Genomic DNA, 141,599 nt, shown 5'->3' on the forward strand with positions numbered 1-141,599 from the left:
TTATTGCAATGGTGGTGGCGTAAAAAAATGATCTTGGTAAGCTCTGTTTTTTTCATTAAAGTCTTTATGTTCTTAAAATGGGATTTCTTGTTTTGCTACAATGGTGAAGGTGCTATATATATATACATATATTCTTTATGGGATTTGCAAATTTGATACAAGGGTCTTGGATATTGTTGGGGTTTACACGGAGAGTGGCTTTTGGGGGATTGCTTTTCACTCTTCTTGGATTCCAAGTTTAATTATATGATTTATGAACATTTTCCCATTTTCTCATTCATGTGGTGGGGTTTTGGGATTTTTTTTAAATATATTAAAAATCTGATCTTTTGAATCTTAACAACTTGTTATTTTTATAACTTAGATCTCTGTGCGATATACTCTGATGGATTCCTCAGATTGATATTGTTATTTGGTAGTTGATGTTTTGATTCTTCATGTTTGTTTATTTTGATCTCTTTTTTTTTTTTCATTTATTCCCATACTTTAAAAAATAATAAAAATAGATGCTTGTTGTCTACCGTTTTGGTGGTTTCTTCATCTGATACCAAGATGCTGCTTTTAAAACTATATATTGATTAGTATATGCCATGTTTGGAGCTTGAAACTCTGGTTTTTGGGAATTATTTAGTACAAAAGGGTCTGTCATCTATGTTCCCCTGAGTTGACTGAGTTAGCCCGGACTCAGTGGACTTTGCCATCAACAAAGGAAACAAATGTTTCCATGGCTCTCTTTCAACTTTTTTCATAATTTATTACTCAAAAATCCCGTCTTGCCATTGAAAAAGCTGGTTGAATTTAGAAGCTGGGTCCCCATTCCCCACACTTGGTGTTATATTCTTTACCACTTTTGGCAATGTTTTTATTGGGTTATGTGAGTTGCTGTGATAGTTTGGTGATTGGTTTTGAGTAAGATTTCACAGGGAAGGAAAGGGATCCTGTTTGCTTTGACAATATGAAGTTTATGAAGCTTGGATCAAAACCGGATACCTTTCGAAGTGATGGGAATAACGTGAGGTGAGATCTCTTGGTACCCTTTATTTGAAATCTAACGTATTGTCACCCTATATGTTGTTTGATGTATTCAATCTTCCATAAGATCATTGCTTTCTTGTTCATTTCGACTTGCATAGTCCTATTAGGAATCCTTTTGGAATGATGTCAAATATCGGTCTTTGGCTTATGTTTTGATGTGATTTGCAGCTTTTTGTAGTCTATTCATTTGTTATTTTTCCTCACAACAATGACTAATTTGCTGCTGCTTAGGATTTTCCGAGAAAAAATCGACAGCCCTTTTTTGAGTATCTTCTGATCCAAGTGACGGATCATCTAAATCTGACTAAACCTTATGTGGTTTTCACTTTTTATCTTTCTTCTATGGTTCCTCATGTATGCATTATGCTTTCTGCAACTTTGATTGTGCATAGCCTATGCATCGTTTATTAGTTAAATAAATCCGGTAATCGTCAAGTTATAGCCTATGCATAGAGTTTTGTATCATACTGGTCGTGTATTGCGTAGAGCAATTCAAAGAGTTTTCGCTTTCCTATTTTAATAGGTTTAAAACCAAAGGTAGATGGTGTTCGAATTGAATATAAACTCTTACTACAAGCTCTATGGTTAACTTTTTTAATCTAGGCTTTGTCCAACCCGTGTGAGTGTTGAAAAATTCTGATGGTTTTACGCTTACGTGCTCCTCTTCAGGTATGTAGCAAGTGAGCTAGCAACTGACATTGCAGTCACTGTTGGGGATGTTAAGTTTTATCTGCACAAGGTATGCATTCATTTCATATTTGGTTTAGATCAGTTCAATTGAGCAAGCTTGACTCCGTTCTGCTTGTTTATAGTCTTAAAAGTTCATTTGGGATTTTGGGATTAATGGAAGAACATATATGCAGTTTCCCCTTCTATCAAAAAGTGCCTGCTTACAGAAGCTGGTTGCAAGTGGTAACGAACAAAATTGCGATGAAGTTCAGATTTCTGACATTCCTGGTGGCTCGGTTGTGTTTGAGATATGTGCCAAATTTTGTTATGGCATGACCGTCAACCTTAATGCTTACAATGTCTTTGCCACTCGATGTGCAGCTGAGTATTTAGGAATGTATGAGACCATTGAAAAAGGGAACTTAATTTATAAGATCGATATCTTTCTCAACTCCAGCATTGTCCACAGCTGGAAGGATTCGATCATTGTTCTTCAGACTACAAAATCTTTGTCACCGTTATCCGATGAATTGAAGGTGGCCGGTCTATGCGTCGATGCTATAGCTACCAATGCTTGTATTGATGTTTCCAAGGTTGATTGGTCCTACACTTATAACCGGAAGAAGCTCCCAGAGGAAAACGGGAATGATCCGAACTTTAATGGTGTCAAAAGTCGACCAGTGCCAAAGGACTGGTGGGTTGAGGATCTGTGTGAACTTGAAATCGATCTATATAAGCGTGTTATAATGAGTATTAAAACCAAAGGAATACAATCCCATGAAGTGATCGGAGATGCTTTGAAAGCTTATTCTTATCGAAGGTTGCCGGGTTTCAGTAAGGGTGTAATCCATTCTCGTGATGTTGGAAAGTATCGATCAACGGTTGACACTATCGTCTGGTTGTTGCCTGCAGAGAAAGGAAGTGTATCTTGCAGTTTCTTGTTTAAGTTGTTGAAAGCGGCTATCATAGTTGACTCAGGAGAAATGGCTCGGGAACAGCTGGTGAGACAAATAGGACAACAACTTGAGGAGGCTTCCCTGAATGATCTTTTGATAAGAGCAGCAGAAAGGGAAGACGTAATGTATGATGTCAATATGGTAAAGAAAATAGTGAACAAGTTTCTGATGCAAGATCGGAATGCTGAATATGAATCGGAAGAAAACGAGGTTCAGGAAATACAAAGATCCGGAATCTTAACAGATGCTTCCAAGCTGATTGTGGCAAAGTTGATAGATGCATACCTTGCTGAAATCGCAACGGATCCGAACTTACCCTTGTCAAAGTTTGTAGACCTTGCTGAAACAGTGTCTTGCATCTCTCGGCCTACTCATAACGGGCTTTACCGAGCCATTGACATGTATCTTAAGGTGAGAATCTTGCCAAAACCTGTATTTTTCCATGCATAGCAAATCCGCATTTACATGAATTGTGCTGTTTCGATGCAGGAGCACCCATGGATAAGCAAGAGCGAGCGGAAAAGGATATGCAAGTTAATGGACTGCAAGAAACTATCAGCCGATGCATGTATGCATGCTGTTCAAAATGAGAGGCTCCCATTGCGTGTGGTCATTCAGGTTCTCTTTGTCGAGCAACTCCGGGGGGCTGCTGCCACTTCATCCGGAACTAGCACTCCTGACTTACCCAAATCCCTGAAAAACCCAAATGGCGGATCTCACGGGAGCTCAAGATCAGCACCAACTAATCCGGAGCAAGATTGGGATTCAGTGTCTGCAACCGAGGAGCTGAAGGCTCTGAAACCCGAACTGGCTGCCTTAAGGTTGAGAAACCGCGGAGATAATAGAAACAACGTTGACAACGCGGCCGCCATTAGTAAAATGAAAGGTTTAATGAAGTCAAAGAGGATATTTACAAAGATATGGTCAAGCAAAGCAGCCATAGGTGAGAACAGTGGTTCAGATTCATCAGAGAGTCTTGGTTCTGCAAATCCTGAAGAAGCTAAATCAACACCATCTAGAAATAGGAGGCATTCAGTTTCTTAGTAGAAAATGTGGGAAAATACATTAACTTTTTGGTGGGGTTTTTTAATGTTTTTACCTCTCCTAATGACAACGGTAAATTCAAGACTAGTTTTATGTTAACTCAGTAAAATGAAGCATACTATATACATATAATATTTTATATATATATAGGTTTGTTTGTCTGGCCATCGATGAATGCAAGATGCCACTGCCATGTCCATCATGCAACACTTTTAGTATCTGTTTCATTTTTTTCAGTCACTCTTGAGTCCAAGATGGGCTGAAAATGATCAAGTGCATGTAAGTAGAATATAGTTACTATAGATATCCTCATACCTCCAAACGAATTTACTTAGACTCTATATTAGGGGTGTTTCGAGGTCTTAAGTTGCATAAGGTGGGTTTGAATGGGCGGTGTACTTATCTGCAATAAGTGTAAAAACAACAGTGGCAGTGTGATTAGATACGGTAGCGTGAGACGCATTGTACCACACCTCACTGCTCATCCAAACCCACCTTAAATTGGATTGAACTCGTCAATCAAATCGAAAATTAATTTATATATCGGTCCAAACAAAACAACAAAGGAGTTAAAATAGTTTCAGAACGAATTGCTGTTGGAACTGCATTTTTTAAATGTTTTTAACCTAAATTAATGGTCCAAATTGAAAAAAAAACACAATTGGCCCAACCCAAATACTTAATCCAGCTGGCCCAACTACTTAAATACCTTAAAAAGTATTTAATAAATGAGAAAAATAAGGGAATTTTTTTTGAATCGATTAAATTATCAGCTTGTCTTATTTAATTGAATAAATTATTAAAATAAATTTAAAATTAAAAAAATAAAATTTATTTAACAAATAGTTCAACCTATTTTATTGGTCGGACATTCTCAATCCAATAGGCTATTCTTATTCTAAAAACAGTGGAAAAGAAAATAAAAACTAACCTAAATATATAGGCCCGATTATGGATCGGGCTTGAAAACTCGCTTAAAAAGTGAGAGGATTTGGGTAAAAATATAGGCCCAAAAAATGGGCTTGGGCAGAAAAAGAGGTTTGTTTTCTAAACGGGCCAGACCTCAAGTAAGCTTTTTTGCCCGAATTTGCAAAAAAAATCTGCTGCTTTTTTCTGTTATTTTCACTATTTTTGTTACTGTTTTGGTGTCGTTTCACTATTATGTTGCTACTATTTTATTATTATTATTTGGATATTGTATAACTCTTATTTTATTATTAATTTTACTACTATTTTAGAAGTATTTGCTCTCTAAGATGTACCTATTTTAGTGTTATTTAAGTATAAATAAAATTTTAATTTATTTTCAATTTTAGTGTATTTGATGTATTATATTTTATAAATTTATTTTTATATAAAAATAATAATATAAAAATTTTTAATACGGAGAGCTGAACTTAGCTTGGATTTTAACATTTTTATTTGGGCCGAACTTAGACAAAATTTTAAGCCCATTTTTAAACCGAGCCTACAATTCTATTGAGGCCCTACCCGACCCATTATCACCATTACCTAAATATATTTGTATCATTATTGTTTTATACATATATATTTGTATTTCTAATTTTTTTTAAATATTCTTTCTCAAGAATTAGTTATCTTCCTCCGATTATAACAGCAGAACAAATAATCAAAAGTTGGATCTCATACAAGCATACATATATATATTGTTCAAAACCCTGTTTTCCACATATATTATCCAGTTAAAAAAGAACCTTATATGATTAACTGTGAAGCGGCAACAAGTTTAGCCAAACCCTATCCAATTAAACCCCAAAAAAACAAAAAAGAAGAAGAAGCCATAGCTGTTACCATACAAGTTTCTGACCGGCTTTGTACTGTTTCATGTACCGTTTATCTCGAAGGTGTTTTTAGATTTTGTTAAAGCTGACCTATCTGATCTGTATATATAAAAACTCCATTAGCATAAAGACACAAACAAAACCAGTAAAATTTTGTTCACTGCTGCGTTTATTACAATGGAATGAAGAAACATTCTTGCATTGACCAACCATGTTTTGTGTTTTTGCAATGGAGGATAAAAATCTTATATTAAATTGGGTTAATTTCATCAAACGTCCCTAAACTATTATTTAGATTCTAAATTGATCCTAAACTTCAAAATTTTCTAATTGGATATTCAATGTATCAATATTGTTTCAATCTTAGGTTGATTGAGCAGTAAAAGTATCATGGAAGCCTCTATATTAGGAGTCGAATGTCATTTTACCACCCCAAAACTTAAAAAATGGGTAAATTAGTTCTTATACATTAGATCAAAAAGTAAATTGGTCATTCTGTTAAAAATTATATTCATTTATATTGTTAAAAATTGGTCCACATACATCGGCATAAGGTACACATGGCATGTCACATGTCATTGTCTAGTTATTCTGTCAACCACACCAGTTTTTAACAATACAAATGAATAAAGTTTTTAATATAAATGATCAATTTGTTATTTAATCTAATGTATAGGGAATAGTTTGCCCATTTTCTGAGTAGATGGGGCAAAATGCAATTTGATTCCTAGTATAAAGGCCTCAATGGTACATTTACCTTAATTGAGCTTTAGCTCAGTTGACATCATTGCTATTACAATAACAAGGAAGACATGAATTCAAGTGGGCTTAAGCGTGTTTTTCCTGCAATTTAAAAGTTTATACTTTATAAGTAGAACTAAGCATTGTATAAAAAAGAATATTGTATCAATCTAGTACTTTTGTCAGCCTACCTGTCAATTTAGGCACTAATGTTAGTTGATTAGGAGGGTTTACAAATAAAAGTAGCCATCCAATAAAAAAATATATTGTAACAATCTAGTACTTTTGTTAGCCTAGTTGTCGATTTAGACACTAATGTTTATTCGAATTTGACATATAACATTATTTAAAATACATGAATCAAATTGAATCTGGCACATTAAAAAGAAAAAGAATGGTGTCAATAAAATTTAGAAATGTTATTTTTTTTAACAGATAAGATCCAATTTCTCCATGCAACAAGTACACATATTTTACAAATTGGCTCGCGTGTTTTAATTATGTTATTGAAATTGTCCATATAATAAATACACATATTTTATAATTTGATTAACGTATTTTAAACATTCTTTACATTAATTTTGAACTGAGAAAATGTCATAATTGAGGCAATATTGATATTTTTTAACTCAATTAAAACATTTTAAAATTTGGAAAAATGATTAAGAATATGAGCTTATGACTTGAGGATGTCTAATATAATTAACCCTATAAAATTTATAAAATCACAAATAAGTTAATGTTGTTTAAATTCAAATGGACCGTGAACTGGTGAGGATATCAGTTGAAAGAGAGGAATTAGACCAATTGAATCATTTGTTTTTTTTAATAATTTATTTAATTAAACTAGACAAGTTAAAAATCGATGATTTGACTGGTTCAATTATCGATCTAGTTTTGAAAACTTTAAAATAAATTGGATTCGAATACCTGAATTTAAAATACCATTAAGAAAAAGGCAAAAATCAAAGGAAAATCTGAATAAATTCTGATTCATGGGAGAGGATAGAGCTAAAAAAAAGAAAAATCTGACCCTATGATTCTTTTTTCTTTTTTGCCCAAACCCACTTCCCAAACCTCATTTGTCCTTCGATTCCATGGAAGGGACACTTTGAGAATAAAAAGGGGAAATTGTTTTTGTATGCTGTGAAGGAAAGCACCAAAGCTCGAAAACGTCACACATTTCACCCAATCTTAGGCTCTTTTCTTTGTGGTTTCAAATAACGCCAAGCCTTGCCTGACCCTGACCACATTCATTTCTTTTTTTTTTGTTGGGGGGAGGGGGGGGGAGAGGGTCATGCAGGGACGAAAGCAATGAAAAGTTAAAGCCAATGGTGATGGATTAGAATCCCATTCCCCACCCAACAAAAACAATTAATAAATAAATAACTTTGATCAATTTTGATTGTAATATATTTGGATTGAGTCCTAGCTTAATTGGTATGGATATTGTTGTCAATGTAAGAGGATATGAGTTCGAGTGTGTTGAAATGCATTATCTTTCTATTTATAGGTAGGGGTGTGCAAATTTTGGATAAAACCGAATTAATTCGGTCAGGGTCGGTTAATAATTTTTTGAAAGTTCGGTTCGGTTAATTTTTTTTTAAATTTCGATTTGGTTAACAGTTTAAAAGGGTCGGTTAATTTAGTTAATGGTAGTTCGGGTCGATTAATCGGTCGGTTAACCGATTGAACACCCCTATTTATAGGTTGGGGTGAGGCTATGGATAGCTTTAGGTTTTGTGTAAAAAAGAGCACATATATGATTTGTTGGTATGAGATTACCTATAGTGGTTAAAATATGTTCCAAATTTTTGTATTTTTCATATATTTAAAATTTAAATCTAATTATTTACGTTGGTAAAGTTCTTCTATTAAATTTGTTGATATGACATTCTAAAATTAAAAGAAAAATTACTTAGTAGTCATACAAAAAAAATGAAGAAATATTAACATTACAATTAGGGGTTTAAATGACACAGTTGTACTTATAAGCTATTAAAGTTCGACTATAAAAAAACTTGAATTTGATTTGGTAATTATTGGGTTCAATTGAGTTTAATTATGAAAGTTCGAGCGACTTGCAAGTCTAATTGAATTTTCTTTTATTTTTAGTATATATTTATATCATGAAAATTCAGTTTTACCTTTATTACTAGAAAGAGCTTAATTGTGAATAAGCTTGAGCTTAAATATGAATAAACTTAATCGAGTTCAAGTAACTCAATTTTGTCTCAAGCCGAGCGCAGAAATTGATGCTCAAGCTCAAGCTCAAGCTCAAGCTTATCACTGTTTGAGCTTGACTTGATTCGATTACACCCTTAGCTGTAATAAGACTGAATTTAGCAAAAGAAATTTAATTGGGTTAACAATAAGACTTACATTTTTTAACTTGAAAGTAGAAGGATTGAATTCTTTAAAATAAAAAATAAGAAAACTAATATATAAAAATACAAGAGCTTAAAACATATTTTAACCATTATATGTATATATTTATGTTTGAATGTAATGTTTGTGGACCAAACTGAAGAATCGGATAAAGATGGTGGATGAGTGGGGAGGTGCGTGTGGGGGGTGACTAAAACTTCAATGTGTGTGTCGGCTTATAAATCTATAAACATCGTCATCCTCGTCCCCCTCTCAACATCACCACCCCACCTTATTTATTTTCTTCCTAGTTTCCGCACTTCGTAAGTACAGTCACTTTGATTCTATGTTCTCCTTATTAACCCCTTTCTCGTTATTAATCTTATCCCAATCCAACTTATGATTCTTTTTAAGGTTAATTATATCAAACGTCCTTAAAGTGTGGTTTCGATTTTAAATTGATCACTGAACTTTAAAATTCAAAGTATTGATATTGTATCAATTAGACCCTCCCTCTCATTGGACGTTAAAATATTAGCTCTATTGATACAGTGTATCAACAGATATCAAGATGGAGAGGGAAATGGTGTTCTGGTCAAGAAAATAGAGTCGGAACCCCCTAATAGAATGTGTTTGAAATTACCTAAATCATGAGTACTTTAAGTAGGATCCCGAATCGAGTTATTATATATTTTATTTTATTATAATAGTTATAACTCTTACTTTATAATCATCTTTATATTTCAAACTTATCACCAAATTTAAATCAAGTATTTAAAGGTGAAAGCCAGCTGGATTGATGGATTAACCCCTTTTTTCCCAAAATAGGCTAACCCCATTTTATTTAAAAACAATTAGGGTTCAACCAAATGAAACTTCCAAATCAAACATTAGATGAAACTAATTCTTTTATCTTTCTAAAGCTAAAATCCAACAGAAAGATGTATGAATAATGCCGAATAAAAAACAAAGGGTAAATTACTCCCAAAAGTACTAAATTGTTAGTAAATTTACGTTTTGGTCACTTAATTTTAAAAAGTTACAAAATATCATTGAACTGTTCAAAAGTTTTCATTTAAGTCACCAAACTATAAAAATTATTGTTATATGACATTTGTTTGCACCAATCAAAAGCTCTCCTTCTTTCCCTTCTTTTATACAACTCAATATTTTTTACATGAAACAATTTGAACATTAAGATTTAGGGTTTAGGGGCAAAGGGCGGGAGGATGGCAAGGGCGTTGGCCTCTCTAAATGAGAAATTGTTTCTTTAGACCCCCAAAGAAGTATAAAATCTTAATATATGACAAAATTATAGTTTCTCCCCAAAATGCTAAAATTTTAATTTAGATATTTTGAAAACCATTAAAATATAAGCTAATACAATGGTGAAATTGTATTTTAGTTCTCATGTAAATATATAAATTAATCTTGGGCTGTTAAAAAAATTTCTAACCTTGCTCTTGTTGAACGTCATGAATTTACAAACTAAAATCCAAATAGTTTTATCCTCCGATCTCCAACATTGATCGTCAGATTGACTTGAAATTAATGTATGTTATTTTACTTATTAATGAGTATTAATCCACTATATTAATCATCGAATTATCGTTCTGAGCTCGTTAACCAAATTAAATAATAATTAAATCAACTTGGATGTAATTTATTCTAAAAATCATTTATCAGAAACTTCCAGATCAAACATTAGATGAAACTAAATCATTTATCATTCTAAAGCTAAAAATCCAATAAAAATTTATGAATAATGCCAAGTAAATATACAAGGAAAGAATCTAACGGTCATAGATATCCACGAAACAGAATCCAACGGCTCTGCCAACTTGCCTAGGACCTCTCCAATCTTCTCCTTCCGCGGAGACCCGGAGCCGCCTCTCTCTCTCACCCAATTTCTTTGGAACCCCCAAAAACCCCACACCTCAAATTTCCCCCAGTTTAACCATAGTTAACTATCCAAATAATAAAAAAGTAAACCATGGTTAACCACCAACACTCTATATATTACTCTGGTTAGCTTCTCTTTTTATTATTGGCTTCAATTATTCTTTTCCTACCAGTCTTTTCAAACACCATAATAAACCTTCCTCATTTCTTGTTCTTATGCTAAGAGTACAAGGTTTATCAAAATGAGCTGCAATGGCTGTAGAATTCTTCGAAAAGGTTGCAGTGAAAATTGTATGCTTAGACAAAGCTTACAATGTATAGAGAACCCACAAGCTCAAGCACACGCCACCGTTTTTGTTGCTAAGTTCTTTGGCCGTGCCGGACTTATGTCATTTCTCTCCTCCGTCGCCAGTCCTCAAAGACCTGGTAATTTTTTAATGGCTTTTGTTGGATTTTTGTTTTGGTTTTTGATTTTTTTTTACTGATGTGTGTGCATACATATATATATTTGCAGCTTTGTTTCAGTCGCTTTTGTTTGAAGCAGTGGGACGGGCAATTAATCCGGTGAGTGGAGCCGTGGGGTTGTTATGGACAGGGAACTGGAACGTCTGTCAGTCGGCGGTACAAACGGTGCTCCAAGGCGGCACGTTGCAGCCGTTGCCTGAATTTAGTGGTGGGGTTTCAGGATCGGATTTTGAGGATGTTGGAGAAACGGTCGGTGTTGGTGGCGGCGGCGGCGCTGGGGGGCCGTGTATCCAGTCGGGAGGTTTCGTTGACGTTGTTGAATGTAAAGCATCTGATCTCAATCTCTGCTTGATGATCGGCGACGATGATAGAGCGGTTAAAAGGAGAAGGGAATCTACATCGTCGGAAGAGTCCGAAACGACGACGTTGGGAAGCCGGTTTTCTGGAGATGGTAATAGTTCAAATGACAGCTGCGGCGCCGACGGTGAAAGAAAGCTTTTAAGACTGTTCATTTGAGAGTTTTTTTTTTCTTCTTCACATTTTGTCTATGTAATTTTGATTATAATTGAACGCCTGTATGAGCTATGATCTTTTGTTTCTATTTTCGGCTATGAAGGATGAAGTTCGATCAAATTTTATAAAATTTCGAATTTCCCATAATTTTCGTATTATAATTTTTGTTTTGCTCCTTCATTGATTTCCCAAAAAATGAAAGATGTGAGTGAGAAACGTTTATGCCTTTTATGGTTCATGAGTTGCAAGTGAGTGGGCACTACTTCCTATCGTGAAATATGAACAGGAGAAATTGTAAAACTTGGGGCAATCTTAAGGGGTGGCTTGGAACGTGAGATTGCCCTTTGGCTACCCTAAAGAGTCATTTTTATTCTACTATTTTGAATGGCTTTAAAAGAATAACTTTTTTCTATCTAGTATGAGACTCTTCGATATCCTATACTTTTTGACACGAAAATTCTTTGAAATTTTATATTTATTAAATTCATATCGAATCAATCCAAGTAGAAAAACATTAAACTCCTTGTTACATTGATTCAACAATACTATCAAACTTGTTTTGATTGTATTAAGAATGTCTCGTACAAAACAATGTCAAACATTATAGGTTCTGATAATATATATTCTTTTTCTTCCCAAACCAATAAATAGGAGGATAATGCACTTCAGCCACTCGAACTCACGTTCTCCTACATTGGTAATAATATCCATACTAATCGAACTAAGACTCAACTCACACACATAATAACACTTAAAATAAAATAAAATATAGACTCATAACTCAATCATAATTAAAACATGAAGATATTAAAATATGAAGGTGAACCACTTAAAATTAACACCATTAAACATAATCATTTTGGTCTCTTTGTGAAACCACCCTTTGTTGGTTTGGGATTTGGGGTCCATTATACCCAATATATATAATATTGGTGCTGTTATTTTTCCCCGCATCATCACAGTCCACAAATCAAAATAATGGAACCACCTTCCCCATTTCTCTATATCCATATTCCATGGCCGTCCTTTTCTTTCTTTTTTTGTTTGTCTGGATTATAATGCCAATAGGGTCCCCTTCCTAATTTATTTTTCAATAACTGGAGACAAGGATAACACGAGTTTCCCAAACTTCATAGCCTCTCAACAAATCTTAAAAATTTCATGCAAAATAATATATATATAGATATATATAAAAGGACCATTGATTTGCTTGGATGGAGACACCCCTATGCTGGTGTTGGAGTCTCTTAAATCTCCACTTGCTTCCATGTAAGAAATTGACTTGTGTTGAGCATCAAATATCTTGAAATTCGGATCCTGTCTGTATTTATATTCTTTGGACTTTTAAGTAGGGGTTTAATGAGAATTTCTAAAAATTTTGAGGGGTAAGTTAAAATTTTTAAAGATTTTGAAGGGGTTAATGAAAAAATGTTAATTTTTTTCTCGTGTTTGAAGAAACAAGAAATTGTTGCACAATCCACAGTTACTGTTGCTGCAAATATTTGATAGATTTGCAAGGAATAAGAGGAAAGCTGGACAATCAAGTTGCAATATCAATAGCTAATAATCCAATATTCCATGGTAGAACTAATCACTTCAAAATAAAATTTTACTTTCTTCGTGATGTTCAAAGGGAAGAAGTGTAACTAGTTACAAAAAATGAATATGCTGGTATTTTCGGACAAGCATTGCCTAAAGCCAAATTCGAGTTCTTAAGACAAAAGCTTGGAGTTAATTTGCAGCTCCAACATCAAGAAAGAGTGTTAACTTTTATGATTTTTGAAGTTGCATTAGTTATAATTTATCTTTGTCTTTAAGCAAATATCAGCCCTTATTTTTAGGCAAATAAAATAGTCAAAAGTCAATTTAGATTATGATTTGTAGACTTTTCTAAATTTTAATTTAAAAAATTTACTGTATAAATAGATAGTTTGGCAATTCAATAAATAGTATGATTTCTACAAATCCTTTAAAAACTTTCGAATTCAAAATCTTTAAAAAATCCGAAAGCTCTAACTAAATTTTTAAAACTTTTGGAAGCTTTAATTAGAAATTTTAAAAGTTTTGAAGGACCTAATTAAAATATTTAAAAAATTTGGAAGGCATAATGATGTTGAATATGAATAAGTATTGTGAATTGAATTTTAAATATTTAAATACCACATATTAAATTCAACAAAATTTCATTAGCAATATTATTATTCACTACACCTTAATTTTCAAATCAAACTAGTAAAAAGAAATTAATTTCAATTAATTCCAAATGTATAAAAAGTACAGGGATTAGATACATAATTAAACCTAATTATAAAGTTTAAAATATGTTGATGATCTTCATAAAAACTTAAAAGCAAGTTTAAGAATCTTCTTCTCTTATATGTTTATCCACATAAACAAGTTTTTGCTGCTTTTCTTGCATAATTGAACAAAGAATCAGTATGTTTGATTTGTTGGACAAATTAAAAGAGAAAACCGGGCTTTTAAATTGTAGCACATGATGCAATAAAGAAACATGTTCAAAAGGCAAAAGATAGTAACGGAGGTGGAGGAGGTCAAAAAGAAAACAGAGCAGCCGGTAAAGGCGGCGGCAATGGCAGGGAAACGCAGCCCGTGTTAGTGGTGGGGGCTTGGGGTTTTAAGTTCCCTATGCGCCGTAACTTAAACGTGAGTTGTCGCTGACTGGCTACTTTGGTTGTGTAGTCAAGATACATTTTAAGTTGTCGCTGTCTTGTCTCCTATTTTTCTTGCTGTTCGGTGTTCTTCTAGAAAACAAAATATTATTTCTTAAGTGAGTTGCAGACTAGAAGGTTTAGGGTAAATTAAGAGCTTTTAAAAAATATATAAGTTGGTCAATAGCTCTGCTTCAACTGGCTTACATGTTAGAGCGACGATTGTACTGATTATCAATCACTTTAGATAAGACGTAATAGTTGGTGTAGTAAATGACGATTGTCGTGTGAGTCCCGCATGACTTGACATGAAGAAGTTATTTTTCGAGAATTTCTCCGAAAAGTTATTACAAGAGTTGCTTGTGCTCCGCATATGCGAGGAGTTATTTTAATAGGCTCGCTCCGAGGGGTGATTCCGAAGAACGAAAATCTAACAGGCTTGTCTGAGAAGTAGGGGTATAACAATATGCTAAGTTACTACTATAATATAATTCATCATTCCAAGTAATAATTTCATTAGACATTGTTGACCAATACTTCGAAAATTTGGAAAAGATTGTGAGTGCGAAAAACTTGAATCATTATATTTAACAGATAAATTAATATGACACAAGAATCATGTCCTGTAGGATAGGTTGATGTTTTTGGTGGACAACAACATAATTCTTGTCAAGTATCTATATCATATGTATTGAGAGTTTGACTAATATCACTCATTAATCGAGTCTTAATTCAGTTGTGAATTTACTGTATTTTTTTTATAAAGGGTAAATATTATTTTGAGAGTAATTTCTTTTATCTTTTTATGTTTTTAAAACAAAATTTATAAAATACACTCAAAACATTATGAAATTTTTTCTCTAAATTTTACTATCTCTACTAAAGATATTTAGTATTTATATCAACTTTTTTATAAATTTATTAGATAACAATGGTTTTAGCCCATATCTTAGGTCAAGTGAAATTACCAAAAAATTACTTTTTTACATGGCAATAAATTTTACTTTAAAGACATTTTTATATTTTTAGATAAAATTTTTAAAAATACATATATATATATATATATAACAATATTAAAATAAAAAACACCATGACATTCACTCCTTTTAACTTCATCATTTCAACAAAATTCATATTTAATTTTTATATTAACTTTTGAAAATTTTATTACATAATTGGTTATGAATTTGTTCGAATCATAGTTTGGTAATAGTATCATTTTTTACACATATTTTATTATATAGGTTAGCAATAAACTAATTTAATTAGTAATATTTAATCATTCCGGTGACTTTTTTTTAATGAAGAGAAAGAAATTTTTCACTTATTTCGAAAAAGTTTTATTTTTTACAAGAGTTATTACTCATGTTTCTAATTTTAAGTTTAAATTTGTACTAACTATTAATTTATTTTATATCTATTACATATGTAATAAATAATTTTTTCGTATATTATTACACTAGTAACTATACGAGGTATGATGTTAATCTAACTCCTCCAATAATTTACACTTCATATTTTAAAATGATGTTTTTTTTTTGTATAATGATTTATTTAGCTTTCGAAGTTTAAAAAAATTCATTGTTCTCAATTTAATTTTTTGTCTCTTTTTAACCGTTGAACTTACAATATTTGTCAAATCATTCCAAAATTAATGGATAAGATATCCACGTGGTCCACGTGTATTAATAATTATATATTTTTATAATATTAATAAATATATTTTTTTAATTTTTTTTAAAAACGATTAATTATTAACATGACATGCACATGTATGCCACATCAGTAAAGTTGTTAGACGTTAATTTTTCATTCATTTTAAGATAATTTGACAAACAACACAAATTTAAATACTAAAAAATAAAAAATTAAAATTATTATTTTATAAAATTTAAAAATTAAATAAATCGTTATCGCTTTTTTATATTAGTATATATTCATTTTACTATTTATATTTTCAAATCCAGTAATTTCGTAAAAGATGAAAATGCACACTGTTCTATAGTATCATAACATTACAAGTTGCAACTGGAACAGAGCTTGCTCCACTGAAAACACCAGGGTTATGTTGGGAAACATTGAATGTGGTAATAAAAGAAATCATGAACTAGAATTTTGGTAATGTCAGCCCCTATCAGCATGCCTCTCGTGATTCTCCATGATTCATGAACGCAGTACGTTCATGTCAGATGCACGGCATGAGATACACGTTAATTGTATTATTTTGTCAATTAGACTAATTTTTAACAGAAACGACTAATTTAGCCTTTAATATAATATTTTGAGACTAATTTGTTATTTTTGTATAAATTAAAATAAAATATAATCTAATTCCAAGACAGAAAAAGACAAAATAAACCATGGGTCATAGCTTCATGATGAAGAAAGTTCATTCAATTCCATTTGGTGCACTGAATCTTGATTACAATCACACAACATCAACGTGAATGCAGTTAATATGAATATAAGGATAAAAATGGAAATGGGGACTGTATCTATAAGTTGAACAAGCATCAACAAACATTATACATAGATGATTAAATCAAACCAGGCCAAGAAAATACAATGATATTTTTGGTTATTAAAATATTTACATATACAATGCTTTTTTCCTTTGCAAGTATGCAGAAATCAGTTGAAAAGGAAAAGCCACATTCTAAAATGAGAAACCCGAACCTAACTATATTCGATCCGCTCGTGTTTTGTCCAGTGACCGCATCCAGACATCAGAAAAAACATTGAGTTTGAATGTAATGTTAGGATTTACGGTGAGTAGTCAAATAAAGATCAGTTCTATGCATGTGTTGTCAAGCAGCCGGTAGTGGGTACACGGTTTAGTAGTATTATATGTGACCTCAAGCTACATTCGTTAACCTAATTGAAAAAAATGGACCTTTAATGATAAGCAACAATGAGCAGATCAAGTGCAGAATAGTTTGGAATGTAAAACGGAATGTCGTAATTACCTGGATGGCAGCTAGCGTGGACAAATGTTCTTTACATTGTTCGAGCAAAATCCTTTCGTTTGCGGCCACACTCACGAGTTCGTTCACCAAAGAATTCATTTCCTTCACCTGCAAAGGACAAATGGTACTGTTAATTTGGAAGGTTTGATTTGCCACTTTTATGAAATGCAAATTCGGGTGGAATATAAATAAGCATGAGGATTTTCTTCTGTCCGGTGGTATTCGTTACAGCTCTTTTTTTTTTGGTAACGCTAACCTTTGATGATAATGAGCATATTGAGGATGCCATTGCGTGCATCACATCAACCGCTGAACCGACGGCATCCTTCAGATTCTGGATGTCTACCTATTAAGAGAGAAAAACGGATTGTCATAAGAGGAAGAATTAACAGATTGTATATTCAAATGCAGAGAAAAACGGGAAAAAGGAAGAAACTTACTATCGCTTTTCCAACAATTGGAAGACGAAGAGTACTGGCCTTTAAAGCTTCAGTTGCTCCTAGCAAAGAACTCGAGTGATCTCTATCGAGGACTGCCCACGCTTCTAAATGAGCTATCTACAGTCGTCAATCGTAACAAGTTTTAGTCATGACGAAGAGTCAAATTTATCCGTCTTGATTAGGACCAACCAATATTCGCTAACTACTAATGTGGTGATAAAAGTGAACGGTGATTGCTTCTAAAGCATGTTTCTAAAGGGATTGGTAAAGCCCGAGTCAATGTATGTATGGTCAAGCAGCCCCCTTAAACCCTTGCAGAAAGCTTAAAATTTCCTCGTTATAATACCCAAGTCCCGGTTTTGATAATTTCGTTCTCATCAAATAGTATTTCTAAAAGTAGTGCTTTTTTACTTTCATCAATTGAGACCGATGCAGCATGTGGTTTCTTCTGGACTAAGCAAAGCATGGATACAGACATAAATAACATGTTCTATATGATAAATACGAAGAAAGTAAAAATAGAAGCAGTTGTATCTATGAAAAGATCTACACAATTCGATGCTTAAATGAAGTCGAAGTTTCGGATCTTACTTGTCCCTTCAGGATGGAAGTCAGTTTCAACTTTTGCCTCAGTAATAGAAACTTCATTCTCTTAAGAGTGATGGAATGCAGCAGTTCCGATATTGTTACCCACACATTCCACAGATTTTTCTGCTACAAAAGAAGGAACATTCACCATGAACATACCGGACTTATTAGAGAGCATCACGAAAGTGATAACCCCAAATTCACAAATTTATTTTCCGAACCGGCTATTGCATAGAAAACCTAGCCATTCATGCTCATTGTATAGCAAAACCCTGCAGCTCAACTTTAGTACTAGCTCATATTATTAGCAAGTAACGAAACTAACCAATCATTAATCGCATTTACCATTCAAAAACATGACCATTATATGCAAGAACTATGCTGTCACTTGCAGTACAAGTAATCTTTATAGTAAAATAGTTGGGTTCGGCTTGTTTGACAAACTATTACAATGAAGTAAATCGAAAAATTCATCATCGAACATCTTTGGCAACAACAAGATGGACAAGGAGGATTAACCATACCTCTGCACTGAGTTCCTGCACCATGAAAGTAGCTTCGGCCCTTGCATTCGCGAATCTCCATTGCAAAAAACGGTTATAAAGAAGTCTCAACGTGTGTGCATCGACAATCCGATCCTCCCCCATTCTCCCTCTCCGAATATCAGCAGAAAAGCTGAGAATTGAAGGAGAATTAACCGAATTACCAAGCATCTGACCACCACCAACTGCATTTCTCACCCGAGCAGGACTTAGCCCCCTTAAAGGAGACGAAGCCGAAGACGTCCAAAGCTTACTAGGAGAAGCAGGTCTAGTACTACCTAAACTTTTTGGAGCACTGATTCTAGACCCGGGGCTCGTAAACAACGGTGAACCTGGATCCTGCAACCGCCTTAACCGGCTATTCGTTTCTTGCCAAAACCGAGCAGATACAAGGATATTATGGGAATCATTCCTCCCTTTGGAAACCCCATTTCCTCCATTGGTGCTACCAGATGACACACTATCAGTATCAGATGCAGTGAGATCATAAGAAACCTCATTTACATAATTGGCATCAAGCATTAATGATTGTTGCAATGACTTAACCATCACTGCACCAGATCCGAGCATTTTCCTTTCACCATAACAATCCAAGCTCCTCGACAGCGGATTCGAACCCGAACCCGAACCCGAATTCGAATTCCCTTCCCGGGTTCTCCCCGGCCAACGGTGCCTATCCACCGGTTTTGAGTTCTCAGCGTGATCTCTCACTGGAGTAGTTTTACGCCTCTCGGGAGTTACTGCTTTCCTAGTACAACCCACTTGGGGCTTAGCCTTACTAACCGGAATCGAAAACGACTCACCTTGAAACGAAACGGATAAGCTCCTCGATGAAGTGATTAACATCTTGGTAGCAGCTGATAATTCAGTGGACACCTGGTCACCAGGCCGCCTCCGGTCCACGGATTGAGACCGTTTAGGAAGCACCGTCGCCGTTTTATTCCCCGTCGTCGCCACCGCTGTCGTATTAGTAGAACGGGAAAGAAGAGGAGAAGGGAATCTCGTCGGCAACTTGGCTGCTGCTGCCGCCGCCATTGTTGTTGAAGGAGACAAGTACCGTGAAGGAACTTGTCTACCTCTGGGTTTTCTTTTAACGGTGGAGCCATTATCGTTAAGAGGAGACCATTTTTTCGGGGTGTCTTCGTGATGGGTACTTTCTGGGGGAGTTTGTGAATGAGAAAATGCAGCCACCATCATCATTAGAGACTGCCAAAAAGGAAATTAATCTTCTCTTCTACATTTCCTTGGAAAGAAAATTCTCAGTATTAACAACCATGGGTCTTCCTTTTCATGGCTGATAAACCTGAAAAATGATCAAAATATACAAGATTTTAAGCAATTCTCACGATAATGGAGAAGAACCCATAAAGGGATTCCAAATGATTCTGCATTTAAACTCCAATAGCAGTGAAAAACCCACAAAGATTTTCTGGGTTTTCTAAGATACTGAAGAAAATAGTATGTATGAGGTGAGATTTGGAAGAAGAAAAACTAAAAAAAGAGTTCTTATGAATCTTTGGAAAGATGTTTAGGTTAATTAGTTATTCATAAATTATATTTGAGTTCTAATGAATTGAAAGCATTATAAATGAAACTTTATGGTGTAAAATCATATAGAAATCCATTCAGAAACTGATTATAAAATAATAAACTTGCTTCTTCTTTTTCCCTTAATTTTTCAGATTTCTCGATAAATCAATCTCATAACTATTTCAGGTTAACTGTCCCCATTCCCATTCTTTAAAAACTTGAATACATTTTATTCTTTTGAAATTAATTAGTATTGGGTATGGTAGGTACATCAATTGAATACTTATGTTTACAATGTTTGATGCAATTACTTGGTTTTTGGTTTATATTTTAATCGTTTAATTTTAAAAAATTAAAAAATAATTATTAAATTATTTGAATTTTTTTTTTAAATCACCAAATTATTAAAATTGTTATTGTATGATCTTTTTTATTTGCACCGCATGCATCAATCGAAAGTTTTCATTCCCTTTTTCTTCTATAGTTTAGTATTTTTTTTTATAAAACAAGTTTGAACGTCACGAATCTGCAAAGCAAAATCAAAACAGTTTTCCTCTCCGATCTTCTGCATTGACCACCAAATCGACTTGGAGTTAATGTATGTTCTTCTATTCGTTGATGGGTACTTATCCATCGTACCGATCGTCGAATCATTACTTGGAGCTCACTAGCCTGGCTTATGAAAAAAAAAACTCAACACTCCGGTGACTTAAATGAAGACTCTTGAATAGTTTAGTAACTATTTTATAACATTTTGAACTTAAGTGAACCTTAACATATATTTACTAATAATTTAATATTTTTGGGTGTAGTTTACCCTTACAAAATAACAATGTATCAAATATAAAATAGACAGATCTCAAAATTATACATGAACTTTGATTTTGTGTAATTATACAGACGAAATTTTGATCGTGGTTCAAATGCATAAATGAAACTTTGATTTTAATTCAATTATAAATATTTAAAGAAACGAAGAAATTGATTTATTTTTATATTGGATAAATTCAATTGTCTGTGTATGCAATAAAATATAAAATGATGATATATCGATAATTATATTAAAAGTTTGTAAAAATTATATCAGATTAAAATTTCATTTATAAAATTATATATTAAATTAAAATTTATATAAAATTATAAAATAATGAGAATATATAATCTTATTATTGTAAGTATGAAATAGAAGAGATAAATGATGAATGCCAATGTTATATTTTACAACTTTTTGTATAAAATCTCTAAAAGTAAAATTATATGAATATGAAGATGACCTTTCAAAATTAAATTTTTGTTTTCTTTTTTGTAGTACAAAAATTGAGTACTTTTCAATCACATTAAGCAACTGTCTACTTCTTCAATTTGAAGCATACATCAATGAGGACCATGAATTATTTAGGGGAAAAATTATAAATATTAAAATTACACATTAATTTCAGTTTAATGTGTAATTTGATATATAAAATTTAATCTGATATAATTATACACGTAAATTTTTTTATCATGATTTATATATACACAATCAAAATTTTGTTTTGATTTCAAAAACGTTGATGATGTTATTAGCCTTTTGTGAAAATTGAATCAAATTACACAAAATCAAAGTTCATGTATGGCATTCAAATTACACGTTGAACTGAAATTTTTTATATAGTTTTTTTATATTTACCCATTAGTTATAAAATGTAAGTTTTGTTATTTAAATTTTTTTTTTACATTCTCATAGTTAAATTTGGATGAGACTGGACCTAAATTTAAAATATCATGTTTACAAGTTTGATCTAATTTGAACCGAATAAACATAGGTGAAGCTAGAAAAAAAAAATTTAGGGGAGGCTAGATTTAGGTTATGCATTTTTTATGAGAGTTGAAATGTAATTTCATCATTGTATTAAATTATATTTTTCTTAATTTTTTAAACAATTGAATTAATTTTTTATTATTTTGGGGGTCAAAATACAATTTAACTATTTATTAACTTATAATTTATAAACTTTATAGGGCCAAAAATGTTATATTCTTATTTTAGGAGGCCCTCGCTTTGGCACCTGCCACCTCCTCAACATCACCCCAGTCAATGAACATCCTGACCATTAAACATGTTTAGTTTTAAATCGAACAATAAATCATAAAAAAAATAACAACTATTTACAGTCCAATAAAATATAATTATTAGAATTTACATTTCTTTTAAAAATAATTTTACAAACCAACTAATTTAACCTATGAAAATAAAAAGCACTAATCTTTGTATTAATGTTACATTAACTTGATTAAAAGGTTGAACAATTTAAGCAAAGGAGGGACATGAATGAGCTACCCCCCATGAAAAGAGCTTCCAAGCAGCTGAGGTTGATGCAAGTAACTGAGCCCTTGTATTATTTTTTTTACTATTGTTCACGTGTTTACATTTGATTGACTTAAACAGTCACGTGAGATTTATTTTTAATGCAAATGGGGGCTAACATGATGGATGGAATAAAAGTAATGAACGTAAAGTGATAAAAAAAATGTAGTAAAAGGGCCAAAGTAAAAAATTCACTATAATACAAGGGCTAAAATAAGCATTAACCCATTTAAGAAAAAATTTTATTAAAAAGAAGGAATGGGATTGTGATTATTGCAAGCAAAGCTATAACCCATTTGTTAATTTTAGTTTAATATAAGATGGAATGTCTCTATTTCTCTCTCTCAATCTCTATTCTTCCTTCCTTCCAACTCTTTTTTTAATTATTTTTTCCCTTTTTTTTAAGTTTCTAATATGTCAACTTATCCTTCTGTTGTCATTTTATATATATTAATTTTCATTATTCAACTTTAAAAAGTTACAAAATAGTCACTAAATTATTTAAAATTTTTTATTTAAGTCATCGACCTATTAAATTTTTTTAAAAGTTCGGCTGATGAGCTCCAAGCGACAATTTGACGATTGGTATGGTGGATTAGTGCCCATCGACAATGAAGAACATATATTAGATCTAAGTTGAGCGGACGGTCAGTGTTGGAGATCGGAGAAAAAAGTTGTTTTAATTTGGGTTCGCAAATTCATGACGTTAAAGATTGTTTCATAATAATAAAAAATATATACTATAGAAGAAAAGATGAAGGAAAGCTTTCGGTTAGTGCATGTGGTGTGAATAGAGAAGGCTAAACAATAACGATTTCAATAGTTTGATAACTTAAACGAAAACTTTCGAATAGTTCAGTGACCAAAATATACATTTTAATAGTTTACTAACTTTAATTTACCCGGAAGATATTAATAGAAAAAATATAAGTTATATATAAAATAAATATATACTCCATATATGTATGAAAGTTGAAACCCAAGGAAGTGAAAAACAATGATATTAGTCAACTATAAGAAAATATAGGAAAGGTGGTGGGTCGTTTATTTGATTGTTCCACACTTGTAATCATATGAAAATGACCCAAGCAAAATGCTTAAATTATTATTTTTATAATTATTTATTAAAAAAATGGGTGTTGTGATCCATATGTCTAAAAACAAATAGAATTTTCTGCTTTGCTGCTGGGTTTACATCAATGCCCTTTTTATATAAACATTCTTTTACATTTTTAATTCCCTTATATTCTGGAAAATATATGAAGTTTATGAACTAATATTTTGTTATCATCTACTTTAATTTGGATAGTAACGATGGTGGTATCAAATATTATTAGTTTTATTCGAGAAATTTTTGAAGTGTTATTCACTTAGACGAATGCTATTATTCCCGATCAAGGTTTTCTTGGTAGTATAGTTGCGCATACTCTTATATGCTCACAATTTCTTGGTAGGCTCAAGCACTCGGCTCTTGTCAAAGTAAAGACAAAGCTGTGACGGATTATAATTAAATTGGAACTATTGATGAATTTTTAAATTTAACCATTGAAAAAAATGAAAGGGAGGTTGCAACTGAAGAAGGGAAAGAAAAGGAAAAAAAGGGTGAAGGCGTGAATGAGAACACACACATTCATGATTAAACCAAATGCATGATTAAACTAATTAACCAACAATTAGACTTTCTAATTAGAGGCTGTTAAGACTTTGTAATTGGTCAGCTGACTTTAGCTTGCAATTTCGTCAGCAAATTGTTGATGTTGTTAAGCTATGACTTACGAAATGATGGTGGCTAGATGAAGGATGAAAACTTTTCAAACATTGCAGCCATGTGGCATAGAATAATTGGTTTGGAAATGAAAAAGACGTCATCATCCACTAAGTCATGTTCTAATTTGTTTGTTTATTTTGGCGTTGTATCAGTCTAACCAACTTTCTAAGTGATTACATACCTGTGAAATGAAAATGATTGTTGTTGCTTTCCAACTATGCTTCTCTTTTCCACTTTCGCCTCACGGTATCAGAATACAAATTATTCGAGTTTGATTCGAAAAAAACTCAAATCCCATTCAATAACTATCAAACCAAGCTTAAACTATCATACTTGATCTCGAGTACACAAATTGATACACAAGTTTAACTAAACTCAAATAGTTCAATTATGTCTCAAACAAAATTTAAGCTTAAAAATTAATGTTTGATCAAGCATGAGCTTACAAATATTGAACCGAATTTTGGCTCGATTACATCCTATTATTATGACTCTTTTAGAGGATCCCAATTAAATCTGGAGCCAAACTCGATCAAACTCAACTCAATTTTCTACATTCATCTAAAGTCTTAAAAAAAACATTCGTCTCCACCCGATTTAAACAAACATGGGTTCATTCGTTTCTTCTTTGATCTTTCTTTCCTACCATTCAAGCAAAACCCAAGACTATTTTACTGATTCCGCATGCGCAAAAGCATGTATCTTAGTTTATTTATGCCATTGTTCTATGGCACCTGTCTTGGGATCTAAGATACAAAATAAATAACAAACATGTTTTTAGAAAGGATTTAATTTTTAAAAAAAATCATTCATCTTCACATCTCAACTAAATAATTGTGATTGGTTACCAACAAATTTCACCACGTGCTTTTAATTCGATTTCTAACCTTTAAAAAGAGACAATAACACAAACAAGATTAAAGACAAAGGTTTGGTCTGAATCAGTGTAGGAATTTAAAGAACATCTAAGGGAAGAAAGCCAATTTGACAATTATTTGAACCATTGTTAAGCATAAATTCTATCATGAAGAAAGGTACAGAGAGGGTACAAAAGATAACTTGAAGATGAAGGAACTTAATGAAGGAAGTTGGTGAAATAGACAATTTGCAGATACCCTTTTTTTGCTAGTTGTTGAACTCACTTTTAAATCTTGTCAACTTCTATATATATATGAAAACATGACCTCATCTCTCACTGAATATCACACAAAGAACTTTGTTAAGCAACATCTTAACAGGAGAAGTTGATATCTTAGCTCTCTTACAAGGAGTATTCTATGTTTAAGACATATTGCCTACTGTTTAGGAAAAAAAAGGGACCATTATGCATAAATAAACTTAAAAGCTAAGTTATGGTGCAATAGGGTAGCATTACAAACCTATTATAAACGTGCTATAGAGGCCCACAAGTTAAGTAAACTTCTAGATTAAATTGGGATTTTACAATCCCTCTGTTCTCTAATGAGAGACCTTGGATGACCCAAGAGAAAATGATTCTAACATGCATGAACCATACTAAAACCGAATCGCCCAAAGCAATAGCATATTTTACATAAAGACTACAATTTTGACGGTAACTAATAACTGCTAAATGCTAATCGTTTTTCGAATATCAAGTGTGACAGTAAGACTTCAGAACCATACATTCTGTGGGTTTTAAGGAATAAATAATTTAAGCCAGCATCTTAATTCCATTTAGAGAACACAGGAAATGCCAATAACCAACAAGATCATCACCTTGCAAGGACAATCAATAAGCACACTTAACAATATGCAGTCACTCCATGGACCATACTAATCAAAAGCCTTTAACACCATAACAAGACCAAACAATAAGACTTCAAAACTATATGTACTGTGGTTTTTAATGAATAAACTACGTAAGCCAACATCTAAATCCATTTAGAGAACACATAAAATGCCAATAATCAACAGGATCATCACATTGCATAGACAATAAGCACACTTAACAATATGCAGCCATTCCATGGACCATACTAATCAAAGTCCTTTAACACCATAGCCTATGACCAAATATGACAATAAGACTTCAGAACCATACATTCTGTGGTTTTTAATGAATAAACAATTTAAGCCAACATCTTAATTCCATTTAGAGAACACATGAAATGCCAATAATCAACAAGATCATCACATTGCAATGACAATCAATAAGCGCACTTAACAATAAAGAAAATACCAAATTAAACCAGTATGATTACTTCATTGAGGAACCACAAAGTATTCTTAGTTCAACAATCACTTTGGTAATTCACCAAAACAAAACAGCATCTTGTTCTTTCAAATTCAAAAAAATAAAAATAATAACATACTACAGAAGGCTCATAGAGGGACAAAGTCCTTCCTACTTTACACCATACAAAATTCTTCAACGGTACTGCAAAGGAAAAAAAGACAAGAAAACACCCAAGTTTAAGAAACTGTTGATATGAACAATTATGAAGATTGAAGATTAAGATAACGTTAACCATCAAAAGAGTAATACCTTGATGAATCCGATTTCCTTGGCATTGCTACGGAAGCACTGCCTGCAACACATGAGACCGTACTTCCTGATGATGGCATGGGGGTTCCCACAAACACGGCTATCAAAACAAAACAAAACAAAACAAACAACCCTAAGTCATTGTAACATAATAAAACACAACAAGACAATAACAGATTTGACAAAAGCCTAAGATGCTACTACTCTCACATTTATTACTAATAATCTCGAACAAAGCAAATTCCCAGCCACTAACACTTATATACAAAAATAAAATTGCTACATCGTTCGATTAGGTATCGAAGAAATCAACAACCTAAATTTTGATTTCATTCCGTTGTACTACTATATGCCTAAAATAAAACATCAGTCGGAAAACTAGTAATACATGCTAAGGAGTTAACAAAAATAGCTCTTGGGAATTTTGCAATGCAAAAAAAAAACAGAGAGAGATGAAACAGTTACCAGGCGCGAGAGCCAGGGCCGTAGGTTTGGGGGTGAGAGTTCCAGACGTTAGAGTGACCCATGATTGCTCTGAAAATGCGAGAGAAATGAGACTGGAATTGAAAACCCTAGATTTCACGGAGGTGTTTGGATCATTTAGAAAATGATTATATATATGCGGAGCCTAAAACCCTAGTTTCCGAATTAAGTGGGGCCCCGATTTGCTGACCCGTATACAGCTGTGGGTTTGATTGTTCCATAAAAGCCTATTTAGGCCCAATAACATCTCCTGGCCAAACTAGTTTATAAATGGCCCAATAATATGATTAAATTAAAGATGATATATAAATGATTTAAATTGAAGTTGCATTTTTAAATCGGAAAAACACATTATTTAATTAAAAAACATAGGGTAAACTATATTATTAGTTACTAAATTATGATTAAGTTTTATTTTTAGTCACTTAACTAAAAAAAGTTACAAATTGGTGATTGAATTATTCTAAAGTTTTCATTTAAGTTTTTAAACCGTTAAAATCGATGTTATATGGCTTTCTCTGTTCGAAATAACTACACCAGTTGGAAGCTCTCTTCCCCTTCTCATCTACAGTTTAGTTTTTGTCATGAAATAACTTTGGACATCATGAATATGCAAACCGAAATTCAAACAACTTTTTTCTCTAATATCTGACATTGACCGTTAGATCGACTTGGATTTAAGGTATGCTCTTCTACTCATTGATGGGTACTAATCTACCGAACTGATCGTCAAATCGTCACTTGGAGCTCACTGACGGAACTTTTTTTAAGAAAAAGCTTAATAGCTCAATGACTTAGATAAAAACTTTTGTATAGTTTAGTGACTTAAATGAAAACTTTTGAATGGTTTAGTGATCAATTTGTAACTTTTTTTAGTTAAATGATCAAAATGAAAATTTAACCATAATTTAGTGACTAAGGGTAGAATGTACCCAAAAATAAAAGCATGGAACTAAATTGAAGGATATTTTAACCCTAAAAGACTCGTCTTTTGCTGGCAGGCTTCATGGCGAACCGAGCGGGCTCTTCATCGTCACGCCGGGTAACCATTGATTTCATCACTAATTGATCTCTAAATACAGCTTCACTTGAAAAATAACCATCGACACATTTGTTCTTTAACACTTCTGCAACTATTCTGCTACTGAATTTTCTTGAGCATTCCATTTCCCAGTAGTTTCTTCCATTTTCACTAGTTTTTTTTTTAATTCATTTGCGTTTTCAGGAAACCCTTCACGAAGAAGATGATTACGACTCATACGGCGCCGAATCAGGATGGGTGGAAGCTAAAATGCACTGTGATCACTTGCCTTCCCTATCTTCTGATCTCACTCACATTCCAATCCCTAGCACTCCCTGCAGCAGGTCATTATCCCCTATGTTTTTTGAATTCTATAATTCTTGTTAAACTTCTTTAATTCATGTCCTTGTTTGGTTGATTATTTTGATACTTCTAATAAAAAATTGGGTTTAGACATTTAGTTTTCGTAACATATTTGCAGTTAATTTTTTGGCTTAATTGCCTATACCTGAAGTGATCTTCTGATTCATATTGAGGGACTATTAATAATTGGCGAATCTAGGAATACATGGTTAAGGGGATCCAAGATTAAATTATAAATTTTTGTGTTAAATTGAATCATTAAGCTTTTAGAATAGCTAAAATGCAATTTTTATATTTTAATCAAGGGAGGCTAAGGTCCTGCCTATGGCATGTAAATGAGATACCAGTGCTTATAAGGGATTCGAGTTCAACTTGAAAATTTTGAATTCAATTTGGTATTTATAGAGTGAGCTCAAGCTTGCTATCAATCAAGCCAGCAAAATTTGAGCATTTTAATACTCAATTCAAATGGATCATGAGCCTAATCGAGTTTTCTTTTTTAGTACATTTTTATATTATCATGTAGAAAGAGCTTAACTCCGAACAAGCTTAATCAAGCTAGAGTTCGAGCTTGAATACGAAAATTGATCAACAAGCTTAGTTTAAGCTCAAGCTTGAGTTTAGAAATTCATGTTCAAGTTGAGCTTGAGACAAGTATTGAGTCCTGAACTTTGAGTCGAGTTTGAGCTTGAACTTGTCACTAATCGAGTTCTGCTTGACTCGATTACACCTGTAGGCCCCTGCTTGCCCTCCTTTGCATCCACCTCTGCTATTAGTATTTTAAGTAATTGAGCTACTAAAACATCTCTGAAGTTTGCATTTTTAGGATTCTTTAATGTAGATTTTTAGGGCAAGATCATACGAATTCATTATCCTAATCTTACAAAACATTTTATGCATACAAGGTGCCAGCACCCAAGTGAGAATTGGTTATGCTTGTCCTGCAAAGTTGTGCTTTGTAGCCGTTTTGTGAATAAGCATATGCTTGAGCATTATCAGCAAACAACCCATTCCATAGCGCTCAGTTTTAGGTATGTAGTTATAATTGCCTTCTTTTTTAACTTCCCATTTTGCTATATATTTGTTGCTCGAGAAAGAGAAAGTATCTACGGAAGTTTTTCTCGGTAACTTCTTTTTTCTTGGTTGTGTGAATCCAGTGACCTGTCAGTTTGGTGTTTTGCTTGTGATTCTTATCTCGATGCTCAATTGATTCAGCAACTGCGACCTTTTCATGAGACAGCTTACATATTGAAATTTGGTCAAGCCCCTCCTTTTCGGTCTGTTGAATCTTCTCGGGTGGAAGATAAACCGGCCATGGATGTGCCATCAAGCAGTTGAATCTGGTATGGTTTTTAGACCGAAGGGCTGTAATGGCAAAAGAAGGCTAGTTTGGAATTGAATCAAACAATAATTTAGTTGAATTTAATTATATGAGTTCTGTTCTATGCATACTGATGGCTAGAAATAGATGGCTTTTTCAGGTTCATATTGCCTCTTCCAAATACAAAACCACATATATTTACTCAGTCTAGGTTAAGGCAGAGAAAATTTTGCATACCTTATTCAGCTGTTGAGATCTTGCTGCCCTTATGAATTGTTTCAATCTCGACACATTTAATAATTTACACAAACATTTGATCTTCTGCCCATATAAATTTACTCAGTCTAGGTTTTTATCTGAATTGTTCTTTGATATTGAATAAGTCTTCATTAGACGACCAGGCATTCTGTTACACAGAATTTGCTGCCATGTCATAGACCTTGTATTACTAAGGTAACCTGTGTGTTTCGGTTGTCGAGCATTTGTTCAAGTTTCACTAATGCACCTGCATTCGTGTAGACGGATTATTTTCCGATAGGGTAGTGAGTTCCCTCGGAATGGATCCCTGTTAGATTTTTGTTTAGATGATTGTCTGATAGATTCGAGCACGACAACTTATCGATGTTTAAGTTAGGGGAATCTCAGTGACTTATGTGAAAGATACAAATCCATGATTGAACACAAACATTAAGTTTGCACGAATAAAATCAGCTAGTGAGTTTTTTACAGGCTTGTGAAAGAGAATTTAAGATAAATTATAGAGTACCAAGATACAACATAGATAGATGATATGCATTACAAGCTGTCTTGACATCTCCGTTCTTTCTGTGGAGTTTCGATGTTTATTTTTTAAGATGAGGAAAGCACGCGTACACGTCGGACTTTGGATGCTTCGCCTCAGCGTGCTCCCGGCATTTCACTTCCGTTGTGGTACACATGAATGTTTGCATACACACCTTGCACTGTTTTCAGGCACCATCATAAACCAGTTATGTTATCAGAGGAAACCCAAGCAAAGGACGACAATGATATGAACAAGAAACCAAAACCCGAGTCATGTATCTGATAATGTAGTTCAATGTGTCTAAATTCATTTTGACAGTATCAACTAGTGATGTAACATGATGAATGTTCGAAGTTAAGAAATGTTATTTCTGGAATTCTCAAGTGCATTTATTACCAAATTCCGCTCAAACAGAACACTAGAAAGGCAGTTTTTGCAATCAATGATTACTTATAAGAATTTTAGGAAGGCTCAGACAATCATACAAATTCTTCTCATCAATATTTGTAACTTGAGAAAGTTCATGCAAGAGAAGCTTAAATTCAAGTATTGTGTCTGCTCGTGGTTTTCTTCAATGGAAGATGTAGAGAAAAGGCCAATTCCTCCCTAAAATGTCTTCCAAGTGTCATCTGTTGGGAGTCGATAAATCCCTCAACAGGTAGGTATTGCCCTCGGTTGGAATTTGTCTCCCAACTCTAACGAGAGATCAAGTGCTTGAGGCAATGGTTCATAGAGCGGGAGTAACTTTTCTTCTAAGTGGCATACACCACGCACGGTCCATCTCAACGAGGTGCTCCAGCTGTGTGAACCTATCACCTCAAGCATTCAAGCTCTCGACTTTCCGAAGACAAACTCTTATCACTTTGAAGACTTCGGTCTCCCTCGACAAAACAAAATAATGACCAAAAGTCTACTGACAATGAACAATTGACAAGCGAAAAACACTCTCAAATCGTAATTCGCGCGTAGGAACTACGCAATAAGTTCCCATGAAACCATACAAAGCTTTAATCCAAGAATCTCTCTCAAGAATTTCAACAAACACTCTCTTCAAAATACATCACAACAAAAATAGTCAAACTACAAACACAGAAAACTAGCGAAGGAAATCCCAACTTTTTCAAAGGAAGATAAACAAATAAATCATAAACCACTGGACAAAAACAACAGATCAAGCAAAGTATAGTTTTAAAATCAAAGAAAGAAATGAAAACCAGAGCATCCAAAGATACTACCTGGATGGACATGGCCTTCTTGTTAGACTCAAGCTGGCTTCCTATCAAAAAACCAAAGCTTAAAGATCAATGATGGATCTAACTAAAAAGATGGTCTAAAAAAAACAGACCCAAAGATTAGCAAAGAGATGGAGAAAGAAAGAAAAAGTGGAAAGGAAGGATTTGGGGAGCACCTTTGCCAGCAGCTTTTTGCTTTTCCAAGTTCTTCTCACGGGCCATCTTGGATTTTTGGCCATTTCCTCCTCCCATGGTGGATTGATGAGGGAAAAAAAGAAGGGTTTTTTGATCGAATTGGAAGTGAAAACTTGGAAGAGGGAACTATCAGAGATGATTAAGGCAAAATAAGGGAAATGGGGGGCAGAATAGAGACAAGACTATGAACCACAAAGAAAGTAGATTCGAATAAAGTAATGCAAGTGGGGCCAAAAGGATAGAGGCTGGAAATCGCCGATAAAGGAAAACGCCAACTAGTTGAATTTAGGTACATCAGTCAGATCTGTTACTGTTCACTGTTCTATATATCACCCGATTGTGAGGTGGAATTACAGGGTATTATGGGGGAGTTTGGGTTCCGAGCGAGTTTATTTAAGGTATTTAGATTAATTATTTAAGTTTGAATTTAGTCAAAAAATAATTTTTTTATCTAAATTTAATCTAATTTAAAAAAAAATTAGATCTAATTTGATCCGTATATATTTAATTTTTTTAGATTACTTTTGTTATACAATTATAATAAAATATATAATAATTCAGCCTGAAGTCCGACCCGATAAATCTCTCTATATATATATTTAAAGATTCTCTTTGAGAGGAGGGTACTTCATACACTCTTTTTCTTTTATCTTCTTCTTCTCTATTGCTTCACCAGAATGTCTTTCCCTTCTTTTTCCACGTACTAAGAATGATAAAATAAAAGTTTTTTAACACATTAAAAATTATTTATATTAAAAAAACACTATCTTAAATATAATAAATATTTTTTATATTAAAAAATATAAATAAAAATATTAAATATTTTATTGTATTAAATATAAATTTTAAAATTTTATATTTTGGTTTAGGTTATTTAGTTGAATAAGTTTTTTTAAAAGTTTTGAATAATGAGTTTAATTGTTATTGGGTTAATGATTTAATATAAGTATAAATATATATAATTATTATTTAACATATATATAATTAATATAATATTATTTTATAACATAATATTCGGGCTGAATCGAGCTCGGGCCAAGAAAATCTTACTAAAAGCTCAAATCATATAGAAAATAGACCTTAATTTTACCTAAGCTCATTTTTTGGGTGGATCTTGAGGCTTGGGCTAGCGGTCCAGCCCATGAGTAGGTCTAGGTGGAATAATAAATAAATATTTAATGTTTGAATTTATTTTTTAGTAAATAAGTACCGTTAAACAATATTTTTTAAATTGAATTGGTGGTCGAACCGGTTAGGCCATCAATTCACTGGTCCAATCGGTTTAATTAAAAAATTATTAATTAAAATTTTTTTTCTATTCAACTGATTTAATCGTTGATTCAACTGATTTTTTACTTAATTTATACTGATTCTTATATACAAAAAATATATAAAAAAAATAGTTAGAATATTATAAAATTTATAATTTTAATCAAGATATGTAAATTTAAAAGAGGGGTATTTTGATAGTTTTTAGGGGTGGGCCGATGCAGGCTTGATCAAAACTGAGATCAATTTCATCCTGACCCAAAACTCGATTTTCTTTTCAATTTCATCCCCTCTCTAACCAAATCGGGTTGAAATCCAATAGATTTGGGTTAATTTGCTAGTCCTCAATTATTGCTTGGACCCTGTCAACTCTAAGATCAACTGGATCTTCATCAATTGCCCTCAAACATTTTACATGAATGTTTCCAAAAAATAATAGCAATTGGAATTGAAAAAATATTTTTGTGTGGTTTTAGTTCGATTGGTATCGGTATTATTGTCAGTGCAGGAGGATGTGGGTTCAAGTGCGTTGAAATGTATTATCCTCCTATTTAAGGGTTGAGAAGGGGCTATGGGTAGTTTTAGACTTATTATATCAAAAAGAGCAAATATGATTAATGTTAAAAAATAGACCCTAAAAACTTGACCATTTTTTTCTCTTCTTTTTTACTTGAGAATATTACGGGTAAATTTCAATTCCAATCCTTCTATTTTTTAATTACAAAAAATGGTTAAATTTTAATCTGATCCCTATATTTCACTCAATTTTGAGATTTAATTTATATATTTTAAAATTGACATGACTTGATATCTCAACTTTTATAATGTCATTGGTTAGTCTAAATATTTTTTTCTCGTTAAAACAATGGTGTGAATTTTTAAGAATTGTTAGCACCATGAAAAATCTTTGTTAAATTCGGGTTTATTACAATGTTATTTTTTTGTTATGTGGATACCAATTTATTTTATTTTTTTGAAAATGCCACACCAACACAATAATTAAGACAATGTTAACAAATAGACCTAAATTTTTAAATTTGAAAAGTAAAGAGACTAAATTTTTTAAAATACAAATTTAGAGATTAAATTCTAAATATACGAATAATACAAAAATTTCAAACAAATTATAATTTTTAAATTTTTACACTATAAATTAATTAATAATTAATTAATAAACTCAACAAAAATTGTGGGTGAAACCATACTAGTAAGTAGTAACTATACATAAAATGTATTGGACTTGCTGCCACGTGTCACACCCAACTATATTCATTTTCTATTCTTTTTGCATTTTTACCAAAAACTGTTAAATTTCAGCTTTGGTCCCTTTAATAGGCCTAAATTTGAGATTTAATCTATATACGTTAATTTCTAAAATAATATGTCCCTTATAGTTTTATAATGTTATTATTTAGTACAAATAGTTAATATTGTTTACTTTTTTATTAAAACATTATGTGGTTATATATAAATTGAATACCCTAAGTCTTAGAGACTAACTTGTGGCTTCCCAAAATATTTGCGTTATTTTTTCTTTTTTACATTATAAGACAATGGTCAAATTTTAATTTTAACCCTAAACTGTATTGAAACTTGAGATTTAATCTATATACTTTATTTATCTTTTACATAATTCGGTCCCTCTAATTTTATAAAGTCATTAGTTTGTCTAAATAGTTAATATTGGTCAACTATTTCAACCAAAATGTTGGCGTCAATCTAGAAAAAAATATTTCATCATGACGATTTTGAATGGGTATTTTTAAGAAAAATTGTAATAAATATTTTCAATGTTTTTTTTAATATATGGCTACGAAGTGAATATATATATTTTTAATTTCAAAATGTCATACTTGAGAATTAATAAAAGAAATTTAACGATGGTATCAATTGGACCTGGAATTTTAAATCCAAAAAGTAGATTAGTATATTCTCAAAAATAAAAGTAAGGGGACTAAATTCCAAATGTACGAAGTGTATAGGGACTTGGAGAATATTTTAACATTTGAATTTTTTACTTTATAATTTGACATAAACAAATAATCAACCCAACACGAAGTGTGGGCTAGGAACCACGCTAGTTTATATTGAATTTTAAGTTCAAGATAAGTACAACAAAATTACCTCTAACATGGTCAAAGACGAAACCAAAATAATGTTGATAATTAAGAAATAAAGAAATATATAATTGTTGAAGGGGTATCGACTTCTTCCAGAGATGTCTTCAATATGCCGTCCTCTAAGCAACCGACTGAAGCCCCCAACAACTAAAGGTATTGTCCTTGGGAGAGAGTATTGTCCCCAGCCTCCGCGAAGAGCCAATGTGCCGTGAGTGGCTACCCTGAAAGTCTACTTCATACATGGGTGCCTCGATTATACGTAGACATATGACCACTCATTGAGAGGCAATGAAAGCATCTCGCCCTTGGTGGAGTTTAAACCCCTCACCAATAACATATAAGTCACTTATTGGGGTATATCTGACCCATATAGATCACAATGACAATCTTTTTTAATTCATTTTCTTCTTCTTCTTCTTTATCAAGCACCGTCAATTTTATTTTCTATCCACATTTTCGCTGTCAATTTTTTTATTCTATTTTTTCATTTAACTAAACGTACCTTAAATGTCAGTTTGAATATGACGCGGAGCACGTGTAAAATACATGAATCAAATTGTAATTAAAGACATGTTTATAATGTATTTGTCACATAAATAACTTGAATTTGACATGTTAAAAGAAACATATAGCATCATTAATAGGGGTGAATTTAGAAATTTTCTAAACATTGGAATTGAATTATAAAATTTTTGAGAGTTCAAAGTGTAATTTTATAATGTATTAACTTATAATTTCATCATTTTAAAAAAATACATTTTTTTAGAGATGTAAAGCATAATTTTATCATTACAAAATTTTAATTTAATCATTTATAATAAAACTATAAAGAAACTTCTTAGGGGTGGGTTTCAAAGCCCACATATCCCCCACATTGTATTATCCTCTTAACGTCCAATGAATGTCCGAAATTAACCTATATTATTTTTTTGGTAAAAAAGTAGCAGAAATCAGCTACATCAACATAGTTCTAATGAGAATTTCCCATGGTTTCGATTTGCTGAAGATCAGCTAACAACAATCCTCTAATATTCATTGGAGGCTATTTAAAAGTGCAAATCATATTTAAATCTTCAGCATCCATCTTCGCCAAGTAATCCACAACCTTATTTTGTTCCATTGGAATATGTCGAAATTAATAGCTAAATTGATGGAAGGAGCTAATTATATGAAACCATATTTTGAAGACTTAATCAAAATTCTTTGAAGATTAGGACCAAATTAAAATCTAAATTATAATTTGAGAACCACTGCTGCAATTAATCTAAAGAGTATCATATAAAGCCAAATTTGGCGTTAAAACTTTAAATTTTCTATTTATTTATCAGTTTCCCTCCGTACAAGTTTTTTCCCGCGTTTCTTCGAAGGTTTCTAATAACTTCTATTGGTTTCCATTTCTTAATCCGAAATATAATTTACAAAGTATGAAGTTAATTATTTTTGTAAAAAATGGAAGCTTAGTTTGCAAATCAGATCAAAACATTCGGGATTTTAGCCATTTTTTCAGGTGAATTACGAGCGCATCGGAGTTATTCTACACTCGAAGGTCGAGTGGGCCGACGACCCGACCCGCATTCAGGATTTGGGTCCTTAATTGATCGGAATTACAATCGCGCCGGAAATCATTTCAGTCACCATAATCGGAGGCTTGATTTGGACGGCCGTGATCCTCTCCGCCGGTATTCTCTACGCTCACGTGGCTTCTCCCTTTCCCTACGCTCATTGCACATAATGTTTTTTTTTTCGTTTGGTTGCTTAGAAAAGAAAAACGGAAAAAGGAAAAAAATAAGTATACGAATTAATAGATGTTCTTGGAAGTGAAAATAGATTGAATTTTCATTTTGTTGAAATAAATTTTGATTAATTAATTTATTTTGCTTTGAAAATCAGTAGCTTAAAGATAAATCTATTAGTTGAATTACTGAAAAGTAGTTATGAAATGTAAAATTTTCTCGATAATTTATCTGAGTTCTGAGCCCTAAGCTAAATTGCTGTAAATTTCATCCAATAACATATAATATGTATACAGATAGATAAGATTGCTTGATATTGCATTACCTTGTGATTTGCTTTTACTTTGGGGAAATTACTTAACAGTTAAGTGCATTGAGCTAGTGTTGCTAGTACCTCTTCTTCAGTAATGAATATTTTGAGTGTCTTTCAGAGAAATGCTATAATGAATTTGGCTTTGTCATGCAGCAACCAGTTTGTGTAAGTAGTTCAAGTAGGCCACGTTTAAGTTCGAACTAGCGACTTCCCGGAGTTTTGCTGCGATTAAGAGGCGCGTCCATTTCTTCAAACAGGTTGGTGCTTAGAGCTCTCTGCAAGTTTCAAATTCATAGCACTTGCATTGGTTGTATTTACTGTGATTATTTACCTTGTCAAGTAGAGCTAGTAATTCTGCAAGTTCATAGCATTTGCATTAATGCTCTTATGGCACTTTTAGTGCTTTTGCTGCACTAGTTGGACTAAAAATATATCCACCATTCTTGCTTTGACACCAATTTCCATTCAACCCGTTTAAATTCTCGAAGGACAGCATATCTATAACTTTCTCAACTCTACTAGAATCCAAATCATGATTTTGCTTTTTTGTTCTACTTTTATTTCGTGGATATGTTGAGTGGTGCAAAATGATCAAAAGGGGGGCAACTATTAAACTATCGACTTGTGTCATAATCTGTATAGGACGATTCAGTGTCATATATGGTTGATTGTGATCCATTATTGTTGCTGCATCCATAAAATGAAATTGTGGGTCTGACTGGGTTTAGCAATAAGGAAAAGAGGTACCATGTGATCTTTTAGGAAGATAGATGGCTTGGTTTATCACCGGTTTATGCATAGATCAATTTCATAGGAGTAACCTAAAATGCACTCTGATGCAGCAATTTGTCGGTTGCATTGTCACTAGTGTATTCAATTTTCAATAATTGTTTTGGCGCTTGATACCCTAGCTATTTTTTTATAGAATTGCCTGCTATAATCATCATGTTTCAACAGACTTTTTTTTGTCCCTCTTTAGACATTAGATATTCTGGTAAAATTTTGCTATTAGTCCATATACTATGCACAAGTTGCAAATTTTTGTACTTATACTCTAATTTGGTCATTTTTAGTCTTTGTACTTTTCAAATTTTGAAAATTTAGTCCTGAACAATGGCTGACAAATTCATTAAGTTAAAATTTGTTATTTCCAACATCTTATGCCACAAACATATTATCACATTTGTAATTCTATGTTAACTTGCTATTTTCACATAAGAAAATCGTTTCATATTAGTTAATAAATTTAATAGCTCTTGTTTGAGTCAAGATCGAAATTTTAAATTTTGAAAAATATAAAGATTAAAAATGATCAATTTGAAGGACGTGGATTAAATCCACAATTTAACGCCATAGTATGGAACTAATAGCAGAAATTTTAGAGTACATAGACTAAAACCTGCAACTTACATATAGAACATGGACCAATAGCAGAATTTGACCATTTATTTATATTCTTGAACAGATTAAATTCACTCTTTTTATGCTCAAAAAAAATCTGTCATTACTTTGGGCCTACTTCTGTTAATGCATTAAATCAGATATTTCTTTTGCTACTCCCCAGCTATTAGTAGTACCATAATTTCCAGGCCCACTGCTGCTTGACTTGCATCACTAACAACCAAAACGGTCCAGTCCCACTGCCGGTGTGCTTCCCATGTAGTATATTATTGTTATTTACATCACTTTCCACTACCACTATTACCCAGCTAACTTCCTAGTAAATTAGCATTTCTAACCATGTGGACCACTAGAACTTGTGGCACTCAGTAATGAAGATATTTATGTTTCTGTCTTTCATTACGCAGTGGACTACTTCAAGGTCCGAACTGCGGTTTAAACATTTTATACTTTTTTTTCCCTTTTTCGTTTTCTAATTTACTTATTTTGTCCTTGTTTTAATTTTTTGAATTTTCTTTTGACTGAATCAGAAATCAGTATTTTGATTGATTTGAACGTCGATTTAATTTTTGTGACACAGCTATCATGTAGGCAGAGGTTTCGTTCACTAGACTTGCTTAGATCCTTGGGTTAGAGCTTGTGGGAACTGACCTTACTATAGAAAAAGCATATACTATCTCTATTATGTACCCAGTTGCAAGGTATTTGAATTAAATCCCACTTAAAAAGTATGAGATTTTTAGTGAAATTTATATGAACCATGTTTGTCTCAACTTCAACAACTAGCTTTTGAGGTATAATTCTCCATTGATCTATTTTTGTTAGTGCTTCAGTTTCCTTAACATTGATAGCGTGTGAACTTTAAAATGTAAAGTATCTATCGGTTTCAATGTCCCTTTCCTTGCTTGACCAACCTGCCCTACTTGTTTTCCAAAATGGACTGAAACCAAATTGTTTTATGTTGTTGTCAGCTACAGTATTGGTACTCACCATGCTCAGAGTCTCAACCTCTATGTTAAAACCTTTTTCCTTGAAATTTCCTAGGCAATTTTGGACACATAACATACATAAAAAACAATACAAATATATAATATTAATATAAAAGTATGTCAATAGTAAGTTTAAGGTTAAAATATATCATAAGTCCTCATGTTTTTCAAAAATCTAAAATTTAATCTTTATATTTTGTTAAATTTAGATTTATTATAATATCTTTTTTTTAGTTACATAGCTATCAAATGAATATTTTTTTATTTTAAAATATTATACTAATAAATTTAATAAAAAAATTTAACTATATTAATAATTAAATCTGAATTTTAAAATAAAAAAAAGTGATACAATTACTGAAATAGGGATTAAATTCTAAATTAGGTAGAAAGAATTTACCTAATCTGATATGACATTTATCATGATTTGAAAGTTTTGTATTAAAATGCCCATTTCCCCACACGAGAAATGTCACATGTACCACAACTTGTTAGGATCATTATTTATAATAAACATAAAAGCAGATGTAAATCATATCCCTCATTTGACTCTCTAGAGGCAAAAAGAGGGAAGCATATTATACTCCACTTAATATATTGAACCTATACTCTTCCTTTTTCAATTGTATAAAATATTCATTTAAGATAATCTTTATCATGAAGAAAGCTAAAAAGAAACTTAAAGGAAAAAATGAAAAAAAGGGGAAAATGAAAGTTTAAGTTTTACAGAAGATCCTTATACTATGAATTTTTTGTATATCTAGTCCTATATAATTTAATATTTCTACTCCTATTTTACCAAACAGGTATTTTTAGTTTGGATGTCAACTTTTTCTTCTAATTTTGCTAAATATTATAATAGGATATAGCACTTGACTGTACATCTACATTTTGTACAATTAGATATTATTTTTGTATATTTAGAAAAAGAATAAAATTATAATAAAGTGTATAAAAAAATGCAAAAGTGATAATGTATTTAAATATTAAGGTAAAATTAATCTCAAGTTAGACCCATGACAACCCACTACCTCTACCCCTATAAGCATTACAAAAAAGTGATTGAGGGTTAAAAATTATCAAAGTATAGAAAAAGGACTAAATCCGAAAAAATGAAAAATTCAGAGTCCTTTATGAAATTTTACCAAAATGAAAACGGAAACTTAAACGCGGAGAGTACAGCAGTATTCGGGTCTTTGGTCATCTTCCTCTTCACGCGGCATCTTCCTCTTTAATCGCCATTTTCGCTTTCTCTCTCATTATATATCTTTAAAAACCATTCTTCAACCTAACAAAAAAAACCACAGCAACAAAAAAGAAAACCATACAAACAAATCCTAAAAGACTCTCTTTACAACGTAAAGAGCAAAAACCCCAACAGCAAAACGTGTAGTAATAAGGCAAAAACACGGTAGGGAAGCAAGGTTGTTAATATATACATATAAAAGTTATAACGGAAGAAAGGTCGAACGATTCAAAAAAACCCAACGATGGCTATGATGTTACGGTCGCTCGCTAGGCCGCTTGAACGTTGCCTTGGGTTAAGGGCCGGTGGGGATGGTCTCATGTGGCACACTGATCTTAAACCTCATGCTTCGGGCGATTACTCAATCGCCGTCGTTCAAGCCAATAAAAACCTTGAAGATCAAAGCCAAGTCTTTACATCTCCTTTAGGTACCTATGTTGGTGTTTATGATGGTCATGGCGGACCCGAAGCTTCCAGATTTGTAAACAAGCATCTTTTCCCATTTCTCCACAGTAATTGTTCTTTGACCCTTTTAATCTTTTTCTTAATTATTTTTCTGGGTTTTTTTTAGATTATCTGAAATGGGGTTTTCTTTGCGTCTAATTTTTCAAGATTCAAATATTCTTTTGTGTTTTAATGGTCAAAGAGAATTTTGGGTTTTTGTCAGTTAATGATATTTTGAACAACTTACAAGTGTCTATCATGCACGTTTATTTAGTTATTATTTGTGTATCTGAATGAATATGAATTACTTTGTCTAAATATAAATCTTTATGCGTTTGAAATTGGAATTTGGTTCTCAAGATTCTAAAACCATTCAGTTTAATTTCAATTTTTGGCACCTTTCACCTCCTTGCTTTATTGGGTTTTGTCAGTGAATGGTTGTGTTCTTGTTTTAATTTTTCTGTCTTAATTGTAGAATTTGCTACAGAGCAAGGGGGATTATCTGCAGACGTGATAAAGAAGGCGTTCAATGCTACTGAAGAAGAGTTTTTACATTTGGTGAAGCAATCATTGCCCGTAAGGCCTCAAATTGCTTCAGTTGGATCATGTTGCCTTGTTGGTGCGATATCCAACGATGTGTTGTATGTGGCGAATCTCGGCGACTCGAGAGCAGTTCTTGGCAAAAGAGTTTCGGAGGATAAGAAAAACAAGGTTGTGGCAGAGAGGCTATCAACAGATCACAATGTTGGAGTTGAGGAAGTGAGGAAAGAGGTTGAGGCTCTTCATCCTGATGATTCGCATGTCGTGGTTTACACTCGCGGAGTTTGGAGGATTAAGGGCATAATCCAGGTACTTAACAAAATCTATTGGCAAACCCAATTATAAGAGTTTTAAGTTGAATCAGACAGGTTGAAGAACAGTTCATGTTTTGGTTCAATGAATTCGATGGATATACATGTTTCTTTCCATCAATTGCTTGTATGTTTGTAGAAAAGGTATATTTACAAAACAAATAAACATTGTGCATCCTCTCAATCATAATGCTAAGCTTATGTGACTATATGGAGTCTTCTCTCTTTTCTTTTTCGGGTTTTTTGGGTTCCTTTTGTTGATTTCTTTCCCCTTTAACTTCAGCAGTTAAACGGTTCTCTGTAATGGATAATGTTGGTCTAAGCATTGAACTTGTTTCTTTATTCAGGTGTCAAGATCTATTGGTGATGTTTACTTGAAGAAACCCGATTTTTATAGAGATCCAATCTTTCAACGATTCGGAAACCCTGTTCCCCTTAAAAGACCAGTTATCACGGCAGAACCCTCCATCCTTATTAGAAAGCTTAAGCCCCAAGACTTATTTCTGATATTTGCATCAGATGGCCTATGGGAACAGTTGAGCGATGAAACCGCGGTAGACATTGTTTTCAGAAACCCCCGAGCTGTGAGTATTTACCTTTGTCTTATTGGTTAATTTAGTCTTCATTAGCAGCTGGACCGAATGACAGAGTATTGATTTTAAGTTTGCTTGTATTACTTGCAGGGTATTGCTAAGAGACTGGTAAGTGCCGCACTTAGAGAAGTTGCAAAGAAAAGAGAGATGAGATACGGCGATATTAAGAAAATCGAGAAGGGAATAAGACGGCATTTCCATGACGATATAACCGTGATCGTCATTTACCTAGATCAACACCGAGGCTCTTCACATAACATAGTTAAACATAATGCCATGGGGTGCACGACGGCGCCAGTCGACATCTATTCATACAATGCAGATGAAGGATATGAAGGAGATTTACTTCAAACAGTTTCTTGAATACACAATAGAATGAGTTAATATTAGGTTTAGCACACTGACTTTTTATTCTTTTTCAAGTCTTATTCATGTATAGAGAAACCAAATGATGGGGTGGGATTGGTTCTTAAACCAATGTTTCATTGGGAGAAAAATCGAGAGTTTGGAAGGTAATTTTAGTCACCTCAGACGGATTCCGACACAGGCGGCTTTAGGTGTTCCGGTTGAAGTTCTACCGGTTACCGAAAAGGCTACATTGTTTTATTGGTTTATTAAATTCATTGCTTATATTATATTTAATTCGAAGTGAGTAACTAAAGACAATTAATTACGTTATTAATTTTTCTTGTCAATTATACATAATTTTGATTGGTGTAATAACAAATTTAACCCTTAATATTTATATATTTTGTGCAAATGTTGACAGAATATGTAAATGTTGTAGGTTAATTTCGTTAAATCGTGATTAAATTGACAGAACATGTAAGTGTTATGGGTTAAATTTGTTAAATCAATGTTAAATTGACAGGAAGTATAAACTTTAAGGGCGAATTTTGTTACTATACCGATAGAAAAAGTATAATTGATGAAAAAATATTGATGTTATGATTAATGGTCATTAGTTGCTCACTTTTAAAATCGACAAGATTAAATTGTTATAGTTTTTTTGAGAGGGACCAATTTGTTCAAAATGAAAATTGAGAAGAATCAAAATGTCATTGTACCTGGTTCTTATACATACCATATCTAAGTTGTGAATTTAGTTTTTGTACATTAATTTACTCAATTTCAGTCTCTTTACTTTTTAAATTTAAAATTTTAGTTATGATTTAGATTGTAAATTAAATTCGTTTCATTCTATTATGTTATTAGTCTTATACTATTATTACAGTTGTGAATTTAATTCATGTTTTTTAATTTTATCATTTTTAGTCGTTATACTTTTCAAATTTTAATGCAAACGAAAATAGTTAAATCCATTAAACGTAGGTTTTCTATGTGTGCAATATATGAAAATAGCAAATTGCAACTATTATTAGATCGAGACTAAAATTGAATAATACAAAAAATACAAAAATTAAAATTAAATAAATTAAAAGATAGATATTAAACTCACAATTTATTCATATAAATAAACTAATAACATAATTCTTAATACTCTTAAATTAAAAACAACACTTAATAAACTACGAGAGTTAGGTGAGATGACAAATATCTCTCCTATATTAACCAGTGGTTGAAAGTTTGATCCTCGCATTGGGTATAGAATAACTTTAAAAACTCGTAGTCGGCATCTACCATTTTAATAGACCTAAAAATGCGGAGAATTAATTACTGAACTCGCTCTAAGCATGACATAACACGACAAAGTTGGCTTGTAATTTGTATATCTAAACCAAAAGGGAAAAAATGTTTTGCGAGACAAATTCCTTAAACTGAAAGACATGGGAATTTTGGCAACTAGATAGCAATAACCAAACTTGTTAGGTGAAACGAACCAAACTAAAGCACAAAACGACAATCAGTTGCGCTAAAGTTAGGATGTCTTGTCACTTTTAAATTTTTATTATACAACTTGCTTCACTAAACAAATACTATTTAATGAACTTTTTAATATTCTTACTCTACTTTTCAATAATTCATAAAGCTAATAAATATATTATATTCTTTCAAATTACTTTTCTTTAAATTATTTTTTCTTTATTTTAATTGAAAATTTTTATTGTATTAATTGCATAAAAATACTCAAAATTTTAATTTATTCTTTAATTTCGAAATATGTTTAAACGTTAAAACGTTAATTTTGATATGATGTAAAGTACATTTAAAATGCCCGAATTAAATTGTAAATTTATGTATACTTACATCATTAATAACTTGGATCTTACGTATTAAAAAAATAGTATTAATAAATTTTAAGAGGGTTAACACTTTTAACTGTTAAAACGATTTTTTAAGTAGAAATCATGTTGGTACTCTAACTAGAATGGTTATACTTTAGTTACTTGGGTTAACTGTTAATATTATAAAAAGTAGAAGATTAAATTACATTAAATAAAATTATGGAGATTAAATTTTAAATTTGAGCACAATAAAGGGACCAAAACTATAATTTAACTCTTTTTAAATTCAATATTTTGTTGAAGGATTAAATTGGGGCTTGAACTTGAAACCTACTTCTATATTGGGGCTTGAACTTTTTTTTTGTCTAAGTTGCTCCCTAAACTTAGCAATTTTTCTCATATTAAAGTTTGAACTAGGCCATTGTTCTAAGGGGCGAAGCCAAAATTTTTTTTTTGGGAGTTAGAATTAAATTGTATATTTTTATGGTAGTAAGAATGTAATTTTACCATTTTAATAGCCTATGTCATTATAATTTTAAAAGATTAAATCAATTTTGTATCATTTAAGAGGTTAAAGTTCAAATTTATCATTACTAATTTAAAATTTTATAAATTATAAAAAGTTTAAATAAAAAATTTTTCATTTTAGGGGAAACTGGGGGCCTTGCCAACCTCTCTGGCTTTGCCATTGATTGTTTCCATATTGGAGCTAAACTTGACAATTGTTCCCACATTGAGGCCTAAGTTTTAGGGTTTTCAAAGAAATATCATGGATTAATTTGGACCAAAAAAGGTTCAAGCCCCAATATAAAAACAATTACCACAAAAAAATTCAGGTCTCAATATGAAAATAATTACCAAATTTCAGGCCCAAAAAGGTGATTTAACCCTTTGCCCAACCCCATTCAAGTTACCAAACGAGAGGAAAATAACAAATTCCTAGAAAATCTACAATTTTGTGCGCTAAAAACGAAAATACAAATAGTCGTTTCAGTATAATTTTCTCGGAAAATAACCAAAACCCAGTCCTTTAAGCTTCAACATCCAAAGAAAAAAGAATGACTGCAAGTCATTTGGTTGCTGAATCCGTGTGGAAAACAATAGAGTCAACTCATTCAGGTCTTTCTTTTTTTTCCCCCTTATTTATTCTTTCTATGTAGAAACTAAATTCCATCTTCTTCTTTTTTCCTTTTTTAAATCCCTAAATTTTGTGATCTTATGACCCAAATTGGCCAGTAAATGAAGAGCAACTATCAATGTAAGCAATACTCATTTTCTTTTAAATCTTTTATTCTTGGGCTTTTTAAAATAAAAATAAAAATAAAAATGGTGGGTATTGATTAATTTTGAATTTTCTTTTATTGTAGCTTGCATTTTCTGTTTGGTAAAAACTTCGAGAGAGCAACAAGGATAGTTGACCAAAGGGGTGTCAAGAAAATCTCCGGTGAACCCAGCGGTCGTTTTATCTTTCAGGTTCATTCTCTTTGTTGCTATCTCAATTTTTGAATATTGGTCGAATTCTCCTATTAGTCCATGCACTCTGCATAAATTGCAGATTTAATCCATGTTCCTCGATTTAATGTTTTTAATGATTTGTTTTTCAAATTGTAATTTTAATATCATGTTATATCTATTTAATTTAATTATTTTATTTCAGTTAATAAATTTCACTGCTATTGGATATAAGAATAAAAATGATAAAATTTTAGAACAAATATTAAATCTATAAGGTTAGGACAGAAAAATCCAAATATTATAAAATTAAAATTGACCAAATTAAAATATGTAGACTAAATCTGTAATTTAGACTTAGTATATATACTAAGGGAAGAATTTGTCATAGAATATTTGGACGAGTTGTCGGCTACCTTATGTGTAAAATATGGTCATTTTGGCAAATATTCCATTTTAAGAACTTTCCTGGAAACTTTTCTGAAACTGTGAGCCTTGAGATAAAACCCGAAGCAGAATTGAGACACATCAGTATATATCCATTTGTATATCTCAATATATATATATAACATACGCCTGTCTAGTTAGAATATTTGGACAAGTTGTCGGCCACCTTATCTGTAAAATGTGATCATTTTGGCGAATATTCCATATTTAAGAACTTTCCTGGAAAATTTCTGAAACTATGACCCATCAAGGCTCTTGGCAGAATCGTGAGATAAAACCTGAAGCAGAATTGAGACACATCAATATATATATCCATTTGTATATCTCAATATATATATACAGACGCATGTGTAGTTAGAATATTTGGACAAGTTGTCCTCTACCTTATCTGTAAAATGTGATCATTTTAGCAAATATTCCATCTTAAGAACTTTCCTGGAAATTTTTCTTAACTATGACCCATCAAGGCTCTTAGCAGAATGGTGAGATAAAACCCGAAGCAGAATTGCGACACTTCAATATGTATCCAATTGTATATCTCAATATATATATACATAGGCATGTCTAGTTAGACTATTTGGACAAGTTGTCATCTACCTTATCTGTAAAATGTGATTATTTTAGCAAATATTCCATCTTAAGAACTTTCCTGGAAAATTTTCTGAAACTATGACCCATCAAGACTCTTAGCAGAGTCGTGAGATAGAACCCGAAGCAGAGTTGAGACACATCAATATATATATATCCATTTGTTATATATATACATACGCATGTCTAGTTAGAATATTTGGTCAAGTTGTCATCTACCTTATCTGTAAAATGTGATCATTTTAGCAAATATTCCATCTTAAGAACTTTGCTGGAAAATTTTCTGAAACTATGACCCATCAAGGCTCTTAGCAGAGTCGTGAGATAAAACCCAAAGCAGAATTGAGCCACATCAATATATATATCCATTTGTATATCTCAATATATATATATACATACGCGTGTCTAGTTAGAATTTTGGACAAGTTGTCATCAACCTTATCTGTAAAATGTGATCATTTTAGCAAATATTCCATCTTAAGAACTTTCCTGGAAATTTTTCTGAAACTTTTTTTTCCCATTGTTTGGTGCTTTAGGTTGTGGGAGAATCTAGAAGAAAAGAAGAATATTTCTGTTTTGCTGAACATTATTGTGCTTGTTATTCATTCTTTTATGATGTAATTAACAGAGCAGAACAGCTTTGTGTAAGATTTCTTTATTCCTTTATTCCCCTTATTTTATTGCATTTAATATATAGGTAAAATTTTTGAAATTGAGCAAATTGGTCCCTCTAAAAAATTATAGCAATTTATCTTTGTCAATTCCAAAAGTGAGCAACTAAAAATAATTAATCAAGACGTTGATATCATTTGTCAATTGTACATAGTTTTGATTGGTATAATAACAAATTTAGCCTTGTTATTTACATGTTTACACAAATATTGAGTTGCATTTATTAAATCAGGACAAAATTGAAAGAATATGTAACTTTGAGAGCTAAATTATTTATTATACCAATCAAATTTATGTACAATTGATGATCAAAATATTAATGTTGTGATTAATTATTCTTAGTTGCTCACTTTTGAATTAAAACGGATTAAATTACTTCAAATTTTTTAGAGGATTCAATATGCTCAATTTACTTAAATTTTTTTAGAGGATTCAATATGTTCAATTTTAAAATTAAAAGGGATTAAATTACTTTAATTTTTTTAGAAGATTCAATATGCTCAATTTCAAAATTGAGAGGACTCACCTATATATATTTGCTGTATTTTCATATTTTGTTTTGTTTTTGTGTAGTGTAAGCATCAATTAGCTGCAAGGCTTGCTGGATCATTGGGAGCTTGTATTGAAGTTAAAGTGTCTGATGAACAGCTAGCTGTATTACTTTCTGAGCTCTAAATTTTTGTAGTAAAATCGTAGCGGGTCGGATCCGAAATTTAATCTAGTTGGTTCATGCAGTTACATTTAAAGAAATGACATTCAATAAATATGATTCAATTTTTGATAAATAAAAATATTGTTTGTATGTTTAACAACAAAAAGAATGAACAAATTATAATCATCAAATCAAGGAACAATATTGTGAGTTTTCATCTTTTTAATCCATGAATTGAACGACGTTTTCGAGTTTCGGAACCCGACAAATCCATGTTCTTTGCTCTTGTTCATGCTATCCAACAATGACTTCCCCGAAAGCACCGAATCAACGAACTGCCATGCTCCGGCATTGCTCAATTTCATCGGCAAAAGACCGTTCTCCCTCACGATGTTGTCCCACACCGGACCTTTGTCTTTCATCATTTCAACCAAGCTTGGCACCTTCTCTTCGGTTTCTTGAAATCCGTAGTGTTCGATACCGAACTGGTCAGCTAACACTTTCCATAAGTCCTTCCACTTAAACACATCTCCATTGCTACAATTAAAGGCTTCGTTTTTCGCTCGCCGGCTCATTGCTGCCCATATTTGATGTTCTGCAATCAAATCCGCATCCGATGCATCCCAATACCCTTCCCACGCTTGTCGGTTCCCCGGAAACCTCAACGGCTCGCCTTCATGCTTACATATCGACGCGTAAATGCATAAACTCCGAACTATATTCATCGAACTAAACGGAGAAAACCCAAAAACCAATCCCGGCCTATGAACAGACCATGTCAAGTTCTCCTTCTGCTTCACTTCTTCCAACAAAACATCCTCGAGCGTATAACACAAGTTTGACGACTTAAGCCTCGGAAGATCCTCGCGAAAAGGAGGATCATGGGGCTGAGCATGATATTTTCCGTACAAATCAATCGGACCGGTGTAATGCCGACGACCGGTTTGCAAGCATATATGTTTCAACTTGGGTGAATTCGGGATTACCGCTTTCAACACGTTCCGTAACATAGTACCATTGATAACGCAGTTTTCATCTTCAGTTGATCTCTTATCCCATGCAACATAAAACACATGAGTCACATCGTTAAGCTTTGATAATTTATCACATGTTTCTTCTTCATCTAAAACATCGCATTGTATGTACTCAATAGGCAAATGACTAGTCGAGGCTGGTCGAGGCTGACGAGCAACACCGTAGACCTTCCACGGTCCGCCGGGAATACCGGAGAACGGAAGAATCTCGGCGAGACTGTTACCGACTATGCCGGTGATGCCAATGACCAAAGCAACACTCTTGTACTTGGATTGTTTATCATGTTCTTCCATTTTCTTCTGTAAAAAAAAAAAATCTGGGTTCATTAGATTAAATGCAGAGAAAGAGAACCCAAAAAAATGAATGAGCATTAACGTACCTTGGCAGCACCAATGGCTCCTGCCCACCACCAACTCATTGTATGTTTTTCTTTTGCTGTTAATGAAAAAAAATGCTGAATTACATCCTTAAACTTTGTCTGCAATGTTTTTATAGTGATCCGCTTTGATAAAAGTGACGTCTGGGAATTTAAAAAAGGAAAAAAAAACCAATCTTATCTATTTACATGTATCAACTACAGCTCAACAAGAACTTGTTATCAATTTGATTTCTTTATAATAATAATAATAATTTTAGTTCAGATAAATTACAAGAATAGTCACTCTTGTTTGTCTTAGATTATATTTTAGTCACTTATGTTATCGTTTTGTTACGAAGTGGTCACTCTACCGCTAAACTCCGTTACCTCCCTAGCGGTAGTTCTACGTGACAGTTAAAATTAAATTTATTTAATTAAAAACATATTTTCATCCCAGTAGCTGGACATCCAAGTTGGCATTTAAAACCTGTTTGGATTGCTACGTAGGACAATCGTTAGGGAGGTAACGGAGTTTAACGGTAGAGCGACCATTTCATAACAAAATGATAACATATGTGACTAAAATATAACATTTTAAACATAAATAATTAAAATGTAATATGATTCAAACAAAAGTAACTATTTTTATAGTTTACCATTTTATTTTTAATTTGTTTGAATAAACATGGATACAACACATATATTTTATATAAAATAATTTAAGTGGCGGAATTTTTTAAAAGAAAATCAGAAAGGACGTGGAAAATGGGTTAATTGGTGAATATGTGTAAATCCTTCAATAATTGAATTGGTCAGCCAACACTTAAAGACTAAGGATTAGACAGCTAGTAAACACATCAGCATATAATCAAGCTTGCGTGGAGAACCTAGCGTGTAAGGAAACAATACATCCTTATCTATTCACTAAATCTTCTAATGCTATGAAAAAAAAGGATAGAATTTTGTGAATTTTATAATTGGAAAGTTTAAGGATAGGAAATTAATATGAAATTTGGCTTTTTTGTTTTTTTTAATTTGTATTCCAAGTTAGTTTTTTACTATTTAAGTCAAACATTTCTATTGGGTATTGTTAAATTAACATGAGTATTATTGTTAATATAGAGGAATGTGTGTTTGAGTGCGTTGAAGTGTTAGGTCTGTTCTTGACATTTTTGGGCCTTAACAAAACAATAAAATGAGTTTCAAGTTCCTTAAAAGTTGAAGAAAAAAAAATTTGGTCCCTAAAAGTTGGTAAAAAAAATTTGGCCTTTAAAAGTTAAAAATAAGAATTTTGGGCCCCTTAACAATTGGAGAATAATATTTTAGACCCCTTTCAGCCTTGGGCTCTGGGAAGCCGCACCTCTAGACGACCTCTAGAGTCAGGCCTGTGAAGCGCATTATCCTCCTATTTATGGGTTGGGGTATAATCAGAACCTATAATGAGATTGTTAGAAAAAAATTTTAAAACAAAAAAGTTTTAAGATGGATTGTGAATTTAAGGTTTTTTTTAATGGTTACAAGTTGCTTGGAAACAAAATATTAGTAAATCAGAATAGAAAAATAAATAAATAAATAAATTGAAAACAATTAGTCTCTCGATATGATAAATTAATTTTGTTTAACATTCGTTGTAACGACGGTTAGAAAGAAAACAAGCAGCGAAAAAAATAAAAGAAGAAAAGAATTGACACAACCGATCTTTGTTAATACAGTTTAGACACAGCGGTCCTATATTTGCGGAGCCTCTCCCAGTGAATGATTTTATTCAACAATCGTTCGGATCACCTATTGGCTTAAGCCCGATTACCTTTACACAAAGAAATAATTCAAGCTTCAATATTGACCCCAATTGTCACAAATCACTCACCCAAATACCTCACAATATGATAGACTTTAAACTCCTATTTAAAAGTTGAAATTATCCCATTAATTATCTTTAGTACCCCAGGGTGAATCAAACTCAGTATAAACGAAACCTAGTTAAGGCCCAAGTCAATAACTTAAGTAGAGAAACAGTTTCGTTATAATTGGACATAAAACAAACAGCATTTTTCCCAACAAAAACATAATGGGGAGAGCGAGACTTATTCCTAAGTTGGCAAATGCAATTGCTCAGCTGTTTGTTTCATGCAAAACTTAGTTGGCAATTAACAAATTCAAATAGGCTCAACATCTTTAACCTATGGATAGAATTTCTAATGCCAATTTGAATTCCTTCCTTCCAAGAAATCCTTCAACATTTTTATCTCTTTGTGCAAGCATTATTGTAACAAGTCCATCTTCTTAACTTTCACTAGAGAATCTGTGGTGATATGGAGTTTACAGTAAACCCTATTCGAATGGGGAGTAACAATCCTCTTTTGTCCGATGATTCTTTTGTTTTGGGTAAGAATTCCAAAATTCATTTTCCAAAGAGTAAACGAAAGTTGTGTTATTGTTTATGGGAATACATGAAAGTGATCTAGAGTCGAGCATTTTATACCATTTGTCTTATAGAATTTTGGGTTAACTTCGTTTGGTCGGCAAATTTGACGATATATGTCATGTTAATCTTTCTAAAAAAGTAAATGGTGAATTACATTAATGGTTATCTAATTATGATTTTTTTTATCACCCAACCATAAAAAGTTACAAAATAGTTAGTCAATTATTAGTATTTTTTTTATCATCCAATTATAAAAAAGTGACAAAATAATCTTCATTTTCATGTTAACCGACTAATAACTAAAAAATTAATTGAATAATTAGATGATCATTTTGTAAAATTTTCATAGTTAGGTGATAAATGAAACTATAATCTGAGTGTCCTCTATTATAGTTTTGAGTATATAAATAATAAAATTGCACATCCTATTTGATATTTTTGAGCAAAAGAAAAGAAAAGAATAATGACCTTGGATACATGGTATTAGAGCGACTTATGATTGCAATTGCACATCCTATATGATATTTTTTTAGCAAAAAAAAGAAGAGAAAAGAATAATAACCTTAAATACATGGTATTAGAGCGACCTATGATTGCAATTCCACATTGACTTCCCATAGGATGGATCAATAGGTACTCCAAGTCAAACTCCTGAAGTGTGCAGTAGGAGAAAATAACAACAAAACCCATGACAAACGCAACACGAGTTTAGATGGAGAAGAATATTAAGCGAACCACTAAAAAAATTAGATAACATTATTAATCCCATATCAAAAAACAAATAAGAAAACAAGTAGACTTGTACGCTCTAGGAAAGCATATGACTAATATCACTAGGGGGGTTTAGCTAGGTACAGCTGATGGTCCCAAGTTGAAAGGGACTCTTGAGTATCGTTGATGTTTTGACCTTAGTCCTATATAATAGGGGCAAAACACTATCTATCGGGCGCGTCCACACCCAATGAGATAGATTTTTGGTCACCTAGACTGAATGGTCTATGGACGCCTCTAATCCAGCTGACTTATCCTATTTTATACACAAAAATGTTGAAATCTCTAAATAATGAAGAGTAAACTAAAATCAAATAGCTTCCATTAACAAGACATGGGGTTAGAGCTTAGGGTTTAGAATTAATAAAGAATCATGATTGCAAGCCAAACCTGGATCATTCATATACATTAGATGACAATGATATCTCTATAAGTTTTAGCATTAAAACTAGGTTTGAGGAAACATCAAAACAGAAAATCCAATTTGCAGACATAAAATACTTCATTAATTACATTAACAAAAAGCTTATCAAACATTCCTTTGGAAAACAATTTTGCAAAGACACTGTTAACTGCACATAATGATTTATATTTGACTTGTATAAAAGCAATTGTACATACCTTTTCAAGATTTTCAATTCCCCTCTTTCTTGTTTCATCTGCTATATAATACAAATCCCCATCAGCTACATGCATAGCTAAATAGAGCTTTAGGCATTCAAAAAGCTAAAGAACACATGTTGGCCTCGAGGAAACACACAGAACCGTGCACAACGTCACATTTCCACTTTCTCAGCATGCTCGAATTGATGAACACAACGAACAGTGCTAACACAATACTAAAAAGGTTTTCTTTATGGAAGACAACTTTCTATGACCATTTTTCCACGACACGCTCTGATAATCTAATTTCCTCATCCTTGGAAATATGTGGATCTAGCTTCTGAAGGTTGTCAATAAATGTCTTTGCCTCATCACGCTGATTGAGTTTACAATATCCATCAACTATGGAATTGTATGTATTCTGGTTTGGTTTACAGCCGTGCTTGATCATGAATTGGACAACATCTACGGCTTCCTCAAACAAGGAATCAGCTGCATAGCTTGCAACAAAGGTATTGTAAGTGATAACATCTGGAACAAGGCCAGAATCACCCATTTCTGAAAATATCCGAGAAGCCTCTTTCATTCGACCGTTTCTACAATAGGCATAAATAACAGTGTTATACGAGATTATATCTGGTTTTATTCCTTTTGCCTGAACTTCCCTTAAAATTTGTTCTGATTCCTCGAACTTTTCAGAGCGGCTATACATATACATCAAACTGTTGTAGGTCGTCAAGCTCGGAGTATACCCACACTCATTCATGAAGTTCAAGATCTCATTTGTCTTGGAAACCATCTGCCTCCTGCCATATATTGAGAGCATGGCATTTAGAGTAGTTATGTCAGGTGGAAATCCTTTCTTCCTCAATTCCAAGAAAGCACGCTCTGTATCCGCAAGAAGGTCGCATTTACTATTAACCAAAACAAGAGTCTTTAACAGCACAGCATGAGGTTCGATGATACCGGAGTATATCTCTTCCGCTAGGGCATGCATCCGATCTACCTGCTTCCCATTGGCATAAACATGAAGCAAAGAACAGTAGGTTAGCTCATTGGGTTTGCAACGACCGTCTCTCATTTCAGCCAGTATTTTCTCAGACTGCTTCCAAAGCCCTCCCCGTGCCAATGCCGCCAAAACAGCATTATATGTAGAAAGGTCGGGGGTAACTCCAGCTTCCAGCATTCTCTTATAAATAGCCATGGCTTGATCAAAAGCACCACAGCGACTGTATGCACTAATTAAAGTGTTGAATGTGTCCCTTTCAGGTACAAACCCTGCCCTCTTCATCTCCTTGAACACTCCAGACACTTCTACATCCATTCCATTTTGCCCAAATACTGCCAGTAGTGTATTCCAAGTAACAATATCCGGTGCACCATTGCATGCCTTGATCTCGTCAAAAATCTTCATCATCTCAGTGAACTTCCCGCGGTTACCGTGCATCTTAATTAGAGCATTGAAAGTGCAAATATTCGGCTTGCAACCAGAAGTTCTCATCTCCTCAAAAACCGCCATTGCAGACTCATCTTTTCCGGCCTTGGCAAATCCCGACAAAAGAGTGGTATAGGTAAAAACATCAGGCTTAATCCCTTTTCTCTCCATCTGTGTTTTCAAGTCCATTGCTTCCTGCAACAGACCATCCCTAGCATAAGCGGAAATCAACGAATTATAAGTCACAGTGCTAGGGGCAAACCCATTAAGCTCCATCTCTTTTAAAACCTCCATAGCTTCCTTCGGACGCCGAGACTTACCATAAACATCCAACAATGCATTGTAAGTAACATTATCTGGAGTAAAACCAGCCAATTTCATTTCATCGAAAACCGAAGCCGCTTCCTCATGCAAAGACCCTCGACGACAGCTACTTATAAGCGTATTATAAGTATAAGCATCAGGGGCAATTCCATCACTTTTCATTCCATCAAAAAGAGCCATGACCTTACTCCAAGGCATGCCCATTTTACCATACACATTCAAAACCACATTATAAGTTATCAAAGTAGGTTTACAACCCTCTTCCTCCATTTTCTTAAAAACCACCATGGCTTCCCTATACCTCCCACTACCAGCATAAGCAGTTATCAATGAAGTATAAGCATAAACATCAAGACTAAACCCTTCTTTGTGCAAACCATTAAACAAATTAGCTGCAACAGAAACCCTCCCCTCTTTCCCTAACATACTAATAATAATAGCAACAACAGAGCTATTCAACACCAATCCACAATCATTTCTAGCTCTAACCCAATTGAAAACACCCAAAGCCAAGTTAGATTTCTTGTAAAAACCCAAAGCTTTAACAATTCCCACCACTTCCGCAGCCAAAAAATCAGCTTTCACATCTGGGTTTTCTTGGTATTGCTCAAACAACTTACTCAAAACAACATCAAGTTGATTAGAATCAAAAGAAGGTTCAATTAAGGAATTAAGAACCTGCTGACCTTGAGCAGAGAGGTTGTTATGAGTCCAACGCTTCCCACGGTTGACGTCACGTGACCGGCCGAGACGGTTCCGGGTCCGGACTTGTGGGTCGATGGGTTGTTGGGACTTAGAATTATGTCGAAGAAGGAGGTCTTGAAAGACTGGAGTCGAGGGAGCAGGTGACTTGGGTTGTGAAGTTGGGTTTTGTTGAGTGAAGTGAGTTTGGTTTGATAATGGGGTTTTAACAGGTGGGGGATTTGGAAGGAGAAGAGGGAGAGCAAGCCTCTCTGCCATTAAAGAGAGGATAAGAAAGTTGCAGCCTTTGTATCTATGGTTGAGTTAGAAACAGAGAAGGAGAAAAAGAAAAGGGTAATTGATAATTTTAGTGCGCTTTCGTTATTACTTGCAGAGTCCACAACTTTTTTTTTTAGAAGTCTAAGGCTTAAAGGGGGACATGACAAAGATATGCGGAGGATATTTTAGGAGGTAAAAGGGAGATTATATTCTTCTGTGGTTAAGAATGAACTATTGAAATACTATGACCAATAAAAGGTTGCCACGTAAACTCTGAAAGCGGACTCTTAAGTCAAAATTGGTGACGTTTGCCCTCTTCAAAATTAGTTCGATTAGACAAATTATACTTATTTAAACATTTTCTCTTTTATTTTTATATAAAAATTAATTTAAAGTGAAGTTTAATATTATTATATTAATAATATTTTTTATTTTAAAAAATATTTAAAATTAATAAAATATTTATAATTTTCAATATTATTAATCATACTTATTTAATTATCTATATCTAATCATATTAATAACTTATTATTTTAATAATTTATTTAATATTTTAATTTTATTTTAAAAATAAATTTGAAAAATAATAATTTTAAATAATATTCTTCATATAGTATTGAAAAATATTCAATGTTAATATTTTAATAATAAATATTTATTACAATTATAAATATATTACAGATAAATATTTTGTAGTATAAATGTTAAAATATGTTATAAATATATATACTCCTCACAAATTTGAAATTTAATCCCTATTCTTTTATTTTCAAGAATTTAATCATTCTACTGTTCATATTTAAAAATCAAGTCCAATTGTTAACATTGTTAAATTTTTTTGTCAATTTTGTTGATGTCAATTTTTAAATAAAAAATACTTGATATTCATGTAACTAAAAGATGACGTTACAATTAACATGAATTTAACAAAATATTTTTAATAATGCTATCAGATGAACCTTAATTTTGATATATAAAAGGTAGGACTAACCCAAAAATAAAAGCACATGGACTAAATTTCAAATTTACGAAAAGTACAATGACTTATGACATATTTTAACCTAGTATAAAAATATGAATATTTTAATTATATAAATTTGATTATTTGTTTAAGTAATGTTTAGCTTCATTTATCCTTTACAACTCTAATGTGTCAATATCTATTCTCACATATCTAATATATATAAATAAAATTAAGTTTTAATTAAGCATTATTTATTATTAAGTTTATATATGACACTGATTATTACAAAATATTTTCTTATTACAAAATAAATTTCAATTGTTAAAAGGAAATTGCACTGTAATATTTTATAACAAATATATTTATGTCATGTTTGTTTTACAAAGAACAATGTAAAATATAAATTTATAGATATAAAATAAACTCAATTAAACAATGAAAATATAAGAAAATCTCATATGTATGTTTGTTTCATTGAAAACAACTTTTATGAAATATTTATAGTAAATCTGTCAAATAACAGAAAATATTAATTTTTCAAAAAAGTAAGTCATTTTCCAGAAATCATTTTTCGGAAGTCATTTTCAGTGAAACAAATGGAACCTAAACTTGAAAATCGTAAGTTAACTTGATATTTTTTTAGGCACCTAATACTATTAAAATATATTGACATAACACTGACGATCAATTGGATGGTGACACGTGATAGCCTCACATTTTTTATTATAAAAATTATATATTTTTTATTTTGCCACGTGTCAAAATATAAGGCTATCACGTGTCACCATTCTATTAGTAGTCAACGTCACATCAGCGTATTTTAATGATGTTAGTCAAGTAGCTAAAAAAACACAAAGTTGACTTATAATTTTTAAGTTTAGGTACCAGTCAGGGCCAAAATTAAACTATGTAATTGATATTTATGTCATTATTGTTATTTATTTGTGTAACTAAGAATTGATGACTTTATTGTTTCAACCACTAATTCGGTTTCCAAAAAACATTGATTCAAAGGAAACTAACCTAAACCGAACTATATAATTGATGTTTACGCCATTATTATATATGTGTTTATAATAACTAGAATCGATAACTTAACCGTTTCAACCACCTCTTCAACTTCTAAAAAAAACATTGGTAAATGGAAGTTAGATTATTTTCAAATCTTCAAGCTTTATAAGTTATTGAATCGAGTGATAAAATACTTATTAATTCATAAAAAGTTGATGAATCGTTTGAAAAGAAAGAAAAAGAAAAAGAAAAACCAATGCTAAAAAATGCTTGTTTCTTATTTAGAAGTCCAATTCAACTCAAGTTGTGTTTAGTATTACTTTTAAGAAGTATTTTTGAGAAAAAAATACTTTTGAGATAAAAACATTATTAAATAAAATGCTAAATTGACCCGCAATCTATACCTGTGGGATGATAGACCAAGAAACAAAGACAGCAAACAATCATAAAAAATCTTCATGGCTCTTTCAAGAATTTAATGCAAAATGGTAGGCAATCTATTTTCTACTTGCCGATCACCATTGTTAAACAAAAATCTTAAAATGAACAACACAGCGTCCCATGGACAATGGAGCCATTCCAAGCCAAAGATTGTTAAAAGCTATTGGTACTTGATTAGGAATAGATTTAATAACATTCATAAACATTAGAAATGCATTAGTAATCTTTGCATTAAACAGTCACTACAATATTAAGAAATCCAGAAACAGAAACCCTTAAGTAAGGTACTTTCTATGTGCAAATTGGAGGAGGAACTAGGCATTGTTTTTCTTCAATATTTTCAACAAAAAAAGATAGGCTCCAATAGACACAGGTTATTTGCCTATTTTGCAAACTGATTTTGCTCTCTCTCGCCTTCTCTAGAATCCATCAAAGAAAGTGAGGATTAATCAACCCGGCGATTTCAAGAAATTCGACACGATCTTTGCCTCCGAATATCTTCTTCAGCTTGTCATCGCAAATTATAACCCTCTTGTTATTGGGGTCCTAGAGAAATTGCAAGAAAGAACCAAGTCAGTTATAGGCTAATAGCTTGGCAATGTAAAACAAAAGATCCAGAGCTTGAACCGTGTATTCGATTTCTAAAGTGAAACTAGCTACGTGATAGCTCTCATTCACAACCAAAGTTACACACATCACTCGCAAGTCACAACGCTTATCTAGTAAGGATCGGCAGCATACATACATACATATATATATATGAAACATTTCTCGAGCAGGAATACTAGTAAATCTTTGAGCCATCAGCTTCCGAGATAGTAGTCAAATGCAGAACAACGAAAACAAGTTTGTGTAAAGGTCATTATGATGAATACCAAAAAGGCAGGCAACAACATTAAACTTGTCAAGGTATTGGCTTTCTAGGCTCGAAAAGCTTCTCTTGTATTCAAGAAGACTTAACTGTCTGCAAGGCCATCATCGGCATAATAAAGATAACCCGGTAATACGACTCTTACACAAAAGAATCTAACCGAGATATGTAGATAACTCGTAACAAAGAAGCCAGTAGAGCATTATAATCAAATAAACTACACATCTAGACTATGTTCATTGACTTCAAATACAGAAACCATCTATAAAACCCAGAGTTCCAAATTCCTAAATATCTTAAGGCAAATGTATGAAAACCACCCAATAGAATTACTCTCAGTACCATATCTGTATGGAAGAAGATAAAGCATCAACCATGAAGCAGCTCCATAAACAGCTAAAGAAAAAAAATTTTAATCCATAAAACAAAACCCAAAGCACATAAATCTGAACATCATATGTTTAGATATACATTCACTCACGATAACCAGAAATAGAGATAGAATTAAAAACCCATTCAAAACCTCCAAAAACCCTTAATACATTTTCACAGCAAACAAACACAGCCATGTAGTTTAAAGAGGTAAAAAGCAGTTAATGGACCTGAAGATTGTGCTCTTTAATATAAGCCCAAATCTGCTTAAGAACTTCAGTTCGAGGGATTTCCGGGACTCCCACGAGAGCTTGCATCTCAGGCGACACAGGGCGGGGCTTCATTATGCCACGTGGCTTCCTGGGACCGGTGTCAGTCTTTGAAGCCGTGGCTTGAGTCAGGGTTCGTACCATGTGCACGTTAGTTGGATGAAGAAGGCGGAAAGAAGAGGGTTTGCCCAAGAACGACACCGTTTGGGGCGAGACAAAAGTAGAAAATGTGGCCGAAGAGACAGCCATTTTTGTTCCTCTTCACTTTTTCTTCTTAGTTTGTGGGGAAGAAACTGAAGAGCGAAGGGGATTTGTGGTGTCCTCTTTGTTTCTGGAAATTTTTTTTTGGTTTTCTTTTTTGAGAATGAGAATAAAACAAAGAAGATGAATTATCTGTTTTTTTATATATTTTATTAGTTTTCTTTTTATATTTAAATGGTTTTGAATTTTTTTAAAAATATATATTACCCCTAAACTACGACCCAATATCTTTGGGCCATGGACATAATTAAACCATTATTACTCTTCTAGAAAATTCCCATTTGTTTTGGACTTTGGTCATAGTTATAAAATAAGGGAAATGGGCTGGGCTCTTTGGGATCCAAGGTTAATTCCATCCACATATCAGATAATTAAAATCGTATTCTCATTCCTCTTACTTTTAAAATATTCAATTTGGTACTTAAAATTTTATTTATTAATTAAATTGGTATTATCTGACTCTAATAGTGTTTTTTTTTTACGATATAACACATAATCCAATCAAATTTTAACGTATCTTACCATTACAACCGACTATTTATTGGTTTTTCTAAATATTTTCAACGTATTAAAAATTAATTAAAAGTAAATAAATATTTTACATTAATATCATGCTAAAAATCACAAGCACCAATGGAACAATGTTATATCATTTTTTTTTAAAAATATATATTATCTTACACTCATTCTTCTCTAATTTTATTTTGAGATTCTTATTTTCATTGCATTTGTTCCATGTGGGAGCTTAACTGCCACAACACATGACCATTTAGCTTCGATCTCCTCGTTTCATTATATATAATGTTTCGCTAATATTTGAGAAACATGTAAGTTAACCATTCTTGATAATTAAATTACTCTGACAAGACAGCTATCACTTGTCACCTACATACCTTACAACTTAAGTGATGTCACATTTCTCACCCGACAGTAATATTAAAAACACCCAACTAACCAATCGAAATGAGACATATATCCATGAGTAAGAGCCTCTCTCGCCTTAACGATAGTGTTGTTTATCCATTTTTCGCTCTACACTCTTTTCCTCATGCCCATCTCAAACTTTTGTTCTCTCCTTTACCTTCTTCATCGCTCATACAGTACGACTTCCCACCCGACCCCCCTAGCAAGGTTAACTAACGTTGTTTCTTAGTATCAACAACATTAGATTGGGATTCAATTTTACTTTTGATTTATTTTTTTTATCGAATTCCATTGTTATATGGTTCATGGTTTTACATCTTAATAAAAATCAAGAGAAAATATTTATCAATTATAAGAAACCATGATAAGTTAAAAGCAATCATTTTTAAACACCAATTTGTGATTAAATTTAATTAATTATTTTTTAATTAGTTTAATTAAAATTAAATTGAGTTAGAAAAAAATATTAGATACGAAGGAGTGTATAATAATATTGAGTTAGAATGATAATAAAATTCTTCTAATATTAACCAAATTATTGATTTGGTATACTTGGTTAAACTAAGCAAATAACTAGTGAGAAGACGTGATCATGAGTCAGGCCGATGATAAATTTTAAGTTCGTTTTCTAGGTCCAGGTTTGGCTTGATCCGAAAAATGGGCTTAAGATTTTGTCCAAGCCTAATCCAAATTAAATTTGTTACTCTCGAGCTTGACCCGACCTGCCTATATTAAATTTTTTAAGATTATTTTTGTATAAAAATAAATTTAAAAAACATAAAATAAATATTTCTCAACAAGTTGAAAATACATTAAAAAAAATCTTTATACTTAAATAACACTAACATGATTGCAACTTAGCGAGCAAATGCCTCTAAAATAGTAGCAAAAATAACAATAAAACAAAAGTTATACAATATCCAAACAACAACAATAAAATAGTAGCAAAACAGCAGCGAAACAACAATAAAACAACTTATTCGGGCTAAGCCAGGCCTAAGCAAAAAAATCCTACCTAAAGCCCAATCCATTTAGAAAACGGACTTTATTTTTTATCCAATTCTATTTCTTGGGCCTATATTTTTTTGCCAAAATTCTCACTTTTAGGACGTATCTTCGGATCTGGACGAATAACTTGACTCATGATCGGTTCTACTGATAAGGGACCAGTACTATTTCTCTTTTAATATCTTAATTTGTAAATGTATACAATCACAACGCAATATAAATAGAAAAGTTTTAAAAAGGCAACCAAAAAGGGTTTTAGTTGCAAATAAGGGATTGTTGGTAAATGCATCGAATTCTTAGGTTGGAAATTTATTATTTGTAAATATTAAATTTAAGTTTTCTTTCATATGATTCTACATTTAAATTTTATTATATATACATTCTATTTAAATTTATTTTGATTTAGATTCGAATATATTTTAATTTTCTATTAATTATGCTTTATATTAAATACTTTATAATTCTAATTAATCAGACAAGTTTTCTTTATGATCTATTTGTATTCTTCTTCTTCTTCTTTTTTTTGAATAATCTTATAATAAGTTATGATCGTATCTGTTCTTTTTTGACACAATGTCTAGAATTACCCATAGCTCCTCCCCAACCCATAAATAGAAGAATAATACGCTTCTGCATATTCAAGTCCACATCTTTTTACAGTGGCAACAATGTCGACACTGATTGAGTCTCAATTGGCAATCTACTTGTATTCTTTAATGCTCTAACCTTTAAAAAGGGGGGTTTAGTTGAAGAGAGGTCATGACACTTAATCTCATCCAAAACAGGTCAAATGAAATGAAACCTTACTCTAAACATGGCCTTTCAAGACAGACCAAATGTTACAAACACAAAGCATGTTCGAGTCTTGACATCCTCAATTCATGTCATTTTTCAGTTTCTTCTTATGACAGTAACCTTAATTGGTACGAAATTTGATTGAGAGATAGCTTTTGATTAAACCACATGCTTTTGCAGTTGAGAAAAAAAAAAGAATAAATAATGCCATAAAAAGTTCAACTTCAATTCATCTTTGTGGAAAGAAATGAATGGGCCAACAGGAGGAGGATAACCAGTTCATATCACTTATATTTACAGATAATGATCGTTGAACCGATGGGGTCCCTCTTCCCCCCTCTATTGCTTATTCTCTAAGCTGCTTATGGACCACTTTTTAATTAGTTTTCGGGTTAATTAATCGAGCTTCCCTGAACTATTATTTAGATTTTAAATCAGTCCTTAAACTTTAAAGTATTAGTATCGATTTAAATTTGATTCGGGTTAATTGTAATCACAGTTGTATTTAGTATATGAATAACTTGAGTTTGACATGTTAAGAAAATATATCGAGTCATTAAAACTTAGGGGTTTTTTTAAATATCAGATTTGGTATGCCCGTTTAGTATGTACACATAAGTTTATAATTTGATTTTTGTGTTTTAAATATGTTCCAAGTTAGATTTGAGTTTATATTTAAGGCCTTAGCTAATGACCAAACTAACATAATGATTTGATTGATATGATATCGATAATTTGAGGACTCAATTTAAACTCGAGGATATAGAGAATTTAATTAAAACGTTTTGAAGTTTATGAACCAATCTAAAATTCGAGACATAATTTAAGGGTGCTTGATATAATTAATTTTGAATTTAATTTTTTTTAAATCAGTAATTTTGTGAATATTGATACTTGAATTTTATATAAAAAAAAGTTTTCTAAATGGGTTTTTGTTAAATTACTTCATTTTAAAGGAGGATTGAGAGTGAGTTTGGATGATTGGTGCATTTACCTGCGGTTAGTGTAAAAACAGCGGTGGCTGTGAGATTAGATACTATAGCGATACTGTAGCGTGAGACAAAAAGTAAGTTAAACGCACCGCACCCAATCGTCCATCCAAACCCACCCTGAATCTAGGGAATTAAGGGAAATGATAATAGTTTTTTCTATTTTAATAAGTGGTTGAGGGTTCAATCTTTACCTTAAATATGAAGTAACTTTAAAACTCGTGACCAGATTGCACCCCTAAATCGACCTCTAAAACTTGAATGATTAGTCACTCTTGAACCCATAAAAAGAGGATTGAAAGTTTCAATCCACATGCAAAACCAGAAATGACTATAAAAGCATCACATAAAAATGGTAACCTCATTTATTAAAATTTAGATGATGATATATCAATAATATAAATACATTTATTAAAAGTTTATATAAAAAATCAAAATTAACTTTAATTAAAATGAAAAAAAAATTAGCATTTATAATAAATTTAATTAAATTTTAGTTCAATTGACATGGACAATATTACCAATAAAGAAGAATGTGGATTCGAGTGCGTTGAAGTACATTACTTATAGGGAATTGTATAAGGTGTAAAAATCTTGTTGAAACTGTTAGGTGGTAAATATAATGATGAAACATTATTTCATGTTTTAATGTGCTTTAGAAAAGTTTGGATGAAAATTGTTTAAAATTTTTAAAAACCGAAAATAATTTAAAATATCATTTCAAAATATTAATGTCTTTTGTTTATTCTTTATATTAAGAGGTTTATTGAGTTAGTGTCACTTATCAATCAATCTCAATTGGATTAAAAAATTATCAAAAATTTATTCTTTTGAGTTAGGATGTGTTTGATAAACTGAAAATTTAAGTACTACTAAATTTTATAAGTGCTGAATTTATATTAAAAAATTATTTGATAAATTAGTATGTATAATTACTGAATATAATCATATTGTTTGATAAAAGTAAATACTTATATTAAAATTTTATTTATTAATATAATATTTATATTATTTTAATTAGTTTTGAATAAAAGATACGTATGGTAATTTGAATATCTCTTTTTTTTCAAAATTTTTTTTAATAAAATAAAATAAACTTAATTTTTTTACTAATAAGCAGCTGCCTACCTACTTATCTTACTCAACACTTTTTTGTTGAAAATTTTATATTATATGTTGAAAATTTTAATTATCAATAAAATAAAAATTTTCAATGGTTTATCAAATATACTGTTTATGTCAGGAGTCTAAACTTTTATATCAATTTTAATAAACTTATTATATGAATATTCTCACATATGTAATGGATGTACAATAATCTAGTATTGTTTATGTATTTTAAATATATTTTAGAATATTAAAATAATTTTCTTAAAAAAAAGAGAGTTGTTTTTTGAGTTCTGCTTATTGTAGTGGGTCATATGAAAGTGGGAGAAGATTTGGTGAAATTTTATAGAAACAATTTTTCATTTTTATAGAGAATTTGAGACCCTCTAATTTCCACATGAAATCCTTCTTTAAAAATTAAAATTTTCATTTTATTTTATCCTTTTAAATTTTAATTTATTTGTGAACTTTTAAAAATCCTTAAGTAAGCCTTCACCAAATTTACCAAAAAAAATCCAAACGCATCCTAATTATTTCAGTAGTAAATAAGGCCCATGCTTAAATGCAATCATGAGCTGCTAAAACTGGACGGGACCGATTCATTAAAGACGAAAATGAGTCTTAGTTCGATTAATATCAGGAGTATTGTCATTGTAAGAGGATATTGATTCAAGTGTACTAAAGCATATTATCCTCCTATTTAAGGGTTACGGAGGAGCTGCGTGTAGTTTTAGGCATTTTATAAAGAAAGAACAAATGTGATAATAACCTATAATAGAATTAATGTTAAAAAAAATTATGCGATGATGTAGCTTAAATTATATTGATTTTGGATTATATTTACATTCGATAATTATATTAAATTTAAAATTTAAAATAAAATAAAATTATACCAAACATTCCCAAACTAAAATTCAAATTCTAGATTAGTCTCTAAAATTCAAGTTGTTTTAACTGAATCCTCAAAATATTAGTATTGTAGCAATCCAGTCATTCAACTACTCTAGAGATGAAGCCAATTTTTTTTTTGGGACCAGATTTAAGCTATAATTTTTTGAGAGAACTAAAATGCGATTTTAATATTGTAATAATATAAAGTTTTACAATTTCTCAACGGGCTAAATTATAAACTTTACAATTTTGAAGGGCCTGAATTGAATTCTAGATTTTAGAAGGGTGAAATGCAAATTTGCCATTGGATTAACTTAAAATTTTACAAGTTTTAAACATCCTCTAGTGTTGCCCGAGATCAAGCTTGAATTTTACGTGGAACATATTTAAAATACATTATTAAATTTTAAATTTTAAATACGTCTCTACTCTTTGCTTATGACATGAATAACTTGAATATAACCTCTTAAAAAAGAAAAGAAAAAAACCCTTCTAATAATTTTAAAAATTGGACCATAATTCAACCACATTATTGAATTAACACTTTGAAATACTAGTAATTAATACTAATAATATTTTAAATTATTGGTAAAAAGACATTTTTTAATCTCTCGATTTTGAAACCGAGCAAATTGGTCTCACTAAAACAGTCAAAACAATTTAATCCCTATCAATTTCGAAAGCGAGCAACTAAAAACAATTAATTACAACGTTAATGTTTTCCATCAGTTGTACATGGTTTTGATTGGTATGATAACAAATTTAGTCCTCAAAGTTTACACATCCTATCAAATTGGTCCTGATCAAAGTGGTGCCCGAGGCCCGGCCTGTTTTTTAAACGGGCCTCGTTTTTTTGCCCAAGCCTATATTTCGGGCCTATGTTTTTACTCGAACCCTCCCTTATTTCGGGCCGGGCTGCTCGGCCCATGGACAGGTCTAGTGTTGAGGCTGAAATTGTCGAATTCGTTTTAGAATCAAGGCCAAAATGACAAAATATTTAAATATTGAAAGCTAAATTTGTTTTCATACCAATCAAAATCATGTAAATTTACTCAATTTTGAAATTGAAAAAATCCGAAAAATTCTGTCTACCTAATAATATTGAAATTGTGAAACGTGGAGAAGCAAAGCGGATTGATGTATAAGCAAAGCTTTCATAATCTGTCTCTCGCGCATTTTGGGCACCAAAATTATGTTAATTTGTTAGTGATTAAGACCCTAATTAATTATTATAATTTGGTTACTTAATCACAACGATTACAGTTGGGAAGTCGAAGGATTGAGATGTATTGTTCGCATAGTTCGATAAGTACATCATCAATTCGTTTGTCTTTCTCATTCAATTAACTTCCTTTTTTTTTGACATTTGATTTTCCTTCTGATTTTGAAAATTTTGACATTTTTAACAATAAAATTATGATATGTCACCTGTTACATGTTTTTTTTTATATAAAAAGCAATATAGGGATTATTTATAAACTTGTTATTATATTATGGGTTAATGTTAAATTTAATTTTTTTTATCTTTTATATAAATAAATAAAATTGTTAGGAAAAAAAGAACCAAATGAATATATATAAGAAATTTTTTTACGGACCTTTCCCATCATATCATTTATGGTCCCCTTTTAATTATTTAATGATATTTTAATAACTTTTTTCATGTCATTGATACATAATTTTGGTAATTTTTTACCCTAAACCATGAATCCCAAACCCAAAAACTTGAACATGAACTCTAAACCTCAAACACTGAATCTTGAACTTTAAACCCGAACCTCGAACCATGATAAGAACCTATAGTTTAGGTTTGGGGTTTAAATTTAGGGTTCAATATTTAATGTTTGATGTTTAGGGTTTGAGTTTAAGGTTTTGGGTTTGAGATTTATGGTTTAGGGTAAAAAATTTATCAAAATTATGTATCAATGACATAAAAAAGTTATTAAAATATCATTAAATAATTGAAAAGGGACCATGGATGATATGGTGGGAAAGGTCTGTAAAATAATTTCTCATATATATAGTTATTAAATTAATAAATTATTTTTTTCCAATTATCATATTTTAAATAATTAATAAATTTCATCCAAACATGATATTTTATTATGTCGTGAAAATACAACTTATTATCATCTGAATTTAGTAACGAAATTAATTAATTAGCTAAAAGCATGGACCAAATTGAACATGCCAAACGTTTCAGATAGAGGCCTGATCGCAAAAACAACAAAATGCGAGAGACCATATACGAAATTAGCTCATTATTAATTTCCCCTAAATGCCCATGGCATTTTCCTTCTAGAGAGATGTCACCATGCCAATACCCATGGACATGATTCTTATATATAGTAATATAGATTATATCGAGTCTTAATTTTGGGCCCTTAAATTTAGTAATTAGTATCCAATTTAGGAATTTGGCAATTTTTTTGAAAATTGGTATTGAATTGCATTTCGTGACATTTTGAAATTGTAAAAAATATTTTTTAAAATAACTTTTAGATGTTATGTATATTTTAATTTTCACATAATAATGTCATGTCATTAAAATTTAACAAAATTTATGTTATGGGGCTCAATTGAAAAAAAAATTACTAAGTTCTCGGATTAATATGGATAAAAAAAGTAAGGTACTAAAATGAATTTAGTTACCAAGTTTAAGGACCAAAAATTACATTAACCCTTTTAAAATAAAAATAAAAATAAAAAACATGCAACGCCTTAACTTAGCGTACAAATTACATTTGCCAGATAGCCATGAAATGATCCAGCTCATCATATCTGTATATTAGATGGGGGCCTACTCGTCTTTGTCCTCATTTATCCCATTTACCTTCCATCTAATTTGTTTATTTTAATAAATTGATAATTTATAACTTTATAAATAAATTATCTTTATAAATTATTAGTAAACTATCACAAACATTTTACTTTAATTTTTTTACTAGTTATCATTATTTAATTTATCAAAATTTTTTGAACAATTTTATTATAGATTCTGGTCATATATGTTCTTTATGACAAAAAAAATTGTTTAGAACTACCTATAGCTCCTTTTCAACACCAATAAATAGGAGAATAATGCGCTTCTGTACACTTGAACCCACGTCTTCCTGCACTGGCAATAATACCCTATACCAATCAAGTTAAAACTCCATCGACATTTATCAAAATTATTTTTTAACATCAAATATATAAATAATAAACCAAGCCTTCAACAACAAATTTTTTTAACCATCAAATATATCTTAAATTTTATTTTATTGTAATTTTATATGAATTGATTATAATTTTAATTGATCGAATATATATCCTTTATTATTTATATTATATTTGTACTTGTAATTTTTAAAAAAATTTAAATTAAACATGCCTTTTTTTTAAAATGTAAATATAAATATTTGTTTATATTATAATGTGTTTATAATAAGAGTCAGATTATATATATATATTTTTGTAATAGAGTCAGATTATATTTTACATCTTCTGTTCGAAAAAATAGGAAAATTAATCAACAGATAAAAATTAAATCTATTCTTATTATTAAAAATTATTTAATTTCTGAAAAAATTCTTATAGGTAACCTTTTAGATCTTTTTTAGCTGTGTTTAATAAAAAAATATAAAAGTAGTTTTTTTAGAGTAAATGTAAAACTTTAAAATAATTGTAATATGTAAAATTAAAAATATTAAACTATTTACAACCGTCGGATTAAAAATGATATATTTTTGAATGATGATGAAGATCGATTCCTGATGTATATAAATACTGCCTTCTATTCCCTTCAGTCTTCACTTCACCCACTTTCTCATTTCACACGGGTTGTGGCGTAGTTTAAGCAGAGAGGGTGCGCAGGATAAAGCTATTCACCATTGTTTCAACATGAAGGTTTGTAATAAAAATTTGTTTCTATCAGCATTGCTTTGCATTGCTGTTGCAGGAGTTTTGGGTCAAGCTCCTAGTAATCCTCCTACGTCTACGCCGGCGCCACCCACACCACCGGCTTCTACTCCTCCTCCGACGACTCAAGCACCGCCTACACCAACCGCCACTCCGCCACTGGTTTCTACTCCTCCTCCCACTTCATCACCGCCCCCAGTGACAGCTTCTCCACCCCCAGTTTCAACTCCTCCACCCAGTTCTCCTCCTCCTGCAACTCCACCACCTGCTTCTCCTCCTCCTGCAACTCCACCTCCAGCTTCTCCACCTCCTGCCACTCCTCCACCAGCTTCTCCACCTCCCGCCACTCCACCACCTGCAACCCCACCGCCAGCAACTCCTCCTCCTGCTACCCCACCACCAGCTCCATTGGCTTCTCCTCCAGCCACAGTCCCAGCTATCTCTCCAGTACAAACACCATTGACATCGCCACCAGCTCCGCCGACCGAGGCCCCAGCACCTACCCTCGGGGCTGCTACGCCAGGTCCAGCTGGAACTGACACGGTACATTTTCTCTTATTCCACCATTTTATATCCTTCTTCTCCACCTACGATCAAGCTTTATTATCGGTTGAAATTTAAGCCTTTACAGCAAGACTTAAAATATAATTTTATTAATGGTTTTATAATATTAAATTATAATTTTATCATTCTTACACATTAATATATAATGTGATAAAATTTTTTACTTTGGGTACCGTGCCAACTTCCTAACGTCGCCCTTAATCTTACATAAACAACGATCTGAGCTTGTCTCGATATTAGCTAACCCTTAAGCCATTAGAGATGGCTATTGGTTCCGTCTCGACATACCTTCAACATAATCTGATTTAAAATTAAATACTTATATCTGTTTTTTAACACAATATTTAAAATTATCTATAATTTCTTCTCAACTTATAATTAAAAGTACAATACTTCAGCGTATTCAAATTTACGTACCTATGTTAATCTAATTTGACAATAATATTTATGTTAATTGAATTAAAGCTTGAGATATTAAATTTAATTAAGACTCAACATTAACGACAGTACGATTCAACGTATTAGATTTAATTAATGTTGATTTTGAACCTATTATTGCAGAGTGGAGCAAATCAAATGTGGACCGTACAAAAGATGATGGGAAGCTTAGCCATGGGATGGGCTCTGCTCAATCTGATGGTTTAAAACAAAAGAGTGCCTCACATTTGATGCAATAGCTCTGTAATGTTTCATTCATTTGCTTATTTCGGCCTTGTTTTTCTCGTATTCTATGGGCTGATGTCTCATATGGGACTTTTCTACTAGAGAGCCTACGTTACTTTACCATTATATTGTATTCTTTGAGACATTATTATTTTTTTACCTTTTGAGGACACTCTTTTTTTGTATTTGAAGGAATTTATTGTTTATTTTGTTTGGAATATGTTTGGTTGGATTTATTCGATTCATATATATTATATAAAAGTAATTATGTTATTAAGAAACGTAGTAAGAACTTACAAATATAAGGATCGAATCCCGAACTTCATGCAAATCAATTTACAACCCACACAAGTTTAACATTAAATTAACGTGATTGGTTAGTAAATTCATGTTTCTCTGTTTAATTTGTTGAATTCTTATCAACTTTTTCAATGAACAACATGGATCACATCGACTGATTGAATCAGTTATCTAATCAATTGAATTAGTTATCTGTTGTAAACTTGTGAAAAGATAATAAAAAATTTAAAAATTGATAATTGAATTCACGATCTGAACAATTAAATTAAAAATGTAACATCTTATAACATTGGGAGGAAGGGAAAACTGATTTCTTAAGCAACTTAGGATTGGAAGTGTAATTATAATGTGAATTACTTACGGTAGAAAAAGTGTGTCCAAAATTGGAGAGCATGCATGTGGAAAGAAATGATTAAGAATGATAATGACTTTAGTTGGTTATAGTCATAAAGACTTATAGATGAAGTTAAACCATTAGGTCCACCATTTATGGGTTCCCTTTATTTGCTTTGGAGTAGCTTTGAGAGTTGAGATCCATGGGATGTAAGAAGTAGACTTTGATTCATTGGGAACTAGCTACATTTTTCTTAGTCCTACCATCAATCCTATTAGTGATTAAATTATTAGTGGTAGCTAATCCAATATAATTATTTAATTAATTAAAATTTTATAAATAATTTATTTCTTATCTCAACTTTTAATTTTTTTATATATTAATTAATTTTTTATCTAGGTAATTGGTTCGAATAACACCATATATTATGAATGAATGTGTGGGGATAGTTTGTTTTGTTGTTTTGTAAGAACTCATGCTCTTGCACTTTTAAAGGACAATCTCTATAAACCGTATTGGCTGTTGTGCTTTGGCCAAATGGGTTGCTAACTATCGTATTATTTTCAGTAAAATCTAATTGAAAGCCTTTCTCTTTTACGATAGAAGTGCATATGTAAGAGTGTGTGTACCCTGAGTCTATCAATGCATGCACACAAGAGTCAAGTAAAGAGAAAGTATCAATAATAACGTCAGGTACATCCTGCTCCTCTTGTGGCTTAATACAATAGCATCGTTCTGGTACCAGAGTACTTGATTTAATCGGAATCTCTTTCTTAGCTCTCTGACTACTCCCAGCATTGCCATTCCTAATAAACTTTCTATTTCTTTGAGAAGTGGGGGCAGATCTCTCTGTTTGTGTAGGGTTACTGGCTATCTTCTTAGCACAATCTTTGAAGAGGTGATCTTTGGAGCCACACCCAAAGCATGCTCCTGTAACTCTCCAACACTCCCCAGAGTGGCTATTGTTGCAGTGCTCACAAATCGACTGAGATGATCTTCTCACTAACCTTCCTGTACTGGCCACAGATGTCACCTGCTGTACGGACCTAGCTACTCAACCCTGACTCAGCCTCTGACCATGCCTTTGAGTGTGAATTGGTGTAGAATATGATTGACCCTGAGAATCCCTAGCCTTTTGGTAGCTGGAAATGATGCATAACTAGTCTGTCCCTGACCTCGCTTAATCTGGCTCCAATTCTTTCTTTTCTGCTCTTCTTGCTTAACTTGCTCTACTTTCAAAGCTCTCTCCACTAAGGTAGAAAACTCTTGAATATTCAAAGCTGCAAGGGGTACCCTAATCCCATTATTGAGGCCACGCTCAAATCTTGCGCACTTATCTGCTTCTATAGATACCAATTCTTTGGCATACCAGCTGAGTCGTATAAACTCTCTCTCATACTCAACAACAGTCATATCATTCTGCTGAAGATACAAAAACTCTGCCCTCCTCTTTTCTAAATAGATAGCACCAATGTACTTTTTCTTGAATTTAGCTAAGAAAAACTCCCAAATCAATAATTCATTATTTGACATTTTGAAACTAATAAAAAAAATTCTCCCTTTATTTCAAAAACAAAATAAATCATGTGACAAAAAAATTTAATGATATTAATACATTTTAAAATTCACGTCAACATTTTAACTAGAATAAAATATTTAGTATAATTAATAATATTATAAAAGTTGAACTAACAAATTATATAAAAAAATAAAGTATAAAAATTTAAATTTAAATTTAATCATTATTATACAATCTCAAATATATAAACGGATGATAATTGAAAATTAATTATTATTTTAATGTAAATAAAATTTTATTTTATTTTTCTCCCTAAGCTATTAATCATAACTTCTAATTTGTCTGGAATGAAATGAAATTTTATCTTAGCCATGGAGGCAGGGAACACGGTCAAGGAACAAGGTACAAATGGTACACAAAACGTTGAGGTTCACTAGGGCTGTTGGCTATGGCGGGACTTAGGGATCATGGACAAATTACAAGAAACGAGGCTAATTGTATTTTGTCTCTTTAATTTAAAAAATGAGTAAATTAGTCTTTATATATTAAATTAAATAGTAAATTAATCAATCTATTAAAATTTTTATCTATTTTTATTGTTAAAAACTAATTCCTATATGTTAGCATGAAGTACACACGGTTATTCCGTCAACCACAACCGATTTTTAATAGTAGAAGTGATGAAATTTTTAACAGTTTGCTCTTTGATCTTACATATAGAGATTACTTTATCCATTTTTTAAGTAAAGAGAATAAAATACAATTTGACTCATAATATAGGGACTTCCATAATACTTTTACCCTCCGCACCGATAAGGTTTATAAAATATTCATGAAACCCGGGGAAAATGAAACATTAAGAGAAGATATACTTCAATACAACTATGCAAATAATCTTGGCCATTCACAGATTGAAAAAACAATGAAATTCCAAACGCTTCATTCAAAGAGACAATTCAAGAAATATGTGACTGATGAAAAAAACTATATTTTGTATTTACATTTTACTTTCACCAGCACTATGAAACTGCAACCATACAGCAATCATTTAACACATTTTACAGCAGGCGAGGCAATAAAACTAGTTAATTCCACCTCATTTACCATGCCTTGTATTCAAAAAAAATTCTCACAGAGGATCACAAATCCATAAATATTTGGAAACCTGTGAATGAAGATGCTCAAATTTGAGATTAATAGGCTTAAAGTAACGTATGAAAAATGATTTGTACCTTGTAACTTCTGAGGGGTTTTACTCAAATGCAGTAGCTACCAATATGAACCATTGCCAACATGTGATGATTCTATCTATGGTTTATCATACATCCGTTCTCCGAATCATGATGTCAGTGCCGCCATTCTGCGCTTCTTCTAAAGGTGGATTGCGTTCTCTCCCCTTTCATCCTGAGGGAATTCACAGGTTTCAGTGATGGATAAATCACTTGGGGGGATAAAACAATCAACAGAAAGGCCTGGTATGTTAAAGGCAACCTCTTCGATCGTCCAAGTTTCTTCCATCTTTGTTTTCGTATGGTTCATTGCAACTTCTCCGAACCTGAAAAGTGTAACGACGGTATGTCCAGAATGTGCTATCACGATACCTTCGACAGGATGGTAATCTTCGAGAAAAGTATTGATTGTAGTTTCCCAATAAACCGTATCACCGCCAGTAGATTGAACGCGAGTTAAATGTGAATCTTCCATTTGAACAAGTAGTCCAGTCTTCTGACTGAAGTAGCCAAATAAAACATGCCTTATGATCTCTGCAGGGCCTTCACTTCTTGCCTTGAGTGTCCGAGGACCGGCACATAGCTTGAGGATGAAGCAATCTTCACCATTAATATTTTTTTCTCCTATGCATCTTGCATTAGCAAACATGATAGCTGTAGTTCTAGGGTCAAGACCCTAAAGCAGGAATATCAGAAAACTGAGAAGCAGCCAACGATCAACAATCGAATAAAGGGAGGAAATTTCTCACCTGAAGTGCACGACGCAAGGGTCTAACCGGCCCCTTTGCGGTGTGTGCACCAAGCCAAGGTGTATACCTCCATACAAGGTTCCCATTACAACCAGCATGAACCTTGCAGCCACTGACCGCAAGTTCGACATACCACATGTCCGGATTCATTTGCCAGAGTACAAACCAACCGGACTCGGCACCTCTAGAGACATTACAGCTCTTAACAATTCTCGTGGCGGTTTCGTATTCACAAGCTATCATTTTGAGCTTTCCCATTGCATACGCATTCTTAATGGAGCTTTGTAACTTTTGAACCCCAGTGGCAGCTATATACTGCTGCAATATGTAGTGAGCAGAGGAAGTTTCCTGCACACCATACCGCAATCAATGGAAAAAGAATAGAAAAAAGAAAAATTAATAATGGGAAAAGTGACAGCATTTTAGCACTTGAAATACAGCAAGGAATAAACCCTAATAATGATCCCTGCAGCCGTTAAAACCCTGTTTTTGCGCCTGAAATTCTAAGTTCTAACAATATCTTTTGTATCCATCTGTTCGGAACCCAAGAAAATTGTATATTTCTACATGATTTTTTGCATTAAACAGGTAATTAAAAAGAGAAAGAATAAAAGGAGGACTAACAATGGAAGTATCTTTGATGCTCAAGTGAGGCAAAGGATCATTGGAGCTAACATGAATTGGAGCTAAAGGGGCGCCCATGATTCCAAGCAACAGCCTTAGATTAGACCTTCTGTGGTTCGTGGAAGTACAAAACTGTCCTTTAACCCATTGTCCTATCACCGACCCAACCCACTTCGGATCCCCGGATTTCCCTCGGTCCGGCTCCGGACCTTCCATGAGAGGAGATAACGCTTCACCGACTGGCCTTACAGTCCCGGATCTCGCCATCAACGGTTCCGGTTTCACCACGTGAGCACCGCCATGGTGGTTGTCTTTGTTTCCACGTAACGTAGTGGACATGAGTGAAAGGGGTCTTGCAGGGCTGTTGGACCGCGAGCGGGAAGGTGAAAGCCCGCGAACTATATCTTCTTTGAGAGCTGAGAGAAAACCTTGCTTTTTCTCCATTACTGGCCTGGTTCTTTTTCCTTTCCTTAAAAAATTCAAAATAAATAAGTTTCCTTCTCTGATTTGGAGCTGAATAAAAAAAAAGAAAAACAGAGACAAGAAAAAGGGCGAAAGTATTAGAGAGGAGAAGGTGAGTGCCCAAGTTCCTTCATGATTATGGAGAGAGTAAGAAGTGAGAACCCGAGAGCAGAAATATATGCATGTATGCATAATATTTATCTTCTTTATTTCAAAAATTAGTAAATTAGGCATTATTCACTAAATTAGTAAATTAAAATTAGTAAAACTTACGTGTCACTGTTTAGTTATTTTATTAGTTATATCAATTTTTAATAATAAAAATTGATAAAATTCTTAACAAAAATGATCAATTCACTATTTGATCTAATATACCGAGACTAATTTTTTCCTATTTTTAAATAGAGAGAGTAAAATGCAATTAAACACTAGTACAGTAGCCTAGAACCAACAAGTGTTGGTGCAGTGGTAAGGCATACTACATTTTCAGATAAAGAAATTGGATTCAAACATTAGATATGATATTATTGAAAAAATCAATCACAAATTCAGGAAAGACTAACTTTCATGAACCATGAAACCGACATAATGATATCTCAACAAAACCACTAGTTTAATTATAATATGAATTATTGATGCTAATTTATGTTGCACCGTGAGCGAAAAATGTAATATTAAAATCATATTTATATAAAAACTAATCCACAATTGAGTTATTGTTAAAATAGTAAAGTATTTATGATTAAATTTTATTTAAATATTTCACATAAAAATAATTAAAAAAATATTATTCTAAATATTCAATCTTTTATTAAATAAAGACTTCTAAGCAATTTATTTGATTAAATTGGTATACATTATATATAATATAAATACCAAATTTCATATAAATATATAATACAAATAATAATTAGAAATGAGAATTTATACGGATTAGGTGAGCCACTTTTTTTCCTATTACGTTTATAGATTTATATATAATAAATTTTATATGTATTATTTAATTCTTATTTTGCACTTATAAAATGAGATAATTAGTCAATTGAGTATTAGCTTAACTGATATGAACATTATTACCAGTGTAAGAGGACGCGAGTTCGAATGCGCTGAAATGTATTGTCCTCCTATTTATAGGTTAAAAAAAAACTTTGAGTAATTTTAAACATTAGTTTATGTTAAAAAGAAGATACAATAAAAATACAAAATAATTAAATAATAATAATATGGCAGAACAAATTGGGAAATCCAAAGCAGAGTGTGAACAAATTATATAGGAATGGTATTGAAAACTTAGTCGTAAAAGTAAAGCAATATCATGACATTGGTTATCTTAGATTTGGAACTTGTTGCTCTTACCAAACAAATCCTTTGTCCAATCAACAAATTTCGTGATGTCATGATGTGACTAAATTAAACTAAATTCGATGTTTTTTAAGTAAAGTCTCGTTTTCAAGTTATGTGGATCTAAAAAAAATTATTTAGGAGAATTTTATTTCGATTTAGGAATTTAATTTTTAGATTTAATCGAGACTTAATATAAAATTATAGTATTTGGGAGGTTCATATATTATAGGGATTGGATTAAATTAGTATCTCTATTGTTAAATGAATTAATTTAGTCCATATACTATTAAAAATAATTAAATAAGTCTAAATTGTACCAAAATTAACATTTATTGTATAATAAATGTCTTAATTTTTTTTTCAATCACACTTCAATTTTAAATAAAAGATTTAATTTATAGATCCATAAAAAGTTTAAAATTATTACTCTATTAGACAATAAATGATATTTTTTAAACAATAAATGTTAACTCTGTTCCGGTTTAGCCTTATTAGATTCTTTTTAATGGCATAGGGATTAAATTGATCCATTTAATAGTAAAAGAACTAATTTGATTAAGTTCCTATAATAGAGGTCTGAATTTTGGAATTATTATCGTTAGAAGAGTCTTACCTGAATAGCACCCTCGGCCTAAATAAGGTTAAGCTTAGATTGTAAAACGAACGAAGGCACCCGTAATTATAAGAAAAAAAGTTCATTGTATAAATATAATTATAACGGCTAAATCAAATTAATCCCTTTGTTATTAAATGGATCAATTTAGTCCTTATACTATTTAAAAGAATCAAATAAATCTAAATTACAACAGAGTTAACATTTACTGTATAAAAATGTCTTGAATTTTTTTTTCAACTACAATTTAATTCCAAAACCAAAAATTTAATTTACAAAACCATGAAAACTTTAAAATGTTAACTTTGTTTCAATTTAACCGTATTTAATTCTTTTTAACAGTACCGAAATTAAACTGATCCGTTTAATAATAGAGGGACTAATTTGATCACATCTATATTCACCTATAAAATTCTAACCCTTTTCATTAAATTGTATTTGTACTCTTTTCGTAAATATGTTGAATGCGTAGATGGTGAATGTAACATTCCATCCTCTACTTATCTTTAAATTCACAACACGTTATAATAAACACATCTCACCTTTCACTTTTTTTTCTTAAAATTACTTTGCAACAACTTGTTTTACTGCAAATTATGTCATTGATTATTGTTTGCAAGTAATCATATTATCATTATTACTTGGCTTTGCTTAAAAAATATAGGGTAAATTGTTAAAATAGTCACTTTTATTTTTCTCAAGTTATATTTTAGTTATTTACGTTAATATATTGTAACATTTTAGTCATTGAGTCATTAATTGCTATTAACGGTGTAACGGTAAGCTGATGTGGTACGTTAAATAATCATTTCAAACAAAATTTTTAGGTTAAATTACACAATTAGTCCCCATATTTTTTTCTTTTATGTTCTTTTAATTTTTTTTCTTTATTTTCCATTATCTTCTACTTATCCCTCTATTTTCCTTCCTCCTCCATCTCTTTTAACATAAAATGAACAAAATTAAATTGCTCAAAACGAAAAAAATATAGGGACTAATTGTATAATTTAACCTAAAATTTCCATTTAAAATGATGATTTAACGTGCCACGTCAGCTTACCCTTACACCGTTAACGACAATTAACGTTCGGTGACTAAAATGTTACAACATGATAACGTAAGTGACTAAAACGTAACATTTCGAACATAAGTAACTAAAAGATGACCGAGAGAAACAAAAACGACTATTTCGATAGTTTACCCAAAAATATATATTTTATAATTATTTGATGTTGTTTTTAACTCTATCCATATATTTAAAGTTTCTAACAAAATGACACCTATTTTTTTATAAATGTAATAAAAATATTTAACAGAATTTTAAATTCAAATGCGAATATTTAAAAAAGATGGTATGAGAATCCCGTGTGTTGGCTTGATGGTCAGGGTGTTCACCACCCTAGGTGTGATCTGGATTCGAGTCGCGTTAATTACGTTGTTGTTAAGGATTTGGTCTCCAATTGTAATTAAAAATAATTGCTATAAATTGTCACCTTTATTTCCCTTTTTTGTTTTAGTAAATCCTAGTTGTCCATTAATTTTTTGTTTTTGATGTGGAATTGTGGGGTATTTTGGACGGTTTGAGTCTTCTTATTGAGTAAGGATATGACAAGGTGCTTATTCAGTCTGACGGTTTTGAGGCAATCATCCAGGTGAATCCTCCAAAAGGGTCCAATTCTTTCTTGATTTGGAAGATCCATCAGATGTTATCCCGGTTTAGACAGTGGAACATTAGACACATTTCTAAAAAGGATAATAAAGAAGCTGACTGCTTGGTCAAATTGGTCCAACATATATCACATAATTTACTTTTGTTTAAGACTTTCCCGTCGGAGGGGATAGTCTAGTTTTTGTAATTAGTTTAGTTATGCTATTTTTTTCACCAAAAAAAAATCATGGTCAACATCTATTCTATTAACGAGCCTATAGAATGCGGAGGATTAATTACTGGGCTCGCTCCGATAGATACTTAGAAAAATAAAGAAAAATAAAAAAGATAATAATATTTTTTTTAATATTCACACATAGCTTGAAATTGTAATTATTTTGTCAAAAGTGAGGTTTTTGCATATTTAATAGTAAGCACATTATTACCCAAATTTATTCATGGATTATATACACAAATATGAATTTTTTTTGGGAAATTAGGTGGATTTATGCACCCAAAATAAAAATGTTTATAGAAGATTGAGTTAAGCTTGAATACACATAAATTTTTTTATTTGATCCGGTTTAAATTAAATTTGTCGGAATATTGCATAACATGATTAATCTAATCGATCGACGTATCTTATTAAAAGAAAATATAGGTGAATAAAATTGTATATGAATCGGTCGAGTTAAATTTGACTACAAATAATTTAATTATTTTATCCGATTTAAACCAAATTTGTCGGCATGTTAGATGGGATGATTAATCCAATCAAACAACGTATCTATTAAAATATAGACAAAATAGAGGGAAAAAGAAGAGAAAATTTAGGTGAACAAACTGATTTTAAATAAAATTATTTATGAATTCATCAAATTAAATTCGAGTCTTGAATCAATTCAAATGGAATATGTCGAGCTAAATGATTAATCGAATCTATAACCGTATCTAGTGCAGATTAACTAATTAATCTAAATAAATTGTTTATAGATCGATCGAATTAATAACATCTAAATGACTTTTTATTTAATCTAATTTGCTGAATCATATGCTCGTGCCTAACTAAAATGTACTAAAAAAACAATTTGATCTGAAAAAATTATGGATCGAATTAAATTTAAGTGTGATTCTTTTTTTTTAATTCAATTCAATTTAAAATTATTGGATTGGATTATCAACCTAACTTATAGATAAATCGGTTGAATTAAATTCTAGTCGAATATATATATTTATTACATGTGCTAAATTTAAAACTAAGACAAAACAACAAGGGGCAAAAATCAATATTTGAATAATTAAAAATTTTATTTATAATTATTTAAGGATTTTATCATCAAAACGAAGGGCAAGTTTCGTTTTTTTTTTTAATGCATGAAAAGCTTCAACATAACATAAATCAAATAATCAAACAACACTACTTCAAGCTTTAGCATTTTTGGCTTCCTCACCGTCTTTGGTCTTCACCGAAACATTTTTGGACGCCCCAATTGGTGTCGAAGTTGCAGGCGGAGGAGGAGTTGGGACACGAGCCACCTTGGATGGCAGTGCTTGAGTGGAAGGTGAAGGGTTGTTAATCTCTGTTGCGTTGTACGATTCGAGAGCTAAGTTGTTATCAAAAGACCTGAAAACAAATTGCGAGAGCTTCCTTTGACGACGATTGCGTATTGAAGACATCATAAGAGGAAAAACAAGAAGAGAATAAAAAGCAAAGGAGATTTTGATATTTTCTTGCAATACATAACACAAATGAAAAATATAGACATCAAATTTTTTTATATAAAAATAAATTTAAAAAATATAATATATCAAATACACCAAATATTTTATTAAAAAATAGGGTACAAAAATTACCTTGTAATGTTATTCTTTTTCGAGATTATTTGTTTTAGTTATTCAATTCATTTTTTAATTTTATATCAAGTTTCTTTTCATTCCATTTTAACTTGTGTTCATATTTTTTCTTCTTCCATATTTTTAATATATTTATATTATATTCATGTTTTTGTTATAATTATAATCATATGTTAGAATACATAAACTTATATATAACTTTCACATGTTAAATATTTGGTATCTATTAAACTCCATGTGTTGATCTGATCGTGTTCATCGCCTCAAGTGTGGCCTAAATTTGAGTCGTGATAGTCATATTGTTATTAGGGCTTTACTCTCTTGTAATTTACCAAAAAAATTATTTGTTATATATATATATATATATTTACACATTGTGTATGCATGTCGTATTTATATTATTTCCATATTGTATTTTACTTTTTATATAGTTTGTCCTAGTGATTAAATTAAAAGATTAAATTAAAAATAAGTTTTATGTATATTTGTATTGTATTATATTTGATATAGTTTTTCAGAATAATTCAATTGTTTAAAAAATGATTTTTGTGTTTGCCTTATGTTTTAAGTTATTTGTACGGTTAAAAACCGACATACCTAAGAAATAACTAGTTAGTGACACGTGGTGTGCCACATGTACATCATACTAATATACGAAAACCAGTTTTTAAGAGTAAATATGGATGAAATTTTTAACAGAAGGACTGCTTTGCTTTTTTATCTAATGTACAGAGACTAATTTACCTATTTTTTAATAAACGGGACAAAATGCAATCTGACTCTTATTATTGGAGCCTCCATAATAATTTTATTGGGAAATATTTATTTAAAATTGGATTTTTTGGTCCGTGGAGCTCAGGATAAATATGTGGCATAAATAAGAAATGTGAAAATAAATAAAAATTATATCACGATATGAATATATGAATATAAACTATTAATTTACATAAATAATATATATACATACGAGTTGTAAAAATTAAGTGTGATGTAATCGACGTTATAGAAAAAATGGGTAAAAATACCATAAAGGACTTATACTAGGAGTTAGATTGTATTTTACTCCCTTAACTAAAAAATGAACAAATTAATCTTTGCATGTTAGATCAACAAGCAATTTGACCATTTCTGTTAAAAAATTTATTTATTTGTACTATTAAAATTTGACATGACTAACGAAATAACCAAATAGTGACACATGGTGATGCAAGCCTCAATGTCCAATTCTAGACCCATGGATGCAATGAGCTTTTTTTTTTTACCTCAAGGCCCAATAACAAGATTAAAAAAAAAGTAGATCAAACCAAGATTGAATGAGATTGCCCAAGACTTTGTTACAAAGAACTTAGAAGCGCATACGAGGAGAAAAGAAAATCAAGATTCACTTTATTATTTTCAAAAAAATCAAGAAACCGAAACTTGATCAAATTTTACTTTTTTGGGATATAATCAAGAAAATCAATATTTTAAATATTGGAATTCTTGGTCCCAGAAACTAATTCTTGAAGCCAATGCGCGATGGATCACACTGTCGAGCTTGAACGAGCCAATTTTGGTAGCGAACGAATCACAATTTCAAGTTTTTGAAAATCGACCCATTTGGGTGTCCACAAGCCCAAGGTGTCCCTCCCCCCAAATGTTATTATATTATTCATCTTTTGTTTAAATAAATATTCTTTGAGTTTATCTCTCCAAGAATTGTTCTTGAATTTTTTTTTAGAAGTTTTACCAATCTTTTAGATTGTGGGAATCAATTGGAGGGGAGATAAGGGTCATTTGAAGAGTGCCGTGATTTCTTCAATTTCAAGACTCCTTAATATACCTATCATGCCATTTTCATCTTCTTCTTGCTTTCTTCTTTCTTTTGTTTAGGTTTCTGTTCGATTCTTCTTGTTTTCATTTTAATCTTTATTTGATTCAATTTCATGTCATGAACAGCCAAAAATGACGTTCTCCCATCACTATTCCTTAAGAAACACTCAAAAATACTTATTTTATTTTCTTCTAGTGTTGGTTTTTTTATTATAAAATAATTTTGTTTTGGCTTAAAAATTCATTCTAATAAATCGTTTTGATTGTTTTGTTTTAGATTTGTTTGGAGGCTTTCTTAGAGTTCAAGAACGGTTTCTTTTCTTCCAATAAACCCTATTAAACTCATTCTTGAACTCTTCTTTGGCCGCCCTTCTCTTCTTTACTCTTTGATTTTCTCTTTTCATTCTTTTAATTCAAGAACTAATCTGATTTTGTTTCTTTGTTCTAATCTGAATCGGTCACCTATTATCTCAACAAAATCGGTTCAAATATTCTCCAGTTTATTGGATCTTCATCATTCTTTGTTGGCCGCACCTTCCTTACCTATTTTCTGGAATTTTCATTCGATTTAATACTTTTTTTTCAAATATGTTCTTATTAACCTATTTTCTCATCTTGGCAACCTTAATTCAAATGGAATTCATTATGAACAAGTTCTTTCCATAACTGACTTGATTTCATTTGCTACTGTTGACACCATTTTTTGGATGAAAACGGAGTCAACTTGGGTTTTGAAAAATGAAATGGGAGTCACCACCAATCCTTTTTTATGAGGTGTGATTGGATCACCTTGGAAAGTGGTTGTTTTTAATAAACGGTTTGATTTTATTAAAACAACAAGTTTGGTTCACGAAATTTAGAAAAACGGGTTCGGGAGTCGGTTACGCACGAGGAAGGATTAGCACCCTTGATACTCCCAAAATTGGTACCTAGTTGATTACTTAATGTCTTAATGTCGAAAATTGAGAACTTTGAAGAATTTTAAAAATACGATCCTTTTATTAAAACGTTGAAAATTTTTAGGAAAAGGGAAATATTTCATGTTATTCGAGAAAGAAAACCATATCCAAAAAAATAGGACACAATGTCTTGAATTCCCGATACGTGACTGAAAAATGCTTATTCAAAAAGTACTTTTAGCTATCTCGGATTTGAAAGCGAGATCACAACCAGTAAGTTAGGACGCAATCCTGTTTTAATCCCGAGATTATTTAAAACTTGAATTTGAAAAGATTCGTGTATTTAGATTTATTGTGGAAATCGAGACCCAGTAAGTTAAGGTACGGCATTCTCAAATCTAAACACGAGATTTTGCTTATTCAAAAATCATAATTTACGCAATGAAATGAATTAATCTAATATGAAATAATAAAACACGATGTTAATACTCACAACAAGACAATATTGAATACAATAGTGCAAAAATAATACGAACAATTGCAACAAAAATAAGATAAATACAAAGTATAAATCAATAACATACGAAAGCAAATAAAGTTAAAGCATTCATTCAAGTCAATAATGAAAATGAAATAAATAAATAAATGAATAAGAATATAAAAAAGTAAAAAGATATATGTGTGTGCATAAAATTATGAAAATGTAAAAATCTATGTATGTAAAAATATATGTAAAAATGTATGTGTACATTTATGTATATGTATAAAGTTATGAAATATATAAAATATAAGATAGGTATATGTATATATTTTTATAAAAATAAAAACGTACATATATATTATGTGCATGTATGCATTATAAAGTATATAAAAGTATATGTATACAAGGATATATAAATAAATAAGATATAAAGTATATAAGTATATATTTATGAAAATTAAGAAATATATATATATATATATATAGACATGCGGCTATATACATAGAATAATAAAAGATAAATATGTATATATATTCATAAAAATAAAATATGTGTATTCGTATATTAAAGTATAAAGTATAAATAATATATATCTAAGTAGATATATATATATGTAAGTAAACTTGGAAAATTATATGCGTACACATACTATAAAAATATGAATGTATATATATATAAATTATAGAATGTATTAAAGTGTAAGTGTATATAGGTATGTACACATATAACATAATCTAAAAACAGTGTAAATGGATAAACAATAAAGGCAAATAATAAAAATAAAAGCAATAATGACAATAATAATAATGGTAATAAAACTAATTACTTTTTTGTAATTAAACAAGCAGAAGCGCAAATATGAAAAAAAAGAAAAAAAGTCACCTCCAAAAATCTATTCTGGTTTTCTATTTTCCTTAATGTTCATAGCCAAATGAAAGAAGAGAAAACTCTTCTTATTTTATAGTAAACTTGGCACTTGCCGAAAAGGAAAAAGAAAAATCAAAGAAAATCCCCCTCTCTTTTTCATTTTTCTGTGGCCTTTTCAGCCGATTTTACACTTTTTTTCTATTTCTATTACTGTTTCTTCCTCTGTTCTTGCTGCTTGTTTCTTCTTTCGTGTTTGTTTGCAGGTCTTTGGTGAAGGCGGAGGAGTGGCTTGCCGTTTTGGTGCAAGGCTTGGCTGGCCGTGGCAGACCTCGGGCGTGGTGCGCGCTGAGGAGGCACATGGGCAGCAGAGGGTGCGGCGCCTTGGATTAGGGTTAGGGTTTCAGTTGTGTTTTACTGAAACTTAGTTAATGTTTTGGGCCGTCTAGATTTGGACTTGTAATTTGGGTTTTAAATTTTAATTTGGGCTAGTATTGTAATGTGAACTGGACTATTTTTTTATTTTCTAGTGGGCCGGGTAAATTTGGGCATGTATAGCTACCCTTGTCATTATTAGATCTGACTTGATTGTTTGCATTCCGGGTTGTTTCAAACACCAAGTTTTGCCTAATTCGGTTTAGAGTCTTAGGTCAAATTTGCGACAATTTTTAATCCTATTTCGCACGTGTCCGTATCATACGGTGTGTTACATATATTTCATGTTAACGTACATAAACCAATTTTTAATAGTAGGAATTCATGAAATTTTTAACGAAAGAATCTGTTTACTCATTAATCTAACCTATATGGACTAAATTGCTCATATTTTTTGAATAAATAAAATAAAATGTAATCAAATTCTTAATACAGAACCTTTACCCAAAAGAATATTAGTTCCACACCTCTATAAATCAAGCCCAAACTAAAAACACAGAGGGTAGGTTTGGATGGGCGGTGGGATGCGGTACGGTGCATGTAGCTTATTTTTTGTCTTACATTACAGTATTTTTACAATATTTAATTTTATCGCCACAATTATTTTTAGACTAACTATCGTCCATCCAAACTCACTCTAAATCACCTAAGCTAAAGTTGCACATTGTGCCACACTGACCTGATATTTAAGGTAACTTGTTCCAAAATAATTCAACTAACAAAAAAAAAGTTGTATATCATTTATTTGACAGTTACGTGAGAGTTTGTTTTAACTTTGAAATATAAAGTATTCGGATCTTGAGATTTTTAAGTTGGAGTTTTGTTTTACATGAAAAACATTTAAAATGTTATTATAAAGTTAATTGGAATATATTCAAATTTGGATTAAAATAAATTTGAATAAAGTTTATACGTGATGAGACTTAAATTCATAATAAAATTTAGATCGAGAATTTGTATGTGCATAAATACACACGGTGAAATTATTAAAAGCATATTGATTTTATAAAGTAACGTACATTATTTCAAGACTATTTTTGTCTTTTTATAATTTATATAAAATGTAGAATAATACATATACATATTAACAGCATGTTTGGTTGCCAATACACCCCTAATCGGTGGGCCCTACTTATTACACCTCTAATCCGTTGTTTGGTTCAATGCATTATTATTACGGTGCTAAACCGTTACTGACCTAATCGGTGAAATCCACCGATTTCTAATCCGTCCATTTTGCTCAGTTTAGGTACTGCTTCACTTTACCCTCCCTGTTTTACCCTCTGCCTCTTCTGTTCCCCTTGCCTCTTCTGTTTCGCCCGATTTGCTCCCTCCATTTTTTTTCTTTTCTTTTCTGCTGATTTGCTCCCTTTGTTTCTCACAGTTTCTGCCGATTTGCTCCCTCTGTTTCTCATAGTTCTCCACACGCCCACATCTCTACAAAAATAACAGCCTTCAAAGTCGGCAGGATTTTAAGGCATTTTTATTTGAGCCCTGTTCTTCTCCTTCTTCCTAGACGTGGGGTTTCCATTTCCCAGTTCTTCTCATCCCTTTCTTAAAGTCGGCATCTTCCTTTGCTTTCTCCAGTTTTCTCCTACCCAGCACCTTCTTCAAGGTTCCAAGTTCTTTTTGTTTCTCCTTTAATTTCTGTTGTATTGAATTCCATGGATGTTATTTTAATTTGGATTTAATTATGCCTATTGAGGTTGTTTTTGCTCTTGAGAATCATAAAAAAATAATTGGGTCATTTTTATTTCAGTTTATTTTGTGTTCTTTTAGCCTCTATAGGGTTGTTAATTATTAATCCCTACATGTTCATTTGTTTTTTAGTTTCTTTTGATGGGGTTTTATTGTTTTAAACGTTGAAATTTTATCTAATAATGCAATCTTTCGTATATTTTTCAGGGTTTTGAGAGAGGTTGGGGTCGGATGTTTAAAATCTATATCTGATATGTACAACGAATTATTTTATTTTGCTGTTCTTTTGGGCTTGATAATGGCTTTAAAGGTCACCAGCTTTTAGCAGTTCTGCTCATTTACCTTCCGGCAATTGACATGACTTGAGTGGCAAATGTTATGCTTTTACCTTTTATAACATTGAATTGTATGCTTGTTGAATCATATTGAAATGCTAGATACTTAACTGACTAAACTTGTTTGAATGTAGGAACTACAGTTCCATGAAACACCACTACTGCAATTCTTGCTGCTCCCAATTTGTCGAATCCCATGGCTACAGTTGTTGGTGCTGCTTCAAACCCATTGTCCAATCCCATAGTTTCAATGATAGACGGTGTATCCTCCAAGGCATTTGATGAAGTACTGAAAGCAACACCACCTGCTTTGTCAGCATTTTTGGCTGGCTTGCCTTCTATCGAGGGCAATCTTTCAAACTCCTACTGCAGTTGTGCATGCTGCAATATCTAATGCTGATGGATATTAACCTATAATTTGTAGTTGAATTTGAATTATGATCCAAAATGCAACATATCAATGATGAAATACGGCAATGCATCTGCTTGAATTTCTCTGTCTAGTTGGCCTTTTAAGTCCCTTCTGATCTGGTATCCTTGGAAAATTATTTGTTTTGCACTCTTGGCATTTTAATATCGTATTAGAATAACTAGTTTATAACTTTGGAGTAATGATTCATTGTAATTTTACCCATTTTTATATATTTCTTTAATTTTTTAATTCATCACAAGGTCCATGCCATAGGGGCAAAGCTAGAATCAAAAAATAAAAAAAGAACCTCATTGAGGAAGAAAGTTCAGAGAATAAGGTAAGAAAACCAAAAAATATTGCAACTGAGAGAATATACAGAGCTATGTTTCTCCGACTCTTCATTTTGCTTGAAGTATCCCTTTTTTATACCCCTGTCAGAGTCTTCATTTTTCTTAAAGTATCTGGTTTCAACACCCATGCTCGACGATGAAAGAACCTCTTTGAGAAAGTTATACAATAGATTTTGTTGGAAAATATTTGAAGTGAAAATTTTCATCATAGTTTCTGTCAAGAATACATTAAATGGTATATGTACATGTCCACACAAAAAACCATGTTACTTGGGTTCGGGGAAAGTGTCAAATAAGGATATGGGTATGGGATGTGATCCTTGTATGATACCCGTGTGGATGCATGTTTGGCCATCGGTATGGGATATGATCCTTAAAGGATTCTTCAAATATATAGAAAAACTTAAAGAAAACTGAATATTTCCATATCTGACACATATTCGTATCTTGATATCCTTATTTTTTAGGGTTTGTTCTTATTTGAATAGCCTTTGTTGTAGCTATTTGCAAAATCCTGGTGATGAACACCTAAGCCTTCAGGTGACAGGGATAGATCCCTGGCCCTAAGGAACTCCCTTACCTATGGTGGGATATATCATATATCCAACTGGATTGAACACCATATAATTTTAAAGAAAGCGTAGCTAACATCATGTATTGAAATGCAGCAAAGGAGAAGTCACCGCAGCTAGATGATGGTGATTCAGGATTTCCTCCCCGTGATGATGATGGTGGTGAAGGTGGCGGGGGAGGTGGTGGGGGCAACTGGTCAGGTGAATTCTTCCTTTTCGGATTCCTCGCGTTTCTAGGCTTCTTAAAGGATAAAGAAAGCGAAGAAGATTACCGGGATAGCCGAATAAGATGATGAGAGATTCTCTACATATTGATAACATTTTTAAAACCTATATTGCATGTTGTTCTTCATGTTATATACTTTTGAGAACCCAATGCATATCGTTCTTCATGATATATTTTTATTTTTGGAACCAATTGCATATTTGAACCATATGTAGACTTAATTCAAACATGCAAATATATTTAGTTAAAAAAGGACTAAATTAAATATCATCTATACTTATTATAAAGTCTATATTTCTATTATCGTGACATCAACTCAATCAGTATAGATATAAATAAACAAAAGATGTCACCAACAAAAGATAAACAAAAGATGCAGAATGTAATTCTCAAGTTATATTTTGATTTTAGTAAATTCATATAAGAACATTTTATTATTAAATTATATTTAATATTAATTATTTTAAATTATATAAATTCATATAAGAAAATTTATTATCAAGAATTTTATGAAATTATATATCATTATTAAATTATATTTAATAATAATTATTTTAAATTATATAAATTCATATAAGAAAATTTATTATCATGAATTTTATGAAATTATATATTATTATTAAATTATATTTAATAATAATTATTTTAAATTATACAAATTCATATAAGAAAATTTATTAGTTATAATAAATTTAAATTTTATTAAATCATATATTTTAATTAAAATATATTTAATATTAATTATTTCAAATTATATTTTATAGTATCATATATTATAATTTTAGTAAATTCATATAAGAATTTTGATTATTAAGAATTTTATTAAATTATATATTTTAATTATAATATATTTAATAATAATTATGTTTAAATATGATTAAATTATTTATTACTGATGTTAATAATCTTATTAAAATTTAAATAACAATAACAATAATCATTTACCCAACAAATTTATGCTAAGGGTATTCTAGTCATTTTAGTTTTTTTCCATTATGCTATTACACCTCTATTCCATTCAAGCAAACACAAAAATGCTATTACGCCTCTATTCCATTCAACTAAACAATTAATTTGCTATTACGCCTCTATTCCAATACAACGAACCAAACGTGGCCTAAGATTTGAACTCAGGATATCGCAGTTTTCACCGTCTAAATTTTATCAATTCAATCAAAGTTACATTTGATTTTTATGTTAATTTTTATAAATTTGTTACATTTTTTTTCACTTACAAGCGTGTCATAATCTAGTATTAATTACACATTTAATTAATCAAATATTATAATTATATAATTATACTTGTAATTATTTTTTGTAATAACAAATGATTAAAATATGTTGTAAGTCTTTGTACTCTTTGTAAATTTGAAATTTAGTCTCTTTGCTTTTTTAATTTCAAGAATCAGGACCAATTTTAAATACTGTTACAATTATTTTATTAATTTCAGGTTCATTATAATATAAACTTTTTCAGTTACGATGCTACTAAATGAGTGTTTTTTATTTCAAAATGTCACACTAATAAATTCAACAAAAAAATTAACAGTGTTAATAATTTAAGATAAAATTTGAAATATGAAAAATAAAAAATATTAAAATATTAAAAATAAAAATACAAAAATTATAAATTTAACTAAAATCTAAAATCATGAAGAGTAGAAGGAGGCATATGTTAAACATAAACTTGTCCATGGGTCAGGCCGGGTCTTAACAAAATTTTAAGTATTTTAAGTTTGTTTGATAGGCTCGAGTCTGGTCTAGCCCACCCGTATTAAATTTTTTTACATTATTTTTTATATAATTTAAAAAATACATCACAAACACTAAAAAAATTAAAATAAATATTTCCCAGTAAATTGAAAAATAAATAAACTAGTAGCAAAACTAACAATAAAATAAGAGTTATAAAATATCCAAACAATAATAAAATATTAGCAACATAATAATTAAATAACAACAAAACAATGAGAAAATAACAAGAAAATAATAAGAAAACAATAATTTTCCTTTTATTTTACAACTTCGACTTGAAATAGGGTCTTATTTGAAACTCGACCTATTTTCTAAACAAATATTATTTTATTATTTAAATTTATTTTTTGAGTCCATATTTTTATTTAAAGAGTAATTAGGGTAAAACTATAAAACGGAAAAACTCATGAAAAAGTATCTTGAAAAGCTGACAGTAGGTGGGCCCAACCCATTCATGCGTTACAATCTTAGTAGTAAATAGTAAACTGAAAATGTTGCCATTTTGCATTTGATCTTCTTCTCCTTTTATTTTTTCCTATATTGCCCATCTGATTCTATATTTCTTATCTGTTTCAAATTAAAGCAGCCAATTCCAATTATTCAACAAATCTTTTTAAAAACTAAAAAGAAATTCAAACAATTTCATCTTTCGTTCTTCTTCTTCTTTATGAAAATCTAAAATTTGCAGAGCTGGATCGTTATGGCTATCAAAATCCCAGCCTTAGGATCAATGTAAGTATCTGTTTTTCCTTTCTAGCAATTCTTTTTTTAAAAAAAAAAAGTTTAAATCTATTTCTTAATTCTGTAGATTACACTTTTATCGTCTCAGTTACTGATTGTTCCTTTTGGTAGATTTTTAAATTCTTCATGGAAACCTAAAATTTCTTGCTGGAAATGATGAAATGTGAACATGCATGATGCAAACTTAGTTATTGATTACTTCTTTAATTTTCAATTTTTAAAATAGAATCACTGTTGCGTTCTTCTTAGTTACTTTTTATTTTTCCAATGAATTTGGTTGTAGATACATCGAGTCATGCAGGAGGCATGGTGCACCGAGAACTGGATTTTTATCTGCTCTCTTTAAGGTTTGTTCCGATACGTACTTAGATTTTCATGTTCGAAAATGTTACGAAGTTGCATGCATATTTGTATGTTTTCCAGTGCCTTGGAATGAACTTTGAATGTTGAGAATTTAGACAAAATGCGCTCGGAGCTTCTGATCATTAGTCTAGGAGTCTCAAATTGGTTTGCCAGGCTTGTGATTCTTCTGATCATACAGTCGTGCTGCCAGTGTATTTCAATTAGAGAGCTGAATGCTCTTTACAGCTTCGTTGTCTTGTGAGAGTGGCATTTTAGTTATCCTGCTCAGAGTAGCAAGAAATATGTTTGGCGTCATGCTTAATAGTTCTAAGCTCTTTTTCTCAGACCTCTTTCAGGTGGTAGTAGGTAAGGAAGGATTAATTTCTGTTGTTCGGTATAGTGCGGTTGAGATGTTCTAGGAGTTGGATTTTGGGGCTCAGTCTTATTACAAAATGTTTGATTGTACACAGTGCACCTTATCATCCATCTAAAAGCTCAGGCGTGCTGTTTATGCTTAGTTTATCTATAATCATGCATGAAGTGATGCTTCTAGGTGAATCCTAACAATGGAGGACTTAGTGAAGTGAAAAAGTTATTTAGCTGGTTCTATAGCTTACAAGTGATCCAAAGACACAGAAATTGGTTAGTTACAACTAAACATGGTTAGTGATGTTGAATGAGTAAAGAATGCTCTAGAAATCCAAAGACCTTGAAGCACATGCCTAAAATGTTTGATAAGTCTCGAATATGAAGAAATATCCAAAGCTCCCTATAACTTCAACTCAGGTTATTAACATCCCAGTGTTTAGGTAATAAGCATAGAAATGTAATATGAATAATCCAAATAATGTAGTCCATATTGTTGTTTGGTGTAGCTTTAGGTGTGTCTGTTAAGGTGGCCCCGGGGAGGGGGGGGGGTTGGCACCCTTTGGTACTATTGCACAAGTCTCTGTGGTAAAAGATGGCAAGCTGTTATAAAGTCTAGTTTGAATGTTTTTATACTAACATCATATCCAAATTTTTGGCTCAAAGGACCGTGTTCTTTCTCTTTATCATATGTGGCAAAGAGATTGATTTCTATGGTTAAATATGATAAACACTAACTACATCTTCATATCTCCTTGGATTTCTTGAGCTGAAGAAACATAATTTTCCTTTCTTTTTCAGTGTCTGTTTATAATTATTTTGCTGATGTCTGTGCAAGTTAAATTAGATAAATACTTTTCTCTTGGTTGAACTTTTCAGGCTGATGTTAAAAAATCCCGCCATGAGTTATGTGTACTGGAGATTTTATTGGACCATGTGAAGGATGTTGATTTTCATCCACTTCTTGAAGTGACTACAAGAATTGGTGATTCTGAGATTGAAGCAGTTGATGTGCTCAATGAATCATCTTGTGCATTGAATGGAGAATATGCTTTAGTTCTGATACGATCTATTGATCAGAAACTTCGGATAGTTGATCTCCAGGATTTGTCATTTGGGAAGGACTTCTTGTGGTATAAAACAGCGTTTATTATGCATTAGTATTCTTTAGTAAAGTATCTGATTTTATACTTGTTTTAATGTGTCAGACTTTATATTTTTGTTGCCACTCTTCTTAGGGATAATAGAATCGTGAAGTTGTAAAAGTTTGTCTGGAGAAAATAACTTTATTGGCTTAACGTGTTGAAACATTTTCAAACTAATTATAATAATTTATGATTTAAGTGGTACTTCTACCAGTGATATTTTATGATACTTAATCTACTTGTGTGTATTTCAGGAGGTAAGTCTCTGCTTTTAGGATCTCAATAGGGAAAGTGTATATTTTGAGAAAAGAAGAAAAGAAAAAATGGTAAATAATGCAATTAGCTAATACAATTTAATGCTTTTGGAAATGTTAACCTCGGTTTCCCTTTTTATAATCAATCGTGTAGCATAATCCCCCATATGGTAGGATAATGATTTCTCCTTTTTTTTTCTTCCTTCGAAAATGTAGTCATCAATGACCAAAGGCTCTTGGTCATGATCACACAAGAAACTATTAAGCTATTTGTTGTTGTCTTTGGGTTTGGGTAGTGTTGTGAAGAACCTTAACCAAGCCTAAGGTTTTAGTGAGTTGAAACTTGACAACTTGAAAGAGAATAGAAGAGAACAATCTACAACCAAATAACGTTCTCCTTGAGATGTGTGAGAACGTGTAAAACAGATTTTATACAGACTTGTATTGGCACTGCTTGTGACCAATACAAACCCAAATATTCTTGTCAAGCCTCAATATAGAAAATAATAAGATAAAAGCATTAAAGAGCTTGTTCTTTTACTTATGGTACTTTTTGAGTAACCTAAATATCTAATGATTGACATTGCTGATTAAATTTCACTTTTTGCCTTTATCTTCTCTATATCATATGTCTTGGATACTCTTTTAGGCATAGATAGAGTAATCAGGTGCATAGGATGGCAATTTGTTTTAGTTTTAGCTTTAGGTTATGGTATGGTTCATTTTTCCAATTTTTCCATGTATTTGAAGGATCCTTAGAGGTCATATCTCCTTATCCATGAGTTGAACACAAAGTGTCAGATACCGGTACTTCATAAAAAATGTAGAGTCCGAGCAACATAATGGGTTAGCACTATGTTGGCATGATTTTTGCCATGGCCAATGGGGATTGGCAATGGAGAATGTGGTTTCTGTTACACGTGTCCTACAGAAGATCATGATTTTTGGATCCTTCGTTATCCATTTATTGATGGAGCTCCACTTTTCCGTAGAATAATTTGGAAATTTATATATTTTCAGTATTCACCCTTTATTTTATTTTGAATATTTCAATAACATGTTTTTGTTTGAAAAGAATCTTTTGACGTTAGCCTTGGCATGCAATAATCGGATGCATGTTCAAATTGTAAGAAGGTAATGGGAGAAAAAAGATGAGGTTATTGTACTCTTCTTTGAATTTGTTCTACGAGTTCTAATAACATAGTTCCTTTCTATATTGCTTGGTACAATATTTTGAAGGTGATATTCATCTGGGATTTTTTCTAAATAATAACCATCTAGCAGGGTGTAGGTTCATACGAATCTTAAGGTATTTATGGTAATTTCGAAAATCAACTGGGGTGATAAAAATCAAGAAGTAGGACGATAATTGACATAAAAGGAAATTGATTATCATATTAAACTCTCCATTCAATATATAAGGAAAACCAGTGAGTTCTCGATAGTAACGCATTAATGTTATCTATGTATCATGTATTTATGTTGAAACAATGGTTAGTGAAGCTTTAGACAGGTTTCCTTTCTTGATAGTTCCCTCCGAATTTTCAGCTTGTAGTCTTTCATAATGTAGTAGTAAGTAATCATTAAATTCTATAGTTACGTGAGGATATTTGGATGAAATACTAAATCAATGCAACTAGAAAAATCGATTAGCATTATATGCTTTTCGACACGTGTTAAATGTTTATTCAATGTAACCGATCTTTGTGAAAATGACGTCAACATTGTCGAAGAAGTTAAACGTACCTTCTAGATTTGATCATATAGTTGTCATTTAGCTAAAAGTGGCTATAACTTGTCGTTTTGTTATATTTAGATCGGCTTAGACGGGGATTTCATTTGTCAATATGGCTTTAGAAAGATTTGGCTCTTTTTCTCCTTCTCTCTTCCTTTCACCGTCACCGTTCTTCTTCTTCTGCTGCTGCTACTTGAATAAATTTTCAGGTTCTAGCATCACTAGGAACCCTTTGTTCCTTTAGGCTTACTATTTCTCTTTGCGAACTAATCTTTAATGACTACTATAAATGCTAATGCATATTTGAAAGATATGAATTATCTCTGCTTGAGAGGCCTTTGGAAAAGCTCTTATCACTGTTCTCATGAATGTAACAGGAAAACTCCCGTTTCTTTCTTGGTTTCTCATTTTCTTCTAGCTGTTTTCGATTTGCAAATGGTTGAGTGCACAGAGTGCTTCTGTTAGCCTCTAGTAGATGACATGTCAAGGAGTTGACTATCTGTACCAACTGGAGCGATTAGTTTGATTTGTCACAGTCAAGTTTAGAGTTTGCTGTGGCTCTTGTTAGATTGGGCCTCTCCACATGTTCCCATTTGGTTTAGGTTGGATGCTTAGCAGTTACATTAATGATTTCTTCTTGGTCAGCTTATGAGAGGGATTAGAAATACTTCAAACATTCACATTTTGATAGCTGCTAGATTTTCTTTTGGCAATGTTTCAATTATAACTGAAGCTGAATGAGTGCTGTTGCATAATTTGGAGATGCCTGAATATGGTGAATATTTTGGGCCATTATTATGTTAAATTAGTTTCTTCTTTCTCTATTTTGCTTAAGTACCCATTTTGTAAGTTGTGTTACACTTTCTTGATTACCGCCCCTTAGTTTTGTGCTATCTAGATGATGCATGTTATGATAGTTGCTTTATCTCTGTTGGAAAATTTTGTGAAGTTAATAAATGGTTTTATATGTCTTCGATTTTTTTAAACTAATTTGGGTTATCATTTAGGGATGTTTCTCAACGAGGGCTACAATGCCAAGTTCTAAACTTGAGGTCTTCGCATTTTCGGAAGCTCAACTTGGTGGGCGAATTTTTGCGGTTGCACACCCTTAACCTTGACTATAGCACCATGCTCAGTAGCTTTCGGGAGGATTGTTTTTCTTCCATGCCGAATCTGATGTGTCTCTCAATGTGTGAGACCAGAATTTCCAACTTATGGACTACAATTGCTGCACTTTCCAAACTTCCTTCTTTGGTGGAGCTTAGGTTTCAAAACTGGATATGCTGCAATGATGTTGGATCCTCTGGATCTTCCGTTGGTGATGATCAAACTGGGCCCAGTCAGCCGAGCAATGCATCTCACCTTGAGATGCCACCTATTAGTCTTAATTTACTTATAGATCTTGATGTCATGACTGAACAGGCAATAAGAAATTTGCTTCCATTCAGTATGAATCAGAATTTTCAAAACGCAAATGAGGACTCTTCGGATGATAGTGAAGTAGATTTTTCTATTCACCTGGAGAATGACCAATTGGACTCATCACACAGTGCACCTCCTGGGTGGAACAGAGAAATCAATCTACCGAGTGAGGTGAATCTATGGCCTCTAATCACCAGGTTCTTTAGCTGTTTTGTTTATAGCATACTGTGGGGTATTAAGATGCTAAAAAAATGAAGTTTTTGGTTTGTTGTTTAATGTGATAATGGTATCAAGGAGAAATAATTTTGTTTGCCACACAGATAATTCCTGATATGCTAGTTAAATTCTCCTAAGTTAGTAGTTATTTTTAATAGTATTTCCTTATCATTTCTCATAATCTCTATCTTAATATTAGGTGAAATTTCCCTTATTTTATAGCTCAGAAATGAATGAGCATATGGTAGGATTTAGTTCTGGCATTCACTCTAAATTCCTAATAGACTCATTGACTATGAGAGTTTCTTTGGATTGTCTTGTTTAACATCTTTCTTCTAAAGCCTTGGTTTTGATAATCCTTGTATGTTGTTCTGATTCATTTGGCAGGCTACTTCTGCTGCTTTGTCAAATCAAAATGGAGAAGAGTCTTCTGAAGGTGCCATCTCAGGGCATGTTGCAGATGTTTCATTCAAGTACATTTCTGAACATGCTTCACCAATATGCTTTGAGCAACATTATAGGGAGTTCATGATAGCTTCAATACCCCAGTTGAGAGTTTTGGATAACTTACCTATCAGAAATATTGATAGAGAAATGGCTAATCTGACTTTCTTTAAACATTTTGAGCGCCTACCTTATAGAAGAAGCGACAAAGAAAGTGTTGTTAGTATATTGCAGAAGCGAGAAATTAGAGCAATCCCTTCTAGCTTCCGGACACAAAAGCAAATGCCAATGGATCCTGTTGGGAAGTCGCAACATTCTTATGCCCGATCTCTCTGTGCTGCAAAAATGGGATCTTCAGCTTGGGCATATATGCATTCACTTTCTATTTCAGGCAATGATTTGGGAGATGAAAACGGTAGCTTTCGTCCAAGGCAGTTTGAATATCATCCGACTAACTCTAGCCTAATGGTCTTTGGAACTTTAGATGGTGAAGTAGTTGTTGTCAACCATGAAAAGCAGAAAATTGTTAGTTACATCCCTTCATTTGGGACAATGAATAGCGTGTTGGGGCTCTGTTGGCTCAAGCATTTTCCCTCTAGGGTGAGTAAATACTATGATGTGCTCCTAAGAGAGGTTAAATTATAGTGCTCTCTAACTTCATAAATGCGTTTGCCTACTTTATTTCCTTTTCCTTTTGAAATTTATTGTTTTAGTAGAAAGTAAACACTCACCACTTTAGAGATCTTAACAATTCTTCTAAATTTCATTCCTCAGTGCCAACTGACTGAGTTTTACCTTTTTCATTCAGCTGATAGCTGGTTCAGATAATGGCTCACTGAAGCTGTATGATTTTCAGCATTTCCCATCAACTTCCAACGGCTTGCGTACCGCTAGTTCTGTCACCTTTGATGAGTTTGATCAATTAACATCTGTTCATGTTAACTCTACGGATGAACTCTTTCTTGCAAGTGGGTACTCAAAAAACGTGGCTCTGTATGATATCAACAGTGGAAGACGGTTACAAGTGTTCACTGATATGCACCAAGAACACATTAATGTAGTCAAGTTTTCGAACCAATCCCCATCAATTTTCGCTACTTCATCATTTGATCAGGATATTAAGATGTGGGACTTGAGACAGAAGCCAATAAGGCCTTGCTACACTGCTACAAGTTCTAAAGGAAATGTGATGGTCTGCTTCTCGCCAGATGATCACTATCTTCTCGCCTCAGCTGTTGACAATGAGGTAATTTTTATAATAGCTAATAGCATTAGTTTGAGTGTCTGTGCTAATCTTGTTCTATGTATTTGAACATTGAGTTTCATACTTGGTCTATGATTAACCTGGTCCTTAAATTCTGGACTTAAAAATAATTGGATAGATGAGGCTATGAAACCACTGATTGAGAATAAATTTAACTAGAAATTCCAACTATGATTTCACCAATTTTGTGAAAGATTTTCTGCGAATAGATTTTTAGTTTTGCCATTATAGGCATTTTCATTTTCCACCTATATTTCATTTTTCAGTTTTGAATCTTACCTCTCCAAGAGGGTGGATTCAAGTTAACCAGCCAATAAATACAAATTTAGCTGATAGCACTCTTACAAACTGCCACTTTGGCAGGGTCATAATTTGGGTAATGACTCTCGTGGTTGTGGAAGTGCCACCATATTGTACTTCTAAGAGAATCTATATCCTAGTTTCCGTTCCATTGAACTTGAATATCTCAGTTTTTGTTTTTCTTTGGCCAAGACTTGCAAAACTCAATTGAAATGCTCTCTTCTTATTTCGTTAGTTTAAATTTGGAATTAAAATTTTCTTAATTGTATTTTGCAAACATTTATTCCTTTTCTAAGAATATGCCATTTAAAGGAACCTTTACTTTGAACTTTTATTATTGTTATTATTGAAGTACATATTGGTATGATTTTGGTTTGAAATGTTGACATTGACAGGTAAAACAGCTCTTGGCTGCTGATGGAAGCCTTCACCTGGATTTTCAGATACCTGCTACTGGCAGCTCGCAAAACTACACTCGTTCCTACTACCTGAATGGTAAGGACTATATTATAAGTGGGAGCTGTGATGAGCATGTTGTCCGTGTTTGCTGTGCTCAAACTGGGAGGCGTCTCAGGGATATTTCTCTGGAGGTACACGTGTCTTTAAATTTGCACATATTTTGTGCTCCGTAATTTATGAAATATAGATCAGTATGGAGACACGTGCCCAGCATGGACCAAAATTTAAAGACAGGATATGCTTTTGGATAGGTTGCTAAATTATAGGATCAGATGGAACATGCTTAACTATAGTTATGTGGTTTTTAGGGATATCCGCAAGTGAAATGATCTATAATACGACAGGAATAAGCCAAAATAGTTTGTAGGAATAAAACTTTTAAGATTTGAACTGGGGCTGATTTGTTTGGTTTTAAAATTTTGCTATACTAGAAAATCATTATATTAAGGCAAAGAATCTAAAAGCAGAATAGGAGATAGGAACCAAAAAATGTCAAAAGTCAAAAGACTGCTGATGAAGAGAAAGCCAGAAACCAAGAAACTAGGCTGCAGTTCGAAAATTTTAAAGTCAAAAGTAGCATAGGATATTAATGCATTCATCTTGTGCAGGGAAAAGCTTCGGGGAGTTCAATGTTTGTGCAATCACTGAGGGGGGATCCCTTTAGGGTGAGTTAAATCATTTTTCTAGTGATACTTTATATATTGACATTTAAATTTTTTTTGTGGATATTCTTTCCCACCTTAGTGTACTTTTTTGTTTTAATCTTTGTTAAATTGACCAATCACAAACATTGCATGTCGCTGCTAGTGTTCTGGTGACCTTGTTCTCTTGTTTGTTTCTTGTGGATGTCAACTATGAATTACATGTCTGGAAGCACAATTCATAAACCCATCGTTTCTCAGATAATTTATGAATCTGGTACACGGAAGAGCAGTCTATTTTCTAGGGAGTTCCTTATATTAATGAAAATTCGAATCAAATAGCAGATTGATCTTGGTCATTATAACTAAATACATATATTTTAGTGGCTATGATTATATCTTAGGGGTGAATTATCACTCTTGGTGCTTCTTCATATTTGGCTTTTCCACTTATTAATTTTCAAATATCCCTGCTTCCAGCCTTTCAACATGAGCATATTAGCTGCCTATACTCGACCAAGCTCGAAATCTGAAATAGTCAAGGTATATTATATCTCACTGTCTCGTTTTTTTCTTTATATGGCCGGGTGTCTCAATCTTACATTGATGCTTGAACCCCATTTCTTTCAGGTCAATTTGCTGGCTTCTTCAGAGTGTAACAAGGAAGCTTCATCTGGTGGGAGCTCTTTCCCATTCAATAGCATGGGAGGTTAATTTATGTATACATACAAAAGCTACAGTATCTATCTTCTGCTACTTTATGACTCTATAGGTTGAACAATCACAGTTTATACAGGTCAGCATATAGTCAATGCTAACTATTAAAACATTGTAAAATCGATAATATAGATTATTATCGAATATACTAGCAATGAAGTTTTTTAACTCCACAAACCGAATTAAAAAATTGTCACATGTCCTTAGTATATATTTTTAAAAAAATAAAAAATTAAAGATATGGAGATGTGGCTGTTTTTTAATCTAGTTTGTGAAGTTAAACTACTCAGTTGTTAGTGTATGGAATAACAGTCTGATGTTATATCTACATAATGTAGGTAACTGAACATGGGTCTTTCTGTTGCTCTGGAACATGTTATTTAAATGCAAATCTTTCTAAGACTTGAATGCTTTTTCTCTTTGTTGGGTTAAGCTAAAATCATGAATTCCTACAAAAACTATATTGATTAGGTTAAACTATGCATATGGTCCCTGTACTTTTCAAAAGTTAGGAATTTAGTCTTACTTTTTAGATTTCAAAATTTAGGTTCAAGTTGTTACCACTATTTTTTTTTTGGTTAAATTCATTGTTGGGACATTTAAAAAAAAACTATTCACTCAGTAGCCATCTAATTCAAAAAAAAGATATTGTAATTAAATTGGATTTAATAAATAATTGAAACTGAATTTTAAAATCTGAATTAAATTTTTGGAAATACAAATACAGTGACTAAATTTTGAATTTTTTAAAAGTACAGGGACAATAGGCATATTTTAACCTATTGTTTATAGACCTCATAGTAGCAATGATTATTGATAATTTTGATATTAAACATTAGAAATCATTGTCCATAATCATGCAGACATGTTTAGGATTTGTCATTTTGCTTCGTACATAAAAAGTTTATTTTTGCCATGCTTAAGTCAAACATGAAGTTTAAATTTGTACATGCCATTTGCCAACACCATATGTGAACCAATGATTAAGAATTTCGCATCACATCTGTAGATTAGAAAGAGAACCAGTCAAGTGTTCTTCAAGGTCGGGAATTAGATGGTGGAGGTTTAACTAAAAATTTAGGGGTTAATGAGAATTTTTTTAAAAAGAAAAAGCAGTTTAATTAAAGTTTTAAAAAATTTTGAGGGTTTGATGAGAATTTTTAAAAATTTAGAGGGTTTAATTGAAACTTTTCAAAAATTTGAAAGGTATAATAATTTTTTAAAAATATTTTAGGGGTTTAACTAAAATTTTTGACATATTTTGAAAATTAATAAAACTTTTGTGGGGTTAAGCTCCCTATTAAGGAGTTTAATTATCCTCCTTTTATTTTGTTTTCCTTCATGTTTAAATTAATCATTACAAAAGAACAATTATTAGAGGGTTTTTTTAATAATCTGATCATATCTGGGTTTTTTTTTACACAACTCTTAAAACTTTCTATTGTCTCTTTCCAACCCATTAATAGGAATCAGCGTATTTGAACTCATGTTTTCTTGCATTGGTAACAATGCTCATGCCAATCGAACTAAAACTCGACCGGCTTCTCAAATAGAGTTTTAAGTAACTTGCAATTACGCATATCTTTGTTATATGTATTCGAGTTATAGTTTTCGGTTTGATTATTATTTAAATGTATTCAGTTTTGGGTTTTATAAAATAAAAAACAATTATTTTTTTAATTGAATTAATTTCAACAAAAAATAAAAATAATGCTTGAAGAGTATAAAACACTATTTTGAGGCTCAATTTTCATTTTGTATTAATTATTCTAAGTCTAATGACTCATAATAGCTTATAAATAAAAATCAATAAACTTAGAATAATAAAATTATTTAAATCCCATGGGATAAGTTATTTTGAAATAACATTGATATTTAGTACCAATATGTTTAACAATTTAACAAGAACAGTCGATCGAGTCTTAACTTGATTAGTATGAGTATTGTTGTTAATATATGATGGCAAAGGTTCGAGTGTACTAAGCACATTATCTTTCTATTTATGGGTTAAGGAGGAATTATGGATAGTTGTATCAGAATCTATAATGAAATTGTTAACAGAAATAATTTAACACGAAGAAAGTAGGCGCACAAACGGAGAAAAAGTGAATAAAAAAACCAAAGGAAGAAAGGAAAAGGAATATAGCAATTAACGAAAAGTCTAAAACACACCGTATGGACAGTGCTTGAAGTTGAAACCCACCGCTCCCTCATTATCTGCCATTAAACCTCCTTACATCTCATTCAGTGCACACTCCTTTTTGCCTTTTGCTTTCCTCATATCTATATATACACACACACACAGTTCACTATTACACTCAACATCTCAAACTACTTAACACCATTAAATAAAAAGAATGAAGGTCTTGTTCGCAACATTGCTGGTTTGCTCTCTTCTACTATGTTCCTCAATTTTGGAACCAGTCATGGCACAGCCTCGGTCACGTAATATTGTTAATGATAATAAATAATATTACCACCTTTTTCTTTTTTGAATTGCTTCAAGCTTTAAAACCTTGTGTTGTGTTGTTGCATTGCAGCTTCATGTGCGGGGAAATGCAAGGCGAGGTGCAGGAAAGCAGCGGTGTGGGAGCGGTGTTTCAAGTACTGTAGGATATGTTGCGAAAAGTGTAAATGTGTGCCATCGGGAACTTATGGGAACAAACACGAGTGCCCTTGCTATAGAGACATGGTCACCAACAAGGGCAAACCTAAATGCCCTTGAACTCACATTTTCTCTCTTAATTTCAAAATAATAATGATGATGTGTGGAGATTTCCATGGCAAGACATGTCTTTATATGTTCATGAAAATAATTGTTCTTGCTATTTAATTTATGTTTATAGTAGTATTTAATCTATATAATCATTGTCGGGTGGAGTATCTTATTTTATATTTATATTTCAGTATTTATGCAATATATTTTATATTTAAAAATTCGAGAAGCATGAAGCGGCGGAACTTAAAAAAATATTTTAGACGAAATTAAATTGTATATAATTTTTAAAGGGTTAAATTAAATATTTATTATGTTTGGGGAGTCAAAAAGTACAATTTTATTATTACTAATTTAAAATTTTATAAATTATAAGGAGCTTAAATTAAAATTTTACTATTTTAGGGGCCTCTACTAAGCTCTGCCACTGTATATGTAATAAAAAGTATAAAAACTTTTAGGATAGTTAAAATTTTGATGAAGTGAATTCAAATATTTGTGAATATTTGATTTAATTAGTCACTTGCCCAAAGCTCAAAGGCTTGTCCAAAAATTTGAAAGGTTTGAACAAAATACGAGGCCTAAAAAATAGATTTGGGTAAATTTCAAGACTCATTTTCTATATGGATTGGGCCTTGGACAAAATTTTTTGGCCTGAACTTGACTCGACCTGGCCTGGATATATTATATTATAAAAATATTACATTAATTATATATTTAAATAATAATTATATATTTATATTTATATTAAATCACTAACTGAATAACAATTAAATTCATTACCCAAAATCTAAAAAAAAAATTATCCAACTAAATAACCCAACCCAAAATATAAATTTTAAAAATTATATTTAATACAATAAAATATTTATTTATTTTTTAATACAAACATTTGTTATATTTATGGTAGTGTTTTTTAATATAAATACTTTTTAATGTGTTAAAGAACTCTTATTTTAACCTTTTTTTAGTACATTTAGTGTATCATATATATTTTAAATAAAGTTAATCTAAAATATCAAATATGGGCAGACCCAGATTTACCTTTCTTAAATTGGATCGGGTTTGAGCAAAAAAATAAGTCTATTTTTTGGGTTGAGCTAGACCCAGGCTTGAAACATTGGTCTAGATACCTTGTATGGGTCTAGCCCAAACCCGACTCGACTCATTAGCTCATTTTATATTTACGATATGTTTTATTTTTACGGATAATAAATATGGATATTCAAATTCATTATGTTTTTTAATTTTTTAAAAAATATATTTTTATAAGTATTAAAATAATATTTAACGTATCCTAATATATATGATGAATAATTTTATTAATTTGGTTCATATAATAATATTTAAAGAATAAAAAAATTTTGTATTTCTCTTGCACGATAATTTTTAGAATTGATATGTTATTTAGCACATGAGTTTGGTTAAAATGTTCAATTTGATATACGAGTCTCTTTAACCTAATTTAGTACTTGATTTTGGTTTCAATATTCACCCTGGTACTTGAGTTTTCTTTTGTCCTAGCTAAGTATTTGAGTTTGGCTTTAATATTTAATTTGATATTTAAATTTTTTTTGTCGTACCTATGTTTTCCTTACTAGAGTACATATGTAAACACATTAATTGGGACACATGATTTTATTTAGCCTATGTACCAAATTGACCATTGAAATCAAACTCAAATGTCAAATTGGGATAAAAATTTAGTACCAAATTGAATAATGAAACCAAATTCAGGTACCAAATAATATATTAACTCTAGTTTTTATTTGGATTGCTGTGATAAGAAACCGGGCCAAAAGCCCAGACATAATTTATCCGGCCCAAACTTTTAAAACAAAAACGACGTCGGCTACTCCACCTACTCCACTGTTTTCAAAAATCGAAGCCACAAAAAAATCCACATCTCTGAGTCTCCGCTTCCCAAAAATTCAATTAGATTTTGAAATTCCAGCGAAGGGGGAGGAGACACACACACACACACACAGATCTTCAAATTTCATCAATGGATCATTCAAAGGTTCAAGAGGTAACTTCAATGATAAACCCTTAAGCTTTCCATTTTGGATCTTTAATTTGTCTTCTGAATTTATTTATATAAATATTTCGATTCTTGTCCAGATCGTGGAGAAGCAGGTATTGACCGTGGCGAAGGCCTTCGAGGACCAGATCGACGAAGAGATTGCGGCTTTAGATCGACTCGACCATGACGATCTGGAAGCTATTAGAGAGCGGAGGTTGCAGCAGATGAAGAAGATGGCGGAGAAGCGAAGTCGTTGGATCGGTTTAGGCCATGGTGAATACTCTGAGATTCCAGCTGAGAAAGACTTCTTTTCCATTGTTAAAGCTAGTGAACGAGTCGTTTGTCACTTCTATCGCGAAAATTGGCCTTGCAAGGTATATACGCCTAATTTTATTGAAATTTCCTTATTGTGAATGCTAATGAGTTATTGAATCAAAAGGCAAGTAATTATTATGAATTTTTTTCTTTATTTTGAAGTAGATTTGAAGATAAAAAGCAATCTAAATCCGTCTTTTTTGAGTTGAACCGCAGGTGATGGACAAGCACTTGAGTGCACTGGCAAAGCAGCATATAGAGACACGTTTCGTGAAAATTCAAGCTGAGAAAAGCCCGTTCTTGGCTGAGAGGCTCAAGATTGTTGTTCTTCCTACACTTGCCCTTATCAAAAATGCCAAAGTCGATGATTATGTGGTATTGTTAAATGTTCTTTCCAACAAAATTTAACATCTGAATTTGGTCTTCGATCTTTTTGTTTTTCACTGTTTGCTAATAGTTTTTCATGTCTGTATTTTGATGGTGTGATTCATTTGCAGGTTGGGTTTGATGAGCTCGGGGGAACAGACGAGTTTTCCACTGAAGATTTGGAGGACAGATTGGCTAAAGTTCAAGTCATCTTCTCTGAAGGCGAATCGTCATCGAAGCCCAGAACACAAACCAAAAGGAGTGTCCGACAGAGCTCGAACCCAGACTCGTCCGATTCGGATTAACTGTGGGTTGTCTCGGTTTGTAAGCTTTCTTTACCTGTTTCAGTGGAAATCAATAGGATTTATCATCATTCCATCTTTAAATACTGTCAAAGCAAATGAAGAGAATATCATTTGTTGTATGAATGAGATCATTTAATCATCTCGATATATATATATGCTCAATCTAATTTTGCTGTAATTTTTGTTTCGATTTATGCATTCGGATTTGGTAAATTTTTTGTTTCTGCTTATGCATTTGGATTTGGAAACGGGTGATTGAAAGCCTCATCTCACAGCAGAGGGATGTGAGCCAAAATGATCAACTGCTTCCAGCTTGTACTATTTATCTACTCACTAAGGATTTTGCATCGAATCATTCTCTATGAGAGAGTTGGAACTGTCATTATTCTAATATTACTGTGGATTTTGTTAAGGAGTATCTTAAGAATAGTTTTTCAAGGTTATTATATCTACCAGGCATATGCTATATGCAATGGGAGAATTAAATTTTGTTCCACCAATATTTTTACGGATTTTGTCTACTCATTCCTTAGAGTTAGTTGTTATTGGGTCGGGTCAAATTCAAGGAGATTTATACATGGTATCAATGATACATATATTATTAAAAAACCGGCTTGGTCAGAGAATGTAGGGCACATCTAAAAATAAGGAAAAAGTGCCGAGTGAGTCTTCGTTTGATTGGGGCTAATGCAAGAGGACATGGATTCGAGTGCGTTGAAGCGTATTATACTCCTATTTATGGGTTGGGAGGGGCGCATTGTGTAAAAAAAAGGAACAAATATGATTAGAATTTATAACGAGATTGTTTAAAAAAATAAGGAAAATGAAATATAATTTACCTAAATTTTGTTTATTTTATATTTTTAATTAAAAAAGTTCAGCTAGCGAGTTTCAAGTAACAATTTGATAATCGGTATGACGGATTAGTACTCATCGGCAAGTAGAATAGCATATTTTAAATCTAAATTGATCTGATGGTCAGTATTAGATGATCAATGAAGAAAATTGTTTGAATTTTGATTTGCAAATTTGACTAAGTAAAAGAGAAGGGGAAGAAGAGATTCATTGTTGCGAGTGAGGTGAACAAAAAGGTTATACAATAGTGATTTTAATAGTTAAATGACTTAAATAAAATTTTTTGAATAGTTTAGTTTCTATTTTCTAAAATTGAATAATCAAAATATAAATTTAGTAATAATTTAGTGACATTAAGTGTAATTTACCCTAAATAATTAACTCATTCGTAAATAAAATTTTATTTTTATTTAATATTTATTAATTTTATATACTTTTTATTTTATAAAATTTTAAACATAAATAATTTAAATGTTTTTTATATTTACAATATAATTTATTTTTAGTTTTCATGTAATTTAAATTTCATAGTTCATACGAGTAAAAGAAAACTAAGGTTAGACTTTGACATTAAAATGGGCATACCAAGGCCTCCCTATAACCTAAATGGGTTTAATATTTTGCTAAACTTAATATTTTTGTTTGAATCTTCATAAATGTGAAGCAGGCATTTGTACATAATCAGATACCTCGAATTTTGAATGAATTTAATTTGAATATTTAAAGCTATTATTAAATTTAACATTTTTTATTTTATATTTTTATTAAATAGTTGGGTAAATTTACGTTTTGATAATTTAACTTCAAAAAGTTACAGAATAGTTATTAAATTAATCAAAAAATTTTATTTAAGTCACCGACTGTTAAGTTTTTTCTTCTTTTCAAAAAGTCCATTACTAGTCGTCGATGAGTAGAAATTTGAATTAATCTAAAGATGTTCCGTATTAAAAAAAAACTAAATTGTAAAAGAGAAAGGGAAGAAGTTTTTCATTGGTACGAGCAATACAAACAAAAAAAAAAGCCATACAATAAAGATTTTATTAATCCAATGAATTAAATAAAAACTTTTTAAAATTAAATAATCAAAACGTAAACTTACTAATAATTTAGTGAACTTGAGCTTTTATAACCTAAATAGGTTAAATATTTTTGTTCGAATCATCTCAAATGTGAAGCAAAGTATTTGTACATAATCAGTAGCTGGACTTTTGAACAAATTTATTTTGAATATTTAAAGCTATTATTAAATTTAATACATAAAATATAAAAACTATAATTGTAAAAAATAATTAAGATAATATTAATTCAATTTCAAACTAGAAAATCAAATATTTAATTAAATTTCCAATAAAAATACACATAACAAAACAACAAAAAGCAAACCCATAAACCATTTTCAGTGCAGAATTCAATCTATCGTCCTTGAATATATGGTAAAACAAAAACTATAATAATAGTTACTTCCTACACCACACATGGTGTGCTCAAGATGACATTCAACATTTCACTAAATCCTATCCCTAATTGAACAAGGGCTTAGGTTTATTAATGGCAAACAATGACAACAACATTATAAAATAAAATAAAAACCCAGAACCATGCATGATTTGTGAAGAAGAAAAACACAGGCAAACACAAAGGATGATGGTAGGTAGTCATACACGATTAGTCTTGCTACATTTGACACGGTCCAACACCATTTTCCCAAACAAATGACTGTGCAGAACTGAATAATGTCTTAATATGAATCTCACAAGTTTGTCGTACAGATCTCCCTGAATGTAAAAAAAAAACAACAAAATAATTAAAAGTTCAGTAGATAACTGGAAGACTATGACTATGAATATAAAAAAGATGGTCAATTTCTACAAAAGGTCCTTCTACTATTATGTTTTTTTTCGGAAATTAAAAAAAAAGGACAAAAAATGATATATAGAGATTTATCAAATTAATAGAGGGACTAAATTGGCTAAAAATGAATAGTAAAGGTAGAGTTTGACCTAAAAAAGGAGATGCAAGAAATGTAAGGTTGAAAATGAAGTTATAGTAATATGGTACCTTGGAAACACGCAAGGCAGATTGAATAACATAATTTCCATAAGCATCTTGAAGGACCTTCAAGAAATCAATGTCGAACATGATTTCTTTGATGATCATTGATGCATGTTCACTTGAACATTTCATGCATTTCTCCACCACATTGCTGCCATATTTGTTCATTGAAAGGGAAACGTAAGTCCCTCGAAGCTGCATGATTAAGTTTGAGGTAACATGACGAAGTCTCATTCCAACTACAAATTGCACAACATAGTTCCTGCAAATTTAAGATAATTATATCGTATGTGTAGAGCACTTGCTGATGCACCACATTAGTTATATATATATATTATTTTGTACGTGGAGTATTTTTTAGATTCTACACGTAGGATTAAAAGTATGATATGCGACTGTAATATATTGTAAAAATAAAAAATAAATATATAAAGAAATGAGGCATATGTCACCCTTTTAATCTTACTAAGGGAATTTAAAAACTTGTGCAAAGGTGGTGGGAAGAGGCAGGTATAAAATTTATAAAATTTTAAATTAGTATATAATGAAATTACAATTTAAACTCTAAATTAATACATTTTTAATTTAATTTTTTAAAAATTATAAAAATATAAATTAATAAAATGAATAAATTATATTTCACCTTCCATAAAATTATACAATTTAAAAGCTAATGAGACAATGAGTAAAGTTCAACCCACCTAATTAAAACCAAGAAGGAAAAACACAACTAAATAAATTTTCCTTAAACCTAAAAAAAAAATCCCCTCAAAATCTTGAAAATTTATCATTAATCCTTTTAAAATTTTGAAAATTTTCCTTAAACCCCTAAATTTTTTGAAATTCTAATAAAGCATTATAAAGATTTAAAAAAATTAATTAAACCCTCTAAAATTTTCCAGAGTTTTAATTAATTTTTTTCAAACCTAAAATTTTTGAAAATCATCAAATTAAACCATTCAAAATTTTTGAAAATTTTAATGAGGTCCCAAAACTTAGATGGTAATTTGAATAGAAAAAGGAATTTGAGAAGCAAACCCATAGCAATGCTCGGAAAGAATAAAGGCATTTGATATAATTTCAGCGAGCATACGGTCCCTAGCTTCTATTTGGACATGGCTCAAGCATTGATTCAACACACAACACCCACTTTTATCAGTCGCAATGTCCATACAATTATTTGCTATTTCATCCGCAATATGCTGCAACGAAACAAACAAAAACAAAAACAGAAAAAAAATTATTTCGTCGGCTCCTTACTACAATTGAGATCGAGTTGTATGAAACATGAATATAACTGATATTGCATTAAACTATTAAAAAAATGATACAAATAATACAGTCACTGTTTCATACAATCCTTCCTTTGATATCATTCGTAATAAGGATTGTTATATAAGGAGAACTTGGATTTAAACCTTAGAAATTTCATGATACAAACTATAATATAATCATGTTAATACTAATAATTAAGTTACAATCAATATCTACATATATAGTAACATTAATTTCTAAGTATATACATGCAAAAATATACGTGTGTATATATATAATCATTACTGGTACGTAAAGATAAGCAAATATAGGAAACAATTATACCTTGGTATCTTCATTTGAGAAAGTAGAAATGCACTGATCAATTATATGATGACCATGGATGTTGTTCGTCAATGTAACAGCAATAGGTTTCAAAACCGACAAAAGTATCGATATTTGTTCTTGAGATTTCATCCGCAGCATAAGCTTTTGAACCGCCCAAGTCCTGAAAAAGAAAAACACATACAATATCCGACCAGAAGAAAAGCTTACAGTTTCATTGAGAAAGAAACCCTAATGGCATGTTCTTGGTTCTTTACCCGAGTGTATCAGTGCAAACTTCCATGAATCTTTGTTTTCTAGTGACGAGTACTAGGAGTAGTTCGGTCGTTTGTTGTTGATTGATCACTTCGAAGAGTTTTTGGATGAGATAATTAGCGAACTGGTGTACCATTAACTCGTGAAGTTGATCTTTAACTTCGGATATAACCATATCGATGTCTTCACGTTGGATGATTTTGTCGTCGAATTTCTTTTGCAAGAAACGACAGCCCTTTTGGTCTTTGGCGACGGCGGAGATCCGACCTTTTAGTTCCTTCAGTGATGAACACGTGAACCATTCTTGGCCACGATTGTTGTACATTGGAGGGAATAAATTAGATTTAGGGTTTTCGGGTTGCGAGCCATTAGAACTCCATATAGAGTTGTTGGTACCCCAGTGGGTATTCATCGGCCAACGCCGGTTAGTGTAAGGCAATTCATTGAAAGATCGGCTCCTCTGTCGATACACGTCAAAGCCAGGAAAACTCGGTTGCCGCTGCGGCGGTGGTCGAACCATAGATGCTCCTAGAAAATCATAGCTTCCAAACCCCTCATTGTGAAACCCTAATCCTATTTGCCCTCTCACAGCAGATTCAACCCTCATGCTTTGTAAACGAGAGCTATTGTGATCAATAAGAGTCATTCGTCTAAAAGAATCTTCAAGGCTTTCAAAGCTTTGTTGGGAAGGTAATGGAAGGTTTGGAGTTAAGGGATATGATCTTTGGGAAGAATAAACAGTAGGGTTCTGGAACAGACCATGAGTAGGGCTTTGACGGAAACTAGGGGTAGAATATGGAGGAAGAAACAGACGGTTTTCATAGGTGGTTTTCTTCATGAAAGACCAGTACAAGCCTTCATTATCTATTCTCACCATGGGGTTTTCAGAGGTGGTTTCCTCCATGTCCATGAACGGAAATTGAGAACCTTCCATATCATCTTTTTTCTCCATTGGGAGTGGGGGTGGGGTTAGGGTTAGTGTATTGGTTACAACTTGGGAAACAAAAAAGAGGGTTTTAAGGAAAGAATATAATGGCAAAATAATAGCTGGAGTGAAAGGAGCAACTAGTGTTTGTATCAAACAAGGAAACATACATACCACGTTAACTACCCTGACTATAAATATATTATATATTTATTATATCATTAAAACCATATATATATCTTCTTCTTTTTTAATCCTTTAATTTTGTTTTTCATAATTAATTAATCATTATTGCACCAATTACCTATGGGTTTAAACACATCAATTTTGGCAAGATTTTATTAAGAAAACAAAATGACGCAAATTAAGTTAATTATTTTCTATGATTTTGTTAACTTACAAAAAAAACACTATGATTCTATGATATTGTAATATATGATTATTAAGCCAAGTTTTTTTTTCTTTAATGTAATATTATATATATTATATCAATTCGGGACTTAAATTATTATCAAATAGTTTCGACCCGTTTCAACCTAAGCTTGGTAATATTCTCAAAAGTGTTTTGTGCACTTTTAGGGAGAAACTAAAAATCTTAGTTTCTCAAAAAAGTGTTTTTAGGCATTGAGAGACATTTTTTCTCTCTCAAAAAGTAACTTGTTTAAGAGTGTTTTTGTTTTAAAAATATTATTTGTCCCAAAAATACTTCTTAAAAGTAATACTATGTGTACTGGCCTTTTTGATATGCGAATATTGATAAGCAATAAAGACAATGAAAAACACACTCGATATTAACAAAAAAAATTGAATGCAATAATCTTCCTTTTTTGAAGTGTTGTACATTAAGAAACTCTCCAGCTGCAAGACAGTGAAGGGTCAAATCTTGCTCAATTGAATTCCTTTTTCTTTTCCCAGAAAAAGAAGTTAGTATCGACCGATTATATACAGATGGACAGATGGAAGCATTCGAATCAGAGCAACTCTAACCGATGTGCTCACTGGTCACCTCCACAGTCGTTATTGTTGACACTGCTAGTCAAGGATAAAAGTTCCATTAGTTCCTGACGGTACTCGAGGCCTCTAAGGTAGTGTCCCAACAGCATACACCTTCATGGAAGAAATGAGGGGTATCAGAATCAGAAAATAATATCATGCCATATGAACATGTGATCAGCTTCCATTTCCAAGGATCTTTGAATGCAATATATGCCGAGTAACCTAGATTTCATGTTAAAACTTTGGAACAGAAACAATTGAATTCTTCTACACCATAAAACATATTTCATTTGAATATTTTAAAAAGGGAGTAGAAAATAACGAGATAGAGAGAGGGAGCGGTGGGGGAGAGCAGGACTAACCAGAAGAGAAGACGAGCAAGATAGTCTCGTGTTAAGGAAATTAACGGCTGTAGCTGGAGCGAAGTATCCTCAACGAGTTCGGAACAATTTTCACTTCCAATATTTACAGTTCTGGTTGCCGTGTTCTCTGACAGAGGAACCTTGGAATGCATCCTCGGAGAAAGAGTGGCAAGGAGACCATGGACTACAGAGTGGATAGTTTCTTTCAATTCAGGGGAAGACGGTTCAGAAAGCTCAACTACCTGATATTCATGTTACAACTTTATTAGCCATGACAGTATAAGATAAAAAAGGAGTTTAAAAGACGGTTCTTGTGACAGATTACGCACTTGCTAGACAAGTTCAGAAATATCAATTAGAGTAAAATAGCAGTGGTAGCCATTTGCAATATACATAGGTACCCATTTAACACAAAAGCTACATCCCATTCCTATACGACTGCGGCCATGAGAGTGTGAAATAGCAAATGCTCTATTTTTGCCAATTTTCACTTCATATTTATGGAGAAAAAGGAAAGAACTTGAATTGTATTAATCATAAAGAGATATTACATTCACAACGTCGTGTTAATGGGATGTTAGTGAATTAATTTGTTCTAAAAAGTTGAAGAGATCAAGGGAAACCTTTTCGGGTTGTAGTGATCTTAAGTAGTCAAGTAAATCATTCTTTTCTTCCCCAACAAACTGTTGCATTTGCATGGCCTCATTTTTCTTCTTTAATTCATGTAGTTCCTTCAATAGAGAAAAAAAAAAAAAAAGAGAAGGGAAAAATGAGCATGTTTCTGACCAAATTGAGGATAAGGAATTGAGTTCACAAAATTAAAATTTATAATAAATACATATTAAATGACAAGGAAAATGAGACATTCATCTTTAAGGCCCTCCTAGCCTCTTTTGAATGCTTCAAATTGACACAACCCATGACGTGTTATAATTAATTAAACTTGCACATGAAGGTAACATTTCTCCAGTCAATGTATCAAGTTAAGCAGTTTATGGATTCAAAAGAAAAAAAAGGGATCAGGAGAGGTTCCTCTATGTAATATAACATACCTTTTTCACTGAAGCTAGACGAGACTGCAAATGAAGAATATATTTATGAGTTTCAGGGGATATTTCACCCAGGCCTTCAAATTCAATATCTTCAAATTGGTTCTCAGTGGTTTTTTCAGATTCAGATGACGAATCATTTTTCCTTGAAAGTACTTTTACTTTTGTACCATCTAACACAATCTCCTGTAGGTCAAAGTTTGGCTTTTCTGAACTTTGATGTTCCAAATCTGTGTCACAACCAAGGTTTCTTTCAAGGCAAAGCCTATATTCAGCATTCCTCAGTGTATAACTGCAATGAAAGAAGAACTATGTTTCATGATACTCCAAATATGATGATATACATCTAGTTGAAGGAGAAAGCTATTCTGCATGTGAAATTAATGACAAACATTCTTAAATTCACATGTGAAATTGATTTTGCCAATATAAACCCATTGGCTTTGGCTTTCAAGTTCAAGTGGCACCCAATATACAAGCATAGATGAATTTTTCGCATGCCCCCAAGCAGAGAGATTTTTGAAACACATGGTGAAGGCTTTTCCCTCTTGGCAACCAACCAATATGAAAACACTAACTACAACGGTACATATTACATAGAATATGAACATACCCAGTCATCATAGAAGAAACCAACAACTTCGACAAAGGTTCCCACATTGCCTCAATATAGACTTGAAACCTGTCAGATGGAAGTAAACCAAACATCCCTGAAATAGTCCTTTTCATGGCATCCACAGTTGTAGGGGGACATCTTTATGGATAAGGCTAACATCCAATGGTTCTATGTCCTGTATCAGAACATTGAGGACCGACTTCTGAAAGAAAATGCTAAAAGTCAATTACTATATTGTTACCACAAAAACATTTCAAATATATTACATGTATCCATTAATTTGAAAAAGTATAAAGAATCCCTGTCTATCTTCTTGTCAATATTGGGATCCACAACAAGTGAACAACAGCTCAAATATGTTGGTTGAACTACTCGGAATCGCCTGAAATGCACAGGCATGGAGAATAAACGGAAGCAGTCAGCATCCTAGCTTATCCTCCAACCATTACAGACTTTTTGAGCTTATCCTTTTAAAAAATGCGGTTCACTCATAAGTCAACTTCCACTTCAAGCCGGCACTAACTTTTAAGTCGATATGTTAAAGTTAAGTTATGTGCATATTCCCAATGTATTCATTAGCCAGGTTCAATGATCTCATTATGAGTAAGTTCTACACAAAAATCGAAGCAAACTTCAACATAACATCAACTAGGAAATGCTCGTAGACTCCAAGAAAGAAACTGCCACCCAACTTTAGTCCATAACAAGCAAGGTTTTGATTCTTTTCGGACCACATTTTCAAAAGAAAGTTGAAAAGGGATGTAACTTCAAAGTTGCTTATCTAATTAGCAAAACATAATTCACATCAGGTGCACACACACACATATATATGATTTGTCTGTAAGCATAGCACGAACATCTAATATAAAGAGAAAAAAAAGCATCACCGCAGAACTTAACTTTTTTTGTAACTTAACACTAAAATGTAAGATCACCAGTTTCAGTTCTCTAGACAAACACCATTTTCCTCATTCCTATACATAAAAACCTAAATTTCAAACCATAATTTTGCACAATACGCCTCATTTTCTCAAAAACCAATCAAAAATCCAATCTCAAATAATCCTAAAGCAATTCCACCAAAACCGCGAACTACAATTCAAATTCAAAAAAGAATCCATCCAGATTACATTATCAGCTAAACAAAATCAGAAATTCATAATAATAATAATAATAATAATAAAATCAACAAACCGGATCTAAAGTGATCAATTCACCGAATCCTCAACAATTCAAATTCATAAAAAAATTAAAAAAATCCAAAATTCGAGAAGAGCTGACCTTAGAAGAAATAGGATTGGAACCGGAGGCATCACGTAAAGGAAAGGCATCGAAATTATTGGAAGATAAAACAAGGAGAGGAGTTTTTCGTAATTTCCTAAAGTTGGAAGAAGGGAAAGAGGAAGGAAAGAGTAAAGGTTTTGGAACGGAACGTGATTGGGAAGAAGAGAAGGAAGGAAGAGGAGAGAAATGAGAGGAAAGAGGGGTAGTGGCCATAATAATTTTGGTTAAAAATGTGTCACACCGCTACTCTTTCTCAGCTCTTTCTTTTCCTTCCCACTTTCTCTTGCCGCCAAACAAGTTCTTTTCCTTCCTTTTGCTTTCCTTTTCCTTCGAGCAGTAACGGCAACCACAAATGTTTAAAAGAGGAAGCAGAGAAAAGGGGAACGAATCGGAAACGTTACGTGTTAACGTTTTAAAACCGTGAAATCCTGTTAAATAGTCGACGGAGTTATATATTACGTGACGTAGCTATTTATTTTATTTTTACATATAGATTTTTTTTAATAATTTATGATTAACATAATACTTAAAATTATAAAATACATCAAAAAGGTCATTTAACCATTAATTTTAACCGTTGACCGTTAAAGTTAACGATCTCCAATGTTTTTTTAGTTAAAGCTATATTGTGTCGTAACACAATATGACATGTAGTAAAAAATGATAAAAATAAAAATCAATAAAAAATATAGAAAAATTATAAAATATTTCTTTTAATATAATAATTTTATATTTTTTACAAATTTTATATTTATTTACATTTTTATAATTTTCTTACAACTTTATAGTTTTTTATAATTTTCTTATATTTCTATATATTTTATAATTTTTCTAATTTTTTAATTTTTATAATTTTTTATTAAAATTTTAATAATTTTATAACTTTTATTATTTTTATTTTTTATCATTTTTGCCACATGTCACGCTGTGGTTGTAACACGTGATGGCTTTAACTAAAAAAATTTAGGGGCGGTTCAAGTACCCAATCGAGTACAAAAAGAATGCAGGGGCTTAATTTTTATTTTTTATTTTTAGTTTGAGGGCATTTTTTATACAATTTAAAAGTTCAAGTACTCAAGTGAGCACAAAAAAAAATAGTGGCTTAATTTTTTTTTGTATAAGTATAAAGATTTTTTACACTCTTGAGCCTAATTTTTTATTTGAGTCTATTATATGTATAATCGCACCACACGTCCTTTAATTTATGACATGTTTTAAATTGGTATTTGAGCTTAAATTAATTATAAATTAAATAAAAGTAAAATTTAATTCAATTTGATTAATCATTATTTTTAAATTTATATTCTATAAATTATTTAAAACACTTCGATTTAACTTGATTCTTGATTTATCGATTTTTCTTATTTAACTTTAATTAATCCTAATATTCTTACAGCTTTCCACCTTACGAACAAACAGTCCTAAAATGCTACAACCTCCCCCTTATATCAACCGACATTTTCAGTCTATTTTACTACAACATATATCATTTTGATAAATTAATTGTAACTTCTTAAATTACTAAACAAAACGGCAGAATTTTGTAGCTGAACTCATCCCCCCTCGCCGAGCGATGGTTAAATTCAGGCGAAAGACATAATGATGGCTGAGAGTAGAGGTGCTCATGCGCTTGAAATATGGGCCTAAAATTTTGTCAAAACACGTTCATATTTGTAAATACTAACCCAAGCCCATTTTAAGTTTGTCAATATTATTTTTTAATTTTTTTAAAGGTTGTTTATTTTATTTATTTTAATATTTAATAATTTTATACATTTTTTATTTATTGAAAATTTTTATATAGTAATCTTAGTTTTATTTTAATATTTACATTAAAGTAATATTATATATTTATTATAATTTTCTTTTTCTCTCTTTTTTTTGTGTAAAAAATCTTGAAAAACTAAAAATTTTTAAAAGAAACTATAACTACAAATTTATCCTAATACTTCTCCTACTGACTGCTCGGACTCTAAATTCGGTTATTTGGATGGATCCTAATAGGTTTATCTCTTTAATGTGTTTAAAATTACATAATATAAAGTATTATAAACTTAAAAATGAGTCGGGTCGGGCCAAACTTGGGCCTCGAATATTCAAACCTAAGCCCGTCCCATATTTTAAACAGGTCTAATTTTTTTGCCCAGGCTCATTTTTCGGACCTAATATTTTTGCCCAAACCCTCCCAAATTTCAAGTGAGCCTTCGAGCTTGAATAAGTAGCTCGACACATGAACAGGTCTAGCTGAAAGAGTGCCCCCTTCAAATACATGTTTATAATTTTATATTGATTGATCTCTCCTACCCTTATCTAAAACAAACCTTTAGAATTTTCTTTTTGCAATCATTTTTTTATCTAAAACAAACACCATCAGCATATGATTCTTATGACTTAATCTCAGACCTGAGCATAAGATGAACATCCTTGATCAAATGTCAGATTTAATTCCATATATATTTAACATATGACATATTATTCGTCTTATTGAAAGAAAAAAGTGATATTAACAGATCAATTGTCAATTGGGACTACGGATCGAGGCTCAAAACTTAACATTTACTAAGATATTTATGAATGTTCAATCAATTGAACCAACCATATTCATAATACCCTATTTTTACATAAAATAGGGGGTGTTTAAAGTAGAAATGATAGTTTTAGCATACAGGGGAAAGTGATATTAACACATATCTTTAACATATGACTTGTCATTAGTTTCATAGAGAGACAAATCACTCATCAATTAAGGGTATGATTAAAGCTCGGATCTTAACACTTGTCGAAATACTAATAAGAATTCAACTCAATCAATTTAACCAACTAAATCCGTAATACCCTGTATTTACAGGGCACGTTTAAAGGGAACTAAAAAGAAAAATTGGAAATGCCAGTTTTGGCATATAGGAACTAGATTCAAGCTTTGTTGGCTCCTTTCAAGAGAGACTGCCAAATGTGGAAGGTCTCTGGTCCCCTACTGTTAGCAAATACTTCAGAGTTAGGACCGGCAATGGGTGTGTTTTATCCATCTTCCTGCTTTGCCCTGGCCCTAAATGGCCGAACCCACACCCGTAACCTCACATCACTTGTTTATTGAATCCATTTTTGAAGCATTAGTCCCTGAAAAATTGGTTTAAAGGGCAGATGAAATGAATGAATTTGTTGAACATCTTTTTCTTTTTTAGCATTGTTAATGGGAGGGGGACCAATACTTTTTTTATTACATTATTGTCAGTGTATTTTTTTTTTTATGATTCAGTGAATTTAAATAGGGATATCATTGCAAAAAAAAAGAAAAAACAGTGGTGGGTTTGGAGGCAAAGTTGATAATTCGCTGGGAAAAGCCCAACAAAGGGAATTATCATGAAAGTGTTGATGTCGGGAAGTGGGTTAGCATCAGTAATGGCTAACCAATTCCCATTTCCCGAAGTGTAAATATTTTATTATTAACTTTCCTTCACCTTTAGTTTCTAAAATCCTGTCCAAAGCTTTACATTATTTGGATTAATAATTGTTCCATCTAAATATTTGGCAAAAAAAGAAATTGTTAATTGATCAAATACGTTTGTTTTTTTTTGAAAAGTTAGGAAAATAAGTCGTTTTTGGAGAAAGTGTATGAAAGTGCATCCAGCTGGGCACGCTTTCTTCACAATAATATGAAAGCATATCCAACTGGACGAGCTTTCTTTGTAATTATCGAAAAACACATCCAGCTAGGCACACTATCTCTAACATGTCAGTAGGAAAACTCGTCCAATTGGACAGGCATTTACACTCTCTCCAAAAACGACTTATTTCCCTAAATTTTAAAAAAATGACCTATTTGGCCAATTACTTTTTTGCGGCATGTTCAACTAATTTAGCCTAAATATTTTATAGATAGAAAATATATTCAATTTTTATAGGTGATGGAGAAGGAAGGTATGAAAGTAGTTGTATTAGGAGTTAGATTGTATTTTGTTCCGTTTACTTAAAAAATAGAAAATTAGTTGTACATTAGATCAATAAGTAAATTGGTCTTTCTGTTAAAAACTTCATCATTTTCTATTGTTATAAATTGTACGTCGGCAGTCATTATTTAGTTATTTTATTAGCCATACTCGTTTTTACCGGTAGAAATGAATGAAATTTTAACAAAAAAAAAGATCAGTTTGCTCTTTGATCTAATGTACAGAGACTAATTTACTCATTTTTTTAGTAGAGGTGTAAAATGCAATTTCACATCTAATGCAAGGGCCTCCATGGTACTTTTATTGACAGGAGGCGATCCCTTAAAATGAGAAATTTCTACCTTCAACTTTATAGAATATTTTATAAAATCATAAATTAGTATATCGTAAAATTATTGTTTGGCCTTTAAAAATGTTAAAATTTCGATTTAGTTTTCTTGAAAACGATAAAGACTTAAACTAATATAAAGGTGGAATTGTATCTTAATTCTCATAAAAATATAAGTTAATCTTGCTCTCGTAAAAAATTTTCTTACTTATCCCTTGATATTTTCCATATATTATATGTATTCATATCTAAATTTCTTAATATTTTATAACTATAAAAAATGACATAATTTAGCCCCAAAAATGTTAAAATTTGCTTTAGAGCCTTCGAAAATTATAAATATATAAATAAATACAATAATAAAATTATAATTTAACTCTTATATAAATATATAACTTAATCTCGACCATTCTAAAAAATTTTATTATGGTTCCACCCTTAAAATTTTTTCTTCGTATGTAAATATTTTATAATCTTAAACCTTCAAAATCCAAATTTGACTTTCCTGGTGGGAAAACCAAGTGAAATTTGCTAATGACAAATTGCTGCCATTTTCCTCCACTTAACAAATCCGTGGAAGATAAACTACGATGAAAACCATGAAATTCAATTTGCTGCGAATCAAGAAATTTTTTTAAGAGAGTTAAGAATTAAAATTTTCTATTTTGGGGTTAAATTATTAAAACTTTGTCCCTCATTTTGGATCAATTTTAAATTTGGGTAAATTATAAAAATAATTATTTTTGTTTGCCTCAGATTATATTTTAGTTATTTATGTTTGAAATGTTACGTTATCATTTTGTTACGAAGTAGTCACTCTATCGTTAAGCTCTCATACCTCCCTCACGACAATCCTATGTGGCAGTTCAAATGAGCTTTAAATGCCAACTTGGATGTCCAACTGGGATGAGAATAGTTTTTTCAGCCATAATGGGAAATAAAACTAAAAGAAACAGAAGACTCTTCTAATTCAATATGTAATTAATTTTAAATTTTTAATTAATTAAAAACTTATTCTCGTCCCAATTGGACATATAAGTTGACATTTAAAACTTATTTGGACCGCAACATAGGATTGTTATTAGAAAAGTAATAGAGCTTAACGACAAAGTGACTATTTTGTAACAAAACGATAAGTAAGTTACTCAAATATTATCTGAAACAAACAAAACAAAAGTGACTACTTTTATAATTTATACTTTAAAATTTGCATTATTAAATTTAGATCATTCAATTTGTATTTTTCAAATGGAATCCTTCAAAAAATTTCTAAGTTGAATATACTCTTTATAATAATTTAATTAACTGTGGATAGTTATCCTTCTGGAAAGCTTCGTCTCCTCAAAATTTTGAGGAAAAGAAAAGCAGTTTTCTTGGGATTCGCAACCTAAATTATTATTATTTAAGTTTGGAGTCATGTTATAGAACCTTTTTGTCAAACAAAACAAACAGACAGAGGAATCATAAAAAAGCAAACAAAGATGAACAATGTACTAAAAACAGCAACATTATCTCTGTTTTTTTTTTTTCATTACATGAAAGAAACAATCCAGAGGACAAACATCAGATATCCTCTGAATCCCCAAATTACAAAATCCTGACCCTCAAACATCCTAATCAAGTTATACACCATAAGTTACAGTAGGTTTATATATATATAATGCAAAACGAAAAAGAATCTACAGATTATAAACTAATTCCTGGTCGGTGGTGGGTGCCTAAATGAATAACTGAGTCACTGAATCATCATCATCATCATCTTCGCCTTTCAGGGGTCCAATGTGGTAAAGCTGGGCTAAAATGTGTAGATACCACTCTAGAGTCTAGTAACTCCATGATGGGTGTGAAGTTAACACACCTTGGAACCTTGTATTGATTAATGGAAGCTCCTCTTGATATGGCGTAATCCATGAGTTCTTCAAACGTGCCGTTTCTCACCACCCGGATTTCGAGTGGGCCGATTGAGTTGTCAGCAACTCGGCCTTGTCGGTACACCGAGTTCATCGATTCTTCCATTGCTAAACAGCACTGTTTCAAAACGTCGTCGGTGGGGGAGTTCGCGGCGTCTTTCACCAACAATTCCCAGTATATAACGTAGTGGCCGGGGATGGTTTTGGTGTCGGCGTAACTCGTGTACTCGACGACGCTGGTGTTGAATTCTCGGAGGAGCCGAGAAGCGTTCTCGACGGCTTTTTGTAACTCGGCTTCGTCGGTTTTGTCCGAGTCGATGCTGAGCAACACGTTCTTCCTCCTCACGAAATGGAACTGTGGGGCTGAGTTATGGAACCCCGTGACTCGTAAAATGTCGCCGACTCGGTACCTGCATAATCCGGCATAGGTCGTGATTACGAGCTCGTATTCTTTCCCGATTTCCACGTCAACAAGGTCAACGAGTTTAGGAGGTGAGTCACGAGTGAACCCAGCTGAGTTAGGATCATGAGGTAAGAACTCGAAATACGCCATGTTCGGCATGATAGTATACGAAACTTCCGATGGTTTGCACATGGGGTTAAGGTTTAACCCAAAATAACATTCCGATGAAGCGTACATTGTACATGCCTTAGGTAACCCACCACTGTAATAATCCAAGGTCGGAATATACTGTGCCATAGCACCCGTTACTATAACGTCGAGGTACTTAGTATTAGGCCAAATCCTTGTAATAATCCCTTCCCAGCTTTCCTTCGAACATTCATGGCGGACAAACCGAGCTAGTTCGGGGTCGGGTTTCAGGATCTTACCCATACATTCCCTTAATGACGGGTCGGTTACCTTTTGATTCAAGGTACCCGTTTCGATATCCTGAGAGAGTTGTCGCCAATTAAGCTGAAGGAACCTGATTGCACGGAGGAGACCGGAGGCGAACACCGCGCCGACACGGAGGACTTGATGGCGGTCTTGGAGACCACGAAGCATCTGTGTATACATGCTTTGGAAGGAATCAGGACAAAGGATGGCTTCGTTGGGGCTGGTGTAAACGTTGTATGGGTCGTACGGTCGGGTCTTGAAATGCTCGCTCTTGTAATAACTGGTCAGCACCGGTCGAGCTAACAGACCACCTGGGGTTCTTGTTTCCGATTTGACGAACAAGAAATATAAGCCCTTGCCTTTGTCTAAACCCGGCACATAACTGTTTCATACAAAAAACCCGCGTTAGCAGAGAGAAATTTAATTAAACAATCTTCTAAACATTAAACAAATACTAATATATATATACTTACAGATTCATCACTGGCATGAGCAAACTGTAGAGCAACTGGCGGCGATCTAGCTCTTCTTTAATAGTTGGCATCAGTTTCCTCTCACCAGCTGAAGTCCCGGAGCTGCACAATTTCCCATATAATAATCAATATACAGCGATGAGGATGGAATTGAATCATATAAATTTATAAAGAACCAAAAAGATAATTTTCCCAACCTGGTGAGGAATTCTGAGATTGGGTGAGCTGATAAAATGGCGGAACGGTCGCCATTAGCGATACGTTGGATTTCAGGCTGAAGGTCTTCGTAAGTAATGACCGGAAGTTTGGATTTGAACGAGTCACGATCGCTTGCCCCATTGAGTTTGAACCTTCGAAGGTACTCGGTTTGGGAGTTTTGAGTTAAGATATCGGACAAAACTCGTTCTTGAACCGGGTCGGCGTTCCGAGTCATTTCCTCGATGAATCGCAAAGCTTTTGCATCTTTCTCGCATGCCGGCGGACCCAAAGGAGACGAGATTGCGGAATCGACGGCCATTTAAATCTTTCTTTAAAAAAAAGGGAGCCTTTTAAGTTTTTTTAAAAAATTTGAGAGAGAGCTTTTGATTATGGAGGAAGAAGAAGAAAGGGGAACTGTGAACTATGTGATGATGAACTTTGGGGAGGTTAGAAGGGGATTTATATAGGGGAAGGGTAGAACGGGGAAGTAGTGGAAAATTGAAAAACGAAATACACGTATATTTAATGAAAAAAAAAAGGTTAAAAAGATTATTTTTTTCTGTCAACTGAGGGGGAGACAAGGTGGGGGCCACAACACGTAGACATGGCACGAAATAAGGCAGGCATGTGGGGTTTAGGTGACCGCCATGTCAGCATAGCAACAGAGGTTAAAAAAAAAAATTGTTTTACGCGTCACACAACCACGCGGCTGTTTTCGGGTAAAATTGTTGGCCCTTGATTACGATGGTCTGCCGGCACGTGAGACAGATGCTTATATTTTAATTTCAACTTTTTTTTTTAAAAGCCCCAAATATTAGTCCAAATGTTGAAAGTACAAACTGTTTTTAATTAGAATCATTACTTTTTGGCTTATAAATATTTAGTATTGTTATTTTCATTAATAAAGTTAAATCATTTTTCATTATTTTATAAATATATTTTTTAATTTTTTTAATAACATTCCATAATTGTATCAAATAATATTGGTCTTACATTTTTACTTATTAATAATAAAATATTATTTTTATATTTTATGTATTATAGCCGTGCAAGTTGCGCTTTTAATATTCAAAAGGGTTAATTTCACATTTTCACTAAATAATTTTAATTTTTTACATATTTTAATTTAGTCCTTAAAATATTCATATCATATAACCATTAGATTAAGTGTTTAATGCTTAACTAAATCTAACATAGAGCATGTTTAAAACACGTGTTATACACGATGGTGGAGTCGGGGTTGCCCTCCTTAAAATAAATTTATTTTCATTCAGGCCCTTTATAATTTATCAAATTTTAAATTAGTAATGGTAAAATTATACTTTGACCACCCCAAAAATAATAAATTTTTTATTTAATCTTTTAAAAATTATAAAGATATAGACTATTAAAATGGTGAAATTACATTTTTAGTCTCGTAAAAATATACAATTTAATCCCGCCCCAAAAAAGAATTTCTGGCTTCGCCACTGGTTATACAATAAAAGTGTTATAGAGACCCCTATATTAGGAAACAAGTTGAATTTTGTTCTCTCTACTCAAAACATGAGCAAAATTGTCTATGTATGTTAGATCAAATAGTAAACCAGTCTTTTCCTGTTAAAAATTTTATTCATTTATATTATTAAAAACTAGCGTGTCTGATATAATAATCAAACAGTTACATGTATATAAACCAATATTTAACAGTAGAAATAAATTGATTTTTTAACAAAATGATCCATTTGCTCTTTACTCTAACATAGAAAAATTAATTTGCTCGTTTTTTATTATTATTTTAAGACAATTAATCATGAAATATATTTTATGTGTTATTTTTTTAATAAAAAAACAAACGCTTTACTTTAAAAAATTACTCATTAAATTGTCGTTGATATAAAAAGATGAATAGCTTTTATAACAGAAGGTTGACGTCTCTCATAGAGAAAGAAGAACAAAGATGAGTGGGAATCACGTGTGGTTGATTTCCTACAATAAGAGCTTGTTTTCCTTTTGCTTTGATTTTAAAAGAAAGAAATAAAGTTTGAGACATGCATTTAAAGATGTACGATGCTTAGTTGGTAACGTTTTGGAATTTAGCAAACATGGAACAATTGCATGACTTGGATGTGTTTTCCTCTTTATATAACCAATTTTATCTTTTATTTTCATTCTATTAAATGTACGTCTGTTGGTTTGAGTTTTAGTTTAATTAACATAAGTATTATTGTCAATACAAGAAGACATGGGTTCGAGTATACTGAAGCGCATTATACTCCTATTTGTGGATTGGGGAGGGGCTATGAGTAGTTATAGTCATTATGTCAAAAGAGAGCAGATATGATCAGAACGTATAATGAAAGTGTTCAAAATATACATATGGCAATGTTATTACGTGAGTGAAAAAACATATTAAAATTTGATCAAAATTAAATATAACATTGGTTAGAAAATTACATATATATACAAGGAAGTCTTATTTAATTCTATTGAATATACGGTAGTTTGCTAATTGAGTCTTAGTTCGATTAGTATGAGTATTGTTGTCAATGCAGGAGAACGTGGATTCGAGTGTGCTGAAGCGCATTATTATCTTATTTATGGGTTGGGAAGAAAATATGAATAATTCTAAACATCAACTCAAATAAAATTCATGTTGTTTTTGTATACAAGAGTGTGTCATAAACACGCCATAAAGTACTTGGAAGTATCATTTTCATTTTAATTTTAAATAATAAGCACGTCTTCCATAAAAATATAATTAAATATTCCCAATTAAGAAGAATCTTAAATATAATAATACGGCTTAACCAACTAAATTATCATTATTAATTTCCCCACTTACAATTTTTTTCTTTTAAAAAAAGAGGGAAATGGACCACCATATATCTTTAATTTCTTTAATTTTATTATTATTTTCCCCCTTGTGCAATGCGTTTTCATTTCTTATTATTACTTGCATTTATTTATTTAAACAATTGATTTTAGATAAACAATGAGTAATTCGACACGAAATTATAGGACAATGTTCCATAATAAGTATACAAATATTATTAAATTAAAAATAGATTTTTTAAAAATAGAAAATTATTTTCATTTTCTTCGACCATCTATATATATATTTGAATATGAATATATAAAAATAAAAAATAAATATATGTGCATCACAACATACACACATGCCCGAAGCTAAAGAAGAGGAAGATTTTAAAAGACAAAAGAAGAGGAAGATATTTGGGGTCTTTTTATTGTTGTTGTGGGAATTAGGTATTTATGGAAAAATAAGCGTTGGCGAAAATGACGTGTTATTATCAGCTGTACCCAACAAGAAAGAATAAGAGAGGCAAAACATTGTAAAGTCCTAAGTGCCTTTTAATTTTTCCTTTAAATTGTCCAACCTTTTAAGGCACGGCAATGGCCGTGTTGGATGCTTTCTACATTATGTTTTTTAAAAATAAAATTATTTATTATGATCAATTTCTAATTAAAATCTTATAAATAAAAAAGCCTTTATTGCCACGTAAAATAGGTTTAATGGACGGTATATTTATTTGTAATTAGTGTAAAAATAATAACGATAATAAAATTAAATGTTATAATAATATTATAACATAAAATAAAAGATAAAATAAATGCATCACATAACACCCCACCACCTATCCAAATTTAACATTTATTTTGAAGCTCCTCATCTAATATAATATGTTTTCTATAATTAAATAATTAAATGATGAAATGGGGCCGTACAAGAAAGTACAACTCACTGTTAAGGGATTTCAAAGATTCCGGGAAGTAAATAACATAAAACGTCACGACCCTTTGGCGGTGAGCCACACCGCTTGGAATCCCGCATGTGCCTGTCCATGTGCATGTGCTGAACCTAGTTTTCTCGGCAATAAATCTTGTTGCCAACTCCCACGGGCTATCCTTTCAAATATTTTAAGGGTTAATTCCGCTCACCATTCTCGAACTAGGTTTAATGTAATTGATATTACTTTTTAGATGTTATATCTAAACAGTTCATACGATAAATACGTATGTGTTTACAAATTGATCAATTGTTAATTAATTATTTAATTATTATTGTTTATTTAATTTTTTAAGCATTAATCTCATTATGATATAATATCTAGAACTATCTATAATCTATCTTTAACTCTTAAATAGGAAGATAATGCGCTTTAGCACACTCAAACTCACGTCCTCTTGCACTGAAAATAATGTTGATGGTAAGATTAAACTAAGACTTAATTGCCATGATAAAGTATTTATAATTACTAAAAAATAAATTTTATCCTAATTGAGAAAAAATGATCAACCAATAGAATTGTTACACGTAATATGTTATTATTAAAAAACGTACATTTTTAAATAAGAATAAAACAAAATAATATGAAAGGTGGAAAATAAATTCAAAAGCTAATGTTACTAATGAAACGCCAAAATAAAAAAGGGTTGAAGATTGTCTGTTTGAAATTAAGATAAGGAGGAATGTTTCAAAGTTCAAACAAAACAACTCCTTTTCCGTTCTTGTAGTTATAATTATTCAATGTGGGAGTTGGATACGTAAATGATTCAGTGAGGTGGTCGGCCGCCTCAATTTTTTTCCAGTCAAAAGGTCGGCTTTGGCTCTATAAATCAAATGGATAATTTTATGGTTTGTTTTAGCCACCAATATTCCAACCGACTTTCTTTTCTTTCTTTTTTTTCTTCAAAGTCTACTCTTCATGACCTCAACTACAAATCATCAACAATTAAAATCGAATCAACTATTTTTTAATTAAATATTCCTTTTAAGTAATTAAATATGAAAAATTGTGGGTATAAATTGTGGGTAGAAAAATCGAATTGTATTTTGCCCCTTTTCTTGAAAAATGGACAAATTAAGCCTTGTACGTTAGATCAAAAAGTAAATTTGTTATTTTTGATAAAGATTTCATCCAGTTTTACTGTTAAAAACTGGCTTGACTGACGAAATAACCAAACAATTATACATGATGTAACGTGTATCTCATGCTGACTTACAAATATCATTTTTAAATAGTAAAAATAGATGAAATTTTTAAAAGGACCAATTTGTTCTTTGGTCTAATGTACATCGTTTAATTTGTCCATCTTTTGAGTAAAGAGAACAAAATACAATCTGATTTCTAATACAAAAGTCTTCATGATAGTTTTACCTTATAATATGACATGTTTAATAGTACTATTATATTCAACACCTTTAATAATTTTATTGGAGAGCTACAATACAACTTTATGATCTTATTAACCAACAATATTTAGGAACAACCTTTCTCAAGTTCTAACACATTTAAATTAACTCCAAGTTGTAGTCTATCAGTCGTAAACTTTTCATACAATGTTTAAAATTACTTATAACTCCTACTCAACCATTAAATAGAAGGATAAACGTGCTTCAACACGCTCAAACCCATATCCTCTCGGACTGGAAGCAATTTAATACTAAACCTGCTCATGAGTCGAGCCACCTGCCCAGGCTCAAAAGATTGCCCAAAAAATTAGAGGGTTTTGAAAAAATACAGGGCTCGAAAATGGGCCTAGATAAAATTTAAGGCCTATTTTCTATATGGTCGGTCCTTGAGCAAACAATTTTTGCCCGAGCTACGCCTAAATATATTATGGTATAAAATTTTATATTAATTGTATATTTATATTTATATTAAATCACTAAGCCAAACACAATTAAACACTCATTATCCAAAAACCTAAAAAAAAATTTATCCAACTAAATAACTCAACCCAGAATATAAAAGTTTAAATGTAACGACCCGATAGTCAGGGTAATTAGGTAAAAGTGTATTCCCGAGACTCCGTTCCCGTAAATCAGACTCGTAAATATTTATTAAAAATATTTATGAAACTAGTTGTGTAGTTAATTAGGTATTGGTTAAGAGAATTTGCTTGAATTAAGAGTAATTAGGTAAAAGGACTAAATTGCATATAGGGTGAAAGTTAAATTATAGATTAAAGAAAAATTAAATTAAAAGGACTAAAGAAGCAATTATGCCATTTTTTATTAATGAGGCGGCATAAGTTAAAAGTATGTGTATCATATTGTGAAAAGCTATTATATAGCAAACGATGAGAATTGAGCATGGTTTGAAATAATGTATTCATGAATTGAGTATTGCATGACTGATGTCATTGTACGAATAAATATGGTTTGATATGTGAATAACTATTTATATAGCAATTGTGTGAATTAGGATATTGTTTACCAAATGAAAAATAGTAGTTATGATACTAAACATTAATATGTCCTTATAATTTAATTGTGCCTATTATATTATATTGTCTTTAAATATTCGGATTATAGAAATACCACTGAGTCTTTTACTCAGCGTACGGTTTTGTTTTCCATGCGCAGATTAGGTATAGTGATTTTGAAGAGTTGTAATTGAGGTTGTGAGCATCCATCTCATCACATCTCCAAGTGCCAAGAGGGTACATTTCAAAATTTTGAATAGAATGACATGTAAATTAGGAAGATCAAGTGTATTCCAAGTAGTAGGGACTAAAATATAAGTTATAAAAATTTAATTTTTTTAGGTTCAAATATGTTAGTGATTAGCGAAAATCACTTTGGCACCAAATGTAATATTCCTATATCAGGTTCCTTGGGTCGAACCGGGTATAGAGGTGTTACATTAAAATTTATATTTAATACAATAAAATATTTATTTGTATTTTTAATGTATTTTTATCGTGTTAGAAAATTTTTATTTTAGCATTTCTTAATGCATTTAGTATATTATATATTTAAAAAAATTTAAATAAAACCTAATCTAAAAAATCAAGTTTTTACAGACCAGGTCAAATTTGGGTTTACTTTTTTTAAATAAAATAAGTTAATTTTTCGGATCAAATGGGACCCAAAATTAGAAATTTGATGTAAACACCTTGCACGAATCCGACCTAAACTCAGCTCGACTTATGAGCCGCTCTAGTCAGACTTAATCAACTATAACGAATTTTGAATAGTTAAAAATTATTAAGGTTTATATTAGAAAGAATGGTGGGCTACCTAGAAATTGGAAGAATACCAGCTCTTTAAGTTTGAAACTAGTGTCAATAATAATAAAATTTCAACACAAATTTGTTGGCTTACTTGACACATTGGAACATGTTTTAATTAAAAAGAGACAAAAGGGGAGTGGAGTAAACGTGGAAGAAAGGAAGAAGGGAAGAAAGTGAGAAGGGGCAAAGGTAGTTTGGTGGGCTAAAATGTTGTTTTCAAGTCAGAAGTCAATTAGTCTAAGCTTTTCCCTTCTCCAATGATTTTTGGCTTGACATTCAAGTTTTTCAGCACGTGTTTTCACGGAACAGTGACGCCGTCCCGTCGGGGCCGGGCGCCAAGGATGCTTCCTCTTTTGCGGTTTTCACGTGGTTTTTAAACGCGGCAATCAAACCCAAGGACTTGAAAATATTAATTTCCGCACTTTGGTTTGTGTTGCCACCGGCAGCCTGTATTGCTTCATGGCTCAATCTTATGGCAATCCGTAGTACGTGACACACGACTTTTGCTTCAATTTCTTAACTACTATATTAATTGAATTACAGAATTTTTATTTTAAATTCATCCTAAAAATATCATTTTAAAATAAAATATTATCACATCGCTTTTAAAATTAAAAATTAAAAATGAAATATAACAACAAATGAATAATAATTTCTGTAAAAGCTTCAAAAAATTCAGAATCAAAATTTTTACAATTTTTATTTTTAAAATTTTAAATTTTGTCACACAAGATTTTTTATCTCGTTTGATGATTAAATTAATGATTTTAGTAATGGAATGATATTATTGATATAGTATCGATAGTTTAATAATATAATTAGAATGTTTTAAAGTTTAAAAACCAATTTAAAATGAGGATAATAGTTTGATGATAATTGGTGCAATTAACTCTTATCTACACTAAAAACTTTTAATTGAGTTGTTTCACGAGTTAAGCAAGCACGAGTTTAATTAATTTTTTTTATAAATTACTATTTTTATAAAGTAAATTATATAATTAGAAATGTGTTTTTGTTTTTATATAAAACCAATAAAACCCAATATGGTTCAATTTACTATTTCAACGAAAATCTCATTTGGTTTTTTATGTGAATTTTTAATTAATATATTTTTGATGGGTATGTCATAATTTCATGTTTATTACTTAACTTTTATCATCAACAATATATATTTTTTTTATAATTTCATATTTTACAATATATTAAAATCATAATTATTTAATGAGACTATAGGTCTTTAATGGCCCAAATTTGAGTCGAGTTTTCTTTTGGACTATTTTAGGTGTAAGTCTCACCATGTGTAGGTCCTATCTAAATTTATTATAGTCTAGATTTGGATGTATTCCGGTTTTTAACCCGTTGTGTTTTGTATTGAGTTGATTTTAGTTATAGCCAATCAAATATGTATGATCTATGATTTGTACTTGTTAATTGCTAAAAGTAAAATGCTGCATTTTCTTTATTAATTTAATTTTGAATTTCATTTCTTTTTTACTTTACGAAAAGTGAGAATTCTCTTTTGAAAAAGTAAAATAAGAGCTAATCCCTCTATCTTAATTTGTCAAATTTAGTTCTTCTACTTTATAATAATAGATAATTTTATCTAATTGTTGGTAAATACATGAAAATGAATCGTTATTTTTACTAATTTGTTGCATATAAATTAATAAAATATTAGTTTTTTTAATTTATTGTTTATAAATTATTCAAATCTTAATTTTTAAGTCAATAATTTGATAGTGAGGTTTACAAATGTTTCCCATTGTGACAAATTTCTCGTTTTAATAAAATTTGATAAAAAATAAAAAAATATGAAATTCCATTTTTTTTAATGAAGAAGGAAACTTTGTGTAATATGATAGAATTAATGCATATTAAAATGAGATACCGTACACTGCAAGTAATAATTTATAGTTATCCTCAACGTGATTAGTTCGACTTTAACTCAAGTCATACCTAGAACGGTGAATTATATATAATGTAAGTCAAAGTAAAACTATCATATATTTACTTTCTGATATTAAGTAATAATCTTATTATTTTTTGAGTTTAATTTTTTCAGTAAAATAACTATTTTTTAAAGACTTTATTATTGATTACATCTATAAAATAAATTGATGTGACTTTTTGATGTCGCAATTGATATACTTTGTGGAATTCCACAACATCATTGTTTTTTCCCTTCAAGTCTTCGGTGGTGGATCACTACCAAAACTAGTATTGCTTTCAAGTTTCACATTTTCAACTTTTTTTTTACGGAACATTTTTCAACTTTATTAATTTCCTTATTCTAACAAATTGAATGACTCGTAATATCATTTTAAACTAGTTGAATTTAAAGCTATGGTTGAAAACTAGATATGTCTACATTTAGTATGTGGGTGAAATATATACTTATTGATACAGTGATGTAATAGGGAGGTGGTATAAAAAAGAGAGTGGTCATCGCTATAGAGGTCGATTCACCCAATAAGGACGGGGAGCTAGAAGTTTTGGAAAGTGGAGGTGATAAGAGTATTTAGGCTGGGAGTTGAAATTAGGTTGATTGAATGTAGACTTGGTATCATTGGAGAGTTGATCTATTCTTCATCGTTCCTGGAAGTATTTATAGGGGAAGGTCTTGTGTAATATGATGTTAACGTGTCGAACTTGTCATTTAGTCATCATTACGAAATGGGTAGGCGGTGTCTTCGATGGGATGAAGATGTCTGTGATGGGACAGATCCTATCATTCATCCTAATTTGATATGGAATAGGATAGTTAAGCCCACGTAGTGTTTGGTGACCAACAACTTCATTTTCCTAATGAAGACTTTGAGACCCAGACAACGGATGGCTTGCACTTGTCCGGTTGATCATCCCAGAAGGGAAAAACTTGTAGGTGACCTCTCGGTTCGATGATGGTAGGCTTAGTGTTTGGGCCTTTTTTCACTTGTTATGTATCTTAACATGAATGGGGGTATATTAATATTCCCCCTCCCTTCGAGTCAAGAGGAGGGTTATAAAGTGGCTTTCCTTGATGTTTTGATCCGTTAACTTTTCTTTTACAGGTTGCTTCAGATGTTGACCTTGTTTTACGATGAAATATTATATCCTTTGAGATTCTACCATAAATGTACTCTGAGGATTGTGTTTTTGGGGAGCTGTGATAATGATGAACAACTTTTTGGAACAAGTGGTAAGTTTCCATTAGACATTGTTTGTTCTTCGAAACAATGTGTTTTAGGAGACATGTCTATGTATTCTTTGGGTTTTCTTTGTCAGGATTATTTTGCCTAATTTTTTTTGAAATTTCTACAATTTTTGTTGGTTGTTTTCTTGATTTTGTTGGTCTTCTGCAAAGATTTTTACATTTTAAGGGTTTGTTTTCTTTAATTCGCCTTGTGGTGTTCTTTCATTGTCATTGTTAGAGCTTTTTTTTTTTTGCATTCTTATTAGAAAAAATTACTAGGGGAGATAAAAAGTCTGGAAAAACCTAGGGTGGAGGTGAGGGTCATATTAGTCGTGCTTCACTGAGAGAGAGGCAACAAAGAGCCAGAAAACAACGTCGACAAAGTATGACCGGGATGCTGTAACAAAATTTGAAAGAGGAAGTGACGAGAATGTTGCCAGCCTTAGTTACCAATGTTCTACGACCCACTAGGAGATGAAAAACTTATTATTATATCACAGTTTACTTGTGAAACATCACAAGTATGAATTTGATATCCTAGAAAGGTCGCATCATCTTCGCAAAGTGTTTGACCTAAATTCTACTGTGGAAAACTCGGATTCTACCTTCTGTTGTTTCTTCTTGAAATGAGTTTTACTCATCCACTCCCGAATTTCATTTGAGATATTGTATATGACTTCAATGTAATATCAGGGTAATTAACTAATCTCTCTTGGTGGCTACTTTTTGGAACTTTATTATGTATCGTAAGAAATGCATATATCCTTCTGAGTGGATGTTCCTATATATGTACTTTTTGCGAGAATTGGATGAGGAAAGTTTCCTAGGTTGTTTGAGTTTTACCCTTAAACAATGGCTCCACGAACAAAGAATCTATTCTACAATGAGGAATTGATAATACAAGTGGACTATAGTAAATATATCCTCGTAGAGTTAAAATTTAAGAGGAGATTTGATTTTTCCATTGAGTGGACACACCGTTCCATTGAAAAATGCTACTATTGTCTACGTCTACAAGATGTTCCTAGAGGATCTCGTGAGCACAAAATGATAAATCAAAATGGGATATTGATGGTTTGCCTTAAGATTACTTTAAGAAGTATTTTCAAATATTACCTTGAGGAGAAATGTGTTTTTAGTTCGCCATTGAGGATAGTTGATGGTTTCCAAAATAATAGGAGGTGTCATTGGCATATTGTGCTTTTCCTTTCTTTGCCAAATCTGGGATAGCTAAGTGCCTTTGGGGTGACTTTGAAACCCATTTGCTATATTACCACATTTTGTCATCTTCCTAGATGTGGCTAGAAGTTACCATCGGGTACTAGTTAAACTATCCCTTAGCTTCGAGACGATCGCCATTTGGATGTTTTAGAATCTCTTGCTTCTGATAAACACAATCCTGATAATGACCTTTTTTATAATTTTTTTCGTTGTTTTATTTCAAAGCTAACCTTATTTAGTGGTTATACTGTGTAGGTAATGTCTTTTTGTTAAGCTCAAATGGGCCCAGGGAGAGCATTGGGGTTTTGAAAGGAAACGACTCAAGAACATCATACATGATAGGAACTTTTACGAAGGTCACTAGAGTAGTCATTCATGATTTCATAGGTCCCAACCATACCTCTTGTCGTCTAATTATTTTGAGTAGGCAGTCTCATCTTGTTCGCGAGACATTTCTTAAGGTTACTCATTCCGTATATTTGGCGTAGGCTCTATCTCAAACTCCAAGGGCTGTTGTTGCTTAGTTAAGGGGTCATTCTACTCTTTCAGAAGGTCATACATGTACTTCATCGAGCCATGCACTTGTAGGAATTGTGTCTCAAAGTGAAAGAGAAAAATGATAAAAGCAGAAAAAGAGTACATTACACGAATCCATGAGTGAGATATAAAGATTCGTCACTTGAAACTCAATCTCAATAATTCCATCGGGAGGTTAAATAGGCAAACTCAATTTTTAACGGAAGAAATGGCTCGCCAAAGGGAAGAGATGGAAAAGCGAATGGAAACCAATAAGTGTCTGGATACAATGAAAGTGATTGTCTTTGTTATTGTTGTGCAATGATACTTGCTACCATGCAAGTAACTTTTGGGCTACTGAACCTTGTTGGGATGAACTTACAACCCTTTTTTGACATGCTTCAAGAGGGTCATCATTTCGATTTTGATGTATACTACCCTATTGACCTGAATGAGAGAAGTTCTAAACTTATACCATGAGGCTAGTCTACTACAGGGGTGCTTTCACTAGAATTTGTTTCTTCATTCAAAGGATGTCGATGCTCAAACAAGACCATCTAGGAAGATAGCTATGGATAGTGTTGCTAGAGAGGATACTTTTAGCTCTTCTAGTTATGATGACATGGATCCCATTGCCTCTTGCAATAAAGGGAAAGGGCTTGCAGATTGAGACACCTCCCATGATAAGGGGAAAGGTCCTGCCGGAGGATAAACTTATTGTAAAAAAATTGTTGTTATATAGTTGTTTATAATTTCTCCTTTGTACATTTTCACATTTTAATGAAATAATCTCTACTTCTTACTCTTTTTTGTCTCACCTTCTGACTTTTTATCCTATCACATTTTCTAGTAACACAAAATTGTATTACATTAGACCAAAATTCAAAAGACTATATCAGCTATCGAGATGGCCTAACAAGGTTATCGGAGTTTTTGAAAAGAGTTTATTTAAAACATTTATTTAGTTTAATAGAATACTTAGTTTAGATGTCGATTTATTATTCCTTAATTTTTTAATTATCTTCCAGCAGCAGAAAAGATGATATTTACTTAAGTTTTTTTAATAAAAAGCGGGGTTCATGCTTAATCAATTAATAGTAACAATTTAACATCCTAATTAAAATCATAATTAAGTGTCATACAACAATAAAAATATCTTAAGTCCTAAATCCCATGCCATAGATCAAATAAAACATCACAATAATTGAATAATAAAATAAATCAAAAGATTAAGCCTAACTAACTGAAAATAAAATGGATTGTGTCGAGACTCTCCGAATATCGTGCCCGCGTCCTAACCTGGTGGGTTGTTTGTAAGGATGAAATTAAAGGGGGAATAAGCTTTGACGCTCAGTGTGAGTCCATTTACAACAAAACCAATGTGACACTCATTAGGACACATTTATTAACATTGCATAGAATAATCAAAGATAACAATTCAATTCATAATATCGATTTTTCAAATACAACCATCACTGATATAACAGAAATCACAATAATAATTTTTAGGATAATCAAATCATCAGAATTGCCACAATAATCAAATTCCATTCATATATATAGATTCACGCATATGTATAATTTCATAATTTTCCAGGTTTGTATGCACATGATTTAAATGATGCCATACAGTTTCGGGTTTTCAACAAAATAAATCCTACCCCACCGTTAGACACCACAGTAGTAGTTCTCAGAACTCCTCTACCTTTACATCATATTGCGGTTAAACCACTACAAGTTTGCAGATAACAACTGCCATATTGCTTGTAGACACATAGCAAGTCTTCTTGGCTGGAATCTGCTTTTGGCTGTAGTTTTACAGTAAAAGTTCTGTAGATGAAACCTGTTTTTTCGACTATAGATTTTACAGTATAAACTCATCGTTGGTATCGGTCTTTGACTGTGGATTAAAAGCAGTACCCACTGATGGGATTTGCCATTTCACTATGGATACACAACAATTTACAAATAAGAATTGAGGCATGACTATGTTCTACACTTGCCATTTTACTTGCATATAAACTGCTTGATCTTTCTCCGTTCATAACAACCCAACCCATGCAATGCATTAAGGAATATTAAGTAATCTAACACATGGCCAATTAGTAGCAATTCAAGCTTTTCATGTATTCAGTATTTGATAATAATATAAGGTATGTCATCCATACGATTGCAAGTATATAGGTACAAATGTAACATATACTATTCATAATTCATGCAACTATTCATAATTATAATTAAATTCTGTATTAATTCGATCAATCATAGATTCTAACCTATTTCATATCAAAAGGGACCTAATTGCATAATTTAATTCATTAAAAATAGCTCAGAACCTATTTTGGGACTAAATTGATCAAAATATAAAATTCTGAGTCAAAAATATAATTTCTAAGTTACAGAGGACACACGGCTGTGTGGAAAGCCTTGGGCCGTGTGAAAGGGGTACACGACCTTATGGCTAGGTTGTGTGAAAGACAGTGGTCGTGTGGTGTTTCGAAAAATTAACCTACATGAGAAGTTACAGTCGTGTGATAGGTTGTGTGAAGGATCCTAGGCCGTGTGAAAAGCGAAAATCTAAGGTTTTAGGGGGCATGGCCATGTAAGTTGGTTGTGTGGTCCACACGAGCGGCCTACACGCCCATGCGATCTAACCTAGGCTCAATTTTATCTCAATTTTCTCTTAAAAGTGCACACACCTGACTTTTGAGGTCTCGAATAATGACCCTCACGTCCAAGTTTGGCTCAAGATACCTATAACGGGTCTTTCGATCGACAAATACGTAAGAATTAATATCGACTTTCAAGATTTATCGAAATTATCAATATTTTCGAGAAGATTTGTAAAAGATTATTTTATCAATCTTGGAATTCTTGAGAACAAGTGTTTTATAGATATTCAAGATCTAATTATCAAGATTTGGAATGTTGTTGCCGATCCTGGTACGTTAGAGACGAAATTGACGGCTTTACGCTAATTTGATACGAAGAACATATTGAACAGAGGTTGATTTTGAGTTTGGGATTCAAAAGTATTAATCTCAGCAATGGGAAACAAAAGATTTAGCAAATGAGAAGATAGAGGAGAAAAGAGAGAAGATATAGGGGCAAAGAAACTATAATTCTATTGTGATTTGGAAAGAAAATTAAATATCTAGGGTTTTCACACTTTAGGGGTTGATTTGGAAAATAAGCCATTTTGTCAAAAAAATTTTAAAACATGAAACAAAATTAGCGTGATTCAAACCTTGGTGGAACGGGAAATATGTTAAAGCCTTACCATTTGAGCTACTACCCATACTTGGTTATTTTCTACCACATTTAATATATATACTGAATTGAATTTGTTTCTTAGTTACTGAAAAATAAAAGAGGAAAATGGAAAGAGATTAATTCTAAGACTATGGTTTTTAGGGTGTTACATGAATAGCCTTCTGTGTTGTGAAGCATTGTGCTCATATCATTCTGTATTAAGTGCCTTTAATTGCCATTGAATTTGGTCGCTCTTGCTTAAATGTTTGGTTGCCTTTTTTTTTATCTTTTGGAAAAG

At 31.7% G+C, this 141,599-nt stretch overlaps 18 protein-coding genes, 1 long non-coding RNA gene and 1 pseudogene across 25 annotated transcripts in view; 10 read left to right on the forward strand and 10 right to left on the reverse strand.

Moving 5' to 3' along the window:
- LOC107908848 (BTB/POZ domain-containing protein NPY2) overlaps positions 1-3,803 on the forward strand; it is a 4,097-nt gene extending 294 nt beyond the window's left edge. Inside the window, exons 1-5 of one of the 2 annotated variants that reach the window (XM_016836131.2) lie at positions 1-36; positions 924-1,017; positions 1,705-1,774; positions 1,899-3,071; positions 3,150-3,803. The exon at positions 1-36 is cut by the window's left edge and continues 294 nt beyond it. In XM_016836131.2, the coding sequence (XP_016691620.2) occupies positions 956-1,017; positions 1,705-1,774; positions 1,899-3,071; positions 3,150-3,704 (1,860 nt within the window). In that variant the 5' untranslated portion in view covers positions 1-36; positions 924-955 and the 3' untranslated portion in view covers positions 3,705-3,803. Of the gene's footprint in view, positions 37-87; positions 1,018-1,704; positions 1,775-1,898; positions 3,072-3,149 lie in introns of those variants that run through there. The other variant, XM_016836130.2, reaches the window with a different exon arrangement.
- A 6,847-nt stretch (positions 3,804-10,650) lies between these two features.
- On the forward strand, positions 10,651-11,641 carry LOC107908849 (LOB domain-containing protein 38). Its single transcript, XM_016836132.2, has 2 exons — positions 10,651-10,942; positions 11,031-11,641. Exons 1-2 carry the CDS (start codon positions 10,759-10,761, stop codon positions 11,495-11,497), a joined length of 651 nt encoding a protein of 216 aa, XP_016691621.2. The 5' UTR covers positions 10,651-10,758; the 3' UTR covers positions 11,498-11,641.
- A 5,020-nt stretch (positions 11,642-16,661) lies between these two features.
- On the reverse strand, positions 16,662-20,474 carry LOC107908850 (QWRF motif-containing protein 2). 2 transcript variants are annotated; one of them, XM_016836134.2, is made up of 6 exons: positions 18,682-20,474; positions 18,161-18,280; positions 17,570-17,686; positions 17,386-17,475; positions 17,130-17,237; positions 16,662-17,037 (listed from the first exon to the last, which is right to left on the reverse strand). In XM_016836134.2, exons 1-6 carry the CDS (start codon positions 19,897-19,899, stop codon positions 16,957-16,959), a joined length of 1,734 nt encoding a protein of 577 aa, XP_016691623.2. In that variant the 5' UTR covers positions 19,900-20,474; the 3' UTR covers positions 16,662-16,956. The 2 variants fall into 2 exon arrangements, with proteins under 2 accessions (XP_016691623.2, XP_016691622.2); XM_016836133.2 differs by having other exon boundaries at positions 18,161-18,283; positions 18,682-20,409.
- Positions 20,475-26,541: 6,067 nt separating this feature from the next.
- Positions 26,542-27,472, reverse strand: LOC107908851 (40S ribosomal protein S29). The gene is made up of 3 exons (XM_016836135.2): positions 27,316-27,472; positions 26,851-26,950; positions 26,542-26,742 (listed from the first exon to the last, which is right to left on the reverse strand). Exons 1-3 carry the CDS (start codon positions 27,375-27,377, stop codon positions 26,734-26,736), a joined length of 171 nt encoding a protein of 56 aa, XP_016691624.1. The 5' UTR covers positions 27,378-27,472; the 3' UTR covers positions 26,542-26,733.
- A 782-nt stretch (positions 27,473-28,254) lies between these two features.
- Positions 28,255-31,198, forward strand: LOC107908853 (NAD-dependent deacetylase sir2A). 2 transcript variants are annotated; one of them, XM_041089185.1, is made up of 5 exons: positions 28,279-28,375; positions 28,559-28,698; positions 29,623-29,748; positions 29,875-30,060; positions 30,893-31,198. In XM_041089185.1, exons 1-4 carry the CDS (start codon positions 28,340-28,342, stop codon positions 30,053-30,055), a joined length of 483 nt encoding a protein of 160 aa, XP_040945119.1. In that variant the 5' UTR covers positions 28,279-28,339; the 3' UTR covers positions 30,056-30,060; positions 30,893-31,198. The 2 variants fall into 2 exon arrangements, with proteins under 2 accessions (XP_016691625.2, XP_040945119.1); XM_016836136.2 differs by lacking the exon at positions 30,893-31,198 and having other exon boundaries at positions 28,255-28,375; positions 29,875-30,203.
- Positions 30,713-32,606, reverse strand: LOC107908854 (uncharacterized protein At2g23090). The gene is made up of 3 exons (XM_016836137.2): positions 32,231-32,606; positions 32,058-32,098; positions 30,713-31,000 (listed from the first exon to the last, which is right to left on the reverse strand). Exons 1-3 carry the CDS (start codon positions 32,304-32,306, stop codon positions 30,881-30,883), a joined length of 237 nt encoding a protein of 78 aa, XP_016691626.1. The 5' UTR covers positions 32,307-32,606; the 3' UTR covers positions 30,713-30,880.
- Positions 32,607-41,001: 8,395 nt separating this feature from the next.
- LOC107908855 (probable protein phosphatase 2C 63) lies at positions 41,002-43,850 on the forward strand. The gene is made up of 4 exons (XM_016836138.2): positions 41,002-41,832; positions 42,240-42,613; positions 42,963-43,199; positions 43,299-43,850. The coding sequence occupies exons 1-4, from the start codon at positions 41,565-41,567 to the stop codon at positions 43,569-43,571; spliced, it is 1,152 nt and encodes a 383-aa protein (XP_016691627.2). The 5' UTR covers positions 41,002-41,564; the 3' UTR covers positions 43,572-43,850.
- A 2,463-nt stretch (positions 43,851-46,313) lies between these two features.
- Positions 46,314-49,338, forward strand: LOC107908858 (zinc finger SWIM domain-containing protein 7). The gene is made up of 5 exons (XM_041089187.1): positions 46,314-46,513; positions 46,631-46,652; positions 46,762-46,867; positions 48,418-48,525; positions 49,127-49,338. The coding sequence occupies exons 1-5, from the start codon at positions 46,453-46,455 to the stop codon at positions 49,226-49,228; spliced, it is 399 nt and encodes a 132-aa protein (XP_040945121.1). The 5' UTR covers positions 46,314-46,452; the 3' UTR covers positions 49,229-49,338.
- LOC107908857 ((S)-8-oxocitronellyl enol synthase CYC2) lies at positions 49,309-54,460 on the reverse strand. Its single transcript, XM_016836141.2, has 4 exons — positions 54,416-54,460; positions 53,586-53,674; positions 50,620-50,675; positions 49,309-50,539 (listed from the first exon to the last, which is right to left on the reverse strand). Exons 3-4 carry the CDS (start codon positions 50,656-50,658, stop codon positions 49,397-49,399), a joined length of 1,182 nt encoding a protein of 393 aa, XP_016691630.1. The 5' UTR covers positions 50,659-50,675; positions 53,586-53,674; positions 54,416-54,460; the 3' UTR covers positions 49,309-49,396.
- LOC107907719 (pentatricopeptide repeat-containing protein At5g02860) lies at positions 53,381-57,291 on the reverse strand. Its single transcript, XM_041089186.1, has 2 exons — positions 54,416-57,291; positions 53,381-53,674 (listed from the first exon to the last, which is right to left on the reverse strand). The coding sequence occupies exon 1, from the start codon at positions 57,114-57,116 to the stop codon at positions 54,666-54,668; it is 2,451 nt and encodes an 816-aa protein (XP_040945120.1). The 5' UTR covers positions 57,117-57,291; the 3' UTR covers positions 53,381-53,674; positions 54,416-54,665.
- Positions 57,292-59,682: 2,391 nt separating this feature from the next.
- Positions 59,683-61,477, reverse strand: LOC107908859 (SWI/SNF-related matrix-associated actin-dependent regulator of chromatin subfamily D member 1). The gene is made up of 2 exons (XM_016836142.2): positions 61,006-61,477; positions 59,683-60,078 (listed from the first exon to the last, which is right to left on the reverse strand). Exons 1-2 carry the CDS (start codon positions 61,291-61,293, stop codon positions 59,962-59,964), a joined length of 405 nt encoding a protein of 134 aa, XP_016691631.1. The 5' UTR covers positions 61,294-61,477; the 3' UTR covers positions 59,683-59,961.
- A 9,424-nt stretch (positions 61,478-70,901) lies between these two features.
- On the forward strand, positions 70,902-72,423 carry LOC107908860 (classical arabinogalactan protein 9-like). Its single transcript, NM_001327007.1, has 2 exons — positions 70,902-71,462; positions 72,045-72,423. The coding sequence occupies exons 1-2, from the start codon at positions 70,902-70,904 to the stop codon at positions 72,126-72,128; spliced, it is 645 nt and encodes a 214-aa protein (NP_001313936.1). The 3' UTR covers positions 72,129-72,423.
- A 2,759-nt stretch (positions 72,424-75,182) lies between these two features.
- On the reverse strand, positions 75,183-77,535 carry LOC107908861 (uncharacterized). Of its 4 annotated transcripts, XR_005910574.1 has the most exons (5): positions 76,902-77,535; positions 76,278-76,625; positions 75,791-76,204; positions 75,532-75,703; positions 75,183-75,464 (listed from the first exon to the last, which is right to left on the reverse strand). XR_005910574.1 is itself a non-coding variant. In XM_016836145.2 (4 exons), exons 1-4 carry the CDS (start codon positions 77,343-77,345, stop codon positions 75,671-75,673), a joined length of 1,239 nt encoding a protein of 412 aa, XP_016691634.1. In that variant the 5' UTR covers positions 77,346-77,535; the 3' UTR covers positions 75,183-75,670. The 4 variants fall into 4 exon arrangements, 2 of the variants coding, with proteins under 2 accessions (XP_016691634.1, XP_016691633.1); XR_001687116.2 differs by having other exon boundaries at positions 75,532-76,204; XM_016836145.2 differs by having other exon boundaries at positions 75,183-75,703.
- An 11,026-nt stretch (positions 77,536-88,561) lies between these two features.
- Positions 88,562-91,090, forward strand: LOC107908184 (uncharacterized). The gene is made up of 3 exons (XR_001686927.2): positions 88,562-88,929; positions 90,577-90,694; positions 90,778-91,090. It is a non-coding gene; the product is annotated as an uncharacterized lncRNA (long non-coding RNA).
- Positions 91,091-93,153: 2,063 nt separating this feature from the next.
- On the forward strand, positions 93,154-103,120 carry LOC121214839 (uncharacterized). The gene is made up of 10 exons (XM_041089188.1): positions 93,154-93,394; positions 93,687-93,750; positions 94,991-95,244; positions 98,253-98,838; positions 99,271-99,927; positions 100,136-100,573; positions 101,287-101,481; positions 101,959-102,015; positions 102,472-102,534; positions 102,622-103,120. Exons 1-10 carry the CDS (start codon positions 93,363-93,365, stop codon positions 102,703-102,705), a joined length of 2,430 nt encoding a protein of 809 aa, XP_040945122.1. The 5' UTR covers positions 93,154-93,362; the 3' UTR covers positions 102,706-103,120.
- Positions 103,121-104,995: 1,875 nt separating this feature from the next.
- On the forward strand, positions 104,996-105,601 carry LOC107908185 (peamaclein). The gene is made up of 2 exons (XM_016835433.2): positions 104,996-105,153; positions 105,249-105,601. The coding sequence occupies exons 1-2, from the start codon at positions 105,066-105,068 to the stop codon at positions 105,431-105,433; spliced, it is 273 nt and encodes a 90-aa protein (XP_016690922.1). The 5' UTR covers positions 104,996-105,065; the 3' UTR covers positions 105,434-105,601.
- Positions 105,602-107,285: 1,684 nt separating this feature from the next.
- LOC107908864 (thioredoxin domain-containing protein 9 homolog) lies at positions 107,286-108,611 on the forward strand. Its single transcript, XM_016836147.2, has 4 exons — positions 107,286-107,453; positions 107,546-107,821; positions 107,979-108,137; positions 108,260-108,611. The coding sequence occupies exons 1-4, from the start codon at positions 107,430-107,432 to the stop codon at positions 108,431-108,433; spliced, it is 633 nt and encodes a 210-aa protein (XP_016691636.1). The 5' UTR covers positions 107,286-107,429; the 3' UTR covers positions 108,434-108,611.
- A 1,991-nt stretch (positions 108,612-110,602) lies between these two features.
- LOC107907720 (pumilio homolog 12) lies at positions 110,603-114,259 on the reverse strand. Its single transcript, XM_016835048.2, has 5 exons — positions 113,197-114,259; positions 112,940-113,102; positions 112,379-112,542; positions 111,347-111,602; positions 110,603-111,063 (listed from the first exon to the last, which is right to left on the reverse strand). The coding sequence occupies exons 1-5, from the start codon at positions 114,144-114,146 to the stop codon at positions 110,944-110,946; spliced, it is 1,653 nt and encodes a 550-aa protein (XP_016690537.2). The 5' UTR covers positions 114,147-114,259; the 3' UTR covers positions 110,603-110,943.
- A 651-nt stretch (positions 114,260-114,910) lies between these two features.
- LOC107908865 (uncharacterized) lies at positions 114,911-117,418 on the reverse strand (annotated as a pseudogene).
- A 6,774-nt stretch (positions 117,419-124,192) lies between these two features.
- LOC107908866 (probable indole-3-acetic acid-amido synthetase GH3.1) lies at positions 124,193-126,549 on the reverse strand. The gene is made up of 3 exons (XM_016836150.2): positions 126,120-126,549; positions 125,923-126,024; positions 124,193-125,831 (listed from the first exon to the last, which is right to left on the reverse strand). The coding sequence occupies exons 1-3, from the start codon at positions 126,437-126,439 to the stop codon at positions 124,457-124,459; spliced, it is 1,797 nt and encodes a 598-aa protein (XP_016691639.1). The 5' UTR covers positions 126,440-126,549; the 3' UTR covers positions 124,193-124,456.
- Positions 126,550-141,599: the final 15,050 nt, after the last annotated feature.

The sequence above is a fragment of the Gossypium hirsutum genome, chromosome D02 (genome assembly GCF_007990345.1).
Source record: "Gossypium hirsutum isolate 1008001.06 chromosome D02, Gossypium_hirsutum_v2.1, whole genome shotgun sequence".
Taxonomy (NCBI): Eukaryota; Viridiplantae; Streptophyta; class Magnoliopsida; order Malvales; family Malvaceae; genus Gossypium; species Gossypium hirsutum.

Excerpts from the sequence above, each read along its gene's own strand:
- LOC107908849 (XM_016836132.2), top strand. The coding sequence starts at position 10,759 with ATGAGCTGCAATGGCTGTAGAATTCTTCGAAAAGGTTGCAGTGAAAAT. Across the intron at positions 10,943-11,030 it reads CGCCAGTCCTCAAAGACCTG|CTTTGTTTCAGTCGCTTTTG; the intron begins GTAATTTTTTAA and ends ATATATTTGCAG.
- LOC107908850 (XM_016836133.2), bottom strand. The coding sequence starts at position 19,899 with ATGATGATGGTGGCTGCATTTTCTCATTCACAAACTCCCCCAGAAAGT. Across the intron at positions 18,284-18,681 it reads TGCAGGAACTCAGTGCAGAG|CAGAAAAATCTGTGGAATGT; the intron begins GTATGGTTAATC and ends CTTCTTTTGTAG. Across the intron at positions 17,687-18,160 it reads CTTCCATCCTGAAGGGACAA|ATAGCTCATTTAGAAGCGTG; the intron begins GTAAGATCCGAA and ends TGACGACTGTAG.
- LOC107908851 (XM_016836135.2), bottom strand. The coding sequence starts at position 27,377 with ATGGGTCACTCTAACGTCTGGAACTCTCACCCCCAAACCTACGGCCCT. Across the intron at positions 26,951-27,315 it reads GGCCCTGGCTCTCGCGCCTG|CCGTGTTTGTGGGAACCCCC; the intron begins GTAACTGTTTCA and ends TTGTTTTGATAG.
- LOC107908853 (XM_016836136.2), top strand. The coding sequence starts at position 28,340 with ATGGCGAACCGAGCGGGCTCTTCATCGTCACGCCGG. Across the intron at positions 28,376-28,558 it reads GCTCTTCATCGTCACGCCGG|GAAACCCTTCACGAAGAAGA; the intron begins GTAACCATTGAT and ends TTGCGTTTTCAG. Across the intron at positions 28,699-29,622 it reads CCTAGCACTCCCTGCAGCAG|GTGCCAGCACCCAAGTGAGA; the intron begins GTCATTATCCCC and ends TATGCATACAAG.
- LOC107908854 (XM_016836137.2), bottom strand. The coding sequence starts at position 32,306 with ATGGGAGGAGGAAATGGCCAAAAATCCAAGATGGCCCGTGAGAAGAAC. Across the intron at positions 32,099-32,230 it reads GCAAAAAGCTGCTGGCAAAG|GAAGCCAGCTTGAGTCTAAC; the intron begins GTGCTCCCCAAA and ends GTTTTTTGATAG. Across the intron at positions 31,001-32,057 it reads AGAAGGCCATGTCCATCCAG|TGCAAGGTGTGTATGCAAAC; the intron begins GTAGTATCTTTG and ends GCCTGAAAACAG.
- LOC107908855 (XM_016836138.2), top strand. The coding sequence starts at position 41,565 with ATGGCTATGATGTTACGGTCGCTCGCTAGGCCGCTTGAACGTTGCCTT. Across the intron at positions 41,833-42,239 it reads TCTTTTCCCATTTCTCCACA|AATTTGCTACAGAGCAAGGG; the intron begins GTAATTGTTCTT and ends TCTTAATTGTAG. Across the intron at positions 42,614-42,962 it reads GGATTAAGGGCATAATCCAG|GTGTCAAGATCTATTGGTGA; the intron begins GTACTTAACAAA and ends TTCTTTATTCAG.
- LOC107908858 (XM_041089187.1), top strand. The coding sequence starts at position 46,453 with ATGACTGCAAGTCATTTGGTTGCTGAATCCGTGTGGAAAACAATAGAG. Across the intron at positions 46,653-46,761 it reads AATGAAGAGCAACTATCAAT|CTTGCATTTTCTGTTTGGTA; the intron begins GTAAGCAATACT and ends CTTTTATTGTAG. Across the intron at positions 48,526-49,126 it reads ACAGAGCAGAACAGCTTTGT|TGTAAGCATCAATTAGCTGC; the intron begins GTAAGATTTCTT and ends GTTTTTGTGTAG.
- LOC107908857 (XM_016836141.2), bottom strand. The coding sequence starts at position 50,658 with ATGAGTTGGTGGTGGGCAGGAGCCATTGGTGCTGCCAAG. Across the intron at positions 50,540-50,619 it reads GAGCCATTGGTGCTGCCAAG|AAGAAAATGGAAGAACATGA; the intron begins GTACGTTAATGC and ends TTTTTTTTACAG.
- LOC107907719 (XM_041089186.1), bottom strand. The coding sequence starts at position 57,116 with ATGGCAGAGAGGCTTGCTCTCCCTCTTCTCCTTCCAAATCCCCCACCT.
- LOC107908859 (XM_016836142.2), bottom strand. The coding sequence starts at position 61,293 with ATGGCTGTCTCTTCGGCCACATTTTCTACTTTTGTCTCGCCCCAAACG. Across the intron at positions 60,079-61,005 it reads TTAAAGAGCACAATCTTCAG|GACCCCAATAACAAGAGGGT; the intron begins GTCCATTAACTG and ends CAATTTCTCTAG.
- LOC107908860 (NM_001327007.1), top strand. The coding sequence starts at position 70,902 with ATGAAGGTTTGTAATAAAAATTTGTTTCTATCAGCATTGCTTTGCATT. Across the intron at positions 71,463-72,044 it reads GTCCAGCTGGAACTGACACG|AGTGGAGCAAATCAAATGTG; the intron begins GTACATTTTCTC and ends CTATTATTGCAG.
- LOC107908861 (XM_016836144.2), bottom strand. The coding sequence starts at position 77,345 with ATGGAGAAAAAGCAAGGTTTTCTCTCAGCTCTCAAAGAAGATATAGTT. Across the intron at positions 76,626-76,901 it reads GCATCAAAGATACTTCCATT|GAAACTTCCTCTGCTCACTA; the intron begins GTTAGTCCTCCT and ends TATGGTGTGCAG. Across the intron at positions 76,205-76,277 it reads CCTTGCGTCGTGCACTTCAG|GGTCTTGACCCTAGAACTAC; the intron begins GTGAGAAATTTC and ends TTCCTGCTTTAG.
- LOC121214839 (XM_041089188.1), top strand. The coding sequence starts at position 93,363 with ATGGCTATCAAAATCCCAGCCTTAGGATCAAT. Across the intron at positions 95,245-98,252 it reads TTTGGGAAGGACTTCTTGTG|GGATGTTTCTCAACGAGGGC; the intron begins GTATAAAACAGC and ends GTTATCATTTAG. Across the intron at positions 102,016-102,471 it reads TGAGGGGGGATCCCTTTAGG|CCTTTCAACATGAGCATATT; the intron begins GTGAGTTAAATC and ends CCCTGCTTCCAG.
- LOC107908185 (XM_016835433.2), top strand. The coding sequence starts at position 105,066 with ATGAAGGTCTTGTTCGCAACATTGCTGGTTTGCTCTCTTCTACTATGT. Across the intron at positions 105,154-105,248 it reads CATGGCACAGCCTCGGTCAC|CTTCATGTGCGGGGAAATGC; the intron begins GTAATATTGTTA and ends GTTGCATTGCAG.
- LOC107908864 (XM_016836147.2), top strand. The coding sequence starts at position 107,430 with ATGGATCATTCAAAGGTTCAAGAG. Across the intron at positions 107,454-107,545 it reads ATCATTCAAAGGTTCAAGAG|ATCGTGGAGAAGCAGGTATT; the intron begins GTAACTTCAATG and ends ATTCTTGTCCAG. Across the intron at positions 107,822-107,978 it reads GCGAAAATTGGCCTTGCAAG|GTGATGGACAAGCACTTGAG; the intron begins GTATATACGCCT and ends GTTGAACCGCAG.
- LOC107907720 (XM_016835048.2), bottom strand. The coding sequence starts at position 114,146 with ATGGAGAAAAAAGATGATATGGAAGGTTCTCAATTTCCGTTCATGGAC. Across the intron at positions 111,603-112,378 it reads CTTTCCGAGCATTGCTATGG|GAACTATGTTGTGCAATTTG; the intron begins GTTTGCTTCTCA and ends TTAAATTTGCAG. Across the intron at positions 111,064-111,346 it reads CTGCCTTGCGTGTTTCCAAG|GGAGATCTGTACGACAAACT; the intron begins GTACCATATTAC and ends TTTTACATTCAG.
- LOC107908866 (XM_016836150.2), bottom strand. The coding sequence starts at position 126,439 with ATGGCCGTCGATTCCGCAATCTCGTCTCCTTTGGGTCCGCCGGCATGC. Across the intron at positions 126,025-126,119 it reads ATCTCAGAATTCCTCACCAG|CTCCGGGACTTCAGCTGGTG; the intron begins GTTGGGAAAATT and ends GAAATTGTGCAG. Across the intron at positions 125,832-125,922 it reads CTCATGCCAGTGATGAATCT|TTATGTGCCGGGTTTAGACA; the intron begins GTAAGTATATAT and ends TGTATGAAACAG.